Source organism: Perca fluviatilis, chromosome 7 (assembly GCF_010015445.1).
Source record: "Perca fluviatilis chromosome 7, GENO_Pfluv_1.0, whole genome shotgun sequence".
NCBI classification, from domain to species: domain Eukaryota; kingdom Metazoa; phylum Chordata; class Actinopteri; order Perciformes; family Percidae; genus Perca; species Perca fluviatilis.
In genome coordinates, this window is record NC_053118.1 from 25,466,793 (window position 1) to 25,588,688 (window position 121,896).

Genomic DNA, 121,896 nt, shown 5'->3' on the forward strand with positions numbered 1-121,896 from the left:
GTTCCTTTGCACCATGACCTCGAGCCAAACACCCCCCCAGAAGCTTTTTTCACCTGGGTCGAACATTGGGAGCGTTAGCATAGAGTAGCGTTATCAGCTGAATAGCTTAGCGCAGGGGCTAACGGACCCACGTTTTGCCATCATCGAAATTTTCCCCACTAATAATGCCCGAAATGATACCACGCGTCTACAAGTAGTACAAATAGGTTGTGCTCTCATAAAACGATGGATTGGAAAGTTTGTAGAAGTACCAGAAGTTTATGTAAATAACACTTGCCTGCTGGCTTCTGCTCTCTGCTGTTGTTGCTGCTGTAAAAGTGCTTAGGGCCGTCTACAAATTACAACAACCGAAAAGAGATGCAACAAAAATATTTATTAATTTAACTTTTTTTTTTTTAAAGTAAGTGCTGTAGTATAACTAGCAGGAGACAAGTAATAATTGAGGTAAGTTTGGAGACATTACCTTATTTAATCATTGAATTAATAAATATTTTTGTTGTAACTCTTTCGGTGTTGGTAATTTGTACGACTAACTTAAGCACTCGCTACCGCAGGTAGCAGCAGCAGCAGCAGAGAGCGAAGAGCGAGCGCAAGTGTTCATAAACTTCTGGTGTACTTACAAACTTTCCAACCCATCGTTTTATGAAATATAATATTTGTACTACTAGTAGACGCGTTTGGTATCATTTCGGGCATTATTAGTGGGGTAACTTACAAGATACAAATGTGGGTCCATTAGCCCCTGCGCTAAGCTATTCAGCTGATAACGCTACTCTAGCTAACTCTCCCAATGTTAGACCCCGGGGGAAAAAAGCTTCTGGGGGGGTGTTTGGCTCAAGGTCATGGTGCAAAGGACCCTAGGGTGAATTACTCCGAACCATCACTTTAAGGCTCAGGGAATACTTTTCTTTGGTACCAAGATGAAAGTAAATGACAGCTAATAAAGAATTATCTTACCATAGGAATGTTCAGGAAAAAAATCTGAAATCTTAAAATGTTATAATTTGTTTTAATATTCTCACTTTTATACAGTGAGTGATTATTTATGCATATACACCAACATGAGTAGTCATAGAGTATTAACCCAGAGTAAAACATTAACTATTATTATATAATCTATCTTCCTGGTCTCATCATGTATGATTTGTCGACACAGCTTATCATCAATATAGTACCATACCATACCATAACATTAAGCATATTTGAAACAAGATGGCCAAGTGGTTGGAGTGAGCTTGAATGGTCACAATACAGAATACTTCAAAGCACCTAAATTCTAGTCACAATAAGTGGCAGTTGAACCTCATCCTGTTTTATTCACACTCAAGCCCTTAAACTGCTATGTCACAGTTTCATCACTGGGTGGCAGTGTAGCCTCTTCTATTGGCACAGGAAACACAGTCATCCCAGTGTTGCATGGTGCATTTCACAGTGGTGGAAGTATTATAAATCATTTACGAAAGTAAAAGTAGTGATACCCCACTAAAGAAATACTCAAAAACAAATTAAAGTCCTGCATTCAAAATTTCTCTTTAGTAAAAGTACAAAAGTATTATCAAACAAACAACAACAAAATGTACTCAAAGTATTCCTTTATCAGAATGGGCCATGTCAGTGTTATATCATAATATTACTGGACCATTGTTATTGATGCATTAATATGTAAACAGTACTTTAATGTTGTCTAATGCTGAAGATGATGGGTGCAACACGGTTTGGTAACCATGGGTTACTCTGGCTGCTCCATGGCACTTAATGGTCGCGTCATGAAACAGCCGCCGGCCGTGGGAGTAGGCACAGAGAGCCTGTCAGGCGTGTTATAGAGACGGGCAGGCAGGCTGGGTTTGCGGGCGGGCGTTGGTGGCCGACTTTGGCTGCGGCTTTGGGAGCTTTGCGGCACGGGGCTGTGGGCATTTTGCTTCTCCCGAGCAGCTGCGGGGTTTCGGGGACTGCAGGCCAGGAGGGATGTTCAGTGGGAAAATGGTTCGGGAGCCTCAGTGCAAAACAGCTTTGTTACTGTAAAAAGCTGCCCGACTGACCAAAATTGCTGAAAAACCGGTTGAAGTGCGGCAGGGAACACAAAGTCTGTCGAAACCTGGGATGCCTGGCGTTCGTAGCGGAACGGTGGGGCACCCAATTTGGCTTCATTTGCTGGCACGTTTTGCATTTGGCGCATTTTGGCTTGACCATTCCTTTGTGCCTTCACGCCTACTGCATTCGAAAGGCCAACCGCGACTGTGCCATTTCGTTTAGGCCCAAAAACTACACAAAAGGCATCCAATGCGGTGAAATATAAAGAGCAGGCCAGAGAGCACACACATTGCAAGAGCATGGCAACCTGCTTGGCCCAATACACCAAGAACCGGCACTGGGATCAATTTGCGAAGGTGCAGTTGCCGCAGGGGTTTCTGTTTTGAGGTATTTGCAGCATTGCCAGCCCTAGTTGGGAGCAGAATTTCTGTATTTAAGCTCAGTTTCTGAACAAATATACAGAACAACTAAGGGTTCATTTGCAGGGTTCATTGCTTATTTACAGTACATATCATGAATAGTAATCAAACAACAGTAATATTTTTTTATCGATAGTCATTTATTAATTTTAATAAAACAGGATACAATTGTATTTACAAAAACTGAATTTCATCTTCATCCCAGTGTTCAGCCATGTTCATTTTCAATGATAGTCCCCAAAACTTTCTCTGAAAAGCAAAGACGAACATTATACTTGCTGTATAGAGTGTTGGTGTATCCTTTATTGCAGAGTCGGCAGCGTCCTCTCTTTGTCGTCACAGGGAAATGTGCAATTAGGTCCTTCCGTACATCCTGTGGGGGTGTACAAATTACCTCTTGGCTGTCACCCCATGTGGTGTACTCCCATCGCATTAGAATGGTCTCTTCTGAGCCTTCAAAGGACTCCTTGTGTCACCATCTGTGTTACTGGACTCCCAATGGCTAAAGATGGTCGACTTCTCTTTGGTGTGTTGAGAGTTGCGTTTACCTGAATTGGATTAGAACACAATCAATTAAGATAAATGTCAAAAATACATTAAGATACAAGTCAAAACTATTATAAATTGTGAGATATTAAAAATATTAAAAACGATAACTAGCAGAAATGCATTCTGACCAGGATGAGAAAGGATGCTAGCTGTGCCTGAAACTGTATCCTGTTAAGTATCTCTTTCCTAGAAATATTGAGAGCTTTGCAGAGGAGGAAGGCGATCACAGCGAGGATAATGGTGTGCCAGGAAATGTAGATGTACCAGTGGCAGGATTTCGTGCGAAACTTGTATTTAGCTGCAAGTTTGTTTGGTTGTGGCTCGATGTCCACATGATCACCGGCTGGGCAGTCAGTGGGTTGTTGGTTCTCTTTATCCACTTCACCGGCATGTTCATCTGCCTCTTCATCACTTGCATTAGTGTCGTCTAATTCCATCTCCAAATCCCTCTCACCATTCTGGATGGCTTCAATCACATCCTGCACACGGTATAGAAGACCTCTCTTTGCTGGTGGCATTCTGAAACGGAAAAAGTAAAATAAATATGTATAAATAATACATGTGAGTCTTATGTTGCAGTAGATAAACTAAAGGATTAGATATAGAGCTAGATATTTTCCAGGTGAAATAAATCCAATGAAAATGTATCCTCATCCTATTTACACATTCCAGGAAATTCACCTAATACTGTCTGGCTAACCTATTATGCTCTCCAATTAGCATACTAAAACGAATCATGCATCACCCCAGACAATTTACATCCCTACATCCAGGGGAGAATGTAGCAAGCAATGCAGGAAGCATACCCCCATAAAACATTTCAGAAAGAGTTTCTGCATGCAACATGCAGCTATTTAGACAATTAAACAAAGCCCAGAAAAAAGCTCAGGATCAGTTCAATATACAGTACAGGCCAAAAGTTTGGACACACCTTCTCATTCAATGCGTTTTCTGTATTTTCATGACTATTTACATTTGAGATTCTCAATGAAGGCATCAAAACTATGAATGAACACATGTGGAATTATGTAAAAGTGTGAAATAACTGAAAACATGTCTTATATTTTAGATTCCTCAAAGTAGCCACCCTTTGCTTTTTTGATAGCACTGCAAACCCTTGGTGTTCTCTCAATGAGCTTCATGAGGTAGTCACCTGAAATGGTTTTCACTTCACAGGTGTGCCTTGTCAGGGTTAATTAGTGGAATTTTTTCCCTTATTAATGGGGGTTGGGACCATCAGCTGTGTTGTGCAGAAGTCAGGTTGATACACAGCCGACAGCCCTATTGGACAACTGTTAAAATTCATATTATGGCAAGAACCAATCAGCTAAGTAAAGAGAAACGAGTGGCCATCATTACTTTAACAAATGAAGGTCAGTCAGTCCGGAAAATTGCGAAAAACTGTGAATGTGTCCCCAATTGCAGTCACAAAAACCATCAAGCGCTACAACGAAACTGGCTCACATGAGGACCGCCCCAGGAAAGGAAGACCAAGAGTCACCTCTGCTGCTGAGGATAAGTTCATCCGAGTCACTAGCCTCAGAAATCGCAGCTCAGATTAGAGACCAGATGAATGCCACACAGAGTTCTAGCAGCAGACACATCTCTAGAACAACTGTTAAGAGGAGACTGCGCGAATCAGGCCTTCATGGTCAAATAGCTGCTAGGAAACCACTGCTAAGGAGAGGCAACATGCAGAAGAGATTTGTTTGGGTCAAGAAACACAAGGAATGGACATTAGACCTGTGGAAATCTGTGCTTTGGTCTGAGTCCAAATTTGAGATCTTTGGTTCCAACCGCCGTGTCGTAGTGCGACGCAGAAAAGGTGAACGGATGGATTCTACATGCCTAGTTCCCACCGTGAAGCATGGAGGAGGAGGTGTGATGGTGTGGGGGTGCTTTGCTGGTGACACTGTTGGGGATTTATTCAAAATTGAAGGCATACTGAACCAGCATGGCTACCACAGTATCCTGTAGCGACATGCCATCCCATCCGGTTTGCGTTTAGTTGGACCATCATTTATTTTTCTACAGGACAATGACCCCAAACACACCTCCAGGCTGTGTAAGGGCTATTTGACCAAGAAGGAGAGTGATGGAGTGCTGCGCCAGACGACCTGGCCTCCACAGTCACTGCACCTGAACCCAATCGAGATGGTTTGGGGTGAGCTGGACCGCAGAGTGAAGGCAAAAGGGCCAACAAGTGCTAAGCATCTCAGGGGAACTCCTTCAAGACTGTTGGAAAACCATTTCAGGTGACTACCTCTTGAAGCTCATCAAGAGAATGCCAAGAGTGTGCAAAGCAGTAATCAGAGCAAAGGGTGGCTACTTTGAAGAAACTAGAATATAAGACATGTTTTCAGTTATTTCACACTTTTTTGTTAAGTACATAATTTCACGTGTTCATTCATAGTTTTGATGCCTTCAGTGAGAATCTACAATGTAAATAGTCATGAAAATAAAGGAAACGTATTGAATGTAAAGGTGTGTCCAAACTTTTGGCCTGTACTGTATTTTTTCAACTGATAAGATACAAATACTGCTACAGATAGAGTTTCAAATATTGCAATCAGAAATTATTTATTAATTTGATTAATTCTGGTTTGAACTCCAATCATGACAGAAAACAAAAACACATTTAGAACTTAGTTATAGTGAATTATCAAAGATATTATATTTATTTTAGTATTTTTTTCCCATATGTGAACATGTGACAAGTGCAATGCCCCCATGTTTTGTAAGGTGCACTTGCTATTTTGAGTAACAATCTCACCGAGATTTGTAGAATTGCAACACAGACATAACAAGTTAAAAAAAACAATTTGATAAATGTATTGTATACGTTCTAGATTTTGTAATAATAACACAAACAATATTTAAGCAATTTTACTTACTTGAATTTAGACAAATACCAGTCCAATACAACAAAGAGATGAGCTTTAAGTAAAGTCTGCAGGTTGTGTGATTTAATTGCCAGATGACTGGACCTAAACACATTAACACATAAACACATTTACTATCCAATAGCATTGTGATGATAAACAATAGGACTCAATTCAATTCAATTTTATTTATAGTATAAAATCATAACAAGAGTTATCTCAAGCCACTTTACAGCTAGAGTAGGACTAGACCACACTCTATAATTTACACAGACCCAACAATTTCCCACAACCAAGCATTTGGTGCAACAGTGTCGAGAAAAACTTCCTTAAGGCACAAACCTCGGACAGACCTGTGCTCTTGGTGGGCAGCATCTGTCGCTGCCAGTTTGGACACAGACACTAATACAGATATAGATATAGATATAGAGAACATTTATACAGTGATGTCAAGTATCAAAAATTATCTTACTACAATAAAATGGCTACTATGGGGACTAACATCATCCGTATGAATATGTTTGGGCTCAGCTATCCAGTAATAGCCATTTTTTAGAAGAAGAATCAATTTTCATGCAGATATCTTGAGGTGAGAAGTCAAGGGACCCTTGTGAAAATGGCCATGCCAGTTTTTCCCGTTCCTCTAAATTCAGCCTAACTATGCAGTGTTATTTAGCCCCTATCCCGACAAAATTGCAATTAGTTGGTACCAAATGGATTCCTGAGATCATCTAGTTTCATATGATAGCTTTAAAGTGAGGCCCATCAGGCCTTTTAAAGACAGTAATGTTGGGCAAGATTGAAAATATTTGGGCCAGAGGAAGGTCCAGGCTTAACGTTACAATGGTGCTGCTTCACATATTTTTTCATAGGGCTGTTAGATTGTAATATATTGAAGGTATACACTTCCCCAAGAACATCTCTTAACCATCCTGTTATGAAACCAGACCAGCTGATAGGGAACAACAAGGTGGAGCAAACAACAGCCTGAGAGCATCTACCATAACCCATCGACACTAGACAATCATTTAATCTCCGCTGGCACCGATCTGCTTATCAAACCAGCAGCAACAGTCTTGTAACAACCTCCTATCTACATCAAAACAATACTGAACCTCTGTTTGTCACTACGGTGATTAGAGCAAGATGGGTCTTGTTCAAAGAAACTTGTGTGTGTCAAACAACGCCTCCCTCCTCTCAGCGGTCTGCATCGTAGAGTTTAAATGGAACGGACACTAGGCCTTCTTTAAAAGTGGCTGTTAGGATCAAGGCCTTAACGATGCCTTTTGGCTGTTTTGACTGCAGTGTGAATAGTTCTTCTGAGTGCCCACACAAGTGCTAATCAGGTGTAAAACAGGCCAGAGCATGAAAACATGGGATCAGATTAGCATTTGTAAAGTCACACAGAGCTTTGCAGTAGTTTGAATAGTTTGTGTCTCCCTGAATGTAGGACTTCAAAATGATGCAATTAAAAAAGGGCAGATTGACCTCTAGGGACTTACAGTTTAGAAAAAGTACACATTTAGGCTTTTTCCTATTAATACATGGATTATTACTCACTGCGGCCTTATGAAGAATTAGTCAAAAACAAGTTATTCTCTGTCAAAACAAAGGTATTCTCTCTTCAATATCCCCACAAGGTTTATAATAAGGAATTTTACTTGAGATAGATATCTGAAAAATGACTAACACATTTTTTCAGTGCAGTTTTTGCAGTGTCTGTTTTGATGTAACCAGGGAAAAAATATGCATTGTGTGTGTTGTGTGCGCATGTGAGTGTAAATGTAGTATTGTCATTGGACTCTGACCCTCCACGTTGGATGCTGGCACTGTCAATAGAGGGAGGATAAGGCTTTGTGTTGTATATTTAATAAGATGTTGCACAATTTTAGTTATTTATGACAAAAAGAATTCTGTGGTTTTCAAAGCACCATCAAAACAAATAAGTCACTTTAAAATAGAATAAATTAAAATTGCATCAGATTTTTAGAGCAACCCACTTTTTGTTTTATATGAAATATAATGGGATGAATCCAAAACTGACTTGTATAGGCCTCTCTTGGTCATTCTCACAGCCATTTCTCGATTTTAGTGCTGACACCGGGAAGGTGCAGTTTCATGGCAAGCATTGACAAGTACCAGAATAAGAACAGTCTGCCCTTTGGATAAAGAAGAAGGCAAAACTGTGACAGGAGCCAGGACATGTTGAGACACGGGAGAAATACTAATTGCCTCCTAGGAAAAAAGCAGAACATTTCCCACTGTGGCTTGTGACCATAGTAGACCCTCTATATATTTATATAATAATCCCACTTTGTTAGTGCTGTGTATTTTCAGGATGGCTTGCCAATACACTATATATGTGTGCTATAAAACAGATGATGTTGTAAAAAAAAGATATCTCTTGTGATTAGATTTCTTGTAGATTTTCATATTCTGTAGAAGAAAAAAAATACAAATATATATTTTTCCAGATTCATCTTTTTATTTTCTATAACTTACAGAAATTACAAAAAAGTTACAGCTTCGAACTTCACAACACACAATAAAAACTTAGTATTTACATTTTGGACAAGTGCAATGGTTTGCTTTGCGTCAAGCAATAAATATTAGTTTAATTTGGTATACAGTACAATTCAGATATTTCATGCTTCAAACAGAGGTAGACCAAACAAGGCCAGCATCTTGATAAATGATGAAGCAGGTGTGGAGGTTGACTTATTTGCCTTCAACAAAGGATTGGTAGAGGGACATGAGTTGGTCCTGAAGGTCCTGAGCGTAGGGGTCCAGCTTTTCCCTCAGGTCCTCAGCGTAGGGGGCCACCATCTGTTTCACCACATTGGCTCTCTGACTCAGCTCAACCTGGACCTTCTCGGACATGGGGGCCACGCTATCTTGGAAGTTCTGCAGGTGCTGGTCCACCTTCAGCTTCAGGTCATCGGTGTAGGGCCCCAGCTGAGCCTGCAGATCCTTCACACTCTGCTCCAAGTTGGTCTTTAGATCCTCACTCTTCTGCATCAGGGTGGTCTTCAGGGCCTCAGAGTCCAGGGAGTCTGCGTATGGTGCCAGCTCCTGTTTGAGCTGCTCCACTCTCTGCTGGATCTGTGCCTTCATGTCCTCGGTGTAGGGCTCCAGCTTGTCCCTGACAGTGCTCAGCTCCTGGGTCAGCACATTTCTCAGCACCTCAGCCTCTGCTGTGATCTTGGTCATCAGGTCCTGGGCTGCCGGGGGAAGCTGCTCCTGCAGGGTGACTGCATACTTGCTGGCTATGTCAGTGCTGTCTGCCAGGCGGGCACTAGAAGACAGACAAAGTAATGGTTGGACCATAAGGGTTTTTTATAATACCATATTGATTTTAATCAACATGTGATACATGCCACTAATAGGCCCAGTCACCATGGTCATGTGTCACACAACTTACTTGACTTCCTGTCCAAACTGTGATTTCCTGATCATCTGGAGGGTGTCATCAGCTGTTTGGGTGGCCTTGGCAATGTAATCCCAGAAAGCATCAGTCAGCACTTCAAGCTGCGGCTTGGGTGCATCAGCATAGAAAAGGTTGGCATGACAGCCTGTTGGATGGAAACAAGAACAGCTTGAGAACAGTGCAGGTTTTCAGCCATTCAGTTAATTTCGACAGCTTTTAGTTGCTGAAGCAATGCTGTATAGTTTTGCCAATATAGTAAAGACAAGTCATAAACCAAAAGCTTGCAACTTACCAGACAGCGCTGCAACGGCTAATACAATGAACACCTTCATGATTGCGTCTTGCTGAAAAACATTTATGATCTAGTTAACTTTCAAGCTGCATTGAAAATGTTGTAACATTTATATTTGTTTTGAAATGTATTGTAATTCCCACCTGCTTTTGACTTGTGTGTCCCTCAGAGTTGAGCGTGTTTGCAAGTGCATTAGACTGGCACTTCCATGTATATATACTAAGCCACATGACTGTTGTAGTCAAGAGCCCAAAGTCCAGGAGTCCCTTCCATGTTGTCACAATGGCTCGCTTCCTGTTTCTGCTGCTCCTCTGGGCTACTATCACTGGCCGCTAAGACTACATGCAGACACAGTGACACAATTTTTACAGTATACAGAGGTTATGTGGCTTTTGGGAATTTCATAACTATTAACCCCATCTTACTTCTTGCACTAGTTCTCCTCTGACCCCTCTCTAGAAAGCATTTCAGAAATGGTAATTAACTATCCACGCTGTACAGTGCTAACAGGCTGCAGATAACTCCAGATAACCTTGGTATGCTTACACTAGTGGACTTTGTATTATAATATTAAAGTTAAGCAATGTGATTAAAGTAGCACAATGTTTTTTTTTTTTTAAATGTTCTTGTAAAAGAGGCTTACTATAATCACATAATGTAAACGTTTTTACAGTATCCAGCAAGTATAATTTTGTGTAAGGAGTCCATCAGTAAAAAAGTCACTTTTGCAGTACAATACTTTCCATTTGGCTGTAAAAAATATGACTATATTTTCCTTACATTTAAATGTCAGGCCTTCATACTGGAACTCATTGCAGATGTTTTTAGAGTAACAGGAAGATGGGCAACTATTTAAGAGCACATAGTGTTGTCACTCTCACTGAGAAGGTGGCATAAATAGATAAGGGTTAATAGATAAAGAAAGAGTTACCAGACAAAAGTTTTTTTCAACTTTTACACTACTGAAGTAAGACAAATCTTCCTCATGAAGACAGGGACATTCAAGCATTACAAAGATGGGGAGCAAACCTCTGAAACACTTCACAGTGACTGAACACATCACACAAAAGCACATTTTCCTTTTACATAACAGAGTGTCAGATCTGTTGAAAAACTATATTTGATGGTTAAAAAAGAAAAGTGCTCAATTTAATCTCAACAAGGACAAGAAGCTACAAAATGAAGACTCAAATCTGATGCACTGAATACCCTGTATACAATCTGAACGACAGTAAACAAGAAACTCTCTTTAGATTCAGGGTCTTCTGTTGGAGGTTTGACTTCGATTTATAGCAGTGAAACAGTTTGGACATAATTATCTCTAAAACAGGGGTCTTCAATGTAGGGCTGGGCAACATATCGATATTATATCGACATCGATATATGAGGCTAGATCGTCTTAAATTTTGGATATCCTAATATATTGATATAACACAAGTGTTATTTAACTGGCCTACAATAACGTGTGGGCGGCCTGAAGCCTTTCTACATACATTTTTAATACATAGAATACTAAGCTATTGGGACTTCCGGGTCAGCTGACACAAGATGGCGGCGTGATTCCTATGCTACCCGACAGATTATGTAAATAGCCCTAAAAACATTGTGAATATTTCGAACGACAGACTAAAACAAATATGACAGTCGACAGGGTTAGTAAGAAGTCAAGTAGGAAAACTCAGAAGACAACAGGGACAAGAAACGAGGAATGGTTACAAATAATAGATACATTGAAAAATCCATGGCTAAAGTTTCAACTCAAAGTTTGGAACACAATTAAGACAGAATATAAATTATTGGATAAATTATGGATAATTAGATGAAGTGCACATGACCCGGACTTTAAACCCAATCAACTAGATCTTAGATTTAAAACACGGATAGAAAGAGGGATCACAACATTCTATTCACTTACAAACAAAGGGCAACTAAAGGACTTCCAAACTTTAAAAGAAGAGTTTTCTTTAGATCAACAGGATTTCTATAAGCATTTGCAATTATGTAATTACTTTGACAAATGTAAACAAAAATACCCAATAGATTTGGAAGATCCAGTGCTGAAAGAAATTCTAAGGGCATATTCATGTGAATCTAACAAATCCACATTCATCAAACTTCTTCTTAGAATGCACATTTTAAAATACCAAAAGAAGCAGGACAGAACATCTGTATGAACGTCTTGAAGTACTGTCAGGATCAAAGGATCAAAGACTTTTCAATAAAATGTTCTAGTTTCACACACTAACACTGTGTCGGATGTTTCCAAATACATGTCACTAAAATGCTGCTCTTCAAAATTGGTTTCAGAGAAGTGAACTATGGTACATCTGGTGTGAAACAGCAGCTACTTTGTCCTTTAGAAGCTGACAGTGTTTGGGTCTGCTAACCTTTGGCCAAAGTGACACATGACTGACACAGAAACTAGAACTATGATTTACTGTAACGTTAGCTGGCAACAGGTCAAGCTAATAGAGACAATAAATCAACCACTGTACATCTAATCAAAACTAGACAACAAAGAAATTAAGGAGAGGTTTTGTCTATGTTGGCAGAGAGTTATCTGAGGCCACTAAAAGCTAACAGCTAAGTGATTACACATAGGCTTCTGAGGACAAGGTTCATTTAAGGTTCAACTTAAGGATTTTGTCACACTCTAACACTGATGAATACATTTAGGTAATATACACTAAGTAAGGCAAACAAAAATTGGTATCTGGCAGATATTCACTGATATATGAAGGTGCAGAAAATATAACGTACTCAGTGTGTGTAACAGTATGAGCTTGTGCATACGTGCTGGGTGGATTCTCTGGCACAGGGTGTCGTGAGGATAGCAGGGTGAGGCAAGGTGACAGCAAGGCACTAGCCCCCTGGACTTTGGGATCATTACAGTCTAGCTTACTATATAAGCTGCAGAACCACACCAGCTGAACACCATCGCAGCCAAGTGGACTTGCAGATACACTCGCAAACTCAGGTAAGATGATGAAGAATTGGCTCAGTATAGCAGCTGAGCTTTTTATTTCAGAAATATTTCTTGTTGAACATGCTGTGCTAACCAGCTTTGTATCTCCTTGTTATAAGGTCTAAGAACCATGAAGGTCCTCGTTGTGCTCATCGTAGCCCTTTTCAGTGGTGAGTTTGATGGCAAAATATCATTATTCTTTTTTGGAGCATAACAAAATATGTTTGAGACAAATAACTGCAAGCCTTGCTAAGGGTACATGTGTACTAGTATAAATGCCTTAAATCTCAACTGTTCTTCAACGTGTTCTTGTGTCTATCCAGCAGGCAGTCATGCCAACCTTTTCTATGCTGATGCACCCAAGCCACAGCTGGATGTGCTGACTGATGCCTTCTGGGACTATGTTGCCAAGGCCACCCAGACAGCAGATGACACACTCCAGATGATCAGGAAGTCTCAGTTTGGACAGGATGTCAGGTAGGTCAGAAAAGACCAGTGTGACTCATTGTTGCTATGCAAATGAAGTAAAAGCTAATAATGGATAGTGGTAATTAACATGCAATTCCTCCTCACTAGAATATGAACTAAAGACAAAACTCATTCTCTCGTACAGTGCCCGTCTGACAGAGAGTGCCGATGTTGCCAGCAAGTATGCAGTCACCCTGCAGGAGCAGCTTCCCCCTGCAGCCCAGGACCTGATCGTCAAAGTCACCACTGAGACCGACGTGCTGAAAGAGCGTATGATCCAGGAGCTGAACAACGCCAAAGACAAGCTGCAGCCCTACTCCGAGGAAATGAAGGCCCAGATCCAGCAGAGAGTGGAGCAGCTCAAACAGGAGCTGGCCCCCTACGCAGACTCCGTGGACACTGAGGCCCTGAGGACCACCCTGAAGGAGAAGACCGAGGAGCTGAAGGCCAGCCTGGAGCAGAGTGTGAAGGATCTGCAGGCTCAGCTGGGGCCCTACACCGATGACCTGAAGCTGAAGGTGGACCAGCACCTGCAGGACTTCAAGGAGAGCGTGGCGCCCGTGACCGAGAAGGTGCAAGGTGAGCTGACTCAGAGAGTCCAGCAGGTGAAAGAAATGGCCGCCCCCTACGTTGATGCGGTGAGGGAAAACCTGGACCCCCATGCCCAGGACCTCCAGGCCCAGCTCACCTCCCTCTACGAGTACTTTGTCAAGGCCAACTAAGTCAAACAGAAAGAAACTGCATCTAAAGAATCCCAGGAACTCGTCCATGTTTTAACAATATGACAACAAAAAGTCAACAGTATTGAAAGTTGAAGATGTCTTTAGATACATGTAAAGTATTAGATAAATAATAAACATTGAGTGTTGGTCTGTCACCATACACTGTGTTCTTGTTATATTACGGAAATAAAGTTAAAGCCAAACATAAACTTGTGAGTCTGTTATGTTATTTAATGAGTGTTAGGTAAGGTTTGAGGATGCCAAATGTTTTTCTTGCAAACTAAGGCAAATGACAACAGTATATCTAGTTCATTTTAAAATGAAGAAAAAGAAAAGAAAAATGAAAAACAACAATTACAGTGTGGTTAGATGTGGTAATGGAATCTAGAAACACTGAGTCCAATGTGGTTACTCACACCTAGATAATTAAATGGTCTAATAAATCAGCTATACAAGCACATGTTGTTCATATAAACACTTTTTTGACAATTATTTTCTTATGAACTTCATCAAATTAACACATTCACACATACATGAAAACATTAAAAAAAACACTGGTTATTTTTGTTGGGACTTGACTGGATGAAACAAGAATCTTTGAAAAGAATTAGTGACATCTGGCTAACAAATAGAGTCACTTCATCACATATATTCATGTGCAGATGTGAACATTTTCAATGCATGGATTTCACTTTTGACTTTTGTTATAAGACACTTTCTATATTAGTTCCACATAAGTAGGGATAAAATCCTTGCTTGTTTGTTCAGTTCAAATTGCAAAAAGCCCCCCACCACGCCCCCGTAAGATTTAGTTTTGGGTCTTGGATGGGGCATGTTCAGGTTTGTCTCTGCAAGTCTGGAAGTTCACATAAACACATCCTGCTTCATCCTGCATCCACCTTGTTTTTTTAGTCTTCCTTTCGTGCCTCCATCCCTGCTGCCAGATCGCTCCCACGCTGCCTTACCCAGTGGCAAACAACATTCCACTGTTCTGCCCCCCAGCTGCCACAGACTACGCTCACCATTAACCCTCCAAGCACACACACAGCTCTGATTTCTTATTATGTCTGATTATGTGAGGGTTTTGGGTTATATTCCAAATCTGCATGTAAAAAATACCTTTGCTGATCTATTAAAAATAAATGCTTACTGAGTTTCACTAGATTAATGACCCAACTTTTTCCCCTTTCTTGTAGTTTTCTTACTCTACTCTATTACAAGTATTTTGTCTTGATATGAGCTTGCAATTTTTGCAGAGAGGGTTAGATGAAGATGGATGCCACTCTCCTGTCTGTACAGTTAATATGAAGAATGGAGACAAGGGAAGCAGCTAGCCTGGCTCTGTCCAGAGGTAAAAGCAGCACCTAAGAAATACATTGTATCATGATTGTTGGTTCTGTAAAAAATTTTTTTAAAGAGGGTTATGTCTGGGACTATTTAATTGGTGAGCTTTAGAGGTGTTGGTTGGCTCATTTTTTCTCTTATGACAGAGCCAGGCTAGCTGTTCTAGCTAGCTCTTTGTTCTGTAGCTTCATTTGAACACACAGTAATGACAGTGGTAACAGTCAAAGTCTCTACAAGAAAGCCAACAAACGTATTTTCTAAAATGTCAAGCTAATCCTTTAATTAGATGTACTTTACGCTTATTTATAATAATACTCGCACAAATAACATATTTGTGAAAATTAAGGAACATGTTGCCAACCAACCAAGTTTCTGCACTGCTTGAACTCCTTGGTAGACATGAGGCTTTTGTCCTTTAGCCTAAAAGGATACACTTAGCGTACTCTAGCATTGTACAGGGAATGACAGCAGGAGGGAATGTGACTCAAGGTTACTATTTTGATGGACACGTATGATCTGCTGCATCAAACCATGTGGTGACAGTTTGGCTCAGGACCTCTTTATTACAGTGAGACGGTGCTCTAAACCAGGCAGACCTAAAACGTCCAGTTCAACAACACTTAACCCACAGAAGCTAACTGTAGTAACCTCACTGACTCATCTTAGCAGATGTTTGCCTGTATGGAGGGGTGAGATCATCCAGACTTAACCAAAAACCAAATTTTTCCAGAGAACAACATCTTCAGGCTATAGGGTTACTTTCGTTCACACCATCTAAAGATGCCCTCTCATACACTCATTCCTGACAGACATTGGACAGTGCCTCTGTTGTTGTGGTGAGAAAGGAGAAGCAGCAGGAGTTTAGATGACTCTGTCAGATATTCATACTGTATTACCTCATGGTTCTTCTTGAATGTCTCTGTTTCACTTCCCCCATCTGCCTCTTTATCCTGGAGGTTCGGCAAAGGAAGGCACGGCATTGTGGGTTTGTGCTGTCAGGTCTGTGACCTTTTTTTGGTGTGTAGTTTGGTCACCGTGGTCCATCACGTCTGCATAATACAAACACAAACTATTTAGTTTACGTCTGTGATCTCCATAGCGCAAACACATTGTAGGAGCTAGAGTAGGTGAATTTTTCACACAGTAGATTAAACATATTCCAAAAAAAAACAAAAGTCGTTGCGTGACAATGTTTTGCGCAGAACGGTAGGATCGTATTACTGATCTTGATTTGTTTGTATGTTTGAACTGGACTGGACTTGTTATCTAGCTGTACATGCGGCATCTTTCTGTGTGTGACACACCTCATGTAGTAACACACTATTGTCGTGGAATATCAAGGTCGAAGGTCTTCTGTTTTTTTGTGACACCTAAATGAGTTTAAACCGGAAAACTTATCAACCTGTTTCCTCTCATTGTTGACTGATTTAAACAGAGAAAAGAACCGTTCTATCCATTTCAAGATATCTGAACTATTCATTTAGGTACAGTCTCTAAATCAGTTAACACAGGGTTGACCTCTTTGGGTTATCACACACTCATGTTATCATGTTCTCCCACTATTTATCTGACCAAGCCAACCCATTTAAACTTTGTTCCTGTGTAAAGTTGGGTTTCTTGAATAAAAGACCTAAAGGGCAAACGTTTTAAAATAGGCCAATGCTCTGATAGACTGAGATCTTTGCTGCGCCAACATAAGACCAACAAACTTATTCAAAACAGGCTTAAATTAAATTAAATCATTTAAATGTAAGAAGCATGGTGCAGTAAAAGCAATACAGCACAACAAATTCTGACATGCTCCTATAAATAAGTTCCATTTGTGTGTATACTGCCTGATATATAACAGCCTTGAAGGGTTTGGGATTGACTTTACAAGTCTTTGGGTTTGACATAATTTGTAGTCCAGTAGTAAAGCGTTTACTGCGAATAGGGAAACCTGTCTTTAAGTCCCTGCTAATCCATCCGTAATCTTTGTCATAACAGGAAAATAACAGTTCTGTCTGATGGAGACGCATTTGTCTGACATAAATATGCACCAGAACTCATGATGTTCTACCACTGAATAAATATGTGTTGCTCAATAAGCTGAGGTAATCACTTTTCTTTCTGCATCAAACATCCCCTTTCCTGTGCCAATTTATAATCCTGGAAATGCCTTGTCCTCTGTGGAAACCTACAACCTTTGTGTTGACTTTGGGTCAAATTGACCCATTTTCAATGTTTTTTTTATATCAGAACATTTGGGATGTAGAAATAAGCGCTGAAAATGTGTAGAATAAATTTTTTACAATTTAAAACGTTGGAAAAAGCAAAAACAAACTGTGAAAAAAAGCAGTCAAAAATGTCTTTTTTTCCAAGGTTGACGGGAAGACAACACAAGGGTTAAAACAGATGATTTCAGTCTCCTCCCTCTATGGTTCCTGTATAATCTACTTCTTTTGTTCAGTGCCCAGTTTACGGGTAATAAAATAGTTTATGTTCAATGTATTTCATTACCTGTAATCCTTCTTTTGTACCCAAGTGTTGTCCCCCCCAAGCCTGAACATGCCCACCTTGTAGAGCTGACACTTTATTTTTTACTTCAGGCACTTACTGGTAATGTAGAGCTCTACATCATAAAGCAGTACAGTACATCACGCACAGAACATAGAAAATGCAATTGGGCACGCATGATCTTCATACAGAAAAATCTAATTCACCACTTGAAATGTGTGAGTGAGACTGACATGCAAAGATGCTGTATTTGTTGGGTGTTGTGTGTCTGTAGGGGGTGGATAAGTGAGAGCCAGACCATGAATTGCAATGCATGTGTGAAAGGCTTTTTTGCATCCTGGCGTCAGGAGGATTTATATTCGGATGAGACCACTTGGTGATAATGATCAAAGAAAATCCTGCAAAGTTGTGGACACTTAACACCAAAACCTGCAATAAATAAAAGTAGCAATACCACCATATAAAAAGTAAAGGTTAAGTACAGTAAAAGAATGAAATCAGCAGCAAAATATACTTATACCACCAATTTCACTTGTTAAATTACAATAGTTGGACTGTTGAGATGACACTAAATCGATAATTATTTATATACTGTTGCATAATATTCTAAATCAAGCCATCCTGCTTTAAACTTCATTGTGTTATATCTGTACATGTGTAAGTAACTCATGCATTAGTGGTGGAATTTAACCAAGTACATTTACTCAAGTATTGTATCTAGTACACATGTATGGTCATTTTTTTCTTGAGTGTTTAATTTGTATGCTACTTTATACTTGTACTCCACATTTTAGAGGGAAATATTGTGCTTTATACTCCACTACATGTATTTGCTTTTTTGACAGCCATAGATACTTTTACAGACTCGGGTTTTAAAAAAAAAAAAAAAAAACTTTCTATCTCTGGTAGCGACACGTGAAAGGTTCACTGTTGTTAAAGATTTGTAAACGGTGGTGGAAAATATACCAACAGAGAGATATTCTTTTTAAGCACACGTGAAACTTTCACCCCGTTATTCTTGTGACCGCCAGATTGCTCAATCACCCCCTCAAACAATGCAAACCTGTGAAAACGTCGGAACTTCGGACGCGGCGTTGGTGGCACGTTGCGTGGAGGAAAACAGCAAATCTGTGCAGATGAAATCATGTTGACCACGTGAACGCGCGCGAGCAATCAGCGCCAACCCCCCACCCCCCACGCGCGGCAGCAGCAGTCTCCCGCCACTGTATAAAAGCCCTCAGTCACTGTTCAGGGAGCACGGAGGAAGCTCAACCTCTCAGGTGAGTGACAGGGCGGCACAGCATGCAGAGATACCTCTTCAAACTACATTCTGCTTAGTCTATTCTGTGTTACATTTAATGTATATTTTATTTAAATTGTTTAAGGCCCTAGCTGGATTATATGTATTTAAATTGTAGGGGAGGAAGTTAAAACTCTGTACTACCTCGTGGCAGAAACTCTTCATCTGTTTGTATTGCATTGTTTATTGCTTACCTTTCCCCCCCTTTAATTCACAGGTGTATCTATCTGTCCAACAACCATGAAGACTGTAGCTCTGATCCTTGCTCTGACAGTCATCACTGGTAAGTGTACTACTGGTCTGGAATTTGCCACCACTAACTTGTTTTTATTACACTGGATTTGATGTTTGTATATTTATCCAACTTTTCCAAATGTGCCCATAATAGGCTGCAATGCCCGTGCTGTGCTCCCTGATGCCACCCTAAAAAGCTGGGAGGACACCGTGGATCGTTTCTGGCAGTACGTCGACGAGCTGAACCAAAAAGCTGATGGAGTCGTACAGGAACTCAAGGCCTCTCAGCTCACCAGGGAGCTAGAGTAAGTTAACTTCATCATTCTCATGCCTTCTTAATTTAAATAGGCAGTGATTCGTTCACTTATACTTCTCTTCATTTTGAGTACTTCCAAATGGTTTCCCTTCACACATTTCTCTTACTCTTATTTCCAAACCTTAGTTCTCTCTAACCTCTCATCCTTGCTCTATGCTTACAGCCCTATTCTGACCTCATGTCTGACCATCTTGTTCCTCTGCTTCCAGCACTCTGATCTCCGACAGCATGGCAGAGCTGGCAGTATACAGAGATGACATCCAGACCAAGCTGACCCCCTACACCGATAGCTCCACCGGCCAGCTGGCTCAAGACATGCAGCTTCTGGGCAACAAACTCCAGAAGGACATGCTGGATGCCAAAGAGCGCAGTGTTGAATATCTGGGTGAGCTCAAGACCATGATGGAGCAGAACACCGATGATGTCCGCAGCCGCATCAGCACCTACACCCACAAGCTGAAGAAGCGCCTGAACAAAGACACCGAGGAGATTCGCAAGTAAGTGGGGTGGAGGATTTTCACGCCCTCAAACTCTTTCTTGTCTTTGCTAATATGAAAAGTAAATGTCTTCTCTCTTCTCTCCCAAGCACTGTGGCCACCTACGTGGGTGAGCTCCAGTCCCGCACCTCCCAGAACATCGGCGCCGTGAAAGAGAATGTTGAGCCCTACGTCCAGCAGGCCACTGACACCGCATCCCAGAAGCTGAGTGACATCTCCACCATACTGAAGACCCAGGCTGATAACTTGGGCCTGCAGCTGGAGACCCAGGCTGAGGGCATCAAGACCCAGCTGGAGGCCACCGCCCAGGAACTGCGCACCTCCCTGGAAGGCAAGATCGACCAGCTGACCGACATGATCTCCCCCTTTGCCACCCAGATCCGTGAGCAGATTGAGAACATCATGGAGAAGGTCAAGGAGACCGCCGCTACCGCTGCATAAAGAAAGACTCTGATTTCTTAATACAAAGAGGGGGGGGGAGTTGAGAGATCCTGATGATACCTTCATGTGGGTGCTCTATTGTTTAGGATAAAAGGGGTTGATGAGATGAAGAAGGGGGGGATGAGGTGCGTCTTTTACAAAACAGCAGATAAACATCTAAACATTCTGCATAGTCACCTTTTCTTCTCTTATCAACTCCCTTGATCACTGAACACAAGCGCCCCATTCAATAACAGCACAAACAGGAGACAATTATTTGTAATATGCTTAGCTTTTCTACTGATCTAGCTGTCTATCCCGCCCTCACAAGGTTTTGTATTTAGTTTTCTACATTTTGTTTGGTTGTAAATATAACTGCTAAACCTCATAGGCAGGGATTGGTAGGGATATAATCCCCAAATGCACCAAACACAAGTGTCTTTCATTTCAATAAATGTACTCAATGATGATGATCAAAAGATGGAGGCACCTACTGTAATGTCTGCTCAGTGAACTGTATTTGTCTGCATGTCTTCTCGTGCTGCACAGAGAAGTGGAATGTAAAACGACTTGATGCATTTCTGACAATCAATGAGTGTAATGCTGCCTGTCTGTCCTTCAGTCTGACTATAGGGTGTCCCTTGTGTGTCACGTGTCATATGCCCACTATGCTGCTCACTGTATGCGCACTGCCAAGTGTGCTGAACAGTGCTGAGTGAATAAAAAACCTAGAAAATATGCTTTGTTTCCACTGTTTGTTTCTCTGATCGAACATTAAAGAGTCATCCAATATTAAAGGTAGAAATGATAGTTTCAACATAAAGGTAATTCAATGAAAAGCACAGCGCTGTTTGGCAACAGCGTGGGCTATGCTAACAAGTGGAGACTTCACAAAGCAACATCTGATTGCTATTGCAAGTCTCTAAAGCAATTTTAATAATAATCTAAAATAATCTCTAGAAGAATGACACTCTTAAAGGCACCAAATATGCTAAAATTATCATCCTAATCAACTTGTAACAAACTTAAATGTAACTATCCTTACACATTCCATTTAGCTGGTTAGGCTTCAGGGGCTAATAATATAAAGGGCATTCATATAAAGCTATTGGCCCATTACAGCGCTATCCCAACCTCCTCCTGACACACAAACACCTCTCCTTTGTTGAATAGTGTCTTAAATATACAGAAGTAATGAATCTTAAAGTTTAAAAAACTGTATTATTTGCTCTCTCTGCAACTGTTCTCCACCCCAATCCTTTCCCTTTCTCAATTTGCTCTCCTCATACAGCCACCCACCACAACCCTTGGTCTACAGTTTTTCTAGTTTGGACTTGTTAAGATCTGTTTCCAGATTCCTTTGTCTTGATCCAAGCAGGCATTTGGGAACACGCTGTGCTTTTGATTGAATTACCTTTATGTTGAAACTATCATTTCTACCTTTATTTTTGGCTCACACCATATTATAAGCCATGCATCAGTGGATTTGTATACATACATTTGCTCAGACATGCCAATAAAATATATTAGTACATGCACACATACTGTTTGTAGACAGTGTGCCCACATGCACGTACAGTATATGTTATCTAGCATGTGCAAGTTGGCTTAAGATGCATATCATTAAACTGCAATGTTTGTTCCTGGAAGGAAATCATTTGTTGCATGTCATACTTCTCTCTCTCTCTCTCTCTCTCCACTATAAAATAAAGGCAAAAATGCAAAAAAACAATTATCTAAATGTCCCTTTCTTTTTTCTGGTCTTACAACCATTAAGAAACACACTGAACACCCCAATCAGAAACCTTACACTACTACACTACTAGATGCAAAGGATGTAAATCCAACATTAGGAGATCCTTTTTTAGCCCTGCTACACATCTGGACCTGCTTAAGGGGAAAAGGTGATCATGACTGTCATAAACTCAGATTAATTCACTCTTCTAATCAAAAACAAAAAAGTCATGCTTATGAAACTCAGCAGGGTTTTTCCCTTTGAAGTGCAGAGCAGAGGCCAGTAGAGGACACCATTTGTCCCTTGTTCATCTCCTCTCCCCTCCTTTGACCCCTCCGCTTGAATCCATGCTGCATGAAGATGCAGCTGTGTTTTCTTTTTTTGGAAGATACAGTAAACTACATTTGCCTCATGAAGAAACACAAACTATGTGAGTTTCAAGAGCAGAACACACACTTTTCTCAGATTTTAATCAAAGAGTGGCAACTGCTTAAAAATCTCTTGGAGGTGTGTGAAATGAAGATTAAAAAAACCTTGGATATACAAATTTATAAAGGTCCCATAAATTGACAACTACAGAATCAATATAATTATTTATTGCAAGCCATAATAGTGATTTTAAGTTGGGGTGTCACAGTGGCCTAGGGGTCTACGATGTGTACCACATAACATCCATGGTTTAAATCAGACTGGAGACATATGCTGGATGTCACCTCCCTCAGTCCTCACATTTCATGTTTAACTTTCTACTGCATGCTATCAGAAACAAAGGCAAATGCCCAAAAATATTCTTAAAAAAGGGTGGTTTAGAATTGTATGTATATGTATAGTGGCATATAGTTAATTCTACATTGGTATGTCTCTAAAAGTTATCGGTAATTTCAGCTTTGTTTCTCTACAAAACAACCTGTAAACATGTTTATCCTTTTTATCTGTGTTAAAGGGCATTGCATGTAAAGTGAAAGAATGACTAACCCCATGACTACGTGTTTGTCCCCTATGATATCACTCCTTTCAGAAACCAGTGTTTATTTAGAAAAGAACAGACTGAAGTGAAACTCCTACATTAAAATGTCCATTGTTATAAAGATCAGTCATGGATTGTAAAAACAGGAAAGCCACAAGCATTCTGCCAGTTCAGCACTTCTGCTCCGTCTGCTCCTATAGGGTGTCTGTACTCCGATTATTGCCCAGCAAAAAAAAAAAAGTCCCAGCAAACTAGCAGGTGCTAGCTAGCCCATGGCCGCAAGTAACCCTCCAAAAACACACCATGCAGAGATTTTACCTCCTATTACAACCCCCTCTCTTCTTTCCATCCTTTCTATCCCTTCAGGGCTGGCACACAAAATCAGTCACCGCAGGAGCCAAGGGCCAAACACAAAAACAGCATTTTTGTAAGCTTGTTATTGCAAATTGGGAGCATGCAAGACATGCACTTTCAAGCCCTATGCCTCCTACAATTATTCAAGAGGAGCTTATATGCACGCAAGCACAAGCTCATACATAAACCCACTGGCCACTTCATGGCAAAGAGATGGAGATGGAGTCTTTCAGAGGTAATGTGTGGGTGTTAAGGCATGTGAAGGCTCATTATCTCAATTGTAGGGCTATTCATCATAGTGATAGGACAAGTCATCAGCAACAATGGGCATTTGGCCCTTTGCAGCAGACCGCTTGGTGTGAAAACAGATATGTTCAGCAGTGATGAAGCCTTTAAACCATCAGATACAGACTTCCTGGATCTAACTGAGGTCACAGTTGTATTGAGGGGTTACTGCCGTTCAACCGACTGCACTGTTGTTTTTTTTCTGTTGCATGCCTTCTTACAAGATGGACCACATTAGACTTTGTCTGACTCACTTCCTTTTAAGAAAGGGAAGGTCTGGATAAAAGAGACATTTAATGAGGCAATGGAATTCTCAGTTAATGGAAAAATACACCAAAACAGAACCGGACAATGCAGAAAAGCAGTCTGCAATCACTGACTTCTGCACATAACTACATTTAAAAATGTAGGTCCTAGGACATCAAGGATACTATTCAATTTAGCAGAGTTGGCCAAAATAATAATGAATAAATACATTATGAAATGTTAACAAGGGACAGTGGTGGAAAGTAACTATATTTGAGGTACTTTACTTATTTCCATTTTTTTTTGCTAATTTAAGCGTATACTCTGGTACATATCAGAGAGAAATATTGAAGTTTGTACTCCACTACATTTACTTGACAGCTACAGTTAACCAGTTACTTTTCCAATTGATATTTTACATACAAAAATATAACTCTAGCTCCACCTTGAACATATACAACATTACCCTATATTGTTAATGCATCAACAATAATATAATACTGACACTGCCCCTCTGCATAATGACTACTTTTAGTTTTAATTCTTTAAGTCCATGTCCTTGCTAATGCTTACTTTTGAATGCAGGACTTTTATTTGTACTGGAGTACTTGTATAGTGTGGCCTTGCTACTTAAAAGTAAACACCACTGCAAAGTATGAAATATGCAATAGGTCAAATAGGGACATGGAAGTTAAAAAATAAATCTAATTTAATGGAAAATCTACATCCTGAAGGACTCCAGTTGTTTGATATCAAACATCTTGATTAGCCATTTCCAATAAATGTAAGGCTCTTTGAAATCGAGTCCATGCTTGGCCAACACTTCAGGTCCAAAGGAGCTTCCAAATAGCTCAGATTTATTAGTAACTGGTGCTATCAGTGCTGAGAGATTCATCTCATCAGTGTGCTGAATATAACACAATCTTACAGCATTATGCAATTAGGCACGTAACTCATTTTCCTCAGTGGCGTCTATATCATAATCACAATCTTTTAATGCAGTTACATCGGTGCTGATCAATAAAGGGGGCAGTGACACCTAAAGGACTCCACGTGTACATGGTGACTGAAGTCTGGTGTTGTGCGTCACCCTCAGCGGGCTTATAAAGAGGAACACACAAAGACGCTCAAACACACTCGATTTGTTTCACCTTTTCTTAAAGACAACCAACAGGTATGTTTGACATTTCATTTGAATTACGACTAGAAAACACATAGTCTTTGTTACTCTATTAACTACAGGACGATGAAGATTACATGTATAGCTTAAAAAACTATTAAAGGCCTTTTGTATTTATCCAAAAGTTTTGCACTAACTTCAGGGGACTTATTTCTTAATATTGTCATCATGGCGACACCTGCGTGTTAGAAGGAGTACATGGAAAAAATATAATTGAGAAAATGCAACCACAAAGATAGTTTGATATATAGGTCTATGTATTTGTTGTTAATCATTCAATTGTAACGAACGTAATGCGTAAACGGAGCTGTCCAGTCGCGGTGGTGCTGACGTAGGGGAGCGCTAGTTTTAAAGATAAAAAAAACACTTTTATTGTTTTTTCCATGAAAACGTCTTGTTTGCGAGACAAATAAACCGCAACCCGTCTCTGTCCCTCCTCCTAGAGAGTCACAGCCAAGATGAAACTGTACCTTGCAGTCGCCGTGCTGATGCTGGCTTTTGTGGCATACACAGGTGTGTTTATTACGCCCTTAAAAAAAAACGTCCCAGCTAAGTGTTCTTTTATGTTGTGTAACTTTTGTCTGTATCTATCCATCGCTCTCACCTGCAGAGGCCCAGGAGGAGACAATCGAGCAGAGGTTCGCTACGTTTCGCGATCAGATGGCTGAGATGAGCAAGAACCTGGCTGAGAAGGCCAAGACTACCTTTGAACAGTTCCAAACCAGCGACTTGGCAGTCAACTCACAGTAAGAGTGTACACACACACACACACACACACACACACACACACACACACACACACACACACACACACACACACACACACACACACACACACACACACACACACACACACACACACACACAAACACGCTACATGAAAAGATATTCACATGCACACTTTGACTCTGTGTAACACACGGTTTTTGTCCTCTCCTCCTTAAGGAACTGGTTCCGCGAACAGTATGAGAGCCTGAAGGCCAAGGTGGGGGAAATCGGCCAGTAGACAGGTCCCTGTCTCCAGCCTACACCCCCCACCCCCCATCTCCCGCCTCTGACCGCTGACCTCTTCACTCTATCTGGTTGCGACGCTGATGTCACACATCACACTCTCTCTCTGCTGACCAGACGAAATGGTTACGTTGCCTCTCTGTAAAGGGATGTTATTTTAATAATTGAAATGCAATCTTTTGAAAGTAGCAATGTGAAAAAGTGCAATAAAGACTTAAAATAAAGTTTTTGTTATGATACATCATGTGTAAGCATCAGTATTTCTCAATGGAAAGACAATAAGAAATGAAATAATTATTATTATGAAATAATAAATGAACAGTTCTGGTCTATGAGAGTATGGCCTCCATATGTTTTGTGTGTGTATATATATATATATAAATCTCAGCAATTCATGTCCTTCCCAACCTATTCTATTCAGAGTTCTGAGTGGAGATTATTTTCATACTACCTCTTTTTTATTTATTTATTTATTTTTTTTAGAAAGAAGTGTCAGTTTTCTTATAAGATATATGTTTTTGAGTTTTTTATCTGTCTATATATTCCTTTATGTAAGGAAGTGGGATGAACACAGCCAATTGACACTATTTTAAATATTGCATTTTGCAGGCAGAAAAACACATTTAAATGAAGGCTGAAGTTAATTTCTTTGGATTTACAAGATATGAAGCAATTACCTGATCTTTAACGATTATTGGGTGGGGGGTGGGAATCTAATCTAAGGCCAACATGAAAACTGCTAGAGTTGAAATATTAACAAACTTAAAGAGGCCTTTGCACAGACATAAACACAGTATCCAGGCTTGCAGTCTATCATTTAAACATGTCTCCTCATGCAATCAGAGGCCAATCAGTGTTATGTTAAACCCAGGCACAGCTGTGTTTCATGGCACTAAAACCTGATAATGATAATCAAGTCCCATTTTAATGAAATATTTTTTGAGAAAAGATCTGCAAGATATTACTGTCTTGTTGAAAAACTGACCAATACTGTGAAAGGATGTGTAAAGTGCAGGGGCCTTTGCATTTTAACTGTAGCTAAGGGTCTTTTATACCATCTAGAGACACATTCAATATAAAACTCTCAATTCCATCAAAAAACAAGTTTGCATTGAGTTCATTAAACAACCAATCACTGACTGATCACAGTGGGATTTAATGGTTTTAACCACCAGCCATTTTTACTATGACCAACAGATTAATCTAAGATTAGGTCATTATCATATGATAGGACACTAAAGCTGATCACTTAACCAAAGAATAGCCAGCAGGATCTAATAGATAATAGTTTATTTGTGTCAATAGCTTGTAGCAAAGGGCATGTGCCAACATGGCTGCTTTTCTGGAATTTCACAACCCCTGTGCTAAAGTCACTATTTATGCTGGGTTAATTATCCACCAGTTGTCCCAGTTCATTGAGATCTGTTCCTTTGAAGAGAACAGAGTGACAGAGGTCAGCAGCTGGTGGGCAGAGGTACCAGATTATGATCATATTGCATCAGCTGTGTGGGCTGAAATTAAATTTCAAATAAATAATAAATCCCTTTGACTAGTTAGAGAATATATTGTACACGCTCAAAATCAGTTTGATTTGGTGGAAAATTGACTTCCTGACATGGCTAAACTTAAAGTTAACTTAAGTTTTGTCTTGTCTGGCTCCTGGCTAAAAGCCATCACAAAGCTGTTAAATGAAAACTGAGAAGTTGCACTCATTTTCAAGTATATTGCAAACCTACTTTATACACTATATTTTGTACTTTGACCTAATTTTAATCCAATGAAATACTACATAAATAATCTAATTAAAATAGCGATAAAATATGTTTTAAATTGTGTATTTCTTGATTTGTAATTATGAAATGTAGACATTTTATAATAAATATAACTTTTCTGAAGCATAATGGGAGGATGCAGTCATGTCTCACACACACACACACACACACACACACACACACACACACACACACACACACACACACACACACACACACACACACACACACACACAGTACAGATGTTTAAAACCCAACACAAAATCTAAAAACAAGGACAAAATTTGATTCCATCTGTTCAGACAGCTGTGAGATCAGGTTTGTAAATGCGACGCAGTTAACTCTAATCTCAACATAAGTGTTGGGTTGTTTCCATTCAGAACATGCAGCAAGCACAGAGCCTATGAACTGACAAGATTGAATTGATTTTGTGGTGGACTCTGCACACAGAAATGCTTGGCTTGGCTGAAAATGTTTATCTAATTTGACCCCCGTCCCCCTCACTCTTCACTCAAACATCCTGCCAGAACAGAGACTTTGATTGGCCTGTACACATATCTTATCCAAAGGGTGCTCGGACAGTTAATGAACTCAGCTAATGTTGATCTTGAAAAGACATCAAGATAACAGATTACAGAGAAAAGAAAAACTAATCACATAACTATCCAAGATGGATAAAACTATTGACCAGTAGCTCTCATGTGACTCAAATGGAGATCAAATTTCACATCAAACAACTGCCCTGAAGTTCTGCGTCTTTGAAATCTAATAAAAGTTTACCTTCATCTAATCTCTCTTCATGCCTGTTAGTCCATTTGTCTGTGCATTTTCTGTGTGCACATATGTATTTATTAGTGTTTTCTAATTTGTGTGAATGTCAAAACAGTCTGACATTAAGAGGAAAATAGTAAAAAACAAAAAAAAAAGAATACTTTGTGTTTGTTTGCACCATCTGTCAGAGACCTTTGACCAGATTTTTGCCAATAAAATGTGGAAAAAACCAACACGATGAATGACCATATGATTTGGACCAATGTACAAGCTGTTACTCTCACTCAATACAAATAAAATAGATTGATAACACTTGTTTTATTCAACTTCTGTTGACCAGAGCCAGAGGAAAAGGTAAAAAATGCATTTTGTCACTCCTTTGTTTTTTGTGGTGTAAAGGAACAAATTTTATTTAAAAAAAATCAGGGATTTAATTTAGTATTCTTAGTATTCTTTTTAATTGTAGAAAAGTGAGAGAGATAATTTTAGCATTTTAAAATAATATAACAAATGGCTGACAGTTGTGTTTCTCATGGCAGATGCATATGAAAGAACTTGTTTTTGGTCTCATCTTACTGATGCAAGGTATGCCTTTAAAAAGAATTATTACATCTTCAGTTGCACTTCCTTTATTTCCGCGTCTCTGTTCTTTGTGACTGACAAACATCCTCCTCTGCAGCATGTGAACCACTTTTGGCCCAGTCACCGGCCCCGATACAACCCAACTCTCCAGGAATACTGCAGAGGCTGGCAGAGAAAACCAGGTATCATTATCAGTATCATCATCATTAATGCAAGCACGTTGGACCTCTCTGCAAATGATTGCCATTTATCAGAATTGTTAAAATATTTTGTCTGCGTGCACTTTGATGTGTTTGTGTGCCCATGTTATACATACCTTTTTACTCATCTGTGTACTTGTGCATCTCATAGGGAAGCCACAGCTACAGTCAAACATCTGAGGGGCTTTATTGGTACCTACTATGAAGACCACATCCAACCAGTGACTGACAGCTACTTTGAATGGGCCACTAATGTCAAAAGCTCTGTGTGGGAGAAGATCCAGACAACCATTGACAAACTCATACCAATGAAAGCAACTAATCAAACGGCTCAACCCAGTCAAATATGAAGAAAAGCTGACAATAAATGAATACTCTTACCATTCTTACCACTTGATGCTGAACTCATAATTTCTTAAGGTTTCACCAGGCTTTGTGTCAAACACAGAAATAATCTATAATAAACCTCTGTAGTACATGTTGCAGTATGGGCCCAGCTTGTCCTGCAATAAACAAGAGAGAGGTAAAGATCATAAGAGGGAATATTTAAAAGCAGCAATTATTACAATTATGTAATCAGAAGGTAAATTCACCAACACACTATACATGCTATGATTTATATATAACATTAACTTGCATAGTCTGCATTTTTGTAGTATAATCATGCACCTTTGCTGTAGGTGACAATTCCCTTAGAGAGCTATTGAATGAGTTACATTTAGAAAAAAAAATCGTACTATTTTCTTTGGCTGCTGCTGTCAGTACAGTCTTACTATCTGCATACATCTACAGATAAAGGGAAGGAGAAACAAAATGTATTAATGAAAAAGAAGAAAAAGGAAAATCATTATAAATCATTATAAAAAGGGTCCTTTATCACCCTGCATGGAGTCTGTCTCAGGGTATGAGGGTGAAAGGTGAAGCAGTAATCCCAGCATGCATTGCTCTGGGTATAGTACAATGTGTCTAGACATGGTCCTGGTTGATTGACCTGCTGAGCATTTGACTCTGATCTATATCTGAGCAGACATTAGGTGATTCCGACTTGCCGTCAAATAAATGTTAATTAGTAAATCTACTCAATATTATCTTTTATTGCAGCAGGTGCACAACATGTGAACTACTTTAAAGGTGTTTTTGTTGTTTTTTGCCACGTAAGACATGATGCTTATGATATACATGCAGTGTGGCATTTTGCCAACACATCACTTATCAGCATTATCAGGAGGGCTCTAAGTGCATCGCCATATGGATGCAGATAAACTTACAGTTGAGGAACATTGCATAACCACTCAGTCATATTTCAACATACAATATTTAAAGTGAATATTATGTACACTGGACTTTGTTTAGGTGAACATGTGTGTATGTGAGTGTGCATGTGCACGCATGGGTGTGTGTGTGGTTGTGTGTATGGTCATCAGATGACGTTTGTTTGCAGTCCCCCCCTATATCATCCTGTCCAGATGTGAGCTCCGAGTTACAGACAACTCACTTTCAGAGAAGACTGTCACTTCTTGGATCTGTACATCCAACACAACAGCAGGTAACCACTCTTCTTACTGCAGCAGCCCGTGCAGCTTCTCTTCTGAAGCTTATTCTGAATAGATTTCTCTAAAACGTATATTTTATAAAACATTTAGGTATTTGATTTTTGCATTCAGTCTTTGCAGTTTTATTAACTTGTGCATTGTCTCCTGAGTGGAAAAGAGGATAAAAATATTGTTACACCTAACGGAGGGTTCAATTTTAAGTTTTGTTTCTCTTTTCTTTTATTTCAGACATGAATGCTAAATACGCCTTGGCACTGATCCTCGCTCTGCAGGGTAAGGCAACATAATGCAATCTAAACAATTGCAGTGTATGGATTTTGTTTGAACTAAAACTTTACTACTATGCGACTGTGTGAAAAATCGAGAAGATCATGCAGAATACAGACAGCCTTTTGGAGCAATGTACTTGTGCTTCTCATTTTTCTGCATTCCTTGTTTTATAGTTGATCAAATGTAACATGTTTTTATTACATTCACTCGTGTTGCAGTAATTTAATGAACACTCCTACTTTATCTGTGGTTGGCATGCAAAATAAAGACTGCTTTTTTAATTACCAAGAGTGAGAAACCAAAATAGGCAAAGCAGCTTTTATTTGGTTCTTTGATGATTCTTCCAAAGCAAGAATTTACATGGATATATTGATGCTCTTTATCAACTTATTGTTATCTGTTTTTTTATGTTTAGTTTTACAACACTGGTTCTGTCATAACAATCCTACTATTCTGATTTCATTCCAGTCTCTGTGAGCCTGTGTGAGATTCCCACACCATCGGCGGATCTTGTTGAAAAGTATGATTCCATGAAATCTGTGTTCTACCAGAGGCTGCTGAATGCTTACGGCAAGCTGCATGTCGCTGCTGCTCCTATGTTTGAGAAAGCCGGAGACAGTGATCATGGAAAGGCTGCCAAAGACTTCTTTGAGGGGCTGCAGACCAAACCTGAGTTCCAAGCCGCCGTCAAGGTTGCCTCGTGAGTGTTCACTGAAAACTATTTCTTCCGATTAAAAACTCTGTATTATTGACCCTGACACGGACAGAAAAACTTTTCTCAACTTTTAAGTTAAGAAAAGTGTCCACGTCAACTGCAACTTTGCTGTGTAATCACAATTTCTATTGAGAATACAACATCCAGGCACTGAGCTAGCTGACGAATCTTTTTGTTATGGAGATTTCTTTAAATAACCTATCTTCCCTGATTTGTGCAGTGGCCTGGGCCAGGAGGCATCTCCCCTGGTGGACAAGGCCCGTTCAGCAGTGCTGGGTCTGTACGGACACTACGTGCGCCCCTACGCCGGTGACTACCTGAGCGAAAGCATCGACAACATCAAGGTCTACCTGGACAAATACCTGCCCGCTCAGTAAAGAAGAACAACCAGAGCAAGGCACCTGTCAGCAGCCTTTAATAGATGATAGATCATAGGAGCAAACACCAGTTTAGGCTGAGAAGAGCAATGCACAATGCAAATACAATCCTTTGCCTCTTTTCAAATCAACATCTACAGCCAAATCATGCAGAGTTAAAAGCAGGGCGAACACCACCTATGCAAATTGTGCATGTACAGTATTTTGTGTTTGATACACTAGCCAAAGTCTCTGTGTGATTGATTGTGTATGTGTATGTGTGAGTGTGTTCATTAAAATGAACTGGAAACTATCTGACATGTGCTTCTTCATCAAGAGATTCAAGGTTTATTTCCACAGTTGATTTCACAAAGTTATCCTATCATATCATTTTATGAGCAGAACAAAAGTTGTTCCGGACTCCATTAATCACTGTGTTCATCACAGCTCAATCATAGCTATACATTTTAGTTTAGATATATGAAACACAAGTTAATGTGTTGCCAGATACATTATGATCATTCAAATCAAACATTCTGAAGGTGTTTGGTTTATAATATGAGCTGCCACTTTGATACAAATGGAACTGCAATTTAAAATGAATGCTTTATGTTAGTAAACAAAGACACGGCTACACTTTATAATAACCATCACTAATAAATAGTAAACTCATAGTTATGTTCTTTTAACAGTTTATTGTTGCACACATCATAACATTTTATTTATTATATTAAGTATTTGTTAATGATTACCAAATGATCTGTAAACCTTTGTAAATTGTTTGGAAACCGTACAAAAACATTTTATATATATATTGCACTAAACTAATGATAAAATAACATCAATTATAACAGTACTAATAATAAGTAAACATAAATCCTCATTTCATTGTTTGTTAACAGTAAAATAACTTAACTAGAGTTTAATTAACTATCAATGTACCATTTCTTAATAATGGTTGTTATAAAGTGTTACCAAAGACACTACTGTTAAGACATTAAGATGTTGGTATATTTTTCTATCTTTACTCTAATCCAGTGGTTCTCAACCTTTCTGGGACCAGGGCTCCCCTATCCATTATCCAGGTCCCCCCCCCATCAAATAAGATGTAGGCTAATTGCCCTGAATATTAATGAGTAGGTCCTATTATTGTTATGATTATTATTATTGTTGTTATTAGTCCTATTATTACTTGTTACTATTGCCATCAAAAATCATCAAAAAATCATATCATTGAATGAAATATGTTCGACAGCTATGTTCATAGACTTATTAAAGATAAATGATGTTAATGTTTAATACATACTATAAAGTTCACGACAAGACCGATTCATAACGCTGCAGTACGGAGTTTATATAAGATGATACTCTGACGTCCCGTTCCCATGAAGGCAGCATGGAGCTGCACCACACAATGCCTAAAGAAACACTAAAGAGAAGAAGAGTTACGTTCCACCGTCTCATCCAGTCACAGTGGCGTAAACTGGCAGGTTTTAATGTTGCAGACCACTGTTTTTTGCAAGTAGTTTAAAGTGTAAACTCATATTGTTGTGAACCTTTGGTGTAAACTCGCCTTAAAACAAATGCCCCCCAAAGGCACCTCAACGCCCCCCTTTCCACAATATTGCTTCCAGCGCCCCCCGTCATCCTCTGAACGCCACCTGGGGGGCTGCACCTCCCCCGTTGAGAAACACTGTTCTAATCAGAACTCAGGCTCAGTTTGGGCCTACTAAGTCAAAGCACACAGATTATTCCTCCAAGAGTATTATTTACTTGAAATGAAGGTGTTGAACACAACATCTCAGTGTTGTTACAGTGATCTCAATGAATCACAACTCACTATAACATTTCTTTTATTTAGCATTAATAGATGTTCCCAGAAGGCCGAGCCTGAGGTCAGTGTGAATGACGGCATGTTGTGTGAGAGCAGCAGGATGTGCTAATTCTTCATTCCGGCCTCATTTCAGACATTCTGGTTATTGTTTCAATTCATTATACAAACATCCCTACTGTTTAATTACAGAGTTCAAGACACAACAGACAACAGCACTGACAGAAAATACGTCTCTCTGTAACCACTGACAGTTCCATTATGCACCCTAATGTCGTCTGTAGCAAAGCCGAGTCAGCGCAGCACTGAATCAACTGGAATCTGAATCCCACTGCTGCCCACAGCTGTCCTTAAACTGACCCGAGTCCTCGGGTCACACGCAACATGACATGTGAGGCGGAATCACATATTTACTTAGGACTCGATCAACATAGCCATTACAGAGAAACTGACTTCTAAAACTGAGACTTCACTGCCACTCTTTGTAATCAATGAAGATCACAGGTAGCTGGGAAGTTAATAAAGTTATTGTGCTGAAGTTTAATGAGTGTTAGATACAAAATAGTGTTTTTTATTAACAGAACAATAAACCTAAAGCTCCTGTAAACTATAAAGCCTGTGTGCTGTAAGTTTTGATTTTCTCTGTGATTTGCACAACTTTATATATATATATATATATTTTTTTTTTTTTTACAAAAACAACTTCAAAAACAAACACTGTGACTGCTCTTCACAAAATCGTGAACAAAGGTTTTGCCACGGCAAACAAAAAAGCATTTGCACTTATTAACCAGAAACAAAATATTTACCATCGATAACAGAATCAGGGCTAAAAAGACAAAACAGAAAAATAAATAAACAGATGGATTAAAAAAAAAAATAATAAAAAATTTATTGTTTTGGTTAGAGTATGAGAGACACTTTTTTATACAATCAATGTAAGTCATGTGGATGAGCACAGCACAAAATGACAAAAATGTGTCTGCATTTTGTCAGCAAACCCTGTACTAAAACAGTTCCTGTATTTCTGATTAAGATTGCACTGATGAGTGGGAGTTGTTTAGGGATCTTTGCCACAGACAAGTGGAAAACATAAAAAACAATACTTCCATAAAAAGAGCTGCAAGATGTCTTTAAACTGCAGCCCAATAAATCTCATAGCTGACCTAAATACTTCATAACCTAAATAACCTGGATGACGTGTTCAACACACCCTAGACTTAAGGCCATCTTGATAGGACTTAGGACTATTGTAATGTGACATGAACGCATCACCACCATTATGCAAGTAACAAGTGCCTCCTCGTAGAGAATGAGAACAGGGCAACGTGTAAGAGCGTGCCGCATTAATGAACTACTAACCTAATCAATGGAATATAACTGATTGGGATGTATTCAAAGTTAGCGTCACATACATACTGTACAGTTAGTGGGAAATATACCAACATGACGAGCCCATCAGGATTTTCTAGTGCTTAGAAAATCCAATCAGTGGCTTTTGATGACGTCTAATGCAACTTTTGATACTTTGTTAACATCCTTGTGTTTACACAGTTAGCCATTATGTCCATTTTATCAAGACGCAATGTCACACATACTCCCACAAACACACACCAGGCAACAGTGCTGGTTTATCTACCACAGAGTGCACTTTGTCTCTTGGGGCGACAAGTCAACACATTCACGCTCCTATATAAACAGACTGGGCCAGTGGTGCCTCTTACTCTGTTTTCTAGAGAAGAGGGAATACAGTGAGTACTGACACTTTTACTTCAATTACTGTAGTGGGATAGAGTCTAAGAAAAGCAATAATGTTGTGGTAGATATGAGAACATTTGAATGTATATTTTGAGACATAAGCTGCATGTTCAACAGAATTGCAAATAAGAAAAAAACGTTTGTGTTATGCTAGAAGAGTAAAAAAAAAAATTTCTTCATGTATAGAAAGTTGATATCGCCACAAAATCTATCAGCTAAACATGAGCGGAGAAATGTATGACAATGTCTCACCCTAGTGGATAAAGTGAGGAAAGCTTTAAATACCCCTTTCTGTTCTCTCTCCTCACAGATACGAGTGACACCATGAATAAGCTGCTTGTCATTACTGTACTGGTTGCGCTCCTCGCTCTCAGTAAGGACATTCTCTAAACATGGAATTGAATTCAGAATAGGATAAATCAGTGATGGATAATATGTAATGTATTCCTGGTAAAATGTGGAACCCTTTGACACCTCTGACCTGTCTTGTGCAGGCGCTGAAAGCTTCCGTATGCCAAGGCAGGCTGAGGAGGAGCAGGGGACCCTGACCAAGATCACAGGCACCATAAGGTCCTACTACGACAATGCCGTCGACACTGCCAATGGATACTTGGATAGCATCAAGGGCCTGAAGCTGGAGGAGAAGGCAAAGTAAGAGATTTTAAATGTATATTCACTGATGCAGTATAAAAAAAAAAATAGAAATGTGGATTCATATTTAAACTCTTTTCTTTCTGCGTGTTGCCCACAGGAATCTTTACACTGATACTACCACAGTCGTGAGCACATACGCTGGCATCTTACATGACCAGGTGTACCACATCTTTTACCAGAATTAAACAAAAACTGATTTCCAATGGCCTCAGCTACATTTTCTGACAACATGAGAACTTTCAAGCTCAACACGAAAGGCCCAAACGTCAATTGGCATTTCGAATTTGCTCATATCTCACCTCACCCCAGCCTCAAAACCGACAAACAGCATCTTCAAAAAGAAAAATAGTGGACCCCCTGCTCTTTGTGGGGCTTTCTTGGGCCACCGCACTGGTGGCAAATGATGATAACCACCCAACAGGGACTGTAATCCTTTGAAAAAAAAACAACAACAACAACAACTAACAGCTTGTACAGAGGAACAGGACAGAAGAAGTTGGCGGTCACAAGGGAAAGAGCACACAGCACCTTATCATGTACCACTGAACTTCTTCCTGGGTGTCAGAGTTAAGAAACAATCATGCAAATAATGTAATGATCTATCGCCACCTACTGGTGTTTTCAGTCATCCCACCTCTGAATAAATTAAAATATTTGTGTCATATCTTGAAATAAAATATTTATACAAAAAAAAAAAAAATCTGGTGTCTATGGTGGATAAATGAGAATTTAGTTTACTGTTTGATATAGTAAATTGTGCATATTTCTCTTGTCTCGCTGTGTAAGACCTGCGTTTCCTTTAATCTCACTGCTGCAAACGATCACGTGTTTATGTCTGTATGAATCTGCAATGAGGCGTCCTGCTTTTATCAGCGGAGGCAGCACCAGAACAGAGGCTTCTGCTGCGATTAATAATGGATGAAAAGAAACATGTAAAATGTGAGCGCAGAGATGAATAAACAACACTATGAGGTCTGTTTTGAGGATTCTGACAAGCAATGATGCAAGAATGTTAGGATGTTTAATTAGTGCATAAATCCACAACATGTGGCCTCTTCTAAAGCCTTAACCAACACAAACGAGAGAGAGAGAGAGAGAGAGAGAGAGAGAGAGAGAGAGAGAGAGAGAAATTTGCTTTCAAGTATCATCTTGTTTAGGTGTTACAAAAGATGTATACGGTAGCAGACAGACGCAGGACCAACACAATTGTGTGTATTTTAAACAGTAGCTGCTGCTACTACTGCTGCTGCTACTATACAACTACTATACTTATATCATGTATATATAATGGAAAATGCTGATTCTTGTGTTTGCAGCCCTGTTGGTATTTGTATCCAGATCAATTTGAGAAGAACTGCACTCAGTGTTTGGTATCAGAATTTGTGTCAAAGTTTTCTCTCAGCTGCAGACTGTGATCAGATTTAACTTCCACACTAACATGATTTAATCTGTGGGCATCTGCAGCTCCTGCACAACAGGGAAAAACTAATTCTGGACTGCTCTGGCAATCCAAAACCTGAGGTTTTGGTATTATGATTATTTGGATTCCAATCTCAGCTTTGATTTGAGTACATTTGGGTGTCTATAATTAGAGCTGTTCATTTTAACGCTACTAAAGCAGTCACACCTGAAAGAGATGGGACTCTAAAGTGAGTGTATACATCCAGTGGTCGAAGAATTCCATCCTGGAAGAAATGAGTAGGAGTCACCATGTGCTTTGTTGCGCTTGAACCATGTGAGTAAGTGTGGACATGGGTATAACTGTATGCGTGAGTGAGCTGATATTGACAATTACCTTAATCAATATCATATTTAAGGTCACAATATTGCTAAAATTGGGAAATTAAAATGTAGTTTGACTTTTAATGACCCCTTATCTTTGACAATGCTTTCTTGTGGATGAGAAATTAAACAAAACGTTCACTCAGTTTTGTTACAATTAAAGTTAAATAAAGTTCACCATCACTTCCTGTGTATATTTCTCCTGGGACAGATAGTATGGATAGCAGCCTACTTGACATTGCTGCTATATATTTCTCTTCCCACATGTCATATATTAAACATCTGTTTCACAAGTGGTGTATTGTCATTTCAGTGGAAAGTATCCAAAACAATAAGATGCAGAGAACAGCGATGTGCAGGGTTTCTGTGGAGTGGAACAAGTTATCAAACAGTATAAGTTGTAGTAGAGAATCCAAAAGTTCTTACACGTTAAAAAACAAATGCATATTGATTGAACACAATTTGTGTCCTTAAATGAAGCTGTATTGTTGTAATGATCAGCTTTGCCTTTATTTTGGTTATATTATATGTAATTCGATTCATTTATTGTAATTATTGATATTTTGGGACCTTGCTTTCATGGACCCCAGGAAGATTAGGAACTGCTATGTCTGAAGCTAATGGGGAACCAAAATAATAATAATAAAATAAACAAAATAAATAAACCAATTGTGCTCTTTGTATAAAAAATAAACTGAGGAAGGTAATAATATTTTTAATCATCTTTTCAGCGACTCAAAGAAGAAGAGAAAATAAGTTGGTTTCCCAAAACTGCAGTCTGAGTTGTGCAATCTGTGATTTTCTAAGACAAGCCTTTTCAAATTGCATCATGGTAAAATATTAACTTTACAAACAGCAGTGGGCATAATATTGCCACTCTTATCGCCTTTATTATTATTTCTTGTGGTGCCACAAAATTATTGGTTCATTTATCTATGACACCATTATTCATTTTATAGTGCACATAGCACAGACTAGCCATAAAAAATGACTTCAATAAATCCCACTAAGCTAAAAGAATCTGTGAAAAGCTGATTTTTTCTATGGAAAAGACATAAACTTCCCCAAAAGTACAAAAACTGTCACTGTAATCTATCATGTCTAAACAATATCTTTCATATACCATAAATGAGGGTCTTCCTGGTTCCTTGTAAACAAGGTGTGTCACTCTAACTGAACGTATTGTGTTGAAAATGTCTCTGATAAGGTTATTGCGAAGATTGGACTGGAAATGATGCTGGATAGTAATAAAGCAGTCTGTTCCTCCCACTGTCCTTAAAACGTTTGCAGGTATAAAGAGTCCAGACTAATCTGAACATCACACACTGACAGAGCTACAGAAGAACACTAGGAAAACATGAATCTTTTCCTTCTGCTGGTTGCGTTGGGACTCACAGGTAGATATTTACCATGTTGTGTGTAAAATATAAGAAATTAATATTAGAGTAGTCATTTAGTTTCTCTTTGGTCTTGTTGGTGTTTTACAGGAGCGTCTCCCCTGGGGGACTCCAAGGTGTGCCAGCCTCACTCCAGACCCTGGCAGGTCTATCTGCATGGCGGAGGAGTGTCCTGCAGTGGAGCTCTTATCGACGCGTTGTGGATAGTAACCTCCTTTGACTGTGCACCCACGTAGGTACTAGTGAACGTTAGTGCCAAATGAAAACGTCCAGCTGAAGTCCAGCTTTATGAATGTTCAAAGAGTCTAATAATAATAGCATAATTTTCATCCTATAGCAGTACTGCAATTTAATGTGTCCAATTTTCCCAAATTTTAAGTATCAGCAGTAAAAATTACATTTGGGCTTGGTGAGACCTGTCTGAGCTGCTTGACATATTCTGCTTTGTTTCCTTTTTACCTGTAATAACATTCCTGCAGCCTTTTCAGCATGACCTTCAGTCTTCGGCTTTGCCAGCCTCTGGTACAATTTTCCTGAAGAAATAAAAGCAAAATGTTTTGTATTTGTTGTTTCGGTCACAAAAGTGATTCATAAATAGGTCAGACATTTTTGTCAGTGTTTTTTTTTTACCATTTCGTAGTACTGCACATGATGCTCCAATACTCTTTATGTCTAGAGACATCATTATAATCTGTCTAGGCAACGCAATCAGCAATGACTTGGGCAGTCAGTGTTAGAAAGACTTGATATTGTTGGCAGAACCAGTGCACATTTCCCTCGTGTTCCTCCTTGATTTAACCACATTCATTAACCTGCTGCTCATGTCTGATTAAGGAGTACTGTTCCTCAGTCATGGGTCTGTTTCTGCCTGAGGCATGAAAGGTCTGCTTGCGCTTAATAAATTAGAGTCTCTCTTCCCCTGTCCCTGCAGATCCTACAACACCATCACATCTCTTGGGGAACATGACGTGACCCTGGATGAGGGCACTGAGCAGCACATCTACGTTGCTGACGTCATCCGTCACAGTCCCTACCGCTCGCCCCTCCACAGCCTCACGATGGTCCGTCTGGCCGAACCCGCCCGCTTCACCCAGCACGTCCAGCCCATCCCTCTGCCCAGCCGCTGCCCACAGCCTGGAGAGATCTGCCATGTCAGCGGCTGGGGATCCACCATCCCAAATCAATGTAAGTGGATTTAAAGGAGCTACTGTGGCTATTACACCTCATTAACTTGCCACCACATTAGACTTTCGTAGAATTGCTGCAAAGCCAGTGTTCCCTAATCCAGTCAACAAGTATTCCCTGTTCTACAAGATGTTTCCTATAAATATCTAACTAAAGGTCTCCCGTAGAGCTTCTCTTTTAGTAGTTATTTTACATTTCAAATTTCTCTTGTGTGCATCTTTGAGGCCTGAAAAAACCTGTTGAATACATTTGTAAAAATCTGTTCATGGTTGTTTTCAAACCTGCTTTGAATTTTGATCGATGTCCCCCAATGCAACAGAGATGGAAATTTAAACAGACCTTGTGTGGACAGTTACAGTTTCTTCAGTAGAAAATATTACCATGAAAATAGTGGATTGTTGTAGATTATCCATTCAGATCCATTGTATTGGGCACTGATTCTGAAAAGAGGTGTTGCATTTTAAATGTTTTTATTTAAATGCTGTGTGCAACAAATGCAATTCCATTAATACAAACCTACAAATCATGGAGAAAAAAAATATCCTAGATACCACTAGAAGTTATTTAGAAAATTATAATTTTAGTAGTAATTTGGGTAAACTGGCCCTTTAATTATATAAGGAAAATTTGTCTCTGTGAGGCATGAAGATTCACAACACAATAATGCCCCAAATAAACACTGAATATCCTGTCCACCCATAATGATAGGTTTATCTAACTGCAGTAACTTAAGGCAAAATGTGCGTTCATTGTTACATCTTGTTGTTATATTTTGTGAACGATTAGAGAGGTTGCGTCCTGTATATGAGAATGCGTCGGCACCCACAAATATGCCACTACTGCAAATACTGTGAGACTTTGAATTCAAGCAGCAAAACTGAATAATAAACTTGACATTAAACATATTTTGAACTAAATGGATCAGACTTTTACTAACAATTTAAACAAAAACAAAACATTTATTTTAAAGTCCTACACTTAATGGATCTTCCTGTTCAACTGAAGTGCATTAATGCAGTGTTATATATGTGTGCTATAGCTTGCCTTGCATGTTGAAATGCTTGCTGTTATTATTGGTTGCAAATAGTTCTTATATAGTGCTCTTTAAAAGAAATGCACATGGAGTGACACCAGGAAACAAATTGCACCACTCACTCTTCAACAGGAATCATTTTTCGGAAATGTAGGCTTAATAAAGACACATAAATTCAAACTGCACTACTTTTACTTTTACATTTGCACCGTGACTCAGGGAAATGTTGGATTCTGATCAACAGGTCGGCTTGCTAGTACTTGCTAAAAAGCTCATCAATATTCTGGTCATTGCAATGCAAACAAGGCGTGAACATTCAGTTCTAATAACTTCTAAAAATGGCTTTCTTTAATCAGAGGAGTTTCTAATTGCTTGTCAAAATGCCCAGTCAGTGATCAGGACTAATTAAATGAGGTAGATCTTGACAATAGTATTTACTTAAGGTTTAGTCCTTAATGCTCAAGTGCAAGAAGTGGTAATGCATAAAAATAGGAAGTAATCCATAGACCTGAAGAGGGGAAGGGAGGAAGGGAGGAAGCCTTTTTCAACGAATGATGAACAGATTGATGAGTGATTGTACAGAATATAACACATTCAGATGAGCTACCTGATTTGAAGTACCTGAACGAATCAGAGAAATAACCCTTTTTTTTTTTCTACAGTCTATGGTAATAATAACCCACCTTCTTGCTCTTGGAAACAGATGAGCCTTCTCAACGCCTGAAGTGTATAACTGTGCCTGTTGTGGATGACCAGACTTGCGTGAACACGTTCCCTGAGTTCCTGTTCTGGAGCATAGGCATGGTCTGCGCTGGACAAGCAAATGCAGATAACTGCATGGTGAGAATGGTCACAACCCAGAGAAACTGTGGATCACACAGCTGTATTTCTCTGCCTCCCACTGTATCACAGCATTTTCATTTATCTCACTTACTCGCATACATTTCGCATAAACAACCCCAACAGAGCCTCCTATTCTCTCCTCTCTCTCTCTTTCTCTCTCTCCAGCGCGATGGTGGCAGTGTGATGGTGTGTGACGGCCAGCTGCAGGGTGTGCAGTGGTTCAGTCACGGCTGCAGAAATCCAGCTGACCCCAGCGTCTACACCAAGCTGTGCATGTACAATGACTGGATCCACGATGTGATGGACCGCTACGTGCCCACTCTGCCAACTGAAACCACTCCAGGGATGACATGAGGCAGCAGAGAGACGTGTTCACAGAATACATGTAAATACTATTACATACTATATATATATATATATATATATATATATATATATATATATATATATATATATATATATATCAAATACGTCCTGACCACTTTACTGGGAAGGTTCAGTGTTGTGGAAACTATACTTAAACTCAAAATTTAGGGGTTCTGTTCATGAAAGTATTCATAAACATTATGGAGTACGCTCAGCTACAAAAGAAAATCTGTATGCAAACTCAAAATTGTAGATATTAACAACAACTAAATAAAATGTCATGTGTTCCGACACTTTGTCTAATGCATTAATTTGACTGTGCCCTTTACTATGTGACTCCTCCCTTTTTTTCTCATTTGCCGTAGTAAAACGTTTCAACCGCTGGCTAATAAGCTCCGATTTTTTTTTTTTCCAGTAGATCATAATTTCACACATACTGCTGTGTATGTGACAGTGACGGTGAATTAGACATTACAGTGGATATTTGTGTGGTTCCACATGTTGGAACACTAAAACCACTTCATCTTGTGACTGATGGCTCCTTGATTAAAGAACTAGCAGCTTATTTTTTATTTGTGAGACAAGTTGATATTGTTCAAATAAACAAATGAGGACAATGTCCAAAAAGATACTTTAAGCTGCTCTAATCGATAGTTGTTATATTAGCAACAATAGATCAAATGACTACATAAATAAAAGCTTCCAGCATGTGTAAAACCGGCAACTGTTTGCTAACAAGTTTGCCATATGACAGAGTGGTCTGCTGCCCCTAAGTGATCAAAAAGATCAAATAATGGCGGTTTAATCATTTTAAACTTGATAATTTGCCATTTTTCTGTAAGTTGGTCAAGATAGATAATATCAGTACCAGCAAACTGACCTTTACATTGTACATGTGTAGTGTAAACACTTCTGTTTCTTACACTTTCTTATTAAATGTATAATGAAATCAAATCAAATAGAATGAGCCTGGTAATAAGGTGTGCCTGGGAATTCTGTATTGTGAAAATGTTCCCATATGACAAAGGGTGGGCAGCATTAATGTGAAGCACCACTAGATGGAGGTAAAGCCCAATGGTAAAGAAACACATTGTGCCAAAGTCCCAAAGAGAGAAAGATAGAGGGAAAGATTTTGCTCTTGACAGTGCGGACAGGTGACATCAATCGTACATTCTTAGCGAGGTTTTGTGTGAACTCTGATCTGAGATCTGAGCTCTGCCACGACACCATTAGGATTGCAAAAATATGTCATAGCAATAAACACATGGATCTAATGTAACTTTACCGAGACGCAACGATTACAAAGGGACTGAAGAACACATGGGGGAGTTAGAGACACTGCATATATGCACAAAAACAAATACACACGTGCGTGCGCCACACACACACACACACACACACACACACACACACACACACACACACACACACACACACACACACTTAGATGCAAAGTGACTGACAGCTGTGTCCATAATCACCCAGGCAGCTGAACATAGGGGCCACTTCGCCATCTGTTCCCAGCATTTCTCTCCCTTTCCTCCTCACCCACCCCCCTGTTCCCCTCTTTTCCCACATCAGCAGGAGACAGAGGACACACTGAGGGGCTGACTTTAGTAACTGGGATGTCACTTTAAAGAGCAGTGTGATATTAATTGGTGTGGATTTTAAGAGCTGCTGCTTTTTCTTTCAATTCGCATAGCCATTGTTTCTAATTCTGAGGGATTTGACTAAAACCAAGTTAATGTAATAGCCAGTCTGTTAATAATGTCTAGCTTTAGTAATAGATACAATAGGTACTTCACTCATTCCCTCAGGCAGCATACCCAATACAACAAGCCTGAAATCATGTGGGAGTTCCCCCAAACACCTCCTTGGTCTCTTTGTATACTGAATCCCAAATGATCTGCAGTTTGTTATGGCTCGTAGTATGTGGCCTACCTTAGGAGATCTACAGCATCTACCTAATAATTTCCACCTGAACTCTCCGGTAATTGAAATGGGTTATCTTACATGCTTCTGCAAACACCACAACCCATTTCCTCCCTGACATTTCTAGCTGGAATTCAACCTTTAATTTCATCCAAATAAATCAAAGCCATTCAATAAGTTCAAAAAGTGATGTACAGTAAAGTAGAAGGGAGATGCCTGAGACTTAACAGGACTAATAGTCTACAGCCATGCTAGTGGCCCTGCGAGGCTGTGCTTAGTCCGGTTACACACTGCCTGCGTGGCGTGAGTGTGACGTTTCTGTTGCGTGTCAGCTGCGTGGATTTTTCTATGTCTTTACACACCAGAAACATGTCTGACGCGGTGCTGCTGCTAGCCTTGTCTGGACACATGTATGTTTCCCATTGATAAAATTAAATACCATGTTAAACATAAATATATACTGATTTGATTACAGCAAAGACAACGTCGGCAGTATTGACGGCTACAGAATATTTCGTTCTGTAGGCTATTGACAGGTGCAATATTAAAAAATCTATTTTATTTTTTAAATTATACATTTATATCTGCATTTATATCAAAACCTTGAGACTTTCAAACATCAACATGTCATTTATTAATATGTATTCATGTCTAAACGACATATAAACATATTTTCCTATTCTATTTTGCCTGGAAACGCTTCCAACACGCTTGCGTGGCGCGCATTTTCGGCGCCTGAGACGCACCTGTCACGCAGGCAGTGTGTAAGCTCTAACCTGTTAACATGGGAGCCGAAATATAAACGGACACGCCACGCAGCTGACACGCTCGTGTGACGCATCCAGTGTGTAACCGTTCTTAGGCACTGTGGTGCTTTGTGCTAAATGCTAATGTCAGCATGCTAACATGCTGATGTTTAGCAGGTGTCTAACCATCTTAGTTTAGCATGTTAGCATACTAACATTTGCTAATTAGCCCAAAGTATAGTAGAGACTGATATAAATATCATTAGTTAAGCATCTTTTTGGTCAAGTATTAGACAAATTAAAAAACCATAGCCAAGCCCCTAGAATGACTACAACTAAATGTATGTTGTAAATGCTATTAAAAACTAGACAAGTCAGTTCCACAAATTACAAAGGATTGATCAACTGACTTCAGGAGGAAGTGCCATTCACTACATCCTAGCTCAACATTTCTCTGCCTAATGGTCCAAAAGAAGAAAAAAAAGAATCTTAAATTTGACTTTAATAATTAGTGTCTTGACAAGCAGCACAGTTGTGTGTTTTCTCTAGAAAGACAGAGGGATACAAAATTACACATCGTTTTTTGACCTGTAGAGGTCAGATGCATCTCTCAAAACTCCCACCCACAATGTAATGGACCAACATAATCAGAAGTTGTAAAGATAAGATGACCTTTGTGGTCAGTGGGATTTTTATGCCTTGGAATAAATTCTAGACACAAGTCCCACTGGATTTTTTTTCTTATCTGCATTTCTGTTTCTACCCAGCAGACAAACATGCACACATACAAATTGTGTATAGACTGTTAAATCCTCCAGACCAGCCCAGTTAGTCATAACATGCCTACATTTATTAATGGGTAACCATCGCTCCTTTCCTTCCTACCTCACTCCCTGCTTCCAACTTACTGTAAATGATTTCCCAATTTCTAAATGTCCTCCCTCCAACCTTCTCTCTCTACTGGCTTTCATAACTCACGCATGCACGGCCAACACTGAAAACAAATATCATCCTCAATTGCGAAAACACCGTGGCGCAAACTGATTAATGAGGGAATTAAAATGAACGATGATACATAGGGGGAAATCTTTTTCCTGGGGTGTGACAGTGCTTATCAGTGGTTGGTACAATATCTGTAGAGTAAGCATGAGGCATCTCCCTCCCTTCTTCCATCTCCCTCCATCGCTCGGTTTCTCTGGCAAACTGTCGCCATCACTCATCGCCGGCTTACATTCCCAGCATTCCCCTGTGGCACCTGGCTCATGAGAGAGGAAAAGTGACGAACACGCACTCGAATGCACCTTCAAAAAGTGCAGAGAAAGTGCACAGCGCACACATACACATTTTTTCTTCCAAACAACTGACAGGTCTTTTCACAAATATGTAAATGAATATGGGGAGCTGACTTACATTAGCACAGGTCTGTGCGTGTGTGTGTGTGTGTGTGTGTGTGTATATTTCTTGTTCACTAATGGCTCATTGAAAAGAGCACAGGTCAAGTCAATCATGCCGGCTCTCTCCCCATCGTCCCATTGAGACTTGTGGCTCATCAGGGGAGATAATTAGACTGAAGAGCTTTAATGATACTAGCCTAATAGCTACAAGAGCACACTGCAATGCAACAGTGTGCACATGTGTGTGTATTTGTGCATGTATGTGGTGGGTCTAAAGGTGTGGGATGTGCCTCTGAGAGGCTGTAAGTGACTGAATAAGTGATTAAAATGATGTTTTGTTACCAGTGTTTATGAGGGCGTGTGTGTGTGTGTGTGTGTGTGTGTGTGTGTGTGGGGTGATAATATGGAAGCTAATTGGATACTCAGTTTTACTCTACTTTTCTCCCACTCCCTCCATCATAGTTAGCACTACAGTTGAGCAGGTTGTACTGTGTAATGTGTGTGTGTGTGTGTGTGTGTGTGTGTGTGTGTGTGTGTGTGTGTGTGTGTGTGTGTGTGTGTGTGTGTGTGTGTGTGTGTGTGTGTGTGTGTGTGTGTGTGTGTGTGTGTGTGTGTGTGTGTGTGTGTGTGTGTGTGTGTGAGTGAGTGAGTGCGATCGGGGAGGCATTATGCATTCATATTGGAAATTGCTGTGAATTTAAATGAGCATGTGCACTTTGGTGGACACAAGCTGTTTAGTACATGCAGTTACAAAGTGCATTGCGGTGCCATGAGTGCTTACATATAGGGGGTGGATACAATAACGGGAGCATTTTATGCTACACACTAGCTTCACTCTCAATACATCAACATGATGTACACCTGCAAAAATTACCATAGAGCTACAGCAACACAGTTTGGCAATAAAAATGAATATGTGTGAATATGTGATTTTTAATAAAAATCATACATATTGTTTTGAATATCTGCATGTTCACATACACATGAATTACTTCACATTTCTATAAAGTAAAGCCCGCACAACACAAAACAAAAGCAATAAGGGGGACACATAATTATTCTAAATTAATAAAATGTATCCTGCATGGAAAACCTGATTCTTCCAAGATCAAGGGTACCTGATGAATCATTTAGCCATGCTGTACTGAAACTGTTTCGCATTTCACATTTTCTTTGCAGTTATAAGCATGCAATAAACTGTCTTTTAGGCACATTAAATGTTTTCAGTTTCTCCAAGATGCCAAAATGCTCAGTGTGGGATCAGGTTGCACTCTATCGTACCACCACTTTGGAAAATAAATCCCAAAATGTCTCTCATACCTTCAAGTTGACTTTTTCCACACCTTGATTTTTGCGATCCAAATAGGGAATCAAGCCTTGGAAGTGAAGGTGCTTTTGTGCCATAAAAAGGATTGAGAGAACACACACACTTAAAATGTCTCACACACACACACACACACACACACACACACGCACGCACACGCGCACACGCACACGCACACGCACACTGTCAGTAATGGTTTTCTCAAAAGGGGCCACAGTTACAAAGAAGTAAACCCCACAGGGCATGCATTTGCCTGCCCTTGCAATCATCATACACTTCTCTAAAAACACCATGAACTGGCACCGTTACCATGGATACATGCCGCTTCATCCCTCCCTCTTACTCTATCGTTTTTACAATGTATCTTCTTTCTCTGGAAGACCTGTAATCCCTATGGGTTGGTTAACACTCATGCGACATACCAGAACAAGTGGTTTCCTGCATGTAAGCATGTCTTAAAAGTGTTGATGTGTGAGGAATGCAGCAAGAAAGCATCACCTGAGGGCACACTTTACTTCAGGGAGACCTACACACAGCTCCTACACAAATAGATAAACAGTGCGTAATGCTGTTAACAGCTGCTCACTGCAGTTAACAGGCGATATGGAATGTGTATGTATTCTCAATACTCACACGCAACCCCAAGCAGAGTGAGAGATGTCCCATCGCTTACACCAGGTAAGCCTGACAAACTCCCCTGAGCTAAGCCGGGCCTCATTGATAGGTCTGTCACACAGGGGAGAGAAGTCGACTCATACGGTATATCACTGCAGACCTGAAAACTCCCGCCTGCAGAAAATGTCCTCCACAGAATACTGAAAATGCCACAGACAGTGTAACTTTTCTAGGAGTTAACAAAAGGTATGTTGAGTGAACGGCTGGCTGATCATAGTTTATTTCATCTCAGTGGTTCTATTGTAGCCAATGTTCCCTGTTTCACGCCTGAGACATAAATAATAAATCAATTGGCAAGATTCTTTCTGCACACTGAGCAATTGATCTCTACACAAACAATGACTTTTTTTTAAATGTTTTTAATGTCAGAATTGTTGTTTTTTTTATTCCTGAGAATTGTAATTCAAATTAGAGCTGGGCAATAATCGATATTATATCGATATCGTGATATGAGACTAGATATCGTCTTAGATTTTGTGATGTCTTTTTCCGGTTTTAAAGGCTGCGTTACAGTAAAGTGATGTCATTTTCTGAACTTACCAAACTGTTGTAACTGTTCTATTATTTGCCTTTACCCACTTAGTCATTATATCGACATTACTGATGATTATTTATCAAAAATCTCACTGTGTAAATATTTTGTGAAAGCACCAATAGTCAACACTACAATATCGTTGCAGTATCGATATCAAGGTATTTGGTCAAAAATATCATATTTGATTTTCTCCATATTGCCCAGCCCTAATTCAAATTAAACAATAGATAACTTGTCAGTGCAAGTAATAGGGAGGAGAGTCTGTGGGTTTGGGGAGTGTATCATTTACAGTAACATACAATTATAATTGAACAGGAGTAGTAGAGCCTGTAATAGAGTCCTGTTCCTTATTGTAGAATTGTAAGAAAAGCAAACTCAAAAGATGTATGATTAACAAACATGGACATACTGAATAGGATGATGTGGATTTGGTTTCCTCTTGTCAAAAATATTTTGGAAAAAAAACCAGCTTGTTACTATGTTACCTTGAGTAAAAAGGAAAGAGAGCGTATTAGGCATATGAACAACTAAAACCTTTATACTAGTGAATCACTGGGATTTATCAGTGAGAGTGGGTTCTTATACTTATCTAAAGAATATCCTGTCTGACACATAAACTTGTTTGATCATTTTTCCTAAACATAAACAGCAGCACATTTACACATTGTCTGTGATATTTTGTAGTAACAACTTTGTCTGTGTAGCCAACTTCTTCTTCTATCTATTTTAAACAAACTACTGCTGCTGCTGTCACATGGATTAATGCATCATTTCCCGTGCAGCAAAGGATTTCTATTTGGAAAGACCTGTTCTCCTGAGGGCTTAAAGGTCCAGTGTGTAATGTGTTTAGTTGTTCATTATCAAAATCTGTGTTGCCTGTTCACGAACTTGTCCTTTTTCATGAACATTTACCACCACCATCAATTCCAAGTATTCCTTTTGGCTTGAAATTTTACATTTGCATTTGCATGAACTGGGGTAGATGCTCCAAATTCATGCGCCATCTTGAAATACGTTAGCCGGTAAGGGACATACAGGATATACTGCTCCGCATTTCGCGTTTTCGCTGTCACGATAAACTCACAGGTGCTGCTAATGCTGCTAATGGGTATCGTAGCTTCCCGGCCCCGGCAAGTTTGAAGAAGGAAACATTGAGGACCACACGTATTCAAAATCCAAATTTCACTTCTTCGCCCAGAAAAAGAAAAAGGATATTGAAAAAAACAAGAGACCGGCATTTTGAAGCGTGAAGGCTACCGTAGCTGTAATGCGTACTTTGAACTGCATGGTGCTAGAGAGTTTATTGCGATATTTGATCTCAACACTAGATGGGAGAAATTCCTCCACATTGGACCTTTAAACAGGCAAATGTAAAATCTTTCATGAGTTGTGCATAGATTGAATCAATGTTGCTCTACATCTCTACTGCCAATAGAGCAGCAAAATGTAGCAAAACTAACACCGCCTCATAAGAGCAGATTATCATTTTGAAATATATATTCCTACAAGACACAGTAAGCACCTTCATTTGTCCAATTTGTCAAGTTGGACAAATGTCCCCTGATATGACCCCTGACCTGGTTCTTACTCTAGCGTAAGAGCTAACCTTTGAAACATAACACCTAACCCCGGCTCTGACCCTGTGTGGCAAAGGTCGACTTTACAAACGCATGTCTTGGTGGCAATTTTCCAAACTATTCTGCACCACGAAGCACAAACACAGACAACACACACACAAACACACACACACAGATACTGAGGAAAGGGAGGGACGGAGAACACATACAATTAGTAAGGAATGTTAGCCCCTCTTGCCCCACCCGTGCTGCCCCTTACCCTGCAGCATGTGGCTCAGAAAAGAAGCACGCCCTCAGACAGCTTTTTTTATACAGTATGAGTCGTGACCAGAGGACCAGAAAACTTTCTTGCCACTCTCTGTACATAGGTCAAAGTTGTGGGAAAAAAATATGGGAAGGAAATACACAGTACATACTGCACATTTATTTAGTGTGTGTTTGTGGGCATCAACAGGGTGGTAAGAGAAGAGGGAGGAAAGTCTGGGGGATTTTGGAAGTAAATAATTTACACTAACACAGTAGTAAAGCCTCTGCAAAACATCTCACACAAAAACACTACACACACCCAGTCTATGACACACATACCTTTTTCTCCTGTGTATGTGTGTGTGAGGTTATGCAGAGCTATGTCCTCTAATCCAGCATCAAATAAAGTGGACAGGTCTGATAAGCTGATAAGGACACAGCTGAGAGAAATGCCAGGGCTCCTCACTCACACACACAAAGAGGTGACGCAGGGGAAGGAAAACCTTTAACACAGGTAGACACACTGGCACAGCAGCTGTCAGCGACTGAATGCTGTGCAGTGTTTCCCGTTACTGCACAGAGCAGCTTGATAGGACCCATCTGGCTCTGTAATAAGCAGGGCCCTCTCATCACTAGATAGCTGGTAGTTTATTTCCATTAAGTTAAAGGAAGTGGGGAAGGTCACAAGAGCGAATGAGTGGTATAAAATAGAAGCTGAGGTCTAGGGCGAGATTGAAAATGGAAAAGAGGGAATAAATGAAGAAAAGAAGACATATCCAGGTTGTTCCAAACACTCTCGCCCTTGTTTAACACAACAAGCGATACGTGAGATCTTGTTTATTCCGACAGCAGGAGAGACGAGGGTGACAGCGGTAGCGAATGAAAAAAAAGGAGGACAGGGTGGGATATAATAGCAAAGCTCCATTAGTAAGTCAGTGGAGCATATGATAGTAATTATCAGGTGCACTCTTGGGATGCCTTAAGTCGCTCTCACTGTCACTGCTATTACTGTTACAACACGCCAGGGAAACCAACACTTTTCGCAGTGTGAGCATGTGTGTGGGAAACGAAGAGAAGTGAGGAAAGTGAAGGAGCAATGAACGCTGGCTGGATGATAAAAATGCAACCGCTGTTTTTCTTGGCTCTGTGTGTGTTTGGCCTCAAGCAGGTGTGTGTATGTGTGTGTGTTTTAAGGTGTATTGAGAGTTGGGCAACAAGGTCAAGTGCAAAGAACAGGCTACTCTTTCATTACGCTACGCAACTCAACATGCTTCTGGGTATGTATGTCATTTCAGGAGCCTTCGTTTAACACAAGTACACGAGGAAGTAAGATAGGAGAGTTATGTGTGTGTGTGTGTGTGTGTGTGTGTGTGTGTGTGTGTGTGTGTGTGTGTGTGTGTGTGTGTGTGTGTGTGTGTGTGTGTGTGTGTAACTTTAGTTTCTGTGTGTGTCAACGTGGGGATGCTGCGTTTCTGAGTGTAAATCATCACCAAAAACACAAGTGTGCAAGTCTGTGTGTGTGTGTGTTTTATTCTCCAGACAGCTGCTGCACTGTAATGTTAGCCAATGGGAGGAGCCTGTAGCATGTACAGAAGTTCTCCAAGGAGCAGTTCTGAACAGCTGCTCTTCAGCTCCTCTGGGCCCTTCTCTCTTTTTCCTCTTCTTTTAACACAGACTTTCCTCTCTGATCCTCTCTCTCTCTCCCTTTCTCTACTGAGCCTCAGGGGATTTCTTTGCCTATGGCAGTAAATCCGGCGTTCCATGGTGTGTGACTACGTGCGAACACGAATGCATCTACAACATACAGTATTCTATCAGTGTACCGGTGCTGCAGTTTACCAGACTTTACAGTAAACTTAATCTGATTGTTGGTCTGCTTCTCATAATGTTTTGTTGGTTCCATGACTATTTAACATTTTAACACCCACTACACTTTAGGGGCAGGTCCACATGAACTAAGAGAAATCAATTGTTTTAAATAAATCGGCTGCTGTGATGAATTGTGACATAAAGTCTTGCAGGATGTATTACACTGCTACTACTACTGTTACTTCCAGACTGTTTTAAAGGACAATTCCGGCTTAAAACAAACATGGGGGTTATTAACAGATGTGTACCCACTTGATCATTCTCTGGGACATGTTTTCATGCTAATCGAATGTGTTTGTAGCTTGAAAGACGCTAGCGCGGACCGCTGATTAGCTTACAACGCTAGTATTTGGGGCACAGGGACAGTAAAAACAAATTGCTATTTATACCACTAAAAAGGCTCAAAATATCACCAAACTTCAACGGTAGCATAATGAGGGTCCCTACATGTTAACCGAAGCATTGAGAACAAGTGTACAGACAGTTTATTGAAAGAAGAGCTGCGGGAGCTCCGTGAAAGGGCTACGAGAGACAGAGAGAGAGAGAGAGAGCTACCGGTAGTCAATGCCGCAACACAGCCTCGTACTTTGGGAAACTGGCGGTGTATGATGTAAGGGTTTACATCATTCACCTGCAATACTGTGGAACTCCTTTTAAAAACGTTTAAAACATGTTTCAGAGTGAGTCACACTCTCTGACGGCGCTTTGTTACAGTGGCTTTACTAATGTGCTCCGCATCACCAATGTTGTAAAGACAAATGCCGATGGCAAAAAAAGGTAATGCGACACAAATAATCTGCTGGGATGTAAGAGCATAGATGGGTGACGTTAGTGATATGAGGACGGATAAGGTTATGTAGGCTACATAACTGATCGACTGGGAAGAAAAACAATACCGCTCAAATAGGAAGTTATCTGAAAATTAAAATGTCGGGGCTTCAATATCATCTCCTGACGTATGTTTAACTCTCTGTGAAGTAAAGCAGCTTCTTCATCAATGGGATAGTAGACAAAAGGAAATGCCATGTTTTGAGAAATAAAATGTTTTATAGTCTGCCTAACATGGTTAATAAACCAACAAAAATATTTTTAATTCATGCCGATAACAAACTGCGCTAAAATGTGGCTGATACAGACTGAATGAATGAATGAGGAAATGAAAGGGCGCTGTGTCAGAGGGAGGAGACTGAGAGAAACTCGAGGTTTCTTGAAGAAAACCTGCTCCCGACCAGGTTAGTTTCACATGCTCAGTTACCATAGTAACTGACTCTGAGGTTAAGTTACCTCTCTTTCTGAAACAGAAAACACAGTTTCCCTCATCTCAGGGTTAACAAACTCAGAGTTTTCACTAAACCTGCTTTCTGAAATACCACCCTGTTGCGTCGCGACACCCAAGAGATGCTGTGTTTTGTACAGTCTGAAGATTTCCCCTCTCTGATAAACAGGACTGTACTTGAAACTTTTTTCCATGTCCCGAAAATAAATTGCGACCCAGCCCGGAGGGACCAGAGGACAGTTGTCCACTGAGTAGCTAAGTAGCTACACTAGACAAGTTATGTTTTACATCGGTGCGATTATTTCAGATATATTGAGCAAATTGCTTTTGATTTTAGTTTGCATCGCCAGCTGTAAGTCATGACTGGTTTTCAAGACGGCGGCCGCATGTAAACATGAACGCGAGTGTCTTTATAATCTATCTTTTCAATAAACTGTCTGTACACTTACAAAGTTCTCAATGCTTCGGTTAACATGTAGGGACCCTCATTATGCTACCGTTGAAATTTGGTGATATTTTGAGCCTTTTTAGTGGTACAAAATAGCGATCTGTTTTTACTTTCCCTGTGCCCCGAATACTAGCGTTGTAAGCTAATCAGCGGTCCACGCTAGCTTCTTTCAAGCTACAAAAACATTCGATTAGCATGAAAACATGTCCCAGAGAACGATCAAGTGGGTACACATCTGTTATTAACCCCTAGGTTCATTTTGCGCCGGAATTGTCCTTTAAAGGCAGGGAGACACCGTATTTGGTGTTTATTGTAGCTGGATAATTTTTATGACAATGTATTCTTTTTATGACCAAAAATACAGTGAATCACATTTGCATTCATGTAACTTTTCGTAACAGTAGCAGTTCTTGAAAGTTATTAAACTAGACTGTGGCGGCATCCTGTAGGTGGAACAGTAAATGGTAAAAAGTGAATCCTGATTTTAATGAAATAAGTCCATTTGACATGACTCTGCTTGAAGTGTTGAATTACAGAATGCACAAAATATGTAAAAAAAAATTAAACATTTCACCAGTAAGAAGTGCATTATTCAATGTCTCTTAAACAAACATCCCAGTCTCTAGATGTGTTGTTACGAGTACCTTAGCTTCTGTGACTTTCTGTTAGAACAATATTGGTTATTTCACACGTTTCAACATTTATGTTAGTGTTTTCTCTGTATGCCTCTCCCTGAAGCAGATTAAGCTGAGTTTTGAGTGCTGAACTAGTATTAAATTATATTAACGATGTTTTTCTCTGACCTTAAGCTTGATTGTTAATTATTCACTCAAGTATTTTGTTATAGAAAATTTGCAAGATTTGAGAACAGCTACTTAAATGCTATTAACTCTAAAAGAGATGTCACTTTTTTATAGTGGTTTTTAATTTATATTCAACTAAATAATAAAGAAACAAAAAATGAACAGATATGAGAATATTTGTGGACATCTAGGTGTTATGTTAATTTTACTTTATTTACCCTCCCTTCCACTACTTTACCTGCAGTCTGTAATGTGAGTGTGTTTTTTTCGCCAACTACAATAAGCTGCATTGTATTCTGGTACGGTCTGCTGCTGCTATTGTGTCTGCCGAAAGTGAAATTGTATCCTCTTCTATGATGGATTTCCTCCTGTGTAAACAATGGTGGCAGCAGTTTTTGGACTTAAGGTTTTGAAAATCTATACCAAAACCTGGTTATCCCTGATGTTTTAGAATGACAAAAGAATACAATGTAATGAATTAATAAAACAATAATAAAATGTTGAAACGTCCAAATTATGACGTACGTTCACAAAGGCAAAGGACATCCCCAAATAGCATTTAACAGCATTTTGGACTGTGTTGAGGGAAGTGTTTGAATGGTTCTCGTTAAAAAATATTCCTGACCCTCTTAATGGTTTAACTGAAGTTGACCTCAGCCTGTCATGGAAAATTTAAAGTGCTCATATTATACTTTTTGGCTTTTCCCCTTTTCTTTATTGTGTTATATCTTTTATTTATGTATTTATTATTTTGTGCACATTATAGGTTTACAAAGTGAAAAAGCCCAAAGTCCACCCCAAAGGGACTTAGCTGCTAGCTTGGCACGCCCTCATACTCTGCAACTGACTAGCTAGCAGTACTTACTGCACATGTGTGATTCCCAACAAATATGGTACAGAAGTGAGATGCCTCACTGTGTAGCTAAAACAGAGAGCTCAACACAGGGTGAAAAGAGGATCTGCAGCAATGTGCAATACAACAAAAATATAGTGTTTTTTGAAAATTAAACTATGTAAACCTATTCTGATATAACCTCTAAATACAATTATGAACCTGAATATGAGTATACTATGAGCACTTTAAGAGCACCCTTGCAAATTGACTCACACACATCATGCCATCATGATTAACTCAAAGATAGTGGAGCACATAAACACAGTTCTCAATCTCCTATCACATCACTGTTGTTTTTGCACACTTTAGCTTATAAACCCTGCTGGAAATATCATCTCCCTCTGTTGTATTTGCCTCTTGTTCTCTCAGACAGAACACAGAGTAGTCTAACCAATTAAAATTAAAGCAAACCCAGCAGTGGCTTAATACCCAAACATCCCACAGGTGCCCTGGCACTCCTGAGCGACACACACTCACACACTCGTTACAGCTCAGGCGGCAGGAGGTCGCTTTAATAGCACAATCACGGATACAATCAATGAAACAAATCCTCCGTGCTGCTAGTTAGATATCAGAAATACAGCAAATAAATGCAGACTGGCTCACACAGACAGGTGTAACACACACAGACACACACACTTACTGAGTACACAGGTACCATCTCTCTGTTCTGTCTCTCATAATCACACACAAACACATTCAAGCCACACAGGATATTAAACCTTAGGACTGAGAGAGATAAACACATTCATCACACAAGCGCTCTTTCATTCTTTATCTGTGTCCACCTCTCTGCTAGACACCTTCACACTTTACCTCCCTTCCTTTCCTTCCTCCCTCCCGTTTTATTTCTTCTGAGCACCATGTCTGTTTAAAGCCAATGCAGATTTATGACCTCTTAACAAGGCATCTTCTGTCCCGTCCTTCGTCACCAGTCACTGCTTCCATTTCCTCTCATCCTGACAGTAACCCCTTCTATACTACACCATCTCCTCCTTCACTTTGCTCCACTCCCCATCCTGCCTTTAAATCTATTTTCACTCCATCTAAATGTTTCCCTTTTACGTCCTAGCCTTTTTAAGTCTCTCTATTAATTATCTTCTTCCTTACCTTCCTCCCTTGACACAACTGGTCCTATTAATCTCTACATCTAGGCTGAACTTCTCCTTGATTCATTGCTCTTGGGGTCACGTGCAAACTACATGTGTGGGGTGATTATGTAGAATGATGGAGCACATGTTGTCAGCGAGGCTGCCACAAGAGCCTTGTTCAACCTGGATCCATCTCAACGGTGCTGCATACAGAGTAGTGTCTATTTCCGTGTGTGATTATACTGGGCAGAAGCCAAGTGCTACTGAGTAGCCATTAGATCCAGGTCGAGCAGGCCAAGGGGACAGATAGTAGTGTCATCCCTCAATAGGCTGACACTAAATGGCTAAATCAGTTTGAAAAAAAAGCTACTGTAACTAAACCCAGCAAGAAAACTCACAGTGGGTAGAGGGAGGGAGGACACTGTGAGGAATGACAGTAATCCCCCCATTGTTAACAAGACTGAAAAGCACTGATCCTCTCAGGCTCTCTCTCACACACACACACACACACACACACACAAAAAACAGCAAGATACACAAACACAGATTTTGCTCAACACACTCTTGATCCATATCACACACTTAAAGCCAGTTTTACTGTACTTATGATTACATTTTATCACACTCACCCCAGCACCACAGATAACATTTAGCCTACTTAAAGCAATACTAACTAACTTTTAAAAGAAGAAATAACACAATATTTCACTTTCAAATCAAAAATGGAAGAGTAAGCAATAAAAGAAACATTTTCTTGCAGTAGCACACACTGCGGTTTTGCCACTGCAATCCTTATTTGGCCTGGAAAACCCATTTAGACTGTATACAAGCGGTATGACCAGTAGCTTACGGTGGCTAATGTTGGCTTACTTTAGCTATATAACATAACTGCTAGCCTCAACCAAAGAAGAGAAGAAATGCAACACCCGGATACTTTTCTTTTGGTTGTGTTCTTAGCTAGCTTGCTAACGCTATTCATTGGCATACACCATAGGAATCACCTGATTTTAGCTTCCCTTTGAGGACGGGACTTCTGTGACGTCAGTGTGCAGTCACCGAGGCTAGCAGCTGATGGTCAGTAAATAGCCTAAAGTTACCTCCAAAATGTTTGCTTTTAAAACCACAGTCTCGTTTTTTTTGTTTTTACACTTAACGTGAGTAATACAAATAATGACAAATGTATCTAATTCCTTTGGCTGTTGAGTAGGCTACTAAGTACAACACAACTTACCTTGTTTGTTGTTTTCTACTTGTGGCAGGTCGTCTTTAAGGCAATTGACTTCAGAGAACCTTGGGAAATTAAAGTAACGTTAGCCTAAATTAAATTAGCATTTTCCTGTTCCTGACCTCTATGGCCAGTGTATGCTGTTCAGCCAAAATGATATAGGTAGTCTGTCTTTAAATAAGATAAGCCTACTTTTAAATACTTTGACACTGCTGTTTTTCATACTAGGATGACTGGACTTTCAAAAGTTTCAAAATACAGATTGATCGAAATATTTTTTTCTATCTGTGTGTGTTTATGGTAAATAAAATCTAGTATATATTATTTTACTCATATGAATCAAGATTCTATGGAAGCCTATTTCCGCCACTGAAAAATAAAAAAATTGATGAAAACCTTGTCTTGATAATAAAAATATATCCTTGGTAAGTCGAAATTATGAGATAAAAAGTCATAATAATGAGATAAAAAGTCATAATTATGAGATAAAAAGTCATAATAATGAGATAAAAAGTCATAATTATGAGATAAAAAGTCATAATTATGAGATACTTTCACTCAACAGTCGAAGAAACAGCTATCTGGCAGAGGTTTTCCTATTCAGTTAGACAGAAATGGATTGTGAGTACATTGAGGACTACTTTAAACGTGGCTTTACAACAGACGAGATTCTGCATTTGCTTGCCGATTCACATGGGATTTTACTAAGCAAACGCACGCTTGAAAGGATATTAAACAAGAAGCAGCTCTGGCGAAGAAAGAATAAAACTGCTGTGGCTGAGGTAGCAACATTCATTGAACAGCAACTGGAAACATCTGGTCAGTGTCATGGTTACAGATGGATGCACCAAAAATGTTGGTTACATGGAATTGTGACTGACAGAGAAAATGTACGAATACTGCTACAGTTATTGGATGGTGAAGGTGTTGATCTGAGGTCAAGAAACAGACTGCGAAGGCGTGTTTACCACAGCTGTGGTCCAAACTATGTCTGGCACATTGATGGCTACGACAAACTTAAGCCATTTGGAATTGCAATTAGTGGATGCATTGATGGGTTTTCCAGAAAGATGATATGGCTTGAAGCTTACAAAACAAACAATGACCCAAAGATCATCGCTGGCTACTTTATGGATGCTGTGATCAATGCTGGTGGTTGCCCTGCCAGACTCAGACTTGATTTAGGAACAGAAAATGGCCATATGGCTGAAATGCAGCGGTTTTTGCACTTTTCTGAAAACCAAGCTGAAACAGACAGTGTAACCTTTGGTCCGAGCACTGGAAACCAACGGATTGAACGATGGTGGTTGATCTTGCGAAGTGAGTGTGTCCAGTTTTGGATGGACCTATTTGACAAACTAAGAGAAGATGGCTACTTCTCAGACAACTTCTTGGACAAGTCCTTGATCCAGTTTTGCTTTCTTCAAACAATACAGGTAATTGTCACGTTATGAGATAAAGGATTGCACACAAAAGCCACAAATTACCATGTAAAGTCATTGCATGTGTTTGGTGCAGAAAATTAACATTAATTTGACAAAAACAATATGTGGGTTAATGTACACTATTCAGAGTAGCTTTGCATCAAATAAGTAGGCATTATTTAAGAATTGTCCTGTGCAAAAAAGTGCATGATGCCAAAGCCCCTTTTCTCATTTTGGGTTATTTCACCACATTTCGATAGCTGCGAAAATTTAATTGCAACATTAGTTGCACTGCAGCAAATTACGTTTTGTTGATATTTATATTATTGTTCCAACCCACCATATTACAACCAGAAGACAAATTTCACATCAAACAAACCATGGTCAGGACTACTTCACCAATGCCCAATATTTTTTATACACTGCCTGTTATATATCTGCCTCACTGACTATTATTTTCCTTGTAGGAAGAACTTAATGAGGTTGTATTGACTTGGAACAACCACAGAGTCCGTCAAGTCCACAACTCCCGATCACCTCATGGACGTCCCTCCATATTGCATGCAGTCCCTCAACTGTACGGAGGCAGAGATTGCTTGCACCATGTGGACTTGGAGAAGGTTCAAGTCTGCCTTGAAGAGTGCGTGTTCAAGGACTTCCCATGTGATGAAGACGTGTTCCATATCTGTGTGGACCTAATGTCAGAGTATAAACAAATGATATTTTTGAAACAGTTAACCTATATATCAAACTCAGACAGCTGATAAACAATGAACTCAATCTAGATCATTAACTTTCCTGGGCCTGTGTTTGTGTCCTGTTACATTCAAGGACAAATTGAAACTGGCATACTGATTGCAACTGTCAAAATTATAATATACTGTTACTGTTTTCACCTGTGATGAATGCAGATATAATGGTAACTATTTCACACATCAAAGATGTACTAAATATTTTCAATTCTTTCTCACAGAATATATGTACACACAACAAATTACTTTGTCCTATTTGTAAGAACGGATAAAAAAAGGCAAGATCCACACATGTATTAACTGAATTTTTTATTCACATATTTAAACAATCATATCATACGAAACTGCATATGATTTCATTTTAACTGCCATTTAATCTAAGCCTATAATAGTATGTATTGGCTTATGGAATGGTTGAACATATCCAGTTGTTTTTTGGTAACAAGAAGAGCACCTGAATAAAGTAAAATAGTGCTTGCAATGTAAAAATAAAATAAAATACATAAATTGTAACAAGATAAAACCAATAATGTGTACCTACTTGTTTTTTATGAACAAAAAAAAATCCTTTTAAATGAAGATATTGATGGTGAAATTAAATGAGTGTTCAAATAACGATTTCTGAAGTTATCTTCAAGAAAATTGTAGTTGTATAGTTAATGGCATACCCTGTTATAAATATGGAAAAAATATAAGTGAGCAGCCTTAGTTTATTTGCAATAGCGAAATGTTGGAACCCTTTTGTGGAGCGCACTTATATCGACAGAAGTTATAAAGTGAACCTGATGTTTAGTGCGTCAAAAAGAACAGTGGTGCTGGTTGTTCTGTGTGTATGGAGGTTAGATGAATAGCAAATGTTTTTAAATTTGAACACACAAGCTGTAAAAAGTTAAATGTATCAAATAGAACACAGTTTCCTCCATTTTTCTCTCAAAGCCCAAATTAATCAATATATGGTATGAATGTAATAACAATAACAGTAAGCTGTCTAAAATAACCAATTTAACCTCAGGCATATTGGTGAAGTCTAGCAATATAAATCATCAATCTTAAAGTGCTCATATTATGTTTTTTGGCTTTTTCCCTTTCCTTTATTGTGTTATATATCTTTTTTGTGCATGTTGTAGGTTTACAAAGTGAAAAAGCCCAAAGTCCCCCCCAAAGGGACTTACCATCTCCAACAGAAAACACTGTTCACAAACTGCTCCAAACAGCTCTACTGTAGTCCAGCTTTTACTTCAGAGACGAACGTGGGTCACTTTGTAACAGAGCCTTTGTTACACTTTGTTATAATGCTCGCCCTCATACTCTGCTTCTGACTGGCTAATAGTCCTTACCTAGCTACTGCGCATGTGTGACTCCCAACAAAGATGAAACAGAAGTAAGATGTCTCACTCTGTAGTTAAAACAGAGAGCTCAACACACCGGCTGAAAAGATGAGCTGCAGCAATATGCAGTGCAACAAATAAATGGTGTTTTCTGAAAATTAAACCACATAAACCTATTCTGGTACAACCTCTTAATACTATTATGAACCTGAAAATGAGCATAATATGAGCACTTTAAATTACTTCCTTAACTTCCTTAAACATACCACTCACAAAACAAAACTGGCAAAAAGCAGCAGAAAAATATCAGCATGTTAAAGCTGTGGCACTCAGTAAGGTCAAACAATGTAGCGTACTTCCATCACACAGTAAGGAAGCCTAAACATCGACCTCTGATTGCAGTCCTGTATCTGTTGGCTGAAGTCTTTGCATTTTAGACAATGTCCATTACCCACACATTGCTTTCTAAGACTTTGTTAATTTCATGTCGAAAATCTGGGTAGTTGTCATAACTGACTGGCAACTCCAGGTAACAGCCACATGTATGAGCAACAGGTCTTCTCTGAAATCCCTGAATTTGTGTGAAGCTGACAGTGATGCTCTTTCCTGTAAACAAGTCTGATCCAGTGCAAAATCTGAGGAAAGAGGAGAGGTGCTGAGTGTCTGACTCTCTAAGGTATGTACTTACATACTTGACAATTTGTTTCTCCTGGGCATTCTGGGTACTGGGGTAAGTAATTGATCTTATGATCTTTCGTGATGTTGGTTGTAGCTCTTCATAGACTGCTGCAATCCCTTTCAGCTCTGATCTAACAGGTGCAAGCGTGTTGCTCCACTGTTCAATCACAAAAGCGGGCTCTTGAATCAGTTTTTGGTGAGCAAGCTCCTTCAAGATTTGCTCAATGTTATTTGCTGTTGGAAGCCTCCGGCAGTTGTGATTATCCATGATTTCCAACAATTCTTCTTGGTCAACAACTTCAAAATCTGAACGACAAGATTCAAAAATCACTCGCTCAGAATCTGACACATACTTGAAAAAGCTGTCCACAAGATCACTCTCAACAAAGCCCAAAACAGCTTGCTCCAGAAGTACAGGTGCTTTTACAGGAAGGTACTCAAAATTTACATCCCCTCAACCCCCTTCCACACCCCATCAACTATACCTCATATCTCCCTACATGAATTCTCTAAGAACTGCACGATGAACAACAATAATTTTCTTCACCTTTTCTCAAAATGCTTTCCTGCAACAAATCCATGAAGAGCACTGGTGTTCAAAAACATTCCTGAACAAGCAAGTATCATCAACTGAGTACCCATCCCAAATCTTTGTGGAAAGTCACAATCCACTATCCTCAAGATTACAAAAAATTCATTCTGGCAAAATACAATGACTGTGGTAAGAAGTGAAACACTCTCACTGCTGTGCAAATTATCCTTCCACAAAATACATCTGATATTTATCTCCAACTGTTCAAGTCTAAAGTGTAATATCAGTCATGTGTTTTCATTTTTCTTTCATCACTATCCTCCTCCAATCTATGTACTTTCAATCTTTAAATAACTAATAGTACTTTATACACCCCAACTTACACTATCCTCTAATTCTAAATCTTAAATCAATTCAAAACATAGCTCCCTCTCTTTACCTGGAAACCTCACTAACTTTATCCACAACCCTTACACACTTCCCCTTGCTACTCACAACCCTTCTCTGAAATCATCCATCCCATCTCAATTTTTCTCCGATTCTTTGAGCATCTTTGGAGGGTGTACGCTCTCTCGGCACATGATCACATTTGTTTCTCGAGAGCTTTCCTCTGAGTCGCTCAAAGATCTTTGACTTGCGACTGCAAGGTTCTTTTTCCTTCCGTCTGCAGTATCCAAAAACAGCCAGTCGATCACCATAGGATGGAAGATACTCTTTTAGCTGGTCATCTGTCATGAGGTGTATGACACTGGCATCAATCTAAAATGAAGAAATATTTATTAAATTCTAAGGTCATGCATTAATAATAAAAATAAACAACTGCATATACAGCATCAGCTATTTACAAATATCTTACAAACTTTGGTTCTTAATGCTTATGTGTGATTTGTCAAAATTAAACTTTTCTTATATTAACTACCTTATCTTGTTCCATTCGCTGAAAATCTCCCTCAGGCACATGCCGTGACCTTAAGTAGTCACTTAGCTCATCCATCTTGTGACAGTTCAAAAATCCTCTGCACCTATGTTGAATGAAATTAAAGCGTTTATGTACTAAATACTCTGGATTTATTTCAGAACTATGAAGCAAAAAGAGATTTGTACAAAAGTGTTATTTGTCCTGGCTTTAATATTCTATGGTAAAATTAGCTATAATACTGACTCAAGACTTTACATGAAATACATTTGTTTGTTGATTTATCTCCAACACAAAACATGTTGTTACTTGCAGTTGAGCATTTTCACGTCACATATTTTGTTATCACATTATCATTCACCAGTATACAAGTAAAGCTAATAGGTAGGTACCTATTATTAGCTTTACTTGTATACTGGTGTTATTAAAAAGTGAACCTAGTGACTGAAACAAACACCCAAGATGTAAAGGAGCTATAAATCTTAAGTGTAGTATATTTTTTTATAACAACATTGATACTGCAATGATGATAAGAACAATACAATGCAAATTAAATGGCAACAGTTAACTATTATGTGTAATTTGTGTGTTAATTAATGAGATTAGATGTCTAACTGTCCTTTTACATAACGTATGCAATGACCAAAAAGTGTAATTTACTGTACAAAACATCGTAACTTTAGTGTAAATTGGTGCTGATGTGAGGAATAGAAGGACAGGGAAATGTTATACTTTGTTGAAAGTTAGTTGAGTTAGCACCGAACAGTCTTGAGACCAATTAACGTAACAGATTCACTGTCTATGTTGTTGTTTTTTTGCTAACACAACGTAACGTAGCCGTAGCCAAATATCAATGCAATAATGAATGCTATCCATGCTACCTGTGCCACCTTGGCATACGCATACGAGGCGCTTGTAACTGAAAATAACGGTATGTATGGCAAATATAACATTACTGTATAAAACTTTTTTTTTGAATTAGCATGTGCTCAAGAAAAGCTAGCTAAACTGGAAAGCGACAGAGGACAACTTACAGATACGACACGTCAACGTTATCGGCATAACTTTTCAAATCAATATAACGTTAGCAGCTGGTCTTTACGGCACTATAACGTTAGCTACGTTACATGTAGCTAGTAAGTTAGCTAGCATATTGTAGTTGTAATAACACTTACAAGCTCTTGATTAAAGAACTATGTGTGCAGGCTAGAATTGCAGCATGTCATTTGAATGGTTAGGCCAGAAAGGTGAAGCCAGGGACCAGCCAGGGACAGACGACCGAAGTACTGGACCCAGCTCCATTTGCGCAGACTGGACCGAAGTTACCTGTTTGAAAACCTAACCGTCTCCGTTTGAAGACAGCGCCAGTGAGACTGTCGCATGCGCAAATCTTATCTGATAATTTCGACTGACCAAGGATATATTTTTATTATCAAGACAAGGTTTTCATCACATTTTTTATTTTTCAGTGGCGGAAATAGGCTTCCATAAGATTCTGTTGAGCAACAGCCTAAAACAAGCACTGTCCACAGGCGAGAAACAGGCGATGCTCAATTGTATTCAGAAACACATTTTAGTGTAGGCCTACTGTTCAGCTGTAAAATGAGAACATTTGCTTTAGCTGTTCGGACGGTGCTGTCAGTACCCGATCCGTTCCACCTGCACAATCCGTTCTGCGCATGTGCAAGATGACACGTATGCCATGATGTAGGCGCAGATGATAATGCTGCGTTCATTCCACCACCACCTTGGAATAACGACACCGCTTCCACCTGCACGATCCGTTCTGCGCATGCGCAAGATGTTCACACGCTAGCCTCCAGCTAACGTTAGTAAGCTAATAGCTAATTCGGCGGACCGCTAGGTGATTATAGCGGTAGCTAACGGTTAATTCGGCGGACCGCTAGGTGATTATAGCGGTCTGCCGTTAGCCTCCCCCGGGAAGCTAACGTCAGTTTAGCTAACGGTTAATTCGGCGGACCGCTAGGTGATTATAGCGGTCGCCGCTGTTAGCCTCCACGGGGAAGCTAACGTTAGTTTAGCTAACGGTTAATTTGGCTAACCGCTAGCTGATTGCAGCGGTCTGCCGTTAGCCTCCACAGTTAAGCTAACGTTAGTTTAGCTAACAGCTAATTCGGCTAACCGCTAGCTGAGACAGCATGTAAACTTTAAAAGACCCTCAAAATAAAACTTGAAAATAAACGTTAACATATATAACAGCTGTTACGTCAGTTCTACTTTACTTGTGCTCATTTAAAATACAATCACTCAATACTTGTCTTTATTGTTATTACTGTAATGTATTAATTTAGCTGTAGCCTGCTTTTCCCATTAAGTTTGACTTAACGTTATTTTAGACTGAATCTAGCTGCAGAAACAACGTAACCAGTGGGGCGGTGCCTGTTATTTCGAGGTGGCATGAACGCAGCATTATCATCTGCGCCTACGTCATGGCATACGTGTCATCTTGCACATGCGCAGAACGGATTGTGCAGGTGGAACGGATCGGGTACTGACAGGTGCTTGTTTTAGGCTCCACCGTTCAACATGGCTGCCGGGTCACAAACTTCCTTATGTCACAGCTTAACCGTAGGCCTATACTAAAATATATTTCTGAAACTATTTAAGGCAAGAAATAGGCAATGCAGTAACATAATCTTGATTCATATTCAGCGCTGTCTATCAACTGCTGCTTAAACAGTAAAAACATTCAGTTTATCTAGGAGATTGTTTTCCTTTGTGAAAAAGCATCTGAAACAGCAAATGTTTGATGGTTTTACTGCAGGTTTTATCGTCTGAAACCCCTGGAGATGCTGACATGAACCCTCACGTCCATCACATCAGCAGGGGATGACACCGTTATTTACAATTTCCATAAATTACCCTTATCCGCCAATACACTTGTACAGCTCGCTTCTGTCTTTGCTGCTTTGTGTTGGGAGCACAGATCGATTTCTCCAAGTCACATTGATGAGAGACTTTTAATTTCCTAATGGAAGAGCTAGCAGAGCAGGGAGGGGTGTGTCAGGACAACAGCGCTGATAGGCCCGTAACCAAAGAGCCTGTATGCGTGGTGTTGGGCAAAATTGTTACAAAATGGTACAAGGTTAGCGCATACTGTTTAGGAGATTTTTGTTTGTGGAGAATAAAACAGTCTAATTTAGATTTTTTGAAGAATCCTTTCATCCCCCTGTCTCTTGATTGAAGTTTGGTTTTATATGAATCTTTAAATAGTCAATTATGTTTATAGCTGCTATTGATAAGAATCATCCTACTAACTGTTCAACTGATCAATGTACATAGCCAAAGCCGCACGGCAATTTGTTGATGATTGATGCCGGCTTCATTTACAGTCATTTCTAAACATGAAAGTGAGTAGAGAGAATACTGCATCATGAAGTTGGCAGTGAGCCCATCCCTTAGGCAGTTATCAATGCAAAACATGAGCTTCCTCAATCTTTCTGTTCTGTCATAACAAATCATGGGATCAATCAACGTGGGGGAAATTTACATAATGTCGCTTATATCAAAGAGATTAAACTTTGGTGCAAGCTAGGAATCAATTTAGATGTCATCTTTTAGGAAATAAAAAAAAAAAAAAACATACACAGATGAATTACATCAAAACCTATTTGATTTCTGATTTGCTTTTTGGTCTGGTGTCAAGATTTTAGAGATGATGTTCAATGATGTGTGAGGGTTTCATTTGCCTTATCATGTGGCCAGACACACTTTCTCGCTCCCATACAACTTTGTGTATCTAAAAAAGCATACACAGTGAATTTCAAAACAAATTTAGTCCCATTAGTGATAACGATAAAGGAAATAACAGTGATATCGCTAAAGAAATCACAAAACAGCTTTTGCAAATTGCCTGTTGCACATATGGGAATAAAAACACAAAGAATATAGTGTTGTGATTGTTTTTTTTGAGTTTTGTTTCATTATAAATTCTACACAGCTGGAACAAAATAAGATACATCAACACACCACAAAGGTCACAACAGCGTACCACAAAATATACAGTATACAGTACAGAGAGAGAGGAATAAAGCACTGAGAATATCTCATAAAAAAGAATTCTAAATAAAAAAAAATCACTCTTCTCTCAGAGCGAGTGAAAAAGCATGTGAAAATGAAAGCTCAGTAGTTCCAAAATTAAGAATCCCCCTTTCTAGAAAAAACACTTTTATACCACAGTATTTTATATAAAACATTAAAAATCAAAACACAATGTCCCAAGTTCACTTATCTATCTTCGCCTGCCATCACAGGTTTGTCAATATGGCAAGATCAGTAGACTGACATTACAAAATAAAATGAGCCTTGTGGGCAGAGATAGTGGTTTGAGGTGACATTCTTTTTTTAAATCAAGGCCATTGGTTCCAGTGTACAACAAAGTAAAAGGGCATGTCAACCCGCTATCAAACCTCTCTGGCCTGCCGACAGTGTAGGGGAGAAACAGAAAAATACTCCTGCTGTGACACTCAAAAACTCTTCCATTTGGTAAAAATAAAAAGGTACATCAAATACTCCAGCAACAACCCCTGATCCCTCCCACACCTTCCATCCTTGTATCCCCTGCTTGTATCAAACTAGAGTGAACCTGTGCTAGTGATTTCTCCTAAAAGGTGAATCTGTGACTACTACGCCGCAGACCGTGTAAGTCCCATTTTGTTGTCACAGGAAAAGCAACAACACAGCAGGCCGCAGTTTGAGATTGGTGACCAATGACCATTTCACCACCACTTTTACAGTGAAAGCTGATGATAATTGGGCTTTCTGAGCAGAACCGTAGCATGCTGCGCTTGTGAGAATGGTTTCATCTCAGAGTAGAGGACTGAAAGGCCGTGAAAGACTCGGTGAGAAATGAGAGCAATTACGGTCCCAGGCCAGCAGCTAGTACCCACAAAGACTTTAAACTCCATCTAATGCACAGTACACCTCTTGCTTGATAGACAGGGTAATTGTAGTATCTGAATTTACAGAGAAAACAGGAGAGGAAGGTGAACAATTGATGTACTAACATAATATACAAGTATGCTGGAAATGGCAAAAACTAATTTGTACAACCTAATAGCTTGCCTGTTTGGTGACTTTTTAGCTGGATTTAGAAAGGCAAGCAAATTAAGAGAAAGGATTGGCATTATTAAATGCTTGGGCTGCTTCTTCAGAAAGCTAATTAGAAAAACAACAACAACAAAAACATTCACAGGTGGCAAATATGCAATTAAGCAAACAACACTAAAGCAAACACAGAGTTTCTTTGAGCGGAAATATTACAGCCGTGTGTGCCAAACAGTGTGTAGAGGGATTAAATGGTGTGAGCGTAAATCATCACTTGTTATTGAGGTGAATAAAAAAAAAAAAGAGAATGGCACTGTGTGATAATCTTCCCCAACATACCCAGAGAGCAGATTTAAGTGCAGACTCCAAGGCAGAATAGACGTTCATTGTTATACACTTGCATGCAGACACACACTCCTGAAGAACAGTGTTTCATTTGGAGTAGATAAGAAAGATTCTGCTACTGTGTTTGGATTGTGTCAGCCACGCTTTGCTGTGCAGCTCTATTCTGCAGAGGAGTCGATCAAAGATGGGACTGGTGAGGAAGAATCAAAAGAAGCAATGGTAATAATAATCCGATCCAGTGATGTCACATTGTGATTTTGTACATGTATGGTTTTACACCTGTGGTAGCATATATGGATGGAGTCTCTAAAATCAAAAGAATTAAAAGGAGAAACTCCATCTAAAAAGGTCTACTCCAGGTTATAAAATAAGCATAACCAACGCCAAACATGGTGTGTTTCCCGAGGTTGCCAAAACAAACAAATGTCCATGTTCCACCTCTTGTTGTCCCCCATAGTCTTGTGTAGTGAATAAAAATGAGCCCTGTTGTCTTCATAACTGTTCTCCTCCTTCCCTTCATCCCTCTGTCAGTTACTTTTACTGTCGTGTTTCATCACTGTCAGAGAGAAAAACACACAAAGAACAATATGACCAACGCGCATCATTATAGATGGATATGTGCTTATAATGATAAGAAATACTGTAATACTGAGATTCCAAACAACGGCCATGTAAATAAAAAAAATAGATATTTGTTGTTTAAACATACACAAAGAAACTGAATGGATACCATTTTTTAAGTTCATAAATAAATATTCCCTCTACATAATCATTCACAGCCTATTCAACAATTTATCAGGCACTAATTAACAGTCGGTAACTTTTTGCATTTAGAGTACAGTAGCATTACATTAAAATAATTCATATTCACATGCTATATAACACTGTATGAAGTGGTCAGGGTTTCATTTTTGCTGTTCATATTTTATGTGTTTTCCTCATCAACGTGCAGTACAATGGGTATTCAGGTTATTGGTCGATATGTGAAATTTAAATTAGTAAATAACCGAATGCTTATAAAACACTTTGATAAATTTTATTCCATATGAAACTTCTGAAGGTATTTTGGGGGCAATGTCATGTGTTCTGCAGCTGGCATTATAAGCTATGTGTGTATTTGGTATAGTAAGACATTCTCCTGAATAAATCTGTTGTAAAGTCAAGATTTAATTTCATAATAAAATTAAATAAGTCTGTGGCTGGGGCTGCCGCGCCGCCTTTTAGAAGACAGCTTAGAGGGTGATCATTTTTTTAATGACATCTTAGGGAAGAAACGTCACTTGATAGCATATGGAGAGACTGACTTTTACTTCTTCATTATACTGTATGCATTTCAAAGGCAAAGTAAATGTGTCTGCAGTCTTCCTGCAGTTCTGAAATGTCACAGTCTTGCTGTCAGTCGGTTCAGAAATCACATAAAACAAGACTTGCTTAAACTGGCTTTTACATTACCGTCAAATATGCCACTACTATAAATTTCATGATGAAATGTTTCACATTTGTGATGACATTTTCACATGACTCTGGTGCAGCTGTCACACTCCATCGTTTGATCTGCAGGGACAGCTTTCTCAAACCTGCTTTCTTTGAACTAAAACTGCCTTTAGACTCTCAATCAGCATGACTGATGTGTCTGAAGATATTGCTGCGGACTGTAAGGCTTGTGCTTATGTGTAGCTGATCGCATTCACTATGCAGGATCTTTGTAGGCATGTTTATGTCTACATGAACATTGCAATAAATCCAAAGAGGATTTCTGATTATTATACTGCTTTTAAGTTACTATTGCTTGCTGCTACACATCCAAATAATCAGAATGTACTTTATGTAACTACATTTACCAGCCAAGTTGAAGTAGTTCCACCAAACATGACCAAAGGCTTTAGAGAGTTTATTTTTGTCTTCTGTGATAAGAATCTGCATCTTACAGGCCTGACCATGAACAGTGACTAAATGAAGAAATGTGACTAAATGGAATCTACTTTAATGTGAGAAGTCCTTTCAGATCAGAAATGGCTTTGTTTTCATCCACTGCACTGTCCTTACTAGCTATAGAGTCTTTGGGCCCTATCTTGCACTCAGCGCAATTGCCTTTGTACACCGACGCATGTATCATTCCTATTTTGCACCCGACACACAGCGGACTTTTCCCTCCACAGACGCACGTCGGTAAATTAGGGAATGTATTTGCGCTCCCGGGGGCGGTTCAGCGAAAAGAGGAGGCGTGTTCTGGCACAAAAGTTCCCTGGTGCTATTTTGCAGTTTCAGAAAACAATTCCGCCACTAACCAGGAAAAACCTGGTCTAAAGTCAGTGGCGCATTATTCAGATGCTATTTTAGGGGCGCGTGCTTGGCCATAATGTAGTGTGAAAAAGAAAAATATTACTGAAAATGCGCTTCAGGTGTTTGGATAGGTCAAGAGGCACTTTACAGTACAGTCCTCAAAAAGTCGCAGCATTCTTTGTGGCTTGTTATGTTTTACACAACATTTCCATGAATCATGGATGTGTTGATGACATAAATGAGGAAATATTAGAGGACTTAAGGAGATGTGATGTTGAACTACGGCGGGATTGGACACTCGATGCGCTTCTGGTGGAGCGGGTGGACGGAGATGGAGTGGGGGGAGGAGGAAGGGGCACAACAGGTGCAGGTGGTGCATTTGGAGGCCCACGTTCCTTGGCTGCAGCAATCCTCTCCAGACTTGAGGAGATGCGCCCGAGAGGCCGCAGCAACATCGGTACCCGGCCAAGACGGGCATTTATTACTTTGCCACATCTCGGACAGCTCCCGCTGGCGTGCGCCAGGCAAATCCGCCGTCATAATAGCAATCCGCCATGGAACAAGCGCGCCTGCTCTTAAAGGGAATGTGAGATGACGCTCTGATTGGTTATTTTCATGTTACGCCCAAACCACACCTAGCTACTTCAGACCAACACATTTTCGATTTGCGTCGGGCGCAAGAGTCATTTATCCCGCCGGTATAATAGCAACAGCGCCCGAGATCTGCCCACAAAGCTACTTGCGTTTCACGTTTGATACTTGGGTTTCAGATTGTTAAAATAGGGCCCCTTGACTGCATAGCATTAGTCTATAGCATCATGAGTCACATTCATGAATGCAGAAGCAAATATGCTCACTACTAGTGTCGCATTGCCAGACCTTCCTCCACAATGCTGCGGAGGAAGGTCTGGCTAGTCCACACAGCATTCCGGGATGGGAGTGCTCTGGTTTATTTGCATTTCTTTAAACCAATCACAATCGTCATGGGCGGCACTAAGCGCTGGAAGGAACCACGGTGCCGCTGCAAAATAGCCTCGGGAAGGAACTTGTTTTGGTGAAACGTGTACGTTCAAAAGTTGATTTAGTCGTGCAACAGAAAACTCAGATTGGACAGATAGTCTAGCTAGCTGCCTGGATTTACACTGCAGAGATCTGAGGAGCAGTTAACCATGGTCCTCATAAATCAACTGGAGTCTATGCCAACACAAAAAAAAGCGGAAGGAAACCGACATCTGGCCGAAAAGAGGTGTACAATCTCAAGAGGTGCATCTGGCAGAATTTCCGGCAGCACCAGAGCAATCCTGGAAGTGGAACGTTGAGGATATAGACTAGCTCACTATTGACCAAAACCCAGGTCCATGACCGTCAACCCCTTGACGCCTGTGTCCATCGGCCTGACCTGTTCTGTGGACGGTCTCTTGTTGAGGAGACCGGCCTCTTCGTTGGCCTTGTCTGTCTTCATCTCCACCACAATGTCGTTGTTCACCTCACCACTGGCCCTGTGGAGAGAGCCGGAGAGAAAAAGAAAGAACAATGTAAGGAAAGTGAATTATTTGCATTGCCTTGAGTATTTGTTTTGTATAACTAATGGATCTGGACTTGACTAATACTGGACTGCTTTAAAGGCCATTTACTTTTAACATTTTGTTTACAGTTCTCAGCAATGAAGGGGTATACTGTAACTATTTATTTTTTTAAGGTTTACAAATCTACGATACGATAAAACGGCTCTTCCTGCTAATTAAGAAATCCTGACTGAAATATAACAAACTTCAAACACTGTCAGAGTGAAACCACTCAAATCAGGCAAAAAAAACAACTATAAAATGAAAAAGTCATATTTTAAGTGTATTATCATAAATGGATGAAATTCACACATTTTGAGTCTGAGGTCATTTCTTTGTTGCACCAAAATATGGCCTTTTCTTTGACAAATGGGGAACCCCAGCATGTTGCTCTGCATAATGTAAAGGAATGGAGCAATCAAGACTATAGACCTTTTCAATGGAATTCCATTGCTAGGCAACAGCCTGGCCCCTTGTTAACATCCTGTCAGTTGATGACATTTACATACACTGCAACAGGAAATCAACTTGGGTTCATTTAGAATGTTTATGTTTACATCTGTGAAAAGGTCTATTGGCAGCTATGTTGCACATCATTTTATTCTACTCTTCTGTAGAAATGTGGCATTTTTCTGGTTGAGTCTCGTAATTCCTTGTAAATCGCACACATCTCTAATTTTTAATTAACTTATTTTTCTTGGATTTATTTATCTATTTATTCATAGAATTATTGATGCTTCTATTTTATGTGCAACATTTTTCTCTATGTATTGATTTATTTTGTAAAGAAATCGTACACACGCTGGAACATGCCACACTTCTTTTATCATCACTTTTTTCTTTGTAGAGCCCATCATAAATCTACTTCAGAAGAGTTTGTTTCAAATTTTTTTTTCACAAAGAACATCCTTACAAAAGCACCACAGTGTAGTAGTACCTTTTGTGGTTATTGAGAATCACAACCTACATTAATCCCTTCTGTTCCTTCCCTCGCTCCCTTCTCCCCTCTTCTCTACTCACACTTCCTTCTTGTCCTTCTTGCTGCAGGGCAGCTTGCTCTTCTTGTTCAGGAAGTAGATGAGAGCCACCATCAGCAGGAGCAGCAGAACGCACACCACCACGGCTATAACCACCCCGCTGGAGCCTCCCTGTTGCTTGTCAGCTACAGCGCCATGATGGAGGGAGGGGTGGAGAGTTGGTGGGATGGTGGAGGGAGGATAGAGGTGGGAGGAAGACATGGGGGGAGGAGGGGAGTGAAGGATTAATCACAGTGGAGGAGGTGGGTGTAAGATGGGGGAGGTTTTGATTTTGAAGGGGCAGTGGTAGTGAGAGGGGAATCATGAGGGGTGTGGAAATTAAGTTAATTTGGGGTACCACGGGAGGGAGAGAAGAAGTGATGGGATGGGTAGGGAAGGAAAATGGATGGATGGGCGGGTGGAGAGGAGAGGAGAAGGAGGGGGGAGTGGGGTTAGTCTAACTTTTGAATGCAATGACTGAAAAGTGATGGGACCCAAAAACGGGGCCTGTATACTCACAGATAATACTAAACAGCTGACCAGAGCCAGAAAACAACACGGAACATACTCACCTATCCATCTACACTTGTATTACTATACTTGTGAGGACATGACACTACAATGATTTTATCCGATTTGATGTTGTTCGACATAAATTATAATATTATATATAAAGGCCAGTATCGACAACACTTTATATAATGGTCATTGAGAATACTTATTTCTAATTAGCTGGCTGGTGTCCCTTAAAGGAATAGATCGACATTTTGGGAAATGCGCTTGTTCGCTTTCTTGCCTGAGAAGATCTAACTTAACGGTTAGAGGTTAGGTTAGCTTAGCTTAGCATAAAGACTGGAAACAGGGGGAAACAGCTAGCCTGGCTCTGCCGAAAGGTTAAAAGGAATTTGCCTAGCAACACCTCTAATTATAGCTCACTAATTCACACGTTATATTATATCTATTTTGTTGAATGGTTTTACCGGGGGCTATGCGGTGGACTATTTCTTGATGGGGAGGAGTGACTTCCTGCAATTTCCACTGGTTGCCTGGCAACTTCAAGGTGATGACAAGAGTCCAGGTAATTATATGATTATATGAATATTCCTTTAAAATTGTACCTCAACATGAGTTAAATTAGCTGCAAACAAACTTGAAAAACGGATGCAAATTTGAATATAACTTCTCTCTCTTTTTTGACTGTGTTGAGTGGCTGCATTCTGCTGTGTCCAAGGTGGAGGAAAGCTTCTTTGCCTCCGTATTGTCCATCTATGTTCTTATATCAGGAAATCTTTCCAACAAAAGCAATAATAATAAATCGACAATTTGGGGGTTTTGGACAAAACAAGACGTGAGGAAGTCAACTTAGGCTTTTGAAGATTGAGTTTTTCACTGTTTTCTGACATTTAAGAGACCAAATGAATCATTGATTAAATGAGAAAATAATCAGCTGATTAATCAAAAAGAAAAGTAATTTTTAAACTTCAAGTGGTGATGGTTAGTCATCACAATGTAGAGTACCTTCCTTTTTAAGTCCTAATTTAAAGTCTGTCCTCTTCAGTATAGTAATACATGTACAGATACACAAACACATTAGCTCTTGTAAACACAAATACATTAACTTATGTGACATAAATACACAGTGACTTACAGTTCTAGACGAACGCCAAACACATGTGAATAGGGTTAGCGATACAGACCTGATGTAAGCACAGGGTTTCCAGAGAGCAGCACTTTGAGAGAAAGAGAGTTTCTCAGTCTCATAGCATAGCAAGCAACAATCACAACACACACACACATACACACACACACACACACACACACACCACTAAGAGCATACGCACATAAAAGCTAAGGTTACTAAATCCTACACACATAGCACCCCGGCGAGTGAAAACGGCGAAAAGGAAAAGTGAGAAATAAGAAGGCAGTCGGAAAGAAAAGGTGACCAAAAAGGAGACACAGTGAAGAAACAAAGAGAGGAAAGGAAGGAATAGAATAGAATATATTCCTTTATTGTCCCCAAGGGGCCACAAAAAGTTGTAGTAGCATCCACAAAATATAGGACAGACATCATACAAAGGTGACAAGAGAAGAAGAATAACAATTTACAATATCCACAGTGTTCGGTAGCAAGAGGGCAAATATACAAGATTACAGTACAGCAGAGGAAGGTTGTGTGTGTGTGTTGTGTTGTGTTGTTGTTTTGTGTGTGTGGTGTGTGTAATACATGTGTGCATTTTGTGTGTGTGTGTGTGTGTGTGTGTGTGTGTGTGTGTGTGTGTGTGTGTGTGTGTGATTGATTGAGGGGCCGGGGCAAGAGGAGATGGAAGGAGGAAGGATTTCTAAGTTACAGGGTCTGTACAACAAAGAGTCCTGAGAGAAGAAGGGAGAAGAGGAGGAGGAGAAGGGAGAAGGCTCTACCTCTGTCAGCCATGTTGTCAACTGCTGCAAGAGAGTGGAAGAATAGGAAGAAAGGGATTAGTTTGCAGGTTCCTTGTGTACGGTGTATGCAATGTATATATTGCTTGTTGTCTGTATGAGTTGATTTGGTGGGAATTAATTCACTGGGGATTAATATCAATCAATCCATCAAATTTTATTTAAAGTGTAAAATCACCATGTTCTCAATGCACTCTACAATTAAAGGAACACAGAAATAACAGACAGCAACAAAACAATTGAACAGCATTAAAGCAGTAATAATAAACAATACAAAACCAGCAACATAGGAAAATAAGTAAAAAAGGTTGTACAGGACGCAGAAAGGATGGTGTGTTGTGGTTGGCTGTAGTATAATGAGTAGAGTTGGGTTTTCAATCTAGATTTAAAAATGTCAACCGAGTGAGCTTCTTTGACATGTAGTAGGAGAATGCTCTACAACCAACTGATTTGGATAAGGGAATGACCAGGAGACCAGCATCAAGGGAGCGGAGAGTGCGTGCCGGTGCATATGGTGTAATAAACTCAGATAAATAAGGTGGTGCGAGTCTATGCAGGGCCTTATATGTTAGAAGAAGAACCTTAAAATCAGCTCTAGTGTGCACTGAGAGCCAGTGAAGAGAAGCCCGAATGGGTTTTATGTGATCATATTTTCTAGTTTTTTTTCAGGATTCAGGCTGCAGTGTTCTGAGCAAGTGGAAGGCCTCTAGTGGCACAATTTGGAAGACCAAAGGACATTGCAGTAGTCAAGTTGGGAAGACACAAATGTATGGATTACATTTTCAGCATCACCAAACGATAAGATGGGTCGAATCTTTGCAATGTTACTGAGATGGGAAAATGCTGTCCTTTTTGAATCTTTTGAATCTAATCTAATTAAAACATCAAAAGCCAGCAGTCAAGAAAACATGAAGGGGAAGGAGGGAGGAAGGTAAAGTAGCAGCAGCGTTGCTGCCATTTCCTGACACTGACCTCTTTTGAGAGATACCATGACGGTCTTGGTATCTGTTCCGTGCTGGTTGGAGACCTCGCAGGTCGCCCCGTCCTTCATGACCGCGGCCGTGGCTTGTAGGGTCATGGTGCTCACAACCTTGTTCCCTTCCACTGACACTGACTGGCAGGAGAGAGATGGCAGAAGGACAACATAATTTCTTGCATACATTTTAAATTTGTCGCACAAATTCCTTTTAATATTTTTTGAACTGATTCTCTCTTTGTCCAAATAAGTCTGGTTCCTATCATTTTGCACACTCTAGTGATGCTTTATTCCATATTTCTTCATTCTCATTTATACATCAAGATCTGCTGTTGAAAATGGTCAGCTGTGCAAGCTTAAATCAATCTCCTCTTTGATTTTACATAAATCACTTTTTGCTCCTAAAATTTTTTCAAATCTTTCAGAAGGATCATAAAAGTTTCATCTCATTTTATCCCTTTATTTTATGTAATATTTCAATCATGAAGCTGTGTTCCCCCTGTAGTTTTCTTTAAAGCTGCTTCGTATGGGATTTTCTTTTCAACTTTATTACATCAATATGAAATATTAGAATAAAATATTACTTTCCATAGCTCCGTGCTGTTTCTCTCCCTCCTTTTTCTATTGCTTTTCAAGTTTAACAACCAGCCTACCAACAAGAACTTCAAATATTATGAAAAACCATGCTTCAAACTTTACATATTGACTCAAATGAAAGCACTGATAGTGAAAGCTCAAAGTTTTCCTCTGGTTTTTATAGTTTTACTTCTGCAATCCCTTCCAGAGAAGTAGCAATTACATCTAGATCATGTGTCAAACTGAAGGCCCGTGGACCAAATCCGGCCCCTCGCTAATTCTGATCCGGCCCGCATATCAATCTAGGTTCAAAATATATTTTGGCCCACCTAGTTGTGCGCCAAACCAAAAACATGGGAAACTTGCAAATTTGCTGACTTTGAGACTCAGAAATTCCCACAGAATCAGAGAGTTTGCATATTTAGGCTGTGAAACAGGTTGTTGTGAGTCAGCTGTGTGGTAGCCTACTTAGAAAATGCAATAATTGAGTCAAAGATATTTTACTTTTTCGATGAAATAAAAGCATGTCAATAAACTATACATGTCTGGCCCTTGATGTGATTCTCTTTTTCCACTGTGGCCCTTAGTGGAATTGAGTTTGACACCCCTGATCTAGAGTGATTCCTGTAATTGCACACTAGATCAGGTAATACAATGTTGCTTGTCTCGACTGTGCTTTTACTTCCATACCTCTTTTCCTGAGGGCTTCCAGGTGAACTGAGGGGCAGGATAGCCGTAGGCCGAGCACTTCAGAGTCACCATGTCTCCTTCCTTCCCCACCTCTCCAACGGCAGGAGTCTCAATCATCGGCTTTCCTGAAAAGGGTGTGAGAAAGCCAGTGAACAGGGGGAACTTGTGGTATAAACAACAAAGCAAAAGCTCAAACACACACACACACACACACACACACACACACACAGATGGGGCGAGGTGGGAAGTGTGTGCCTACAGGAATCAAGTCATCTTGACTATAAATATAAAACACACTGGGTTAAGTTCACTCAATTTAACAGTCAGGAGTACAAAAATGTTTAAGGCTGCTGTAAGCTTGTTGTTACATTACAAGAGTGCCAGGGGTATCTCAATTCAATACTAACCTTTATTTTGGTTTATTGTGTTTTCATTATTATGAGAAGAAACATGTTTAAAAGACACAGTTTCCGCCATGGCTGTTTTCTTCAAACTACAACTCATCATTTGAAGTAAAAAGACCTCATGTTCAAGTTCAAGTTCGGAAGTGGTCTGAGAGTGAGATCTGATTGAAATAAATGTTTATGCAAAGGTTATGACAAAATATTAGTTGTTTCCACTGATTATGTTATACAGTGCACTAATGGATACTGAAACTAAATTATCAACAAAGTAGGAAGCCACACCTTCTCTCAGTTGCATCCATGAACCTCCTTCCTCTGACTGAAACAATACCAGGCACACCTTAACACCGACTATTGTCATTATCCTGTGTGTGTGTGTGTGTGTGTGTGTGTGTGTGTGTATAGTTGCTCTGTAAATGTAGCACTGGAAACACAAAGCTGTATTTGTACTGTATGCGTGACTGTGTGCATGAAAAAATAGCAATACAGATGCGGATGTGATTGAAATCTTAAATTCACTCTGGTATAAACACAGTATTTGGGGTTTTCCTGAGGTAGGCTGTGCATGAGTGTATGTGTGTATATGTTTATACGAGTGTGTTACCTTTGACAGTGAGGTTCACGCTGGCCTGGGCTATTAGTCCTGGCACAGATGGCACAGCTCCAACACACATGTACTCTCCAGCTTTATCATAGGAAACATCTTGTATTGACAGCATGCCGTCCTGTGAGAGCACCTCAGAGCCCTGGAGTAGCACACAAAAAAAGAAATAAAACCAACTGGAGTCACTCCATCAGCCTTCAATTCATTCGTTGTATTCTCTGCATGTGAATATAAACAGCTTTGTGAATATCTAGTTTGAAGGCGCACTGCTATGCTGGGAAAGCAGAAAAACCTTCACACACACTGTTCCAAAGCACAGTGATAACAGATCAAAGTCTGTCCTCCATGATGAACCTGTCTCTTTCAATTCCTCTCAACTTCTTCTCCTAGGTATCCTTCTTACTAAGAACAAACACGTTCTCTAGCCAGAAAAGCAGCAGTCGGTGAGTTTCTATCACACCCAGGAGACACAACAATAGATACACAGGCTACAACAACAGGCTTGACACAGGAGGAACATTCTGCACATAACAAGTGGAGGAGAGGAGATGAATACCAAAACACCAGAAACACCACTGCTACAACACTGACTTGTGGTTGAACAGTTTAACAAATCGTCTTTTCTTTGGTATGTTTACTGTGGAAAATACATGTTTTTCCCATAGAAAACCAGAAGGAGTGATCTTTTGTTGCTATTGTCTTTAGCCTGCTGCACACAGAGTACGCAAACTCCTAATTGTTTGAATTAACTATAACAATAATCAGTTGTTGCCCTTCTAGCAGGTTTACATATGAACTCAGACTGTCGCATGAGACAAAGTCATCCTGCTACTGTAAATCATACATAATATATACTGAACTTGCCTGTTTCCTACACAGGTGTAATTCCAATTTAATTCATACTAACTACATAATTCTTGAGATGTAGAATGAATTATATATGATTAGTATTTGATACAATGTACGTATGGATTTGTGATCACAAAATGACAAACACCAGTGTCTCTTCTCCAGTTGCTACTATTGGACACAATGCAGCTTGTGTAGCAGGGCCACAACTGTCTTTAAAGGGAGCAATGCTCCCAATCCAAAGGCTCCAGTGTTGGATGGCAGCTGCACACTATGGAAGTTACTGTATGTGTCACAATATGAAATTTAGTCTGGGAACAAAATCTTGCATCAAAGCGGAATCAGAATCACAATATGTCCAAATATGGAGCCCCAGAAAGGACTGAATACTTGTTCAACATTGAGCTGTTGCTGTGAATATGCAAGAATGACACGTTCGCTTTTGAATAATGGTTATCTAAGTATGCTCTGAAATAATTAGGTGGAAAGGTGATGAATAGAGCAATGCTCTGTGTTCCTAGAAATACACCACTTTTCCGTGAAAGAAGGAAAGGAAGGTTGAGAAGGAAATGGTGCACACCTTTTTCCACTGAACAGTGTGTCCAGCAGAGGCCTTGGTTTTACACTGCCACTCCACTTTGTCTCCAAGCATGACGACTTGAGGTTGGGCAGGGCTGATGCTCACTGGGTCGATATCTGACAAAGAAAATAGAAAGCAATTGAGCGAGAGGAAGACACATTAAATCTGAGGCCTTCCATACATTCTAAGGAGATAAAGAAGTGCCACTTGAAATCAAAATGCTTCTCATTGCTTGAAAAACCATGTAATAAGGCTGTTAAAACGACCCTACCAAGCAGAATATATAAAACATTTTTTATTAAGTACAAAGCTAATGCACTTACTCTGAAGTTAAGCCCATTTCGAAGCCCACGTTAAGCTTATTCCATGCTATTTCTAGGCTATCTCTGCTTAATGTGTGTGATAAAATCAAATTAGGGAGTGTAGTTGGGATAGCATTAAAGTAACAGATGAACTGTGAAAAATTGAATTGGATATTGGCCTCCTGAAAGGATTCCATTAAAGCTCATTCCATTCTAACCCTTTTAATTCTATGATTTACTGATGAAAAGAAAGGCTTACCGCAAAGCTGAAACTGCACAAACAGGAGGTTAATTGTTCTTTATGTGTTTCCTTATCCTGCAGTTGTGTGTGTGTGTGTGTGAGTGTGAGTGGCTCACTCACAGTTGACAGTGAGGGTGATCGTTCCACTCAGGTCAGCCTCCAGGTTATCGAAGTCTGTGGCTCTGCACGTGTACACACCACTATCTGTGCGCTTGACAGACTTCAGCAGCAGGACACCACCCTGACCATTGGTGTCTTTTTCCTGAAAGTGGAAGGGCAGGGAATGGCAGAGAGAGAGACACGAGTACTGACTGAGTGAGACAGTAGCAAAGATAATCAAACTTGTATAAAAAAAGTTGGGATACATATAGCACAGGCAGAAAAAACTCTCTTAAACAAACTGACACGTACATCTTTAGTAAAGTCAAACTCGGGCTGAGGGTTTCCATCAGTCTCACACTTCATGGTAACAGTATCGCCCTCTTTGACTGGACTAGTGTTGAGTAGAGAAAAAGTCGCTTTCTCAGACGGATCTAGATGGAAGAGAACAGACATGGAACAGGTGAAAATTCCTCCTTTGGATACATTTACACTGTTATACAGTATGTCATCAATCAAAGAGGCATTCCAGGGATGTTTTACTTCTACTTTACTGTCAGTACTTTCTCCTTTCCTTGCCTTATCATTCTTCTTTTGCTGAATATTAAATTCCACTACAGTGCTTAGCGGGATTAAAGATATGCAACCAGTAAAGATAACACTAATAGCTGTTTGTTGACAATGTTTAATTTCAAAGAGCATGAGGATGGACAGAGAGGACAGAGAGCGGCTTACAGATAATGCATAAATAAATAGATTCATTTTCTTTAGCCTTTTTAGGCTCCTTGTGAATGTGAGTCGGTTCACTACTTGGGTCCAGACTAAAAAATCTCAACAACTATCGAATTGAATTGTCATCAAATTGTGTACAGACCGTTATGGTCCCCAGAGGATAAATCCTAATGACTTTTGTGACAGCCTGACTTTTTCCTCTAGCGCCACCAGGAGGTTGATATTTTGGGCTTTCAGTGAAATGTCTTGACAACTATAGGAGGGATTGTTGTACAGACATTCATGCCCCCCTTAGAATCAATTGTTTGAAATCCCCTGACTTTTTATAAAGCGCCATCATCAAGTCCAAATTTCAATTCGTCCAATGCTTTGGTTTTTGACAAAATACCTGCAAAACAAATGACATTCCTATCTGGCTCAGTTGTACTTTGTTTTATTGCTAATTAGCAAATGTTAGTATGCTAACACACTAAACAAAGGTGGTGCAAATGATAAACATTAAACCTGCTAAACATCAGCACGTTAGCACTGTCATTGTGATTGCACGATTGATATGATTTGCACGCTCACGTTAGCATTTAGCTTGAAGCGTCGCTGTGCCAACAGCCTCACAGAGCAACCAGCATGGCTGTTGACTCTTCTTATTATAATATGGAACAACTTACAAACTGAGGTGCCCCAACACATCTTTCATGGCATGACATAATAAACCATATTATGCAAATATCGCATGTGTTTACTAGCACAATCATAGCTCACGGACGTACAGTAAAATAGCAGAGCAAATAGCACACAATAAGTCTGGAGTCTTTTATTATTATCTTTTTAGTGATTTGTCCCTTTTTCTCTTTTATGTGCCTGGTCTGATAAGAAACTGTCCCTTGATAACCAAGCAGCTAACTCACACTGCTAAAAAAAAGTTTGGAGGTGCTGAAGTGGTCGTTGACATTTAAAGCAATAGTTTGACATTTTGGGAAATACATTTATTCAGTTTCTTGCTAAGAGATGAGGGGATCGATACCACTCACGTCTGTCCAGGAAATATAAGACTACAGCCAGCAGTGGGATTGCTTAGCTTAGCATAAATAGCAACAAAAAAAAACAGCTAGCCTGGCTCTGTTCGGAGCACCTGTAAAGCTCACTAATTTAAACTCTTGTCTTTCCTTTCCACTCACAGTTGAGGTTGATGGTGATGGTGTTGGACACCTTCTTTGGGTTCTGGTTTCCTGGCATGCTGTACTCCACGGTGCACTGGAACACAGAGTCCTTGTCTGCCTTGGTGGGCTGCATGTATAATGTGCTCTTGACGGTAGAGAGACCGGAGGCCTCCTTCACCACCGAGGGAATCATGTAGGTCTCTAACAGAAAGGAGCCAAGGAAGCACACAGATCATCCTCCAAGCTTTGCACTGCATGTGATATTAGACTATATATTTGTTCATGAAATTCTAACAAATGATGGCACTTACTCTCTTTCCTGTCCTTGACCTCAGGTAGGGGCTTGTCATCTTTAAACCAGATAATTCTTGGCTGGGGATGTCCGTTCTTCGTCACACAGGTACCAATCTGATACACATGAACAAATGCAGGTAGGGACAAAAGAAAGTCGACTGAAAACGTTCTTTCAGTGTTCATATGAAATGAGAAACTCACACACAGGATGCATACAATTGCACACACACCTCAGAGCTGGTAGTCTCTCCTGCCGTAATAGCCTGACTTGACGGCTTGGTGAGCTCTGGCTTCTCTGGAGCAACTGAGACAGAAAAAAGGAAAGTTGGAAATCAATATTATGATTCACTGGAAGGAAAACATTTTACATAGACAAAAAGACACAAACTCCACTTCTATATATGCAATCCAACCCACATGCCTGCTGCTAACCTTGTTAATTAAGTTGAGCAGTAAATATCCTGCTTCACATTATTCCAGTGTGACCTAGTTCACATGAGCTGATAAGGGTCAAATAACAAAAAAAAAACACTCCTCCACTCACTGGCTCACACACACACATACACACCCACACACACAACCACAGTTGTGGGTGTCCCCACTTGTTTCTCTGCTTTATTCCCGAGCTCACTTGTTCAAATGCAAGGTCATCTTATCACTGCCCGCAGCTGCTGACTGCTTATAAAAAATAAACAGTAGATGAGTATTCCTCTCTCTGTCTCACTCACTCACTCGATTCTTTGCGTTTACTCCTTCTTGTTACATTGCTCCCAAAACTGCTGAAGCATTTCTTTAGCCATTCCCTTTCCGCGTACTGTGCAAAGCAAGCAGCCATATGTATGCATAGTAATTGTAAAAAAGGACTAAAACTCTCTTTTGCAACCTCTTACATTCAGCCAAATAAAGGTTTTTAGCGTAGTCCTCAAGTCATTTAAATGTTAAGAGAGTTAAGACTCACAGAGACATATAGGCAGTGTTATTTTTATTCTCTTATAGTGTGTTTTTGCTTAGAAGACATACTGTTTACCCTCTACCCGAGAGAGAAAAACCAGGCTTTCACTGCTACAGCTCAACCTTCACGAGACCTCATAAGTCAGTCCTATTAAGTTAAGGCAAGACAGACACACTTTAACATATCCCCCATTGAGTCAAGTGGTCAAATGTGGACAAAGAATAATATGCTGGTTGTGAGCCCGGCTGTTTCTGTGGGCATTAAGTAAATCTAAAAAGGCTTTTGTCAAATAGCACTGCATTGAGGTATTGTCAACCACTGACTTGCTCATTCACAATTAATAGCTTATTTTATGAGATTGCTTTAAACCTCAAAGCTTCTGAGTGCATAGATGTTAATGGTTAACTTGTAATCTCTTTTTCAAGTGGGAGCTTGACTAAAGAAAGGGTTGTTTTGTTATACTCCCGACCCAACTCTTAGAGTAATTTATCAGTCCAATCCAAAATGTAAATTAATCGTATTCATTTAGGCCACTAAATTCTAAAAGTATGACTGATGTCTGCTCAGGGCTTGCTGTGGGAGGGGGAAGGACACAGTGGACTGCAGCAGGGGTCAGCCTTTAGCGCCTTGGTGATAAATCTGTGCCATTATTAAGATGAGCTATATGAGACATGACAGGTGTGATTGAACTATTCATCAATTGTGTCAAGAGGGATTAGATTGCGGTTAATTGACCTCTGGGCAACTTATCAAAGGAAAGTGCTAACCCCAGGCATTGAAAAAGGTTCCAAAGTCTTCCACATGATGAAAAAATAATAGCTGAAGTGTGCTCTATTCTTTACACATGTAGAAGATTGTGACAAATCGTACTTTATACGATACTATATAGAGCTTCTATAAAGAGGTTTTGCATGGAGTAACTTAGAGTATGTGTGAAATGTAATCAGCAAAATGCATTACATGCATTAAGTACAATTAAGCCACTTCTAAGTGAAAGTAAGCATGGACACACATGCAGATTGGATTAAAGCCATAAACCCAGGGACGGTAACAAAACAAGTCATAAATTCCACACATCAACAACTGATGGGAAAGTGATTGAGCGGGGGGTAGAGGTCATGTTGAAGTCATATAAAAGGCCAAAGGGCACTGGCCGACTCACAGAAGACTTTGAGCATCGTGGCGGCATCTCCAACCCCAGCCGGGCCAGCGGTGACCTGGCAGAAGAAGACGAGCTCATCGGAGGTTTGAACCGAGGAGATGGTCAAGGTGAAGTCCTGTCCGATAGTGACCCGCCCGGTCAGAACGGTGCCGTCATCGCTTTTTCCCTGACCACCCTGGGTAAAAGCCACACGCTTCCTGGTTCCCTGCTCCTCCTGCATGTATGAAAGTAAAGAAGGAGATATAGAAAGAGGGTGGACGAAACATGGGGAGGAATTAAAAAGAAGGAGAAACAAACAGTAAGAAGGAGAAACTACAAAAATGTTTTTTTTTCTGTCTAAAAATTTCTGAATAAAGAACATTATTAACTGGAAATGACTTACAATGTACCACTCAACAACAGTGTTGCTTGATGATGGTGAGACGGTATATGTGCAGGGCAGTTTGGCAGTATCATCTTTCAACACCTCCACTTTAGGAGTCACATTCACGGTCACAGAACCACTACAAACTGTAGAGAAAAACACACAGAGACGGACGATTAAAAAGAGACTCAAGCATGGGAAGCCAGAAGGACTGGTAGTGATGTGTTAACGTGTTGCATCAATACCAGACATGACAGGCTGGTATACGAAAAGTATGGCATGATAGTATTGGTAATGTTCAAATACATATACAGTAACTGGAAAAGACACAAACACCTCAGTAGTTCAGTACTGTAGATTCCATCTGGAAGTGGGACAGGAGTAAATAATAAAACCACAATGACTACTAACTAAAGAAGTGGATAGTGTTGCAGGAGTGGCTTGAGAAGTTTTTATGGATGTTTTGGTATGTTTTTTGCCATGACTTTGGGTCTCCAATGGAATCTATTGTAACCGCTGTAAATCCAAACAGACAACAGCAGCCGTTCGCTGCAAAGGATGGCGAGTTATACGTATCAGTATTCCCTCAAAGGTGCATGAACAGCAGTAAAAACTGTTAAGGGACCCCGAGGGGAACCAGAAGGCCCTTGTCACTGTCTCCATTCAATAGAGACATTAGGATGCACAGAGTGTCCCAGATATCAATGGGAGAGAGTAGCAGCTAGGGGACAAAACTAGTTCCAGTGGGGATAGGGAACACTATAACTCTCTAATTCTCTGTACAATATAGCTTTAGAGAATTACTCAGAGGAGAGGCGGGGAAAAGAGGGAGGGGAAAGACGGAGGGCTGGAGGATAGGGAAGGAGCTCCATTTGTGCTAATGAAGTCACTGCAGCACATTGTGGCATTACTCATGGAGTATAGTAACATGTGAAGGCAGTCGAGTGTTATTTAAGTGACTGGGGTTAAAATGTCAAATCAATTTTGCAGTCTTGACTAACAAATCAATGAAGTAAGTTATTATGATATGGAAGACATATTTCATAGCCTTTAATCCACTATTTAGCCATCAGCCTTTTAAACAAATGATGGTAGTGTAGTTTAATTGTTTTATTCATCTATTTACTTGTTGAATGTTAAGCTCCAGTTGTTTTTGTATTATTTTTTTTACTGTCTACCTGTGTTTTGTGATTTCTACATTGCTTGTATGGTGTGTGGTACTGTACTGTACGGCTGTAAACCAAATTGCCCCTCGGGGATAATAAAGTTTCCTTGACTTGACTTGATAGTCTATGCAACTTGATATGGACTTAGCGGGAGTATATGAAAACTTTTACTGAAATAAACTACAACTAGAAAAATGTTTTTATACATTAAATAATGGATGCATCAGGGAAGCAACAGTAAACAACTACTCAAGATTTACAAAAATTGTTTTATGCTGCAAACATTAAGTATGATTAAAAAGCCAGAGATCTACACTGAAATTAATATTAATATGTGTTGCTAATGAACAACCCAGCCCCACACTCTGTATGATTACATAAATTAATCATGTTATCAATTTCTGGACTACAAAATCTGCACTTAAATAATTTACTTGTTGTGAGAAACTTGCCAAGAGTGGGGAGGATGGACCTCTGGGAATCATAGTTGTTTGACGGGCTTGTTTTAAAAAGCAGGGCAGAAAAATGCGGACAGGGAAGATGAAAGAGTGTTTGCTCAAAATGTCTAAAGCAAGATGAGAGGAGCTAAGGGATGGCCACCTTGTTATCACTCTACTGTGAGGAAGAAAGAGAGCAAAGGATGGATGGAAGGGAAAGAATAATAGAGGAAATAATAGGGAGAGCTGTCAAAAATACACACTGTGCTGCTACGAGTGTTAGTGAGACACATTCCACCGGGGTCAGATGCTGTGATTCACTATGACCCTCAAACCACACAGAGGTCAAGGGTCAGTCAGGCGCTAACACTTCATGAGATGTATTCTTTCACTTCTTGATTTACTTTTTCACTTCCTTTGCCTTTATTTTTATCCAGCTTCTCATTTTCTTTTCTTTTTTTTATCTTCACCCCTATCCAGTATCCCTCTATCTCTCTCTCTCTTTCTAAATATGTTGTTCTATTGGCTCAGTAGCTCTGAAGTGAAACATTAGTTTTACAAACCGAGTCTCATGTTTCGAGCCTGTAAGAGGGATGTAGCCCAGAAGAAAATCCTCCTCTGTGTCTGCGCCAACACAAACAGCGAGCCAGACAAGCAAACGAACAAGAATGAGTGAGTAAACCAAGAGCTGCACTTTTAGGCAGGGACTCAGGATTTAAAAGTCACTGTTAAGTGGTGCATGGGAAAAATACACAATTGCACACATACCACATAAAATGAAGTGACTTACTGGCACATGCACAGACAGCCAAAATCTTAACTCGGTTACTAAATCTCCAGTTTAAGGTTGGACAATGTTTGTGAGAAATCTAGTTTTCCATCAGCTGAAAAACTGAATTATTAACTCAATGTGAAGCCATTGTATTTCACATGAGCAACCATGTATTCATCTGCTGAGTACAATGTTTAGCTGTGTAAGTCACACAGCACTGATCACATTCACTTCCTGTGAAAACACAGTAACTGTGTGTTAGTCTTTTATCAGTCTCTGACACAAATCTGCCAGCTATAATGGAACATAATTAAATAGCTGAATCCTCACTTTTAGAGCAGCTACAAGCCTTAATTTGGTCTTTTATTATAATATTATTTTATTTTTTTATAGTAATATTATTAATATTAGTTACCTACTAGTCTATGCGGAAAGTGTTTGCACATAGCACAGAACCAACGACCTAGTGAAGATGTTTGGAAGAGTTTGATGTCTACTTTCCTCTCACTTTTTAGTGTAGTGTGCACAGTTGCTGGGTTACTACTTGCATGTAAACAGAGCTACTGAGAGGCAGTTAAAGCAATGATATGTGATAAAAATATTTTAAAATATAGTATTTTAAAAGAGTCCATCTGTACCACATCTTTCTGTCTCTGCCAACCTCTTCCTCTTCCCCTCCCAGTTGATTTTATTATCTGTCTCACCCTTTTCTATTTCCCACACATCTTTTGGTGTCATTCACAATATGTTTTGGTCCAGAGTGATCAGTCAGGCCGCTGCTCTGTGTTTTACACACGAGGCAGCTGGAGATACAGAGACGGACAATTAAAGCATAATTAGGGGAGTCCTCTGTCCAATCTGAGCCTAGAGCAGCCTATGTGTGTGTATGTTGGCTGTCACTGTGCGCGCGTGTGTGTGTGCGTGCACGCGTTTGTGTGCAGGCTGAGGGAGAGAAAGAAAGAGAGTGGCTGGGGCTGTTGGAGGGGGGCGACTAGCTACATGGGGGTCTCGTTAGCTGATGCAGGCCAGATAATCGGATTTAGTCAAAGAGAGGAAAAGTGTGTGTGAGGTGGTGTGTGATGGGGTGCGTGACCGGGTAGAAAGACAGATGGGGACGAGACGGTCAGACTGTGACCTGTGTACAGATACACACACATACAGTCTTACAGTATATCTATAATGCATGCAATATTTATGAGCAACCACACCACCCCAAAAAGCTAGGGTTAAGTACAGTGTGTGTAGAAAAAAAAAGATCCAAGTCTGCAGTCAAAGCAGAGTGGAGCAGACCCAGAGAGTCATGTCAGTCCCACATCTACTGAAAAGTTAATGTGAAACCATCTTTAATACTCTCTCTGTGTTTGTCTCTTTCTGCTTTTTTTCTCTTTTACCCTCTCTCTCTTTCCAACACACACAACGACACACACAAGGCGGGCGCCTCATTATAAAAAGAACCAGCTGGATCCTTTCTACTGTCCTCTTGTCCTCTGTTGTTCTCCCCTCACCTACTGTCATATTCTGGACATCAAACCAGGAGCCTCTCCCTCTCTCTGACTCTCTTTTCTTTTTATCCCTCATTCTCAAAGAGCATTCTTTAATACCCAGTGCTCTAACTCGCTTGTGTGTCTCATCCGCCCATGTGTGTGTGTTTGAAAGACGGAAAGAGAAAGGAGAAAGAAAACGAAAATGCGAGATGGAAGAAGAAGGGCACAAAGAAATTAAGAAAATGGGGTGGAAGGGAGAGTGTGAGAATGAAAAGTGTGTGTGTGTGTGTGTGTGTGTGTGTGTGTGTGTGTGTGTGTGTGTGTGTGTGTGTGTGTCTGTGTGTGTGTGTGTTACTGTACCTACATGGATGTCACCCAACTAGAGTCTATTTATGAAGCCACCATGAACCTCCTTTCACTGATAGTACCTGCTTGTCTCCCTGCTAACCCAAATACCTCTCTACCAAACAGTAAAGGATCTTCTGGGCAACTCAGCCTTTATTTAAGTCTACTATATACACCTTGATGATGGCGGGCCAAGCGATGAGGTACCCGATAGATGAGGAATGTCAGAAGATGTGTGTGTGTGTGTGTGTGTGTGTACCTGTTTGTGTGTGTGTTCATGTGTGTGCGGTCCTAAACATCCTTGGGCTCTAACAGGATTAGTGTGTTTGACTGTTGGCAAAGCAAACAGCGTCCTGCAGAAGAAGACACCTTCAGCCTCAATGTCACAAGAGCTGAGTCACTTTCAGCAAGCAGTCATAAAAAAAACAACACATTACAATAACTTCCTCATTTTTATTCATCACTTTCCACTGATCAGCACCTCTTCCAGTGTGTTTAAAATGATTTCTCTATCTCTTTATACTTAATTATAAATATATATATATATATATCCTTGAATAAAAAAATCTCATGAGCTGCGGGCCGCCGCTGCCTGTGTGTGTGTGTGTGTGCGTTTGTGTGTGTGTGTGTGTGTGTGTGTGTGTGTGTGTGTGTGTGTGTGTGTGTGTGTGTGTGTGTGTTGTAGTAGTAGTAGTAGTAGTAAAGTGAGAGAATGGGAGAAGGAAGTTTGTGTCTTAGGTGGACCTGGTCACCACAGACCCAAATCTTCCCAGCTGTTGCTACTGTCATATGCTGCACTGTCTCTTCATGTGGCACATTATATGGATCACTTCTTATATCATAACAAGGTAATACAATGTGCAATCAAGTGATGACTGATTAACAGTAATGTAAATGCTAAATGCCTTAATACCTGTTGATAATACAACAATGCAAAGTATAGGCTCTAAACCTTGCAGTTTTGTACATATCATGTAATCGATTTCTCCATTTCTTTGCACAGAACTCTCCAGAAAGTGCCATTTAATGGTTTATTTTTCAATATAAATTCCCTAAAATTCTATATATATATATATATATATATATATATATATATATATATATATATATATATATATATATATATATAGGCTACATACTCCGCTTCAAGAGCACAGCTCACATGCACCTCCTCAAAAATGTTACTACACATCAGGGCTACAACGACAACCACATATTGAGGTGCAACTCGTGTTTTTCTTCTTTTAAGATTATTTTCTCCGTTCACACAACATCACAATGTCTTAAAGTCCATGGTGATGCCATCATCATCATTGTTTTGTCTGACCAACACTCTAAACCCTAAAGATATCATATCAGACAAAGCAGCAAATCCTCACAATTGAGAAACTAGACCTATGTAAATTTTTATGTTATCAAAAAGAGTTGCAGGTTTATTTTTGTTATCAACTAATCATTTCAGCTCTACTTGATATTCTACGTTTCACGTGCCACAGTGAATGTGACTGTTGATGGTGAAGACAACATCAAGGAAGTAATCTTCACATTTTCAGTAACTGGAGACCTACTTTGTGATCTAATGAAGCAATCTCGACTGCAAAGTTCACCAGGAGTCTCACTCTCTATCACAAATTAAATGAAAGAATGTAAACAGTTACTTTGGGGTATGTAAAAGCACCACACAACCTGATACATCCGTCTAGTGTAGCTGTGGTGTTGCCAGTGAGTGAAATGAATTGCTGAGCTATAAAAGCATTCCCACAAGTATAAATGGGGCTTCACTCCCAACACATGTTGTGATGGTTACTATCGCCACCACAGACATAGTTTGACTGACTCACATCATCATCATGAGCACGAGACTCTGTGTATAAAGGTACGGTTGTGGTAGCGGGGCGTGGCAGGTTGCCGTCAGCCCTCTCACACTGATAATGGCCTGTTAATGTTGTAGACTTGATCCCACCAAAATCGTGAGTTTATGGGCCTTTCACATTCGCTCAGCACTCACATTAGTCTGCCTGTCCGGCAAGATGGGAACACTCCTCAGGAAATGCAGTTTGTTTACTGAGTTTAACTTTAGAGGACAAACTCAATCCATTTCGGAAATGTACCCAAGAGGGCCAGCTGTGAGGCGGAAAAATAAACAGAACCAGGCTCTTTAGTGGAGGCTCACTTGGAAGAAGGCACTGTTTGCTAATGGAGTTAAAGCTACTGTATGTTGTTGCCATTTGCAAATAATATATTCAGACTGATCTCATAAAGTGGCGTATGTATGACAAGCCAATTCGTATGCCATTTCGGTGTGTTATCAAGACGCATAATCGCTTTTTAGCGTGTTTATCAATGCTGTTCGGCTGCCATTGACCTACATTACGTGGGAATTTTCGCCATAGCGAGTAGCATGAAAGGACGTAAGTCTGCGGAGGAAGGTTGGTTGGGGTGGCGGATGGGTAAAACACAGGACTTTCACCCAGGAGAGCTGGGATTGCGTCCCACGTGTGGTGTTTTTTCAACCGTTTTTTTTTTTAAGCCTTCCCCAATGTTTCCTTCCTAAACCCAACCATTTATTGTTTTCCTAAGCATGTGACGTTGGACACCGTCGTGTTTTTGTCATATATAAATATATTAAAGGTGCAAGTTAGGTCTGTACAATTCTGTTGGAGCAAGAGGAAAAATGATGAGATGAGTAGTGGTCAGAGTGTGTATATATATATATATATATATATACACATACAGTATATATATATATATATATATATATATATATATATATATTGTATGTGTGTGTGTGTGTGTGTGTGTGTGTGTGTGTGTGCGTGCGTGTGTGTAGGGGGCAGATTGGGTCAGACTAGCGGTGTCGGGGTGGGTCCATGTAGGGCCTGGAGTCCTTCAACGCCTGGCTGATGAAACAAGAACAGGTGCAGTGCAGGAGCAGCTGCTGCAAAACACCCCCTCCGCCCCTCTGCCACCACACACTCACCAACAATGAATGCCACATGCAGAGGGCAAGGGAGAGAGTGAGAGAGACAGGCACAGTGAGACACATAGAGCCACGGAGATGATAGACAGGGGAGAAAAAAAAAAAAAAAAAAAAAAAAAGAGAGAGAGAGGAAGTTTCCCAACTGGCAACAATACACAGACTAAAATAGTTTGTAGAAGTAAAACTTTTAGCAACCAAGGAGACAAAAAAATAAAAACACATACAGTGAAAACCAGACTGTCTGTCTGAGACAGTCTGTCTCCTTAGATACTTTCAATGGCAAGTGTATCCATACAAAGGCCATGCATAGTAGACCAAGTGCTGTGATGACCTGTTGGTGTCCAGCCAAGTGTTGACCTTTGAGATGAAGGCATTGATATGTATCTAATGCTAATTAGAATCCCATTGTAATTTACTGTATTTATAAGTAAGGGTAAAAGATAGAAATAGACAGAAAGTGAGGAGGAGACAGAAAAGGGTAGAGACAGAAAGCCAATGCAAGAAGGACAGTTGGATAGTAAATATATATATGTATATATATATATATATTTAAATAATATGCCAAGAAGAGCTCTCAAATACCGCAAAGGCCATAAAATAACTGCACCCGCTGAGTCTCGTTCCCACCACATTTTTGCCGCTGCAAACACTGCAGTCTGACTAAGCATATAATATCCTCTAAAATAAACTGTTATTCCATCGTCACCAAAGAAAATTTGAAGTTAAAAGAAACTCTTGCAAGTTTTCAACAACTCCTACTGTCATTTCACAAGAATCCCCTAAAAAACGTAAGGATTTTTTTTTTTTGCTCAGTAACACATGGATGGAAGAACTCTGAAGTACCAATTACAGCAATCAGAGAGTCATCCTCAGTCTTGTAAATCTCATCTGACCGTTCACAAGCCACTCAAAGGCTTCTGCAGTCATGACTCCCCAAGTCGACAGCCGAGGTCTAGTGTGCTTCAAAGATGATATCTGGGACTCTAATTGGAGTCAAACACAATAATATATTTGGTGCTCCAATTTTATTGCGAAAAGAGTCAGGGCACCCTCAGTTTTTTATGCCTGTGTTCTTTTTATGAGGGTTCTGTGTGATATCTTTATGTGTTGGGAAAGGGCAGAGGGTTGTTTGATTAAAGGTGAGATATACTGATCCCGGCTGTTCAGATACCACATGCTGAGCCCTTGCACCACAATCACAGGATATGAAGGGGGGGGGGCTGTCTGTCTTCCTGTCAGGGCTTGTACCGATGTACCACCAGAGTAGAAGTAAAATTCACACCTGGGACCCTGCGGCAAGACACACACAGTGTACACACATTCAGGTTGCAGCTGGTTGTGGAGGTCATGAGTCTAGCGGAGGAGACTGGGTTTAACCACTTTGTGTGTCTGCTCTAGATAGAAAATATGAGATGGGGCAAAGAAGAGACTGCGGGGGAAAATAGATTTTGAACATTTGTTAGATAAGAACCCTGTAGCCTAACCTTTTATTGTTCTGTTAGTCCTCTAAAGTTTCTGTATTAGCTTCATTTGTCTCTTCTGTCAGGTTCCTATATTAACCTTCTTGCTTGAGATCCGTTACCTGTATCATGTCTGATGTGTGAAGCTGATGTGATTAGCACTTAAAACACGTTTAACTTCATTTGGATTCATGAGTTGAACTTGTTTTAAAACGAGTGCGGAGAGACAGAGGACGGCGTCAGAAGAACAAGGACACGAGTTTAGGAGAGGTCTGATGTTCCCGGGGACTTGACGTTGACGTAATGCAGCTGAGTCAAACATAAGGCTATTAGCAATTAGCCTGGGTACACATCAGTCTTCTCCACAATATTAGCATCTGTGTCCTACACAATGCAATAAAATAAAAGTCATCACAGAGTTCAATGACTCTGCAAATGATGTCTGCCAGCCAAGCTGCGGGTGTGTGGATTTCTTTGTGTATAAAAGTGTCTGTTGTATTCGAGTGGAGGGCAGAGAGGTAACATCACAGTGTGCACAGTTGCGACAAATAAATCACAGCTTTACTGGGCTGTGTGTTGTGTCATCTCACGGCAGTTTAGGGGCTCAAGACAAACAGTGTGAAGTGGGCTACAAGGTCGGCCCCTCACACACTCTTTTGTCTACCAGGAAATTCACCCTTGCTGGTCCTGTCGTCCTGGCAACGGGGTGACAAGTCAACCCTATTCAAACAGGAGAGTTTAGAGCTGTAAGGTCAATGATTGTGTGTGTGTGTGTGTGTGTGTGAGTGGGTGTGTTTGTCCTCTTCGAACATGAGCCAGGGAGTCAGGAGCAGAAAAGGATAAACAAGACAAGGATAAATGGTACGAGAACGAGGAGGAGAAAACAAAAAGGAAGGAGAAGAAAAATAAACAGGAGAGAGGGCGCATGAGTAGAATATGAATTTGTGGTGCTGACATTGTAGTCCTGCAGAATGCGACGGTTGAAAATATAAATAAAACAAAGCCAAGATGTTTTATAAAGAGATTAAAAATAGAGCTGTGAATACATGAGTCTTGTGAGTTTTAGTGCTGTGTAAGTGCCTCTGCAAAAGTAGCTATGACATATTGTCTCACTGATAAACCAAAGGATTCTCTGAGTGTCCTACCCCATTACAGTTAGCTGAGTAAAATTGAAATCATCCCTCACACCGAATATCTAGGCCATTTATAAAGCTAATATCTTTTAGCTGACACAATCCACTGCCATTATATGTGACTCCATTAACAGTGAGTTAGCACGACAATAGCCAGTGTCTTGCTCCTATTAGAGCTCACTTTTGGGTCTAAATACAGTGGAGGTAACAAAGCAAGGCCATATAGCGGTGAATGACATGCAAGATCGGATAAAAATATCAAGAGGAATTTCATTACCTTGCCAACCAAAGGGCACAAAACAGAAAAGGTCCGCCAATTACCGCACTATGTCGTCTCCTGGCTGCTTTTCATTTTCAGAGGGTACTCAATTTGGTGAAAGGAGAAAAAGAGTGTGTGTGTGTGTGTGTGTGTGTGTGTGTGTGTGTGTGTGTGTGTGTGTGTGTGTGTGTGTGTGTGTGTGTGTGTGTGTCCTGATCGACTGAGAGAGAAAACCCAATCAGTAGATGTCACTTAAGGGGCAGAGATGAGAAAAGGTGTTAATATTTAATGTTTCTGGGCCCCTAAATCTGGGCCTCCTTTCTCTCTTCTCCCTCTTCCTTCCACCCCTCTCGCCGCAGGCACTCCAATTAACACACCCTGTCCTTTTCTGCCCCCTCTCTCCCAGTCTTTCTCGCTATTTCCCCCTTCCTTGAAGCCCCTGGTGAAAAATAAAATGCAGAAACCGAGAGGAGGCAGGAATGAAGGATGGAAAAAAAAAAGAATTCAAAAGGAGTGTTGGACTGGGAAAGTGTTAAGCAGTGTGATGCAAAGTTTGGATGAGTTGAGAAGGCTAGAGGGTCTCACAGAAGAGAAGAAGCAGACGCAAGAGGATACTGATGCAAATGCAGGCACGAGCATCAAACCAGAGAAAGGAAACTTGCGTACAGAAGCTCTCGTAGATGCAGGAGGTAAAATTGGAGCAGCGAGAAAGATGAAGTGAGGGAATGAGAGGGTCCCTTGCGTGTCTTCTAAATTCCCCTCTGCCTCTACCTATTCATCAAGGTAAATGACTCGCTTTAATGGGCCAGAATGACATGCAATGTTTGGCAGAGGCAATCTGCTTGCATATGTTGCTGCTAATGTCACTGCCGTTCATAATGGGTTATCCTAATGAGGTGCCTTTAGTGATGAGAGAGGCAGTAAAGATTTTAATTTCCTCTCAGGACCCCAATAAGGGAAGGGACAGCCATCGAAAGATGATGGATGGATAGATGGATGGATTATGAGGGATTGACAACTGAGGTAGGGCAAACTGGGAGTGTTGGGCCGTGTCTCACTGCTGCACTGCTGTATTCTTTTAAAGGGACATTTACGATTATTTAACAAAATTGGATGACTCGCCAACATTTTCTATAATGCAAAGCATCTTTTCTTGGACTCTTCCTGCTTAAGTCTTTCAAACTCTACACACTGAGGTTTTTTTTCTTCGTATTTGTAGTCTCCAACACCAAGGCGAGGTAACCCTGATTTCATTGGGGGCATTTTCTCAGAATTGACCAAGTGCCACCTGAGCCACAGAATAAAATATTAAACTGTTTTCACTGGTATGGCGGTGTGCTAGTAACTTGTTTTGGTGTAACTGATTACATTTGCACAGGATATTAATGCATTGCTGTCATTACATAACACACACTTCACACAAGTGAAGACATTTCACTGAAAATAAGACATACACTGTGCTGAAGATTTGTCAAGTGTGTGTATCATTCAGTGCTTTATCAAAAGGCTGTGGATACTTATCTATCATTTCACTATCTTCAAGGAGGATATTCCACATTTTGCAATTGTCGAGCATGTTAGGTTGTGTACTTCAGTGTTTATTACTCCATTTTACAGAGCAGTGGCAGCTCAATGATTAAAAAAATCATTGTCCATCACTTTTCAGTGTGTATAGGGATGTTATGTCAAAATAAGGATTCACTGTCCTTCCCCTCTGTTTATATTAAACTCTCGTGGCTCCAGGTTGTTTCGGATTAGTGGCATAAAAGCTGTGCATTAACAGGGTCACTGCTGTTGCAGGACAGACTGTACTACTCTCATGTTGCTGCTGTTTGTTACTGTAATGGTTTTAAATTTTCAAGATGAAGAGTTATCGACACTTTCTTTTACAGCCACAACGGATTTGTCAGCGAGAGGGCGAGAAGAAAGGCTGACTCAGAGTATAAATAAGGGGAGAGACATTAAGACTACAGCTAATCTCACTAAAAGGGTTAGGACAAAGTGTTTGCAGCCTCCGCTGTCTCTCTCGCTTCCCCACTCCCTCTATCCTTAAATCAATTCATTCTGCAAGTCATTTCCTAGCATACTGTGCAGATAAATACTCAGCGTAAGGTAGCTCTTATGCCCAATTTACTGTAATAAAAAACCCACTGGAGTGTGTCCATTACAGTGTTTGTATGTATGTATGTATGTATGTGTGTGTGTGTGTGTGTGTGTATTTGTGTGTGTGTGTGTGTGTGTGTGTGTGTGTGTGTGTGTGTGTGTGTGTGTGTGTGTGTGTGTGTGTGTGTGTGTGTGTGTGTGTGTGTTTAACAATACAATAACTCACGGTGTGTTTGAATAAGTAAAAAAACAGACCAAGACACTTTTGTTCCAGAGGGGAAATAATATTTTAGATAAAGTAGTAAGGTGAGGAAAGGGTGTAAGCAGGCAAACATGTCCCTCTGCAGGTCTCAAATTTCTGCTCTGGAACCTTACTATTACCACACGAAAAAAGTTGCCCTGCCAACCCGTGTGTATTTTAATACTGATGAGTCTAGGGGTGAATGTCTCAAGTTCTATTTACAGTAGCCTATTCACAGTATGATTACTGCTACATTCACAAAGAGCGCCAAACACACGCACAAACACACCTGCCAGCCCTTCATATCTCAACAGCTCAATTCCTCAAACGCACAGCCTCCCACTGCCACAGCTTTTTTTTTTATGCTGAATTGTAGCACCCAGGTGTTTTGTTGGCCTGAGAGAAGGCCTGTTCCTGGGTGCATGGGTTATACACACACGGCACAAGCTGAGGTAAACAAAGAGACGGAAAAGAGGGACTATTGGTAAATAACACCAGGGTGCCATTGTAGTTTGCTGCCTGATCTTCATCCTAAGATTACTTAGATACTTGACATTAAATTACTATATGAATAGATTGAGAACACACCCACAGTTATAGCTGGGTAAATAAGAAAAATATATCTTTTTCTCTGTTTTATTTTTTGTCCACAGAAAGCTGTTCTTTTTTCACACTCAAATCAGAGTTTTTCAATATTGCTGCAGTGGATGATGATTTCATATGTCAATACTGCTAATGACATTAATAAAGGTTACGCTGTGTTTATGTTTACTTTGTCAAATGACTTTGTGATCATAAAATGGTGATTTGATCGATATTTCAGTAGAGCAGCACAAAAATTACTGTTTGCATGATTGTCAGGTATATTTTTTATGAACCACGATCAAATTACTAATTTGGCTGTATTAAAACACGAAATAAGTAGACATAGTGATCACCATGGGGACAAAAGGAAGTTTAACTAGCTGAGACTTAGACAGTTATTGAAGAAGGATCTGATTGAAAAAGGAGGAGATCTAGCAGTTTTAGTGTGGACAGAGAAAGACCCGAAAATGTTAGCATAGATGGACATTTTCACAGGAAATTGGTATCTCCAGAGTTAGCCTGCTTAGTTTGGACATAGTCTGACTTTTCCACCTTTGCTTTTATCTGATGCATTGATGAAAATGGTGAAACTGTTGCATATACAGTATAGTTTCATCCCTCTTTTCTGCTCCACTGAAGAAAAAACATTGTCTACATTCTCTCCCCCTGATGTGTCCTCTTTCACTGTCTTTCTCCTGCTCTCTCTCTCTCTCTCTCTCTCTCTCTGTAGGAGTGCAGAGAAACACTCTGCCCATCTCATTTAGAAACAGCACTCCCTTCACCTCTAATGAGCCTTCATTTTGTCAGGAGAGGGAGAAAAGCCAGAGAGAGGAACACCATTTCTACTACTTCAGCTGACGGCAGTTCCCTCTTGAAGCCCTCTTGTAATACTCACATGGGACTAGGCTAGGCTGGAATAGGCAGAAAATGGTGGAACAAATTAGCCTCCATTATCCGCAAGCATCATTTCATAACTAGCTGTGTATGTGGCCTTGACCCTGTTGTATGTTTGACTGTGTGCCTTGGCTGAGCTAGGATACACAAATCTGGTGTGGATAGCTCAGAAACCAGAGAGAATTGCCCTTCTTTGTGCCCAAGCTGAAATACGAGAGCACTTGCTGAATAAAGGGGGTCTTATAATGGGGCGAGGGTGCTCCTTAGGGGGCCAGTCAGCCGAGCGTGACAAGCCGGTACCGCTGTAATGAGATAACAGGCCACTGGAGTATGCGTTGATTTGTTCCTCCATTCTTTCCTTTCTCTGCATCCCTCATGCCTTTTGCTGTTTTCTTATCCATCCATTGCTCCATTTTTTAAAAACCAGGCCATGGTGCTCAGCAGGCTGGTAAAGCCTGTGTGTGAGGGACAGATAGGGGGATAGAGAGGAAGGGGTAAACACACTGCAGAGAGATAGGGAACAAGAGTGTGGAAATAAAAGCTTGAAAAAGAGCGTATCTCTTTGTGCGTGTGTTCTTAAAAACATATTTGAGTGCATGTTAACGGTAGCCTTGGAAATCATGAATTCAAGCAAGGCCACATTGAAAAACTAAAAACAAAAGAAATGGCACACTTAAAAGATAGAGGACAGGGAGTCATCAAGAGGTAGAGAGGCAGCGTGTATGTACAGTAATGGGTCACTGCCTCCAGACAGGCTGGATAAAACCTACCTCCACCATCACAAATTACCCTACACCTGCCCTCCGGCTTTATCCCCCCCCCTTCTTTCCCTCCCCCTAACCCCTCCTATCTTGGACAAACAGTCATATACAGTGTTGACAGTGGCAACACTCAGTGGGAGGTTGAGAGATACGTGAAACCCCAGCTAAAAGGTGAACTCATTTATTGTGTGCTAGGAATATATGACTTTTTATTATCCCACAACAAAAGCCTCACCACGTGTTTCTTTTTGCTCATTCCATAACTTGTGCTTATTCATTCCCACCATTGACCTCAATGTGTCAGCTTAACCACTAGATTGACCTTATCTTTTTCCCCCCATCATACTCCAACAATTAGTTTAAAAAACAAATTGCACCTTGTCTTCCTCCTAAATCAGTGTTTTCTTATCGTATTTGGGTAGATTTATAGTTGCGATGGTGAGGTGTTCAAAGCCATGATTTCATCTGAACGACATGAGCTGTCCGCCTGCTTGGGCTATCAACACTCCCTGTCCCAAAACAGCTTATAAGCCGGAGATTTAGAACGGTCTGTCTAGCCCTAAATCTGTAGTCTCCTGCATGGCATACCTCACACACAGCACACACACACAGCGTATATATACACACACACACACACACACACACACACACACACACACACACACACACACACACACACACACACACACACACACACACACACACACACACACACACACACACACACACACACACACACACAGTAACACACTCACACTACCTTTTGATGCCCCACCCCCGTTCCTTCTCCTCGAACCCTACCACTCTCCCCCACTTTCTGTCTTTTTGCCTATTATGGCGGATTAACTTATAATGCTTGGATGAACTTCAGTAAGTGGGGGGTACAAAGTCACACATCAATACACACAAAATCTCTGGCTGGCTGGCTGGCAGATACGGTCACAAGCCCACTGGCACAGACACATGGAGCCTTCTGGAGTACAGCAAGACACATGCGGTATACACACACACACACACACACAATCTTCACAGACGAATCAGACTCACATGCTAAAAGTGAGTGAAAGGTGCAGAATCCAAACCAAAGCCCCTATTAATCCCCCTGATCCCTCATAGATAGAATAATTCAGCGTTAATTACTATTCCCCTGCATTCCTCTCTTTCTTCTTCTTGATTTGTAAATCCACTAAACTCCCTACTTCCCTCAATCAGGCAAACACTTGAATATACTGTCTACTGTAGATTCGCTTTGTCTCTCTTCCACATTTTTGTTGGTTTTTTCCCCCGCTGCCCCTCTTCTCTACTCTTCTACACTATGTCTTGACAGAGTAAAATGAGAGGTAAATATGGTTGTGAGCCCTCTCAATTTCTCTCTCTCTGACACACACACACACACACACACACACACACCAAGGTACAGGTCTTGGCAGCAGCTGACACAGAGTCTGGCACTGAGGTTGTGTCTTTCTGGTTAGAGTTTGGAACCACAGTGAGCTTAATTAGAGTGGAGGATGACCACATGGCTGGCTGGCTGGCTGGTGCAAGACTGGCTGAGTGGCTGGGTACTGGAGAAACCCACTAACAAAATGTGAGACGCTAGCTGTAAGGAGAGTTCACAGAAATATACACACCAGTGTGCACACACTGCTAATATATTTATAGATATAGATACAGTCGCTACACATTCATTTGCATGCAGACAGCTTCCTCAAATATCTTTCTGTCTCAAAACCTGATGCCAACAGTTTTCTCATGCATATAGCTCATTATAGGAAGATACAACACCATTGTGGTGAACCGTTAAAAGCACCCTACGTCATTTCCCATGTCACACTGCATTATCTTTTGTCTCATGGTACTTTTGTTGCATGTGAGGTGCATATTTTACACGGGGGAAAAAAAAGAATGCATTCTCACAAAGTAGTTTCTATTTTCTGCATCAACACTTCAAGACAGGCCGGCAGATAAGCTGGAGACGAGGAGATAGTGAGGGGCTAACTCTCCCATAAATGGGTAGGGCAAGGAGACGACACACGCACGCACGCACGCGCACACACACACACACACACACGCACACACACACACACACACACACACACAGACATATATTTACACACCCAGTGAGCATATTTCAAATATCATTCAGCATATGGACAGAGCAAGCACACATATCATAAGTGGCATGCAGATCACGTATTATGCACACATATTTTAACCTAAACCCAAGGGAATATGAGCTCACAGGCGCACACAAATATGCACTGGAGATAGCTAACTTCTGGCTGTGTTAAACCTTCTAGCATTCCTCGCTAATCTGCGCCATAATGGCACACCTGTCTTCTCCCATTCTCTATCACCTCCACAGAAATTCAGCGGTGGTTAGAGGGGGAGCGGAGAAGGGGGGGGGCGCACTAAACATATTCATGAACAAACAGCTGACCCATCCACTCTTTTAATTCTCTCTTTCTTTATGCTTATCTATCTTCAACCCTCCCTCTCCTGATCTGTTTCCATAGGGAGCAGGCTATTTATTTTATTAAACAAAAGGAGAGGAGTAGTAGTTTGTCTATGCTTTGGGGAGGGGAGGGGGGGGCTGTGTGTTACCACGGGAACAGACAGAGATTATTGTCATAGCTAGACAGGCATTATTAGTAAAAGTGGGAAGTATGGGCAAGAGGGTTTTTTCAGAAGGCAGGTCAGAGATTGGAACAGTGCAGGCCAGGGGGTGAATAACTAAAGCAGTGGGCAGGCGGGGTGGATAGGTAGGTCACATTATTATTGATTGCCTGACATTATGTGGACAGCAGGGGAGTCCATAGAGACAGACAAATAAATTGTGGCTTGACATCAAAGTCAGGCTGCTGACATCGAGCCTGCAGGGGACAGAAGCCCGAGGCTGGATTAGAGGTGGATTGATAGACATAGGCACGCACAGACGCAGTCACGGAAATAAACAGACAATGAGAACACTGTCCTCGAGTTACCTGATAAAACGAAGGTTCTAAAGAGAGAGCTTGAAAATGACAGAATGAAACTAGAGGAAATGTCATCCATGAATAATTTTAATTCCAAGCTCAGATTTTTTTTCATGAAGCCGCTTCACATAAATTGGACATTTCTCTGAATAAGACACCAAAAATGTCTAACTCATTTACACATCAAGGCTCACCAGAGACTTTCCGAAGGTGCATTATTCCAATCCTCGTAAAATTCCAATCTGCTACCCAGTACATTTTTCACATTCATTAATGCTTGATTAAATTATTATTCATAGCTCTGATGGTGTGATTAGAAAAGAAATGGGAGGCAACATATCAAAAAATTAGGGAAATGAAGCTAAGATTTACATATTCGACATTCATTCTCATTGTGACTTTGCAAAGCAAAACAATATAATATAACAGGCAGGAGAACAAAGTAATCTGAGAAGATCACAACAAGAGCATCCAACACGATGATGCCATTCTGTTAAGGCCATGCCTGGCGCAGGCCTTTCATCTAAGGGCACCTCACCTGACACAGAGGGCGACATCCGTCACTGTCTGCTAAGTGACTGACTTGCCCGTCTAGATAGCTATCAGCTAAGCTAACCGGAGCCAGGTGATAATATCTGGAATGTGTGAAACCCGAGAGAGACAAAACAACACGTGTCTCAACCTGCACAGACCTGCAACTCTGGGAGATGGAAGATAGAGACACTGTGGGCTGATGAAGATGTGTGGAAGGAGAGGAGGGGGCGAGGCAGGTAAGGGCTGGAGGGTTTGCTGGAAGAGACAGCAAAGTCAAAAACAAACAGACAAAAACAGTGGGACGTCGTCAAGGATGGAGAAACAGACAAAGACGAGTAAAGGGTAGGTTAAGCATAGTAATACACTCTACTCCCTCACCAAACACTCGCACTCTCTTCTCTAACCCAGTGGATCCCAAAGCAGATTTTGACCCATTCAGTGCCACAACTTCCTCTGCTCACACAGTGCCCATGTCCTGCTTTTCAGGAGGGAAAAAAACAAACACAGGACAAAAATAACATCAACTCTTGCTCTCCTTTGAAGTGTACATACCCAAGGTTATATGCTGACGTGTGACGCAGTTGGCCTCCCATGAGATCGCACACCAGATGGGCTCGTGACCCTTTAGGTTATGCTTCGTATTGCACCCACACACACACACACACACACACACACACACACACACACAATCATTCACTCGGATTTAAATAAATCAAATTTACACTTCTATAAGGTCTACATTTCCCACTGACATCAATATTGTGGCCTGTCCAGTTTAGGTAAGCGACGCCTATTCCGTCTTTTACTGGCCACTGAAAACCAAGGGCACGCCTTGTTAACAAGGGAAGAGTGTGGCATTAAGAACATGACCGAGCCTCTGTAGGGAAGGACACCAGCTCAGAGAAGGTTAAAGCGCACTAAAGTGGATGAAAGGATTTAGTCGATAGAAAACATTTTGATAATCAATTAATCGTTCAAGCAAAATGTCTTTTCAAATGTGAGAATTTGCTGAATTTAATGGTTTTTAAATTAGTCTAAATTAAATATACCGGTATTTGAATTTTAGACTATTGGCAGACACAACAATAAATTTAACCTTTGGCTCTGCACCTTGTGATAGTTATTTGTTTCCATATTTTACAAACTAAATTATTAATAAAAATACCCCCAAAACAGAGGATGAAATAATAAATAGTTGCAGTTAAATGAGTTCAACTGACATTTCTTTTGTCCATTATAGCTACCACTGGCCACAAACATATCAAGAAAAGGCCTAAAATCCTGCGCCTCTATGCCTCCATTCTTATGCAAATACACAAACTGTGTGTCCAGTCAAGATACCACGTCTGAGAAAAGAAAAACAAGTAATGACGAGGAGATGGAGTCTGACAGGCAGAGATTACAAGAATGACAGATGCCGATAGGAAGAGAGGGAGGATAAAAGCAAGTGTGGCAAAACTGGCATAAAGATGCAATGCTGATTGCCAGCATACGAAGATGAAAGACAAAATGGAGCATACAAGAGGAGTGTGTCAGGGTGTCCCTGGATCACTTTAATCATGGCAACTGCATACCACAGAGGCAGACAGTATGGAGAGTTTTGTTCACCTCTTAATTAATAGAGTGTAACCTCCACAACCAGTGACGTTTTATACACATCTATGCATTTACACTAGCCTAAAACACAAGTTTAGGCTTAGTTTAGCCCTGCTTATATACAAAATAAGTGAAATACAGGCAAGGGGATGTTCACCAAGCTTTAGCCTGAAAGAAAACTCTGGTTTCTGTCCAAGTAGATGAGTCTTGTTTTAATTATTTACAGGAGTAGATGGTCCAGGCTGGCATCGCAAGTGCTGGTTGTTTAGGATAATGGAGGAAATAAAACATTATATGGTGGGAAGCCAAGCAGGACGATTGTGTGTGTGTGTGTGTGTGTGTGTGTGTGTGTGTGTGTGTGTGTGTGTGTGTGTGTGTGTGTGTGTGTGTGTGTGTGTGTGTGCGTGTGTGTGTGGAGGAGGCTTCTGGATGTTTGTAGGGGTGTTGAAGCTTAGCTATCAGCGCCTCTGCTACCCTGGCACCATCTCATCCACCTCCTCCATCTCCAAGCATCTGGTAATAATGTAGAGATGTTTGAGTACACAAAGGCAGAGGGAGGGAGAGTAGGACTATCAGCATGGATGGATGTTTAGAGAAGAAGAAAAAAGGAGGGGAGGGGAATGGTATGGAGGTGAGGAGAGAAGGGTAGGGTTAGATAGAGGGTAGTGGGCAGGAGACCATTCTGAGCAAGATGGAAAAGATAAAACTGTCTACGAGCGTTCACATTTTCAGCCATTTTTGAAAGTGACACAAGAGAGGGAAATCCTTAAAAAAAAAAATTATTTAACCAAAGTGGCTAGAGAGAGAAAGAAAATGAAAAGGGGAAAATTACAAGAGAGGGGTGAAATGAAATGCAACCCCTATATTACTGGACATCTGTGATCATATGACTATATTCAAAGCTGTCAGCCTGTGCTTTTCATTACAAGAATGGGGGATGGAGAGAGACAGGAAACGAGATGGAGATAAAAGCAGACATGATACTATTGAACTTGTTTCAATTAGATGAACTCAAAGGCGGCGGCGGCGGCGGCGGCGCGCTGCGTAGCTGGACCTCCCATCAGCATCATTCATTCATTATTCATAACACCACGTCCAAAATCACAGGCCTCTTCATGAAAAATTATTATTATTATTTTCTTTTTTTACCAAAGGCCCAGATGACTTGGAGTATGAGAAAGCTATTCAATTTGTCCAGAATATTTTCCGTTGCTATGATGTGAGTCACCAATGTGAGTTTTTCCTCTGTCCTCTGAGTCTGTGTGTCACTGAATATCATTTGAGAACAGTGTGCTTTTGTGATGCCTGGGTTAGAATTACACACATTCTGCAGTTGGGTTTGGGGGCCCTTGGGCGAATTTTGACATTTATGGTGGGGAAGGTGTTTGAGAGGGGTTTGCAGAGACAAGGCAAAAGCGTGTCCTTACAGGTATATGGCAGGAAGGGGTAGAGTGAGGGAAGAAGGGAACGGACAGGAAGGGGGAGGGGTGGGGGGGAGGGTCTGTCAAATACAAGATGAGGTGAGAAGAACTAAAGAACTGGGAGCTGAGGAATGTGGAAAAGAAGTAAGCCAAGTTGACCGACAGGAGATGTGGAAGCTGTCTATAATCAGCAGGGCTCCAGAATTTTCCATGACTTCAACTCTCCATCTTGAAGCAGAAAGGTAGCTGGAGGGCAGAAAAGCCAACCCTGTATCTCCATATCTCTATAATGAGCTGTGAACCACAGGCTGAGGTGGCAGGCGAGGCAGGGAGACACGTGGAGGTAACACTCCAACTTAAGTTTCAGCCGTGCACAAGTGAAGGCAAATGGCATCGGAAGACCCAGTAGATCGAGGAAAATGTGTTCCCCAGATTGGAGAGGCAAGATATAGATTTAGTATGCGGGAACCCAGATGCTTACCACCCTCATGTCATATATCACACCAACCGGTTGCTTCATTTATAACACTATGCAAGATGTTACATATACAAATGCAACCATTTTATCTCCCCAGATTAAAGGACTACGGCAGGGACCTGCATGGACTGTGCTCTAGGTTTGCACTATTTGCCCAAATTGTAGTTATTTTTCTGTTGAGAACAGACACAGGAATTGAGGACTCAAAACTTGCTTAAGTCACCCATGGCCCAACATGCCCTCACCAGCCACTGAGGGAAAAAAAAAGAAATCTGATTTCTGCAATTCAATCTTCTCCTCCCACCCACATTCACAATGACCTTATGTGAAAACAACCGATAGCAGCGTCTGTATTTATCTGATAAATTGTTCCATTTTGGATTGTACTACACCCAAAGCAGCTGCTGCAAACAAACAGAAGAACTGCAGTGTGTCAGTGTTACTGGCTAATGTGGTTTATGGGCAGACCTGTGGACCGAGCCTGGCTCAAGCTGATACGGAGGCTTGTTTCCACGGTCCAGAGCCAACCAGCCAATCATTTGAATATTGTCTCATGTTTGTACTGGAGGCTTTGGCTGCCCTCTGTGAGTCAACTGACTCATAATCCACTGCAGGGGCTCTGACCACATAGTCGAGTGGGAACAGACTGACACGAACAGCAGAGAGAGAGAAGCAGGCAGTGGGTTGTGGTATAAGAAATTGAACAAATAAATGAGCGACAGACAGAATTCGGAGAGAGTGGTGTGGAGTAATAGCACTAGTGAGAATAGAAACCAAGAACAAAAGAGGAATTGGAATTAGGTGAAAGTATCAAAAACAGGGAAGGGTGAGGAGACAGTGAAAGGAAGAAATGAGGCCACTGTGAGAAAGAGGTGCAGACGGTGTTGGAAGTGAACACATGCAACACGATCTCAAGTCCATGACCGTCCAGCTGTCTCTCCAGTTTCTTAGTCACTGCCACCATTTCCTTTGTCCGGCTAAAAATGCTAAATCTCCCCAGTGGGAGAAGACAAAGAAAAAGAGAGAAAGAAGCACAGTGTGGGTGGGAGAAGGAGAAAGTGCTCGATGAAGGACGGGAGGTAATGTTCAGATACTTGGATACAGCTGAAGCGAGGGAGGAGAGAACAGGTGGGTAGCCACAGGAAGACAAGTTTGTCATTGTTTGGCTGGTACCAATGTAACCATAAGGCCCACGTTTCCTCAAACTGAACCTAGCATGAAGCATCTCTCACTGATCTACCTATGAAGTTAGCATTAGCGAGGGGTCACTCGCTGCTGCATACTGAGCTTTGACTTTCTTTGCCCCGTCATGCCGATAGTGGGCCTGGCTTGAATGCTCTTCTGAACCGTTAGACCAACTGCCCCCAAACCAGCGCCCCACACACACACACACACACACACACACACACACACACACACACAGATGGGGCGAGGTGGGGAGTGTGTGTGGGTGAGGGGCTAAAGAAAAGGGTGTAGGCAATGGATGGTAGATTTTTTGGCTGGCTTTACCTTGCTAACTTCCTTGCCAAAGAGAGCAGGCTCCAATTCTGACAGCCTGGATCATACGGCACCAGCTGGCGAACCAGGGACCACAACCATGGCGCCACATATGACACAATGCAAACAGGGAAGGGAACTACCACCCATTTATGACAAAGTAAGAGAAATATAGGAATGAGAACAATTAGAGAAATACAGGAAACGGTGAAGCTTTGTTACATAAAAATACAAGAGATAAAAGCTTGACCTCCCCATTTTTTGGACAAAAATATAAACTTGGAGACATCATTTTGACATAAAGACCCTCTAATAAAGGTGTCTAACAAGAGGTGGTTCTAGGCATGTGAATGTGAGGCCCCCCCAAGTGTAGTGGTGGGCTCTCATACAAGTCCACCACTGTCCCATCACCAGCTGGTACTGCCATCGAGGTGGGATTGGACACACACACACACACACACACACACACTTATTTATAACCTCTGTTAAGTCCGGATTCCAGTTCACGTTGGGTTGCAGTAATGTTCACATGCTCCTAACAGCCCTGACTGCTCCAAGTGACGGATGCCCACACACACTGCCGGGTCCTGTCCCACACCCACAGCTTACTCTCTGATTTGTCACACGGACACACATACTGCAGTGTTAGTTCAGTTAATAGGGTATGCATTCCAGACACACATTCAAATACCCAGACACCCTTTCTCACAAGTATGTAGATGGACAAACACGTTGACATACTTAAGCACCATCATACATATATGTATTCATGCATGTGTGCACATCACACATGGTTTAACCATCGATGAGTACCCCTGTTCGTCAGGCTCTCCCTTTCGCTGTGCCTCAACGTGCTGCCCTCCTCCACTCCCTTCACTCTACACTTCCTCTCTCCTTCCTTTCCTCTCCTTCTCCGTCTCTCTGCTGTGTGGGTAATCAGCCCAGTATTAATACCTGCATTCCGACAGCCTACAGGAATGTCCTAACAATGTAGCCTTGTTCAGGTGCAGAGAGAGAGAAGGACCTCACTGAAAAATACATTTAAAAAGTGCTGCAGTGAGGAGTCCCAGGGCTACAGCATGTACTGTATGACGTGAGGCACTTTATGATTTGAGATGAACACAGTTGAGTGGTATACACTTGGCTTTCATGCTGCCTCTAACATTTGAGGTCAGTACATAAAGAAAAGCCATACTCATACATCCATAGAGTATATCAGTCAAGTATACCACTTGTGAACTCATAGTCTATAAGCCCAGGATGAACAGGATCCATGCAGCTGAGCTATGCTACTTTACCAGCGAGTGATACTTCAGTATTGCAGTTCATTGACTTTCAATGGTATCATACTGGGATGGTAGATTATTTATTACATTTATTTCACAAAGTGGTCCAAATTCAACAACATTTTTTTTTTTATAATCTATTAATCGTTTTAGTTCATGTGTCTCAATCTTGGTCCATAAGTTTTTCATCGCAGTTAAATTAATATTTTGGGGTTTTGCACTGTTGGCCGGACAACAAAAGACATTTGAAAACTTTTTTGAAATTTTATAGCTCAAACAATAAGCAGATTAAATCAATAATGAAAAGAATCATACGTTGCAGCGTAAATCCAATCCAAGCAAACTAAAATTCATTATTTTATACATGACTGGTCATATGTGATATATTTCAATGTGGAAAAATATTCCTATTAATATATTGACATTGATTTCCAGCCATAAGTAGAAGCGAGACACAATGAAAAGCAGTGACATACTGGAGTGCTCCATCATCCTCCCATCCTCCCTCCTGCTGCCTTTCCCCTTTTGTCAGGCCTTATTATTGAACATGTGTCCTCTCTGCCCCTGCCATTAACCAACCCCACCCTCACACACTGCTTTCAATGGACAAGCACACACACACACACACACACACACACACTCCCGAAATGCTAATTGACATGTGGAGTCGGTGCATCTTTCATCATTCTCCACGGAGACAAATCTTGAAGTGTGTGTGTGATGTGAGTGGGGAATGGGATCAAAGGGGATCCTCCAAGCTGCCTGTCCAAAACCTCTCAGCCTCTCTCAATACTCTGTGAGGCAGCCAGGAAAGACCAAATCTCTACCGTAGTCACCTCGGTACAGTACAGTTTGTTCAGCGCCGGACTTCTGCTTGATAATCATTCAGTACAAATAATTGTTAACTAAATTTAGTCTCGCTGCTGGAACATGCCTGCCAGGGCAAAATGCAAGATGCTCTCGAGGCAAAACATTGGGGTTATAATTACTTTATCCCTTAATAACAAGAAGCTAAATCAGTTAGGCACTCTGTAAGTCTAACATTATCCACACAATAACTATCCATCACGTTTGTTGTTCTGTAGATTGCACAGACATGTAATTGGGAATCATTTAGCCTGATGGAGTCATAACCCAATTGAAAGGCATTGATTTTGGATTAAATATTCATATGGACCGGGAGCAAGCTTGTACTTTTTCCCTGCCAGACTGAATCAAAATGAAGCTATGAAACTTGACTTTCCTAGTATTACCGGAAAATGAACACAACTGATGAACAACACAGGAGATCCAGCTTTGAATTTCCCAAATGAAAACAAACAAATTGGGAAAAAATGCACTCATGATGGATCTGCAAAAAGAAACTAATGTGCCTTCCACCACACAGATGCAACTTTATAAATACTGTTACACCAGTGGGAAGTGACTTAGTCTTCTGGCTTGATTATTGTCATTAGCTGAACTGTCAGTCAAAAAGAAGAAAATGATTACCTTTCCCTACTGCTCAGAATCACCAGGGATTTGAGACACCCTGCTTCTAGAGGCTCCTTCTGTTCAGGCTATTGTGATGATTAGACAACACATGGTCAGGAGGATGCATGTATTTTGTGTCGGTCGCTGGCAGGGATGAGAGACAGATGACGGATGGAGGGTGAGACAAGTGAGAAGAGGAGGAGAGACAGATTAGTGTGAGCGATGCAGAGAAGAAAAACAGTGATGATTTGAGCTGGGCATAAAGTAGGGTGTGGTAAAGAGATTGGCAAGCAAATTCCAGGGGGAAATGTAAGAAAGTAAGAAATAAAGAGACTCAAACTAAAGTTAAGAACAGGATGTGACTTGAGGAGAACATTAACAGTCAGTGCATGGTAACTTTACTCCTCTACTCCTCTTTCAAAGTCAAGTTCACACAGGCAGAGGAGCAAAGGGAACTTTAGTGCTGTGGTCGTTGTTTCAGAGGGGCTCAGGTAAGCGAATCCTCAATAAAACAAAGACGAGTTATGTCTTTAGGCGAGTAAGAAGCCCTGCAAACTGACACTGGATCTGTTTAGTGATGACACTCTGGCCTAGCTCTCAGTAATGTGGGGAGCCCCCTTTTTCTCACACAAATAGACATGAAGTCATAGGGAACATCTAACACACAGAACACTGACATAAGATGACAAGTATATTAGGGTGCTGTAATACAAGTACCTCCTCACACACAAACACCTTCCCCTCCTCCACCCACTGCTCCTCCTCTTCCTTCCCAGTATGGAGGATTAATGTTCCCACTCCTGTCTCCCGGGTCCCCCTGGCCCAGTTAAAGCAATAAGATCTCATTGTCAAACAGTGACCAGCGTCACTGGAGAGGTTAACCACCGCTGCTTAACCATTAACTAGATTAAAGTCGGTGCGCAGGAATGTTCTCTGACAGATGGCAAGGGGAGATTGGATATGAAAAGTTGTTAAAAAGAGAGAAGACTTACCTTTGTGACAGGGGTTTGAGCAGATTTTCCGACACAGGTATATGTAAACACAGAACATTCTTTAGCCTAGTGACCTTTAAGTCACCTTCTTCTGGTTATCATTATGTGTTACTGATAAGGGAGGAAAAGAATCCCTTGAGGCTCGACTGTCATATTTCTGAAACCACTCAAGACCCAGCAAGAATAATTGGGTCAGAGGTCAGTTCAAATATCTGTCTGCAGGCCTAAAATTGTGCCTCAAGTGTTTCAAATCATGTACAGTAATTTTTCAAGAAGCATGTTGAATAAATACTCAAATAACAAAAGGACAAACAAGTTAAATTAGGCATGCATTCACAGCAAACATTCTCTCTCCTTTCCCCACAACAGGCCAAGCCAGTGGTGTGGAAAGACGAGGTGATAATGGAACCTGTGTGTGTGTGTGTGTGTGTGTGTGTGTGTGTGTGTGTGTGTGTGTGTGTGTGTGTGTGTGTGTGTGTGCGTGTGCGTAGCGCCGTATGTGTGTGTGGAAAGAGGGGGGTGACAGGGCTTCTTTGGTGGGGTGCATTCAACAACTGCTGCTGAGGCAACTGTTGATGTCTGAAAAGCAACAGCTTGCAGGGCTCCCAGAGGACGCTCTGCCAGCCAACAGTCAGATGGAAGGTTTAGGGTTGGAGGGGCGCAGGGGTTAGGATTTCTTCTCTGCTGCCAGGAAAATGATCTCCTTGGCCACAGATCCATGCTTTTCCACGACATTCCCCATTCCTAATTGGTATCCCTCAATCCTGACATACCCCTCCTGTCTGATCCTCACTGCTGTTATCTCGGCCTGTATAGCTTTTGTTCGTTTTATCCCCCTTTTGCACGCTACGTGATTGATCAAAGCAGCTGGACACAAGATGAGTAGACACAAAACATGTAGGCCATCGTATTTCTTTCCTGTTTTACGATTTGTACAGCGCGTGGCTAAAAAAGCCCAAGCCAATCCTGCTACTTTGTGTATTCCTACAACAAACACATATAGAAATAGAGGCTCTTATCCACATCTTGCTACAGCACTCTCCTGCTAAATGGATTGGCAGCACTTAACCTCGTCTCCAGAAAGAGCTTTGTGAATTTTCAATTTTGCTCCATCCCTGAATCCCCCCACCACCACATACAGGCATATAGACAAGGACACACACACAGAGACATGTAGCCTCTTTTCAAGGCTGCATTTGAAATTACCCATCATCATCCTCCCTCGAGACAAGAACAAGACTGCACGGTGGCTGCTCGACAGTCAGCTGTAATCATCTCTCGTCCCAACCCTTTCTCTCTGCTTCCTTCCTTCACTCCCTACAACTCCCACTACTGACAAGACAGCATCCTCAAAGCAACAGATGAAACCCAAACAACTTCTAGCCAGCTTCTTTTCCACTGTTCTCTTATTAATATTCATGACAATGTGTGTATTGTTCACAACAATTTTTCGAAACTTTAAATTGTGATTCAAACACAGACAGAGACAGAGACAGACCATACTGGAATGTGAACATGCCAAGTGGAGGAGGACGGCCATTCTTATTTTAAAATCATCAATAGTTGCCATAAATCTGCTGAGGAACGTCTCTAGGGATGGGCGTAAAAGCAATCTTCCTGATGCTATGCAGGGTTATTAGCTGTCAACCACGCAAAAAAGCACAGTGGTCATAGTCAAAGACAACATGGTAAATCACAGCAAGCAAACACAGCAAGCAAACACAAGTGGACATGACAAAAACTTCAAGTGTCATTGTAAAAGGACAAAAAAGAGACAAGGTGGTGTAAAAGAGAGACAACCCAAGACAAAGCAACAGGCAGACAAACATAAGAAGAGATGGGAACATAGACAAAGCTAATCTGGAGAAATACATCTTTTGTTTATGTATGAGTTCCTGTGGAAGTTCCTGTGTGTAATCACAGCTTTGGCTGCAGCTCTTTTGATGCCTTCGTGGGGATATGAGGATGAAAAAGCAAAGGGGATCAACTTTTCCGTCTCCGCTGTGAACCACATCATTCTTGCTAACTGACTTCCAACAAGGATTAACCACGTGCATGCAACCTACCATCTGCTGATGCCCAGTTGCCTGTCAGTGATGATTGCCAGCTCACCAGCCAACATCACTGTGCTATTAAACTGCATTAATTGACTTTAATGTGTCATTCACTGCAAATAATAAACACTAGTGTGAAAAACACACTAAAATCCCCCTTTTAGAGCTCTGTGATTCCTAAATGGACTTTCTAACACAAGCAAACCACAACATGCCCTTTATTTTAACTGACTAATGTTTAACTGGTGTCCCCTGGTTGTTTGGCTGAGTGAAACCCAGTCAAACCACAAGAATGCACCCTGGCTGTAAACAGACTCCAGCTTTGCACCTATAACACGACCTCCTGATGGTGAGATAGATGCAGCATTGTGGCCTCTTGTTTGTACGTGGATTACTGCCGGCGACTTGTGGTGAGAGGGGGTTTAAAGGCCAGAAAGGAAGCCCTTCTGCATAGAATTTGAAGTGATGACAAACAAACACACACATTACAGAGCGAGCTCCAACGTGTCCACAGGTATGCGACTCATTCCGTCTCAGTGCTCTGCTCACAGTGTCTCTGTCACAAACATTTTCAAAAACACACGGAGGGGAATGAATCGCCTCAATAATTATAGCCCCACCATTCCAAGGCCTGCTCCCCCAAAGGCCAAAATGAAAAGGGGGCAAACATGGAGTTGCTCTCCAGAAGCAGCCACTATCAATCTGTCACTCACGATGAGCTAAGGTTTCCAGTGTTGTGTAACACCAGAATGCTGCAGGGACTCTACGTGTATGTGCTTCCATTTACATGTTATATGTGCATGTGAGTTAATTTGTGGTTGTGAGTGTAGCCTTCCTGGTTAGTGAATGTATACTGCCTGTGCCTACCTGTTAGTATTTTTCCATTCACATATTCAAGAATGAACACGTGTTTGCTTGCAAAAGACTAAAACCAAGTGCCCCAGGACGGCTGTAAAAGAAGTCCCCTGGCTTTTATCTCCTTGTGGCTAAACGGCTCTTTTTCTGGCCTAATACCATAATAATTACACACGTCTCCAGGGGTGCACTTTTGATGCTGTGCTGGCAGGGGGGACAGAAATTAAAAGTGAGGAAATGACTGTGGGACTTAAGGCGGCAATAGACAAAGAGGCTGACGCTGCATGTTAGACTTTAACACCTTGAACTCAGCTGATGCTTGTCACTGCGATTCTTTCCACCGGTTCCTGACCACTTTGGAGTCTCTACAGTTTAGCTCAAACTCATCTGACATTTGACTCTCCTTTTGTCTCTTTACCTTAATGTCACTTTGTTTTTTTTACCCTCCAAAACGTGCAACATTTAGGTTAAGGGGGAAACAAAGGCAGAGTAAATGTGAGGTTATTGCTTCTATGAAATACTCCCCAAAAAACCCTGGTTGTATTTGACTTACCTTATGTAACTTTGTATTTTGTAACCCACCTTATAAGTGTACAGTGTCAGAATGTATTTTCGTCAACATCTGCTTAGAAATAGTAGTTCTAACTTGGAGAGCATGCTGTCACAAACTTTAGACACCTCAAATTCAGTTATATTTTAGCATGTATCCACTGTTGATGCCTTTGCTGTGACGGAAAAGGCAATGGCATGTCAGGAGTGCAGAAGAGGAGCCATTTACCAACATGTCTGGGTGAGCGGGTCAAAGGGTCAGAGGTGGTCCTTGGCATGCTGAGCACCTTGGGGCGCCCCGGGCTGTCATGCAGCACATATCCATGTGTCACAAATACATAAATACAGGCATACATGCTTAGAAATATGTGGCCGGGTTGGATCGGCGGGTGGAGCAGGCGCACAAATACTGAGAGGTTTATGCCTCGAAGCAGAGGTCCAGGGTTCGAATCTGACCTGTTTCGAACCTGATTTCCTGCATGTCTTCCCCCTCTCTGTCCCCTTTCTCACCTAGCTGTCCTATCAAATAAAGGCGGAAAAGGCCCAAAAAATAATCTTTAAAAAAAAAGAAGAAATATGTCGTCACACTTACAGGAGACAACACACACCTCGGTTGATGCGTGTCCTGCGGTTCTATTTAGTGCACTTCTATGCTCAGAACTGACATAGTTGGAAGTTGCCAGTGTGCGACCAGTAATTGTGAGAAAGTGGGTCTGTGTGACAGAATCCCAGTGAGACCCAACAAGAGCTGCTATTATTAGACAAAACTATGCTCAAGAGAGAGAGAGGGGGGAGAGAGAGAGAGAGACTCTCTCTTAGAATAAATCAACATTTGTAGCACTAAAGTGAAATAATGACTTTCCTTCCCTCAGACTTCAGAGCAACATTGAGGAGACCGTAGCACCTAGACCTGAGCCTTTAAATCAATGCAGCACAGCTGTACAGAGGGATTTGTGATCTACGCTGCGTCCATCAATTACAGGGCACTTTTTAGTTGGCACCTGTTAAAAGGATCCATGAAGGACAGACAACAGAGCACAACAACCGTCTCTGAGGCCAGAGAGGAGACAGTCGTAAAAGAAGATCTGGGGAGTGAAGTGGTGTAAAGAGCAGAGATGGAAGGAGGGGGGGCTAAACCAGGTAAACTTGGAGGTGGATGCTGATATATAGAATACTACGTTTGAATAAAATGAAAATAAATTGCTATGCATTGAAGTGAAATGATGACAAAAAAACACGCAGTGAGTACAGGGAGAGATTTGTCCCCCCCAGCACTTCAGCCCCGCCCTTTAGCTCATCCTGCTTCAAACCACCAGGCAAGGAATGAGAAAGAACCTTTACAAAATGCCCATTAAGCAATTTAGCAAATTTGATCTTGGCACACACACTGTCTCATTGGACCCGCTGAAGGGTGTGACATAGCACTTTATATTTCCAAGTCAAACACGTGAAAAACACAAATATAAACATCAAACAAGCAAACTGTTTTACATTTTAGATAGTATTATAAAAAGTTTATATTACGGTGACACTAAAAACAGTTTTAAAACACCATGAAGTACAGTCAGGGGTGTCGGACTGGGGGTGGAAATGGGACTGCGTACCCAGGGCCCTCATGTGAGGAGGGCCCAAAAAGATGCTAGGATGAATAGCTGTGGATGCTACGCCCCTGTAGAACAGTAGAACCATAATCTCACTAGCGGCGCTGTAAATCCTTATGGGACAGCAAGAGGGAGAGGGAGGGAGATAAAGCCATGACTAATGTAAAACCAGGTCAATAATAACACTCCTTAAATGGATAAAAACTTGGTTTTGGTCAGTAATCAAAAATTTTTCTTTGATTTAGATCATATAATGCCGAAGTCAAGTCGAATTTATATTGGCTTAGTGTCTCTGGCAGGCTGCAGGGGTGAGGCGCGTTGCCAGCAAAGGAAACGTAAATCCCGTAGATCAGACATCAAAGCGCTGGAAACTGCACCCAGCAGCCAGACAGAGCAGCATGGATGAGACGGGCAAAAATGGTCTTCAAAATAAAAGCTCAACATCTCTCACATTATTTTGTCCAACAAGTTTTTTGTTGTTGTTGTTTTTTTGTAGATGTAGGCATATCAGTAAATGTATACGCCTACACTTCATCTACACATGACCATTGTGATTTTTCAATCTGTGTTTTATTTTGACAGTTGTGGCTGCATTGTAAGAGGTAGGCTGGTATTAGGCTATATTGGATTGGCAGCGGGGTCCAGAGGAAATAACGGTGTGCCGCAGTCCCGTGCGCTAACAAGTGCACTCAAGTGTGGAGCTGAGACTTTAGCGCACAACTACAATGAGCCACCAATAACCCTTAAAACATCCCATCAGTGTACAACCCGTACGTCCGCGCTGCGCAACCTGACTGCTACTGCCGAGTGTGTTTTTTTTTAACCAGTTTACCAGGACTAGGCTACCGTTAAAACAAACGGACTTGTTCGATACATGTCGATTTCGGGATAAATCCGGTTCTCCACCTGTTATCGGCGTGTTGTGGCTACTATGCGCAGCCGGTAGCCTAACAGGTTGCTCAACATCAGCCGACAATAAAGAGCAAACATGAAGTAAGCTACGAAGTGTTGAAGTAGAACAACTTAGTAAGCCGCGTCTGACCGCGGCGTGTAGCTACAGACAGGTCTGCCGTGACCTGTAAGCAGCGGACCTCCTAACTCGGAAGATCTCGAACGAGTAAAGTATAAATATGCAGCCTAAAGCCATGGAAAACTATCCAGAGCAGTGTCCAACGCATTATAAAGTTACTTAGACAGGGTATGTAATTAAAAAAAAAAAATGTTGCGGAAAGTATCGAAGAGACTTACCTTGAAATGCCCAGAGCAGCAAGGTGCACAAGAGCGACGCGCGTCCAAATGTTATGCCGTCCATGGCCGCTTTTCTAACTTTTTCAAGGAAAAGTATTCACTTTGTTTTTGGTTGTAGAGTGTAGAAATCTGGCAGCAGCGAGTCTTCTTTCTTCCTTCAATGCTCCAAAGCTTTCTGGACTTTTTTTCTCTCTCTCTCTCTCTCTCTCTCTCTCTCTCTCTCTCTCTCTCTGCAAAAGGAGTGCCTCTCTCCCTCACTCACACACAGAGAAATCTGATGCTGATGGCAGTCTTCTTGGTTGATATATTTGCACAAAAGGTGACCCACACCCCTCCCAATACAACCCCCTCCTCCCTCTCTATCTCTCTCTCTCTCTCTCCCCACCTCACTTGCTGTGAAAAGACCTGCTTGACTAATCGCGTAGGTCCACTTGGGGCCCGCAGGATTTCTTTAAAGCAAGTTAAAAGTGATTTTATCACGAGGCTCCCTCATTGAAACACCAAAAACGTACCCTTCATACAAAATAACTCAAGTTTTATCAGGATGATTAAACAAAATTGCTGAAGAACTGTAGAATTCATGTATACACTCACATTAATTTAACCTAGTAGCCTAGCTATATATTTTTCCCTATTAGCCTAACAGTTATTTTTGGGTTAGTTATCAACATGGCACACTTGACCGTTTTTACATTTATTTTATTGCTTGTAAATTATGGAGGTAATGGCACATCATAAAAAAACAACTACCCATATCAACCCTAATAAAACAGGCTGAAGAACAATGAACTGTTGATTAAGTGTGGAAATTGTAAAAGGCATCATTTTGCAATTGTAGACAAGGGAAATTTATTTCATCCACTATAGCTAAAGGCTAGAGAATGAATCTGGCAGGTTACTGATCATCATTCAGAGGTTTTGGATCGCACAAAAAAAATAGAAAAAGAATTGGTTAAAACAAAACTAAATGTCCTGCCCTGGTTAGACCTTTAGCATTGTATTTGTCTCATTTTCAAAATGCCTGGAGGCCATTTCTTGGGAGTAGGCTAAACTGTCTCGCGTTGACAGACCATACCATTCATTCCTAGACATGTAATCCCTTCACAATCAGTTTGGGTATTTACAGGGTACGGTACTGGGTATTTG

General features: G+C 40.6%; 10 protein-coding genes and 1 long non-coding RNA gene across 20 annotated transcripts in view; 7 read left to right on the forward strand and 4 right to left on the reverse strand.

Annotated features, from left to right (window-relative positions):
* Window positions 1–18,735, reverse strand: part of LOC120562742 — a 41,591-nt gene extending 22,856 nt beyond the window's left edge. Inside the window, exons 1-5 of one of the 3 annotated variants that reach the window (XM_039806612.1) lie at window positions 18,659–18,735; window positions 15,996–16,148; window positions 5,894–5,986; window positions 3,128–3,518; window positions 2,731–2,998 (exon numbers count right to left, since the gene is read on the reverse strand). In XM_039806612.1, the coding sequence (XP_039662546.1) occupies window positions 2,906–2,998; window positions 3,128–3,518; window positions 5,894–5,986; window positions 15,996–16,036 (618 nt within the window). In that variant the 5' untranslated portion in view covers window positions 16,037–16,148; window positions 18,659–18,735 and the 3' untranslated portion in view covers window positions 2,731–2,905. Of the gene's footprint in view, window positions 1–2,730; window positions 2,999–3,127; window positions 3,519–5,893; window positions 5,987–15,995; window positions 16,149–18,658 lie in introns of those variants that run through there. The other 2 variants (XM_039806613.1, XR_005639816.1) reach the window with 2 other exon arrangements.
* Window positions 8,345–9,845, reverse strand: LOC120562739 (apolipoprotein A-I-like). Its single transcript, XM_039806606.1, has 4 exons — window positions 9,744–9,845; window positions 9,601–9,652; window positions 9,303–9,453; window positions 8,345–9,176 (listed from the first exon to the last, which is right to left on the reverse strand). Exons 1-4 carry the CDS (start codon window positions 9,828–9,830, stop codon window positions 8,600–8,602), a joined length of 867 nt encoding a protein of 288 aa, XP_039662540.1. The 5' UTR covers window positions 9,831–9,845; the 3' UTR covers window positions 8,345–8,599.
* LOC120562741 (apolipoprotein A-IV-like) lies at window positions 12,469–13,915 on the forward strand. Of its 2 annotated transcripts, none has more exons than XM_039806610.1 (4): window positions 12,469–12,577; window positions 12,685–12,735; window positions 12,889–13,042; window positions 13,179–13,915. In XM_039806610.1, the coding sequence occupies exons 2-4, from the start codon at window positions 12,696–12,698 to the stop codon at window positions 13,753–13,755; spliced, it is 771 nt and encodes a 256-aa protein (XP_039662544.1). In that variant the 5' UTR covers window positions 12,469–12,577; window positions 12,685–12,695; the 3' UTR covers window positions 13,756–13,915. The 2 variants fall into 2 exon arrangements, with proteins under 2 accessions (XP_039662544.1, XP_039662545.1); XM_039806611.1 differs by having other exon boundaries at window positions 12,494–12,577; window positions 12,892–13,042.
* Window positions 18,736–18,766: 31 nt separating the features above from the next.
* On the forward strand, window positions 18,767–21,100 carry apoeb (apolipoprotein Eb). 2 transcript variants are annotated; one of them, XM_039806607.1, is made up of 5 exons: window positions 18,767–18,875; window positions 19,113–19,178; window positions 19,284–19,434; window positions 19,655–19,942; window positions 20,032–20,383. In XM_039806607.1, the coding sequence occupies exons 2-5, from the start codon at window positions 19,136–19,138 to the stop codon at window positions 20,381–20,383; spliced, it is 834 nt and encodes a 277-aa protein (XP_039662541.1). In that variant the 5' UTR covers window positions 18,767–18,875; window positions 19,113–19,135. The 2 variants fall into 2 exon arrangements, with proteins under 2 accessions (XP_039662541.1, XP_039662543.1); XM_039806609.1 differs by lacking the exon at window positions 18,767–18,875 and having other exon boundaries at window positions 19,136–19,178; window positions 20,032–21,100.
* A 3,891-nt stretch (window positions 21,101–24,991) lies between these two features.
* Window positions 24,992–26,470, forward strand: apoc1 (apolipoprotein C-I). The gene is made up of 4 exons (XM_039804662.1): window positions 24,992–25,123; window positions 25,573–25,642; window positions 25,740–25,875; window positions 26,075–26,470. Exons 2-4 carry the CDS (start codon window positions 25,588–25,590, stop codon window positions 26,133–26,135), a joined length of 252 nt encoding a protein of 83 aa, XP_039660596.1. The 5' UTR covers window positions 24,992–25,123; window positions 25,573–25,587; the 3' UTR covers window positions 26,136–26,470.
* Window positions 26,471–28,925: 2,455 nt separating this feature from the next.
* Window positions 28,926–29,854, forward strand: apoc4 (apolipoprotein C-IV). The gene is made up of 4 exons (XM_039806411.1): window positions 28,926–29,037; window positions 29,223–29,268; window positions 29,363–29,447; window positions 29,617–29,854. Exons 2-4 carry the CDS (start codon window positions 29,223–29,225, stop codon window positions 29,813–29,815), a joined length of 330 nt encoding a protein of 109 aa, XP_039662345.1. The 5' UTR covers window positions 28,926–29,037; the 3' UTR covers window positions 29,816–29,854.
* A 1,043-nt stretch (window positions 29,855–30,897) lies between these two features.
* On the forward strand, window positions 30,898–32,672 carry apoa2 (apolipoprotein A-II). The gene is made up of 4 exons (XM_039806410.1): window positions 30,898–31,011; window positions 31,247–31,291; window positions 31,757–31,988; window positions 32,224–32,672. Exons 2-4 carry the CDS (start codon window positions 31,249–31,251, stop codon window positions 32,378–32,380), a joined length of 432 nt encoding a protein of 143 aa, XP_039662344.1. The 5' UTR covers window positions 30,898–31,011; window positions 31,247–31,248; the 3' UTR covers window positions 32,381–32,672.
* A 3,173-nt stretch (window positions 32,673–35,845) lies between these two features.
* Window positions 35,846–37,113, forward strand: apoc2 (apolipoprotein C-II). The gene is made up of 4 exons (XM_039806409.1): window positions 35,846–35,941; window positions 36,259–36,321; window positions 36,443–36,599; window positions 36,700–37,113. Exons 2-4 carry the CDS (start codon window positions 36,273–36,275, stop codon window positions 36,785–36,787), a joined length of 294 nt encoding a protein of 97 aa, XP_039662343.1. The 5' UTR covers window positions 35,846–35,941; window positions 36,259–36,272; the 3' UTR covers window positions 36,788–37,113.
* A 2,545-nt stretch (window positions 37,114–39,658) lies between these two features.
* LOC120562605 (trypsinogen-like protein 3) lies at window positions 39,659–43,501 on the forward strand. The gene is made up of 5 exons (XM_039806408.1): window positions 39,659–39,781; window positions 39,872–40,013; window positions 40,713–40,966; window positions 42,703–42,839; window positions 43,008–43,501. Exons 1-5 carry the CDS (start codon window positions 39,742–39,744, stop codon window positions 43,194–43,196), a joined length of 762 nt encoding a protein of 253 aa, XP_039662342.1. The 5' UTR covers window positions 39,659–39,741; the 3' UTR covers window positions 43,197–43,501.
* A 21,045-nt stretch (window positions 43,502–64,546) lies between these two features.
* LOC120562887 lies at window positions 64,547–66,525 on the reverse strand. Of its 2 annotated transcripts, none has more exons than XR_005639863.1 (3): window positions 66,050–66,525; window positions 64,878–64,980; window positions 64,547–64,717 (listed from the first exon to the last, which is right to left on the reverse strand). It is a non-coding gene; the product is annotated as an uncharacterized LOC120562887 (long non-coding RNA). The 2 variants fall into 2 exon arrangements; XR_005639864.1 differs by having other exon boundaries at window positions 65,909–66,525.
* A 2,258-nt stretch (window positions 66,526–68,783) lies between these two features.
* bcam (basal cell adhesion molecule (Lutheran blood group)) lies at window positions 68,784–120,975 on the reverse strand. 5 transcript variants are annotated; one of them, XM_039805588.1, is made up of 17 exons: window positions 120,751–120,975; window positions 87,590–87,717; window positions 87,208–87,421; window positions 85,324–85,397; window positions 85,111–85,207; window positions 84,818–85,000; window positions 83,223–83,344; window positions 82,932–83,073; window positions 82,269–82,384; window positions 80,840–80,981; window positions 79,832–79,956; window positions 78,562–78,703; window positions 77,572–77,592; window positions 76,848–76,880; window positions 75,155–75,296; window positions 73,969–74,068; window positions 68,784–70,842 (listed from the first exon to the last, which is right to left on the reverse strand). In XM_039805588.1, exons 1-17 carry the CDS (start codon window positions 120,812–120,814, stop codon window positions 70,840–70,842), a joined length of 1,848 nt encoding a protein of 615 aa, XP_039661522.1. In that variant the 5' UTR covers window positions 120,815–120,975; the 3' UTR covers window positions 68,784–70,839. The 5 variants fall into 5 exon arrangements, with proteins under 5 accessions (XP_039661522.1, XP_039661521.1, XP_039661524.1 ...); XM_039805587.1 differs by having other exon boundaries at window positions 77,572–77,595; XM_039805590.1 differs by lacking the exon at window positions 76,848–76,880 and having other exon boundaries at window positions 120,751–120,974.
* Window positions 120,976–121,896: the final 921 nt, after the last annotated feature.

Excerpts from the sequence above, each read along its gene's own strand:
- apoc2 (XM_039806409.1), top strand. The coding sequence starts at position 36,273 with ATGAATAAGCTGCTTGTCATTACTGTACTGGTTGCGCTCCTCGCTCTC. Across the intron at positions 36,322-36,442 it reads GGTTGCGCTCCTCGCTCTCA|GCGCTGAAAGCTTCCGTATG; the intron begins GTAAGGACATTC and ends TGTCTTGTGCAG. Across the intron at positions 36,600-36,699 it reads AAGCTGGAGGAGAAGGCAAA|GAATCTTTACACTGATACTA; the intron begins GTAAGAGATTTT and ends TGTTGCCCACAG.
- apoc4 (XM_039806411.1), top strand. The coding sequence starts at position 29,223 with ATGCATATGAAAGAACTTGTTTTTGGTCTCATCTTACTGATGCAAG. Across the intron at positions 29,269-29,362 it reads TCTCATCTTACTGATGCAAG|CATGTGAACCACTTTTGGCC; the intron begins GTATGCCTTTAA and ends CCTCCTCTGCAG. Across the intron at positions 29,448-29,616 it reads AGGCTGGCAGAGAAAACCAG|GGAAGCCACAGCTACAGTCA; the intron begins GTATCATTATCA and ends TGCATCTCATAG.
- apoa2 (XM_039806410.1), top strand. The coding sequence starts at position 31,249 with ATGAATGCTAAATACGCCTTGGCACTGATCCTCGCTCTGCAGG. Across the intron at positions 31,292-31,756 it reads ACTGATCCTCGCTCTGCAGG|TCTCTGTGAGCCTGTGTGAG; the intron begins GTAAGGCAACAT and ends ATTTCATTCCAG. Across the intron at positions 31,989-32,223 it reads GCCGCCGTCAAGGTTGCCTC|TGGCCTGGGCCAGGAGGCAT; the intron begins GTGAGTGTTCAC and ends TGATTTGTGCAG.
- apoc1 (XM_039804662.1), top strand. The coding sequence starts at position 25,588 with ATGAAACTGTACCTTGCAGTCGCCGTGCTGATGCTGGCTTTTGTGGCA. Across the intron at positions 25,643-25,739 it reads GGCTTTTGTGGCATACACAG|AGGCCCAGGAGGAGACAATC; the intron begins GTGTGTTTATTA and ends TCTCACCTGCAG. Across the intron at positions 25,876-26,074 it reads GACTTGGCAGTCAACTCACA|GAACTGGTTCCGCGAACAGT; the intron begins GTAAGAGTGTAC and ends CTCCTCCTTAAG.
- LOC120562605 (XM_039806408.1), top strand. The coding sequence starts at position 39,742 with ATGAATCTTTTCCTTCTGCTGGTTGCGTTGGGACTCACAG. Across the intron at positions 39,782-39,871 it reads GGTTGCGTTGGGACTCACAG|GAGCGTCTCCCCTGGGGGAC; the intron begins GTAGATATTTAC and ends GGTGTTTTACAG. Across the intron at positions 40,967-42,702 it reads ATCCACCATCCCAAATCAAT|ATGAGCCTTCTCAACGCCTG; the intron begins GTAAGTGGATTT and ends TCTTGGAAACAG.
- LOC120562741 (XM_039806610.1), top strand. The coding sequence starts at position 12,696 with ATGAAGGTCCTCGTTGTGCTCATCGTAGCCCTTTTCAGTG. Across the intron at positions 12,736-12,888 it reads CATCGTAGCCCTTTTCAGTG|CAGGCAGTCATGCCAACCTT; the intron begins GTGAGTTTGATG and ends GTGTCTATCCAG. Across the intron at positions 13,043-13,178 it reads CAGTTTGGACAGGATGTCAG|TGCCCGTCTGACAGAGAGTG; the intron begins GTAGGTCAGAAA and ends TCTCTCGTACAG.
- bcam (XM_039805587.1), bottom strand. The coding sequence starts at position 120,814 with ATGGACGGCATAACATTTGGACGCGCGTCGCTCTTGTGCACCTTGCTG. Across the intron at positions 79,957-80,839 it reads CGTGAACCTCACTGTCAAAG|GAAAGCCGATGATTGAGACT; the intron begins GTAACACACTCG and ends CACCCTTTTCAG. Across the intron at positions 77,596-78,561 it reads CATGGTATCTCTCAAAAGAG|CAGTTGACAACATGGCTGAC; the intron begins GTCAGTGTCAGG and ends ACTCTCTTGCAG.
- LOC120562739 (XM_039806606.1), bottom strand. The coding sequence starts at position 9,830 with ATGTGGCTTAGTATATATACATGGAAGTGCCAGTCTAATGCACTTGCA. Across the intron at positions 9,454-9,600 it reads AGCCGTTGCAGCGCTGTCTG|GCTGTCATGCCAACCTTTTC; the intron begins GTAAGTTGCAAG and ends TCCATCCAACAG. Across the intron at positions 9,177-9,302 it reads CAGTTTGGACAGGAAGTCAA|TGCCCGCCTGGCAGACAGCA; the intron begins GTAAGTTGTGTG and ends TCTGTCTTCTAG.
- apoeb (XM_039806607.1), top strand. The coding sequence starts at position 19,136 with ATGAAGACTGTAGCTCTGATCCTTGCTCTGACAGTCATCACTG. Across the intron at positions 19,179-19,283 it reads TGCTCTGACAGTCATCACTG|GCTGCAATGCCCGTGCTGTG; the intron begins GTAAGTGTACTA and ends TGCCCATAATAG. Across the intron at positions 19,943-20,031 it reads GACACCGAGGAGATTCGCAA|CACTGTGGCCACCTACGTGG; the intron begins GTAAGTGGGGTG and ends TTCTCTCCCAAG.